This window comes from Talpa europaea (genome assembly GCF_964194135.1).
Source record: "Talpa europaea genome assembly, chromosome: 15".
NCBI lineage: Eukaryota > Metazoa > Chordata > Mammalia > Eulipotyphla > Talpidae > Talpa > Talpa europaea.
In genome coordinates, this window is record NC_140083.1 from 29559140 (window position 1) to 29703318 (window position 144179).

The window sequence follows — 144179 nt, forward strand, 5'->3', positions numbered from 1 at the left end:
GGGCGGCAGGAGAGGTCTGCGCGCCATGTGGGACCCTCCTCCGGGGGCCGGGGAGCAGCCGGGGATCGAACCGGCGCTGCAGAGGCCGCGGGCAGCTTCGCAACCCAGCGCTCAACCGCTGCGCCACCGGGGAGGCCCACAAAATGTATCTTTCAAACTAGAACACATTTGAGGGTAAAAGAGAAAATTATTTAAAATTATACCAGAGTAATAAGTGTAAAAGATATTATCCTGAGCAAACTTGTGTTACCCAATAATTTTAACTTGCACAAGAAACTGATACAAAATGTCCTTAAAATTCAGGACATAAATATATTAAAATATTTTACTTTTCTGAATTATATCTTGAGACTAATTTCAGTATTAGTAGGTAGTTGTGACTTGCTCATTCAGTTGGGCAGAACATTAGCATCTTGTGCATTGCCTCCTGCTTCTCTGTGGTTGGATCTATTGAAGAGGATTTTTTTTTTAAAGATTTATTTATGTACACAAGAGCTGGGGTACAGGCCAGAGGTGGGGGGGTGAGAGGATTCACCAGTGACAGAGTGGGGAACAGAACAAGCAGATTGACCAAAGTACACTGCTGAAGGGAGAAGCGGGCGAGTCAGGAGAGGTCTGCTGCACCATGTGGGTTGCTCCCTGGCTGGCCAGGGATCGAACTCTTGCTGCAGAGGCTGCGGACAGCTTCATAGGTTGTGTCTTAAACCCTTGTGCCACCAGGGAGGCCCCTGAAACAGGTTCTAAAAAAGTCCAAGACCTAATAATCCAGATTTAATCTTAGTCAATTGTGGTTGTGCAAGGAAACAGGAGCCCTGCCCCTCCATGTCAGTGTCCCTCCATGCTAAACAAGGGCATTGCCCCTCACTAGAATTCCCAAGGTGGAAGCTCTTAGCTCTTCAACATTTTGGAGTCTGGATTCATTCAATGTCAGCTACATGGAGAACACTTTAATTTCCCTACCCAGAGTGTTAGATAGCTTTTCATCTTACGTTCTCCAAACACAAAGTTCTGTTTCCTCTAAAGAGGATAACATGCTGAATCATAGTTTCACCCTATTGAAGAGACCTTGTATCTTTAAAGGAGGATGAAAGTTGACAAAACCGCTTATGGCTTTAGGGCAAATTTTTGGCACTTCTTTTTTTTTTTTAAGATTTATTTTATTCATGAATACAAGAGCTGGGGTATAGGCCACAGGTGTGGGGGTTAAGAAGATTCACCAGAGACAGAGTGGGGAGCAGAACAGGTAGAAAGAATGAAATGCACTGCTGAGGGGAGCAGCAGGCTAGACAGGAGAGGTCTGCTGTGCCATGTGAGTTAGTTCCCTGGCTGGGGCTTGAACTCATGCTACAGTGGCTGGCAATAGCTTGATAGCACTGTGACTTAACCTCTTGCATCACCAGGGAGGTCTGAGTTTTTTTTTTTTTTTAAAGGTAAATACTAATGGAATATTCTTATCATAGATTAATACAATTGAAGTGTCTCCTATTTGCCACATGAGTGTCATTGTGATTTAACAGAGCTGTGGAAAAAATGTATTAGCATTGGTGTTAGGGATGAAAATGGCTGGTTATTGACTAGAGGCATTTCCCAAGAAAAAACTTTACTGATCCTAGCAGGCTTCTTAGTAGGAAATAAAACAGGGAAGGAAAAAAAAAAAATAAGTCAACTGTCAAACAAAGCTTTAAGTCTGAGCAATGAGAATATTGATGCCATTGAGCAAAGGGGAGTTAAGTCAATGGTTTAGGATAAAAGCTGATTAATTCAGTTGGAGAAATAATTGGTTTTGAACTAACTATGATCCCCAAGGGTAAATATCTAATGGATAAATTCAAAATAGAACATGGTAAAGAGATTGTGTTACTCTACATGTTATAGGACAGGGAGAGGGGCAGCCCAAGCCCCGCAAACCTACCTATTCTAAATGGGTTCTGCCATCCGCAGCATCAACACAAAACATAGGAGACTTTAATGGGAAGGAACTTTAATAAAACTAGGAAACAATACAGGTAAGGCAAAGAGTCTAGTTTCTAAATGAAGCACCCAAAGTTACCCATCCTCTCGTGGGTAAAACTCCATCCAAATGGGATTGGCCCAGAACAAGGCCCCAAAGCCTGCTACAAGTCTAAAGCATCTTCCAGTGGGGACCCACCGAAAAGGGTCACAAACAACCGGACAAGCCCGGAAGGAAAAGAGCAAAATCAACATCAAGATAAAAGCTGCCATGGTCACCTCCCCACGGGTCTCACCCACATCTGTGTCACCCAGTCCACGACCAAAAGACAAGCGCAGTTTCTTTACATGTCTCTAGGCTCCATGCGCCTCCTCCAGGTCTCCTGGCTCCATCCTGCTTCCTTCCTCAGTCTCTTCTTCAGCTTCTCCTCTTCCTGCTCAGCTCCACCCTTCCTTGGGTGGGGCAGGGAACCTCCCCCTTTCCTGGGGACCACCCTGTTACATACAGAGTTGGTAGTATTTTACTTCTTAGAGGATTGTTACAAGCTCATGGATGAACTGACACTAGGGTAAAGAGTGAGATGAAAAAGGTAAGTCGTCAAAGATGTTAAAAAGGAGTATGGCCAAAAAGAAAGAGTTAACTTGGAAATGGAAATGAATGTCAGTGTAACACAGAAATCTGAAAGAAGAGAGAACATGGAAAACCTAAAGAGAAATCAATTGAGTGGAAATGAAAAGTATTAAATGTCATAGAGAGCTCAGAGGAAACAGTTGGAAAATAAACTCTTTAATTTTATACAAAGAAATGGTACACATATTTGAATACCAACTATATGCTAGGGGCTTTAACTTAAATGAAATATTTCAAGAAGAAAGAATTCAGCCATGTCCTTGGGTATGGAGACCAGAAACAGATTTGGGCAGGGAAAAAAAAATGGAGAAAAGCAAAATGGTGCCTCAGGGGAACCACAGTGTCAAGTTAGAAGTTGGGTATTTTGTTGTTTTGGTTTTTTTTCCTTCATTCTCTTGTATTAAAATGGAGCAAACCCCATTAGTTAGCAAGCAAGGAGGAAAAAATCCCAGAGGGAGAGAGACTCAAGGGCTTATGACAGTAGTTCAGTGGTTGTGCTGGGGTAAATGTCAAGAAGCTGACCATTAATCAGCAACTTTATATTCTTAAGCAAAAAGTTAATTGTGCTTAATTATGCATAGACTAGGTCTATATTTCCTTATCAGCTCTCCTTGTCTCCCTGCCCTTTGTTTTTATGGCTTTGCATTCCTAAAAAGAAAGCCTTTTTCATTCCATTACACCCCTGTGAACAGTTAACTAGTTTTATAAAGAAATGTAAATTTTGAGTAATCAGCCTGATTGTTGACCCTACAACTGTAAATTATTAAAAAAAATCCATCTGGGAATTTCAAATTTTCCTTAAAAATCAACCAAATGTTGTTTCCTTTATTTATTATAATAGTTTTTAAGGTTTTTACCTCATAGCAGTTAAACGCCTACTCTTCCCAAGCCATGGGAACGCCTCATGAGCCATTGATATATTCTAAAAATTACATAAATGAATCTGTAAAGTAGAATAACAACTACCAAAAAGTAATTTCCTTGTTTCTTTCATTACTAATCTCTTCCCAGTACCAAGTATTATAATGCAATATTCCCAACTGGCAGTTTATTTCCTGTATTCAAAGTAAAATACTGTCTTTGAATCAAAAGGCAAGTACTATAGTACTCATCATTCCTAGCACTAGCAGCCCAGTTCTCTAGGACTGAGAATCAGTATCAACTGTATTACCTTCTCCTTTTATAATCTCTTGACTCTTCTCTTGGCCTAAAAGTCCCTTGGGCAAGATAAAATTTCAGTGTGCTAGCATTATCTTCTCTTATAGTTAAACACTATCCTAGACATGCAGATACAATAGCAACTTCATCTCTGCCAAGAGCTAACGATTTTTGGGTGATGATTACTTTGAGTAAGTAAAGTTACTTTCTCAAAAACAATAAACAGAGACTGTCGAAGGAATTACCCATGGTTATTTGCTTATTGCACACAGAAAGGAGACAAGTGGGCTAAAAAGTGAACAAGAGCAGCAAATTTTATTTTCTTTGCTACATAAAAATATAAAGCAAGGCCTCCCTGGTGGCGCCAGGGGGGTGAATTTATTAAATTCAAACTGAACTAGTGTCAAAATATTTATTAAATTCAACTGACTTTCTGGCTTAAATATGGTGAAAATGCAAGTGAACTGATAATTGTAAAAGAAGAAACACAACTACAGCTATTTCACACATTTGTTAAATATCATAAGCTACTGTTAGGGGGAAATGATGTCCTGAGCTAATCCCATACAGGCTTTGTGGACTCCACCCCCACTCCAGACTAAAGCCATCAGGACATTGGGAAAGACAAATCCCGTCACCACCAAAGGGAGGGTGGCTGGGACCTGAGGGTGAAGTTGGGCAGCCAGATTGGATATAAAAATCAAACACGTGGGCCTTGGGGGACTCGCTATCGCTTGCTTTCTGGCTTCATGGTTCCTGGCTTGTGGCCAGCTCTCAGAGCGCCATTTGGGATTCCAGATCGGCGGATCAGGTAGGACTCATTTAAAATTTTGTCTCCCACTTTTCTCCCTGAGCTGTACATTTCCTCATTTCCCCTTCCCTTGTAAATAAACCTTTTATTAACCTTTCGCGTGTGCCTGCAGTAGAGCATTGATAAGTCCTTTTAAGCGCGCGGGTGAGGACCCACAATCAAGCACCCCGTTTTGTATCAGGGTTGCTTACAACACTACCAATGTATGAAAATATAACGTGAAATTTATAAAGTACAATACAATTTTTTTTCTTAGTACTACAAGATATTTTTTATGGCGGACAGGAATAGAAAAAAACTGAAAAGGAGGTGCTCCACAAGAACAGAATCTGACTCACACAAGGAGGTGGGGGTAGAAGAAAATAACAAGACCATTAATCCAGCTGTAGAGGTCGGACCTTTAGGCACTATTTGCCTTATCACAAGGCATGAGACCCAAGCAGGATCAGATGCTACAGGGAGTGAAGCACAGATCTGAGGGTAAAGATATGGAGATTGGGCCCATGCAGGAATCTCTGATCCCTTTCTAGTTTTGTCTAGTTAGCCAAAATCAGCAACAAACAGGCCACTCCAAGGAGGAGTGAGCCCCTCCCAAAGAGAAAAGGACTATATCAGTGCAGTTTCTGCACTGCCCACCTGTCACTCTGCAGGTGCCTCTTTTCACCAACTCTCTCTGCACGGCAGCAGCCTTCCTGCCTGCCTGTGACCTGTCAAGGCTGCCCGCCTGCAACCATGCAGACCTCTCTCAGCAAATCTGTTCCTTCTGGGGCCGCATTACCTGCCTGCTTATGTCTATGCAAGTGTCTTTCACAGTTTTATCCCTTCCCTAATAAACCTGCTCTTTAATTTAATTAATGTCTCTTTCTCGTGGAGAAACTTGCCTGGGAAACTTGCCACATGTCACTGAAAAGGGAGCTCTGGTGAAGCCTTTCCCAGAGTGAACCCAAGGACCCCACACTCCAAACCCACAGACTCCAAAAACGACAACAATTTTTATTAAGTAATTATTACTATTAGCCACATTATATAATGTGAACAGTTATATAATGTGAACAGTTATATAATGCCCTCTATGTAAACGTTAAAATGTTTGGAGTTGCTTATATTGGATCTATAAGGTTTATTTATAAAATAAATTCTAGAAATATTAGTAAGGTATAAGGATAAGCAGATGTCAGTTGTGGTATATTACTATTTAGAAACTGGTTAATCCAAAAATTTTCTAGGAATACAAATTTGAAAGCTAATTTTTTTCTTCTTGTCATTGCAAAATTATTCACCAAATGTTATGCAAAATTCTAAGAGAAAAAAACCTTTGTTCCAATCTGCCTATTGTGTCTCTCCTGAAGTATTAATGTCAAATAATTATAAGGTTCTTTTGTATTCTTCTTCAGTAACACAAATTATAGGCAAAGACTTCAAAATATTCTAAAGAAGTTGTTCTCAAATTTAATGTGCATACAAATCACCTGAGTTGCTTGTTGAAATGCTCATTCAGATTCAGTAGTCTGAAGTGGGGCCAGAGGGCCTGAGATTATGCATTCCTTTTTTTTATTTAAATAGAGGCATTTTATTTATTTATTTATTTATTTGTTTGTTTGTTTGTTTTGTTTATACAAACACTGGGTACAGTCAGAAGCACAGGAGGGTGAGAGAATTCACCAGAGCCAGAGCGGGGAGCAGAGCAGGCAGAAGGACCGAAGTACACTGCTGAGGGGAGCAGTGGGCGGCAGGAGAGGTCTGCGCGCCATGGGGAGCAGCCAGGGATTGAACCGGCGCCGCAGAGGCCGAGGAGGGCAGCTTCGCAACCCAGTGCTCAACCGCTGCACCACCAGGGAGGCCCCCGATTATGCATTCCTAATAAGTTCAAGTGATATCAATGCTGCTGTTCCAGAACCACACTAGCAAGAATCTAAAAAAAATTAACGCTCAGTATGTTGCATTAGTCAGTGTTCTCTAGAGAAACAAAACCAATAGGAGATATACATATGTATCCGTTCAAGTAACCTATATCCTATAAATATAGATGAAGAGAGAAGGACTTTTTTTAAGGAATTGACTCATGTGACTATGGAAATTGAGAAGTCACAAGATCTGCAGTTGGCAAAACTGGAAACCCAAGAAAGCCAGTTGTGTAGTTGTATAGTTGCCAGTTGTGTAGTCAGGTCTAAAAGGGGTGAGGCTTGCGATTTACAAAGATCCAGTGTTTCATATTATAACAAAAGACAGGAAAAGACTGATGTCTCAGCTCCACAGTCAGGTAGAAGTTTGTTTTCACTTGCAGGAAGGCAGACTTTTCATTCCATCTGGGTCTTCAACTAAATGGGTGAGGCCCTCCCACATTGGGGAGGGGAAATCTGCTTTGCTCAGTCTACTAATTCAAATGCTAATCTCATTTAAAAACAATGCCACAGTCATACCCAGAATAATATTTGACCAAATAGCTAGGCACCCCATGGCCCAAACAAGTTGGCCTATAAAATTAGTCATCATAGTGCTATTGTTATAGGGCAGCCCCGATATTCTCCCCTAAGGAGGGAAAGGATGTCCTAAAGCTAATTCCATACGGTTTTGTGGACTCCACCCCCACCCCAGGCCAAAGCCAAAGCCACTGGGAACTCCAAATCCCATCACCACCAAAGGGAAGGTGGCTGGGACCTGAGGGTGGGGTTAAGCAGCCAAGTGAGTATAAAGACAGACACGTGGGCTTTGGGGGGGGTCCCCCATTTTGGCTCTCCACAAGCTAGCAGCATCAGGCCAGCTCGGAGAGTGACTTTGGGTTTCCAGGTCGGCGGATCAGGTAGGACTTATTAAAGACTTTATTTCCCTATTTTCTCCCTGAGTTGTACATTTTCCTTTTCCCTTGTAAGTAAACCTTTTATTAACTTTTTGTGTGTGCCTGTAGTGGAGTATTAATAAGTCCCTTGTAAGCGCGCGGGTGAGGACCCACAGCCAGGCAACCCATTCAATATTGGGGCTGCCCTATAACATTACTACTCTAATACATATAAATAAAAAACCTACTGAGCCTTTCGGCAAAAAATACTAACACCTCTCCAAGTGTCAGTGTCTCCTCATTCTACCTCATCCCCTTCCCCTCAGCCCCTAAGTTTCAGATTATTCGTATTCGCCGAGGCCTTCTCATCCTTTCAGGAACCCTGACACGACATTTTGCCGGAGGCTGGTCCCCGGCAAGTAAAGTATTAATAATCAAATTAAAATAATTACAAAGAACTTATTTAAAATCCCTAATTTATTATGAATTTGACCCATGACAAGTTAAGGAGACAAATAATGCAGACCTGACTTTTAGAAGAAAAATTGCCCTTCTTACTAATGAAAACAGTAGTTATATTAAAAAAATGCAGTTTTTAAAGTTAAGATAGATCTATAGTGCATTCTTTATCAAAGTTGTATTATGAACTGGTATGAAAAATACATAATTAAGTTATCTAAGGCACAATGATTATTTATTTATTTATTAAACAATATTTGTTTTCCCCCACCCCCTCATATTGAGTCCCCATAGAATTTCCTTCCCCAAGGCACCCGTGCACCATCACCACAGTCCCCTGTGCTCCTCCCTCCCTCCCTCTGATCCCTCTCCCTGCAGGATGTCTCTGGTTTATAATTGTCTGTTTTTGCTTTGTTGTGTTTTGTACTGTTATTATTATTTTTTTTTACACTGATGTCTTATTTGGTACCCCTGTACCAAATATTCCTATTATAAGTGAAACCATCCAATATTTTTTTTTTCCTTCTGGCTTATTTCACTGAGCATAATTCCTTCTGGCTCCATCCATGTTGCTACGAATGGCATGAATTTTTTTTGGGGGGGGCATTTGGGTTGTTTCCAGTTTTACCTATTTTAATAGTGCTGCAATAAACATAGGTGTACAGGTGTTCTTTTGTATGAACATTTGTGTTGTTTGGGTAGATCCCTAGGAGTGGAATTGCCAGGTCCTATGGTAGCTCCATTTTTAGTAGACTGAGGAAACTCCAGATAGCTTTCCATAGTGGTTGGACCAGTTTGCACTCCCACCAGCAATGTAGGAGAGTTCCTTTTTCACCACATCCTCACCAACATTTGTTGTTGCTAGTTTTTTTGATATGTGCCATTCTCACTGGTGTAAGGTGGTATCTCGGTGTGGTTTTGATTTACATTTCCCTGCTTATAAGGGATGTTGAACATTTTTTCATATGCCTGTTGGCCATTTGCATTTCCTCTTTAGAGAAATGTCTTTAAAGTTCTTCTGCCCATTTCTTGACTGGATTGTTTATTTTGTTTTTGCTGAGTCCTGTGAGTTCTTTGTATATCTTTGTGATCAGTCCCTTATCAGTTGAATGGAGTTCAAAGATTTTTTTCCCAATCAGTGGGGTGTCTCTCTGTTTTGGTTAATGTCTCTTTGGTTGTACAGGAGCTTTTCAGTTTGATGTAATCCCAGTTGTTTATCTTCGCCTTTACTACCACTGCTTTGGGTGATGAGTCTTTAAAGATGTTATTGCAATGTATGTCTCGTAGTGTTTTCCCTATATTTTCTTCTATATATTTTATGGTTTCAGGTCTTATGTCCAGTTCTTTTATCCATTTTGAGTTGATTTTTGTGCATGGTGAGAGGTAGTGGTCTAGTTTCATTTTCTTGCATGTGGAGGTCCAGTTTTCCCAGTACCATTTATTGAACAAACTGTCCGTGTTCCATTGCATATTCTTTGCTCTTTGTCAAAGATCAGTTGTTCATATAAGTGTGGCTTTATTTCTGGGCTCTATTCGGTTCCATTGGTCTGTGTGTTTGTTCCAATACCAAACTGTTTTAATTATTATGGCTTTGTAGTATAGCTTGAAGTTTGGAAATGTGATACTGCCTTTCTCCTTTGTTTTCATCAGTAGGGCTTTGGCTATTCATGTTTTTTTGTGGTTCCATATGAATTTCATCAGTATTTGTTCTATTTTTTTGAAGAATGTCATTGAGATTTTTATTGGAATGGCATTGAATCTGTATATAGCTTTTGGGAGGATTGCCATTTTAATAATGTTAATTCTTCCAACCTATTAGCAAGGGATGTCTTTCCATTTCTTTGTAAGGCATAATAATTTTTATAGGAAGAGGGTTATCATAAAAATGTGTGAAAATTAAGCCATTTTCTCAATTGTAAAACTTCTTAGAATCTTTAATGTGTTAGTTATTAGCATTTCAATATGTTAATAGGTAATAGATATCCTTCTATGTATTCCAAGTGGGAAATATATCATATATCATTTAATCTAAAATGCCATCTAACATTAAGACATATCATTTTAGATACCACTAAATAGGAAATAATGATACCAATTAAACACTACACAATATTTTCTAAGTTGTGATTTTTATAGATAGTTACTTATAGGTATATAGGTAGCTATAATTATATTTCACCTAATTCACATATGAGAAGAAAAATATAAGTAAAAGTCATTGATTAAAATAGTAAAAAAAAATCTTCACATTCAGTCTTCTCATCACTTTGCAAATGAGTTTCACTGTTTGTTTGTTTTTTTTTTTTTTAATACAATATGTTCCTCTATGTTACCTAGAGTACATAAAATTTTTTTTTTCTAGAATATTCTCCCAAGTCCCTTTTACCTTTTGGAAGTTTTGATGTCGACATATTCTTGGTCAGAAAATGTCAAAAAAAGTTTTCAGGGCCTCCCTGGTGGCACTAAGGGTTAAGCACAGCACTATGAAGCTCTCTGCAGCCCCTGCAGCACAAGTACAATTCTGGCCAGCCAGCCAGGGAGTTTTTCACATGGCGCAGCAGACCTCTCCTGTCTTGCCCACTGCTCCCCTCCCCTCAGCAGGGTATTTCAGTCAGTCTGCCTGTTCTGTTCCCCACTCTGTCTCTGGTGGATCCTCTCACCCCCCCCCCACACCTCTGGCTTGTACCCCAGTTCTTGTATACATAAATAAATCTTTCAAAAAAAAAGTTTTCAGAGCTCAAAGAACAATCCCTCACTATTTAAAGAACTGTCTCAAAATAAATAGGTAAATATATAAAATAAAGAACTCTCTCAAAGTACTACTGTTTCATATTTTTAATATGAATCTTATTTCAATCTTATTTCAATCTTATTTTTAGAAAATTCTTCCATATGTATTCCTTCTCTACACATTACCCTTTGGCATAAATTGATTTAAATGATTTATTTTTCCTTTGTATAGAAGTGTCTGAATAAGAAATTATGCCTAGTTCTTTTCCCCTCTGTCCTCCCTCCTCACAGGTCTAGGGATCCTTTCATTTTACTTTAGATGTTCAGTAAAAATTCTCAGATGAAGGTGCAGGAATTAGAATCACAGCTTGAAAACAAGTTTAATTTTTATATTCTATCTTACAATGAAAGTATTCTTTCTAGGAATATCTATCAAATAACTTCTTGCTTTTTGAGTTCATATAAATATCCACTTTCCTAACATACTTCAGTAGTCATTATCATGCCCCTATTCTGACAAGTGTTGGTGCTTGCAGACACTTTATAGTAGAACAAGGAAGAGAAAAATCTGAGTTCCGATCATGACCTTGTCATTTACCCATTAAGCACATTGCTCTTCCAGTCCTCAGTTTCTGCTTAAGTCAAATGAAGATAACACTTGCCCAACTAGCTCATGGGAACATTGTAATAATCATTAGGGGAAAATACACATCAAAAAGCATTTTAAAGGCCACATAGTTCTATTTCTGCTTTTATTATACACATGACATTAAAATTCCACTCAACTTTCAATTTGGCTTCAGTTTTGTCATTCATCTGACATAAATTATAAGCTTCACAGAGAAACTCTATGAGTCCTTCCAAAGTATCTTTGCCACTGAAAAACATCATTAAACTGTAATAGTCAATGAAATTTCTGAGAACTATTCTATTTGAGATGATAACCATAAACGTGTAGAAGTGAGTCCCCCTGTGGCTCAGTGAATTCGTTCACTGTGGACTGCCTAGTATATTAATTAAAAATGAAAGTTTTGCTTTTGTTTGCACTAGAGAAATACAGAGATAATAATAACTAATGCCTCTTAGTTGCTATTAAAGGATTGTTAAAGTATGAAATTCTTTGACAGGCATTATCTCATTGAAACTTCATAAAACCCTGTCAGGTATTAATATCATCATTGTTTTACAGATGAAAAAAGTAAATCTTCAAGAGGTTTCCTGCCCAGAGTAAATTTTCATGCTCACAAATTCATGGCAGAGCTAAGGTTTTAATCTTAAAAGGCTAAGCTTTCCATATGTTGGAATTTTTCACCCTTGGCGTTCTTTTTTGTGGGGGCCTGTCCTGTGCATTGCAGAATTAGCTGCATCCCTGGCTCCACAGCTCACCCTGAATCACATGATCAATCATATTTTAGGTCAGATAACACTGTTGACTTAGAATTAGAGGTATTCATTTCCTGTGGCTACCATAACACCTCACCACAACTTGATGGCTTAACACAAGAGATTTATTTTCTCACAATTCTGGCATCCAAAAGTCTGAAATCCAGGTGTCCATCAGTCTCACTTCCTTTGAAGATTCCAGGGGAGAATCCTTCCTTGCCTCTACCAGCTTCAACTGGCTCCAGGTGTTCTTTGGCTGGTGGCTGTTTAGCTCCAGTCTTTGTCTCCATTTTCACACAGCCTTCTTCTCTGTGCCCTCTCTCATCTTTCATAAGAACACTTTGTAAGAATAGGGCTTAACAGCAGCCATTTTAAAGTACAGCAGCCATGTTAGTATAGCAGCTATTTTAAGAGCATAGCTGACAGTGAGGTTGCAATTCCTAGATTCTAAGAACCAGCGTCTGTAACCATTATGTTGTAGAGCAACCGCGATACAAAACGGGGTGCCTGACTGTGGGTCCTCACCCGCGCGCTTAAAAGGACTTATCAATGCTCTACTGCAGGCACACGCGAAAGGTTAATAAAAGGTTTATTTACAAGGGAAGGGGAAATGAGGAAATGTACAGCTCAGGGAGAAAAGTGGGAGACAAAGTTTTAAATGTGTCCTACCTGATCCGCCGATCAGGAATCCCAAATGGCGCTCTGAGAGCTGGCTGCAAGCCAGGAGCCGTGAAGCCAGGAGGTGAGCGACAGCAAGCCACCCCAAGGCCCATGTGTTTGGTTTTTATACCCAACCTGGCTGCTTAACTCCACCCTCAGGTCCCAGCCACCTTCCCTTTGGTGGTGACGGGATTTGTCTTTCCCAATGTCTTGATGGCTTTAGTCTGGACTGGGAGTGGAGTCCACAAAGCCTGTATGGGATTAGCTCAGGACATCATTTCCCCCTAACAATTAGATTACCCTAACAGTCGTATTCCTAGAATCCACATCTGAAGCTGTCAGATTACTCTGAGGGACCCATTTTCTATGCCTATTTAAACTGCCTAATTACGGTGCTTGGGGTCCAACTCTGTCTGGGCACCGCCGCTGTGTGGGTTCCACTCCGGGAGTTCGGACCCTACCTCGAGCTAGCAATAAAGGCCACCTTTGCTTTTGCATCGAACTTGGGTCTCGGTGGTTCTTGGACTCGGCACCGGTGTGCTTTAACAACTTCCATTGGATGCGGGACCCACAGGCAAATTCAGAATGATCTCATCTGTGAAAGCTTTGGCTTGGTAAAGAGAAGGAGAGGCAGGCCAAGTTTCTGACAGGCAGGAACATTATTGCGCTCCCAGGCGAGGTTTGCCGACCACCATGGGGGTCAGAAAAGTCATGCCCATTGTTGGGGAGAGATGTCCTTTTGTAGGGTGAGGAAAGGTTAGGCAGAATCTGGGTATGCGGAACCGAAGTTGTTTTTTATTTTTTGGCGGTTTTTGGTTGATCGCTACAGATCCTGTTTGTGTCGGGTGGAGGCCTCTGGTTCCAGTAGCTGAGGCAACCGTGGAATTCCCTCTGCGGTTTCCAGGCCCCTCCTTGAGCCTGCGGCCTAGGGCCTTAGCAGGCCCCTGCACCGACCTTACAAATGATCCTTAACTTAATCTTACCTACAAAGACTCTTTTTGCAAATAAGATCTCATTCACAGCTTTTAGTGAATCTATCTTTCGGGTGAGAAGGGATAACTTGACTTAATTCACAGATTACATTTTTTTCCTAATTCAAAAATACTTTGACTGGATGGTGTCACTTATATGTGGAATATAGAGAAACCAAAACAAAAGGTCAGACAAAGACAAACATTAAAGTTAACACTTAAGGGCCCCTCTGATGCACAAGGGGTTAAGCACAGCACTATGAAGCTTTCCACAGCCTCTGCAGCACCAGTTCGAGTTCGGTACCCAGTGGTCAGGGAGCTACCCACATGGCACAGCAGACCTCTCCTGACTCACCTGCTGCTCCCCTCAGTAGTGTATTTCAGTAGATCTGCCTGATCTGCTCCCTACTCTGTCTCTGGTGAATCCTCGCACGCCCTCCCCCCAACATCTCTGGCCTGTACCCTAGTTCTTGTACACATAAATAAATAAAATCTTTAAAAAAAAAAAAAGTTGACCCTTGAAAGCTGACCATGGATCTGAGGCATCCAGAGGGGGAAGGGTGAGAACTGGGTGGGGGAAGGTCAGAGGAGGGGAAGATGAGGGAAGGAGAGGACAATGGACATGACGGACTATGGGTGATTTGGTGGTGGGAGAGCTACAGTGACCACACCTGTCGGGAGAAATCCTATACTTTCAAAATACTAACATGGATGTAGACAATGGTACTTCATTAAAAATATTTAAATAAAAAACACTTTCTGGGGAATCTATCAGTTCATTTATTTCCCAATGCTTTAGAAACTAGACAGGGATAGGTCAGAAAATAAGCCACAGAGAAATTAGGGACAAATTTGCTAAGGTCAACGAGTTATAGATTTGCTAAAAAAATCTTCTAGTCCATGTCCAGGGTCTTCCCTATTAAGTCTATCCCAGGATGGCTGAGAGAACCAGTTGAACTGCATCCTGCTTGATGAAACATAAAGTTTACAGTTGAGTTCTGATGGCAAATTGAAAAGCAAAAAGTGAACATAACTGAATTTTAAGATCTTTGTTTTTTTTTTTTTTTTTTAATCAGCTGTAGATTTTTAAAATCAACAAGATTTTCTGGAAACTAGTAAAAGAAAACAAAGATGGAAACTCCGTTTAATAAAGCTTTTTCTCAATGTGTGTCTTTTAAAAATCCATCCTTGTGTGTGCCCTGCATGTTAATTAAAAAAAAAAAATCTGTGGTTATAGAGTCATGAACAGAAATACAGAGCATTAGCTTTTATAATGCACAATATTACTCACACTCATATACAGAGACTGATTCCGCAAAAAAACATGAGATCATGCTCACTAACACAGCTTGGTCACAAAGTAATGGTCTGTTGATTTCCCCAAAATATTGCATTTCTTTTTTTGATATCTCTGCATTTTTATTCTAAGTGATGTTGGCATTTTTAACCAGAGTATCCAGTAAGTCATGAATCACCAGCAGACACTGAATGACTCAGTTATAGAATTGAAACCAGGATTTGTATTAAAAGTTTTTTAAAAAACACTATCATAACTGTATTATCCTCCTTTTTGCTTTCTCTTGCTATAAGCATACTCCTTTTAATGGTTACACAAAGAGTTCAATCACTTAGACTTTTTTCTGATCTCCACTGACAATTCAAAACCGTTTTCACCAAAATTATATCCTTAATATGTCCTTTGTTTCATATCTTAATTTTATTTGAAAATTTTTGTGTATTAAAAAGTAAGATATTCTGGGCCCCCCTGGTGGCACAGGGGTTAAGACGCAACCTATGAAGCATTCCGCAGCCACTGCAGCACAAATTCAATTCCCGGCTGGCCAGGGAGCTACCCACATGGTATAGTAGACCTCTCCTGACTCGCCCGCTGCTCCCCTCAGCAGTGTACTTTAGTCTGCCTGTTCTGTTCCCCACTCTGTCTCTGGTGAATCCTCTCACCCCCCTCCATCTCTGGCCTGTACCCCAATTCTTGTATAAAAGTAAATCTTTAAAAAAAATAAAAAGTAAGATATTCACATGGTTTACAATTTTTTAAATAGCAAACAGGGGCATAGGATGCAAAGTGTAAGTTTCCCACCAAGCTCAGTTCTCTGTGCCGGTCTTTGGAAGAAATTAGCATTAACAGGGTTGAGGCCATCTTTTCAGAAATATTTTACATATACTAAGATTTCCTTTTAAAGAAATCCCTTTCCACAAGCACAAATCATTCTTACTTAATCAAAGAGTTCTCACATTTTTATTTTAGCTCATAATCTCTGATAGGATTAACACTGCCACATATCTTCCAAGCAGATTTCATCAAATCATTAGATGCACTAGAACCATCTTGCAACTTAGAAAAAGAAGTGCTTTTAAAAAAATGTATTGTTAATGAATTATGCTGAGTAAGCTCTACCCTTAGACAGTTGCCATAATCAACTCTTTCAAACTTTACTCTGAGAAAAAATAATATTTCTTCTTAAAATCAGATTTCAAATTACAAATCTGTTATTTGAAAAATAAAACATCCCCAGGTTTTTCTATTATAAATTCCCTGGAATGACTAAATCCTTATCTTTACTTATAAGGGGTTGAATTTGTTAATAAGCTTATCTATTAAGGAAAAAGTTCTAGAGGTACTTTTTTTTTTAAATAAAGATTTATTCATTCATGCATATGAGAACTGGTGTACAGGCCAGAAGTGTGGAGGGGTGAGAGGACCCACCAGAGACAGAGAGTGGAACAGAACAGGCAGAATGACAGAAATACACTGCTGAGGGGAGCAGCGGGCAAGTCAGGAGAGGTCTGCTGTGCCATGTGGGGATTGAACTCGTGCTGCAGTGGCTGTGAATAGCTTCATAGGTTGTGTCTTAACCCCTTGCTCCACCAGGGAGGCCCCTAGAGGTACTCTTAAACTAGATTCAGATTTTCACTCTATCATTATAAACCAGATTACAACTACAGAAGCTAACACAAAGCCTGAAAGAAATTAGGCAACATTTAAAACAGATGAACATTTTAATTAAATATCATGAACACATAAGAACTGTACTTCAGCTACAACTTCTTCATTCCTTCTATAATAGATTTATTATACAAAGGAACATGAGAGGACCTCGTGAATGTTTCAGAAGGTTGTGAAGAGCCATGAAGCTAAGGATTCTATAAACCCAGGTGTAAGCAGCAGAGATGGGTCAGAGAGTTAGGTTTAGTTAGAAAGTTCTGCAAGATCCTGATTCCCTCTCCCGATTCACATAAACACATTAACACACTTGATTTTAATCAGATCCTTCAAGAAGCAGACAGCAAGATAGAAGATATATTTAGAAATTTAGTAGGGACCCACAGGTTAGAAACAATCGGGAGAGACTGGAAAGACAGTAAGACCTTGATACTGGTCTGTTAAATAGAGAGGCACAAAAAGAAAGAGGGGTGGGGGTTGGATGAAGGCAACTTGCTCTGCTGTGTATTCTGAGGAAAAGCTTGGCATGTTCGGGGGAGGTGGGAGTGGTGAGGAATGGGAGATGGAGTTGCCTGTCAGAGTTGCTCTACATCTTCCGGGACAGGACTACCTGAGTCTCTCAAGTGTGCCCAGTAGTTGACTGAGAGCAGCCTGAGGGAGATGTGACCTCAGCACAAACTTGGTGATGAATTTCAGTTGCACATCTGGGGCCACCAGTCATTCATGCCCCCAGTAATAGGTGATCTGAGAATATCATTATGTTCTACACATGCCATCCCACATGAAACCTATCACCCAAACATAACTTAGGATCATCTTTAGGGCCATACATGTATAAAATTGAAAATTTTTGTTTTCAAAGTTTCAGCATGACCTCTCAATGCCAAGATTACCCTGAATAGAAATGTCTCAGGAAATCAAAATAGTGCAGTTGGTATTAAAAAAAAAAAAAATTAGGGCCTCCCTGGTGGCACAAGGGGTTAAGACTCAGCAATATGAAGCTATCCACAGCCACTGCAGCATGGAGTTCTATCCCCTGCCAGGGAGCTAACCAACATGGTGTAGCCATTGAGACCTCGCTTGTCTTGCCCACTGCTCCCCTCAGCAGTGTATTTCAGTAGATCTGCTTCTCTGCTCCCCACTCTGTCTCTGGTGAATCCTCTCACCCGCCACATCCCACACCTCTGGCGTATACCCCAGTTCTTGTATGCATAAAGAAAATAAACCTTTAAAAATAAAATAAAATAAATTTAGAGGTCCATTAGTTTCTGTGGCCCACAAGATTTGTTGAGTGTCCAAAGGTGTAAGCAACAGTTTAGAAGATAATATAATTATTGGTAAGAATATTGTGTTGCACAGAGCATAGCCCAGTCAAAAGAATTCTTGTTAAAATAAAATGCCTTGAGAATTGATGATTACTTGCTTAGAACAAAGGGACACTTCTGATGAATCACTGTAAAATACATGTAAAATAGAAAGGATTTAATTTGGAGAAAAAAAAATTACCAAATCTGGAAATAGCAATTTATTTTTGAATATATATAGTGTTTAAATAGAGCAAATTTTACACTTTTTTTTAAAGATGAGCTTCACCAATAGCACTCATGACATACTATGTGAAATAAACAAGAATCATTTTAAGAGAAATGTTTCAAATACTAGTTTTTCCTTTGTCAATAAAGCAATTAACATTGAACTATCCCTATGGAGAAGGTTAAGATCACTTCTTTAACTTGTCAAGTTGCTTTAACTTTTCCAATTGAATCAGTCTTTAATTGGTGGACATTTTTATTAAGCTTTACATGCAGTAAGATACCCAGGCCTTCAGTGTAAAATTTAAAGGATGTATAGAATTGACTTTCAGTAGCAAGAGAGCTTCTCTACTATGTATGAAACCCCAACCCAAAGCAGGTCATTTACAAAGGTTTGGCACCAGGTTCCCCATAAAGATGCACTGAGTGACTGACTGGCAAGGGGGCAAAGCCACAGTGTTCTAATTTCTATCATAAGAATAATTTTATCTGTTTTGAATTGCATGTAAATGAAATCATACACTTCTTTACACCTGGCTTTTTCAACTTTGCATAGTATTTTTGAGAGTTATGTTGCCCCAACTACATTCAGCAATTCTTTCTTTCTCTTGTTACTCAGAAGTATTCTATTGCATGGATATATTACAATTTATTATCCATTCACATGCTGATAGACACTTTGTTTGGCCATTCACAGGTTTATAGATATTTCGGTTGTTTCCAGTTTGCTAGTATGAATGAAATTGCTCTGACCATTCATGTAGAATTTCTTGTGTGGACATTTTTGATGGTCAGTCTGGGTCATCAGGTAGGTATATACTTTATAAGAAAAGAGTTCTATAGTGTTCATATCATTTTAAGGTCCCCACTGGTGGAATTTTGAGAACTATCAAATGATATTTTAAGTTCTCAAATCATATTACTCAACCAACTCCAGCTAAATAAAAGATCAACTCTAGCAGGTATAGAAAAAGAAAAAATTCATATGCCCCTTTCTTTTTTTTAAAAAAAGATTTATTTATTTGTGCATATAAGAACTGGGGTACAGGCCAGAGGTATGGGGGGACAGGGGACTCACCAGAGACAGAGTAGGGAACAGAACAGGCAGACCGACTGTAATACACTGCTGAGGGGAGCAGTGGGTGAGACAGGAGAGGTCCACTGCACCATGTGGGTTAGCTCCCCAGCTGGGGATCAAACTCTGCAGACGCTTGCACCATCAGAGAGGCCCCATATGCTCCTTTCTTTTAGCCAAAGCATATAGATATCCCTGTACTCCATTCTAGTTATGGAAAAAGAGTTCAGGAAATATTAATACTTGTTCAAAATCAAAGAATTGATAAGTGCAATCAGGACTCAAACTAATTTCCACTTTTTTTTTTTTAAACAACAGCAAAACCAATGATTGTTACCCAAATAAACTTCCAAAGCATGGCACTGGAGAAACCCCAGCTCTATTCAGAGGCCAGAGCAGAAACCCAAAATATAGTAGCAAACTCTTTTCTACTTACTGCAGAAAGAGAGGGTGGGATGCCACCAGCTCTTCCTTATCACTGTATTTATATCTAGTCTTTAGTTTCATCCTCTATCTTAGAAACATGGGAACTATGTTAAACAGAGGTTTCTTAGTTTCCTATCTGAGAAGTGTGAAAGGAGTTTCAAAAGAATTCTGTCTACCTCTTCCCCAATCTGACCCTAAGAGTTTATTATTATTATTATTATTATTATTATTATTATTATTATTATTATTGTACTGTTGCCAATAAGGAAACAGTCTCTCTGTTTACATAATTTGACTAAGATCACACAGATTGGTGTGTTTTTCTCCTTAATTTATGGCTTCTTGAGAACAGATATTGCTGTCATACTTTAACACACTCACTGCCAAGCATCATAAAGAATGAAGGTAGGTAGTGTATGAAAAACCAATAAATGGATGGATCACACACAAGTCTTCTGGCTTTGAAGAAGTCTTTTCAATAGACAGTATATACTAGAACTTCATTTTATTCATTTTTAAAACAGTGAGGCTGGACAAGAAGATCTCTAAATTTTGTTCAGTTTAGGAAGGCTAGGATTCCCATGTGTCTGCACTCAATACAAACTTTTATAGGATAGGAGTCAGCATTTTTATTGAACAGTAGCTTAAATTACTAGAAGGATATCTGAGCTCTTGAATGCCAAAGGGGAACCTGCTTTGATTAATGAGTTGAAAGTACTATGTGATGAAGTCTATCCAGGAGCGAAGAGCCTATTTGGAGGTGACATTGAACTCATTCCACTTTTCAAGGAACATGGCTTGGAAATCAGATTTCTATTCTTTGTGGGATAACAGAAGTTCTGGAAAAGTCATTTTCATGAAAAATATAAGCATTTTATCTGCATGTGTAACATCATTCTAGGAAAAACAGAATCAAAAAATATCAATTAGAGAAAATGGAGAGATTAAAAAATAACAAAAACTATATGTTACACATATAAGTCAAAATATCAATGAAGAAAAACAGCTATTTCAATGAAGAAAAATAGCCATGCATATAACCCCAGGCTGCCCCAGATAGTGTCAGGCTTTTCAGTTTGGTGCTTTCCTAGTCTCACTGTTGGGTATTTCTAAGCCCTGGAGCACTGCACCCTGACTTGCATAGATTAGGCATTAGGCTGAAGACATATAGTTTTGCCACATTGTTGTATCTGATGTCAGTCAAGTATCCTTTTCCAAGGCACAAGCTCTCAAAGAAACAAAATCCTCCACTTTCTCTTTCAAGTAGAAATCATGCCACTACTGTCCTTCCAATCCATGTTTGATTTTCAATCCAGTCGGTTAAATAATATCTGATGAAAGCCACAATCTTTTTATGCAAACTGTCAAGAATTCACTATTCACTCTCTTTATTCTATTGCACATGTAGCAACAAAATTTAATCTATGAGGACAGATGACCATGAGCAGGAAGCTTTCCTGATATGTCATTTTTTATAATTTAATGGAAATACTATATTCCACTGGGGAATATATAATTTCCCAGTGGAATATAATATTACCATCTTCAAAGTGTTTTTTTTTTTTTTAGACACAACATTCAATCTCTCATCAAGCTGAATGATCTTACCCAAGATAATAATGAAAAGACCTCAAAGGTCCTTCAAATAAGCAATTAATACTTTTAGAACAAATTGTTATTTCTGTTTTGGGGAAGATTTCACTGTGTATAAATTGTGCCTTCATCCTTCAATTCAGAATCCTGTGGTTTCTGAAAAGAGAATATGCTTGCTCCTATAGAGAGTTACATTGACCTTATTTTTATGTTCAGGGTTGTTCCTATTTGGGTACTTAAGAGTCTTTTACTGTATGTCATGATAGGTTATAGTATAATTAATTTTCTAACAAGTATTGGCTTGAACTGAGAAAATAAGCCAAAGACAAATTATATCATTCTAAATCTCTCTCTTTCCCCAATTCCCATCTTAATTATATCAATGGTTTTTCACCATTATTCGCAGAATGAAACAACCCTGGTACTGCATGACCTCATAGGCCTTAGGGTCCCCGACCCTTCTATCTCTAGCTCTCTGTGATCCACCACATGTCCCCTCGAATTTCTCCAACAGTCCTTGTGTCTTTCCACCTCAGGAAATTCAAACGTGCTGACAATCTACCTACAAATCTTACTCCTAGATCCCCTGGCCTGGGGATTGAACTGGTGCTGCAATGGCTGCAGATAGCTTCATAGGTTACATCTTAACCCCTTGAGCCACCGTTGAGGCCGGTGAGAAATTTAACTCTTAAAGCATTTTTCTTTCTTCCCCAATGTGCTGCCTCCCTAGACACAAAAAGTACTGAGGAAAAAGCAGTTCCAATGAATGTAAGTTTCCTGGACTAATTGCCCTTGCGTCTCAAAAAGCTTAACTTCCATTCATATATTTTCAGCTCTCTTGGGTGGTTAGCCCAAGCCTTTGCACTCTTTTCCAACCAGAGAAATCAGAACTATACTATAATTGTATAATTGTATTCCAATGATAAGAAAATTAAAGTTTTTATAAAGCCCTTAATATGGTTTGAAATCTCAACTTTTTTTTTTAATCATCTGAAATAATTTTAATGGATTTTCCCTAGTACACCATTAATACAAATCCGTTTTGTTTTATTGAGGTCAAATTCCATTCCCTTGTCTTGTTCTCCAGGAGAGATAAATTAGGTAAAAATTAGTTCTCTGTGGTTGAATTTGCTTTATATTGCTACACAAAGAAGAGAACTAAGTGGCAAGCTGATACCCAGCAAAGATCAAGCAGTACATACAGGCTAGAGTCCCTGTGATGTTTGGAAAATAAGTGGGAAAGTCTATGAAAAAAAAAGGAGTGAAATAACCATTGAAGGCAGAGGTTATTGACTTTTGGAAGCATTTCTAAAAAATTAGCATATGTTTTATGTAAAATACATTAGTGACTTAAGCCACACCAAAAGTCATTGTTGAGTACTTCATTTCCCTTTGTGATAAACAGAACTAACTACAAATACATATTTTTCGTTATAAGTGTTAAACTCCTAAGAGTTTAAGCCTACTTTACTATTTCAGTTACAATTAAATACTACACACACACATACGTATGGTACAAATACATGATACACAATTATGCTTTACATGGTACAAATATATAAATACATGATACGTATACATGACACAAATACATAAACATAACAACACACACAAACAAACACCGCACATATACATAGGGTAGATACTGGAAATTAGCTTTAACTTTCTTTTTTTTTAAAGATTTATTTATTTTATGCATACAAGAGCTGGGGTACAGACCAGAGGTGTGGGGGGTGAGAGGATTCACCAGAAACAGAGTAGGGAACACAACAGGCAGATTGACAGAACAGGTGGATTGCATCATAGTGCAGTGCTTAACCCCTTGCGCCACCAGGGGGGCCCCAGATATAACTTTCTTAATTTCCATTTTACCTTCCTTTGGAGAGGCAGGAAAGCTTATAATTAAATATTTAGACCCCATTTTAATCTAAGATTTTTGTTGCAAATTTAGTTATGCAAATAGGACATACTTTTGTAAAATTTGGTAGATGACGCAAAGTGAAAGAACTCTCCTGCTGGGAGGAGGGGGCTTCCTGGTGGCGCAAGGGGTTAATACCTATGACGCTATCCACAGCCACTGCAGCACGAGTTCCATCCCCAGCCAGGGAGCTACCCACATGGTGCAGCAGACCTCTCCTGACTCACCAGCTGCTCCCCTCAGCAGTGTATCTCAGTCAATCTGCCTGTTCTGTTCCCCACTCTGTCTCTGGTGAATCCTCTCGCCCCCCCACACCTCTGGCCTGTACCCCAGTCCTGTACACATAAATAAAAAAATCTTAAAAAAAAAAAACAACTATCCTACTTGGTTCTTTCTGCTGGCAAGCAGTGCCATAGAAATGGGAGTTACCTTCTGCAGCAGCGACCCAGGGTCAGTTCATCTGCTGTCGAGGTATTAAGAATGACAAGCTTGAGTCTCTGATCTTTGCATCACAGTTTGGGGCTCAATCTCTAGATTCCAGGTGATGAGAGGAAGTTGTCTGCGGCATCTTTAATCTAAACCAAGTCTATTCTAGATAATTTCGGGATCATAGTTAGGGTGTGTGTTCTCGAACTTACAGCACCACATATAGTCGAGGAGGTGGTTGCTCCCTTGAATAAATAGTAACTCTCTGAAAGTCACTCTTGGGGGCTAGTCTTTGAATCCACTTCTTTCCTCCTAAAAATTTAGGAGCATCAAATTTCACAAATTAAACCCCTTCCTATTTAAAAGCATTAGATTATTTCAATTCCTTGTGCTGAACCCTGACTGATGCAATTTATAATATTTTATGTAATTCGTCAGTGCCTTCAACTATTTTCTATGTATCCTATTTTTCAGTTAAACCTAATGCAACTTCCTATGGGTTTGCTCAAAATTTCCCTCAGGATAGTTTGGTCCCCTCCAAAGCTATTGGGTTACTATCCAAGGAAACCCAGGGATATCTTTGTGAGCAAAGTTCCTTGTTCCAAGTCATCCTAATTTTGGTTAGTATCTCATATTTTTGCTGTATTTCTGTTTATTTTCCATCTGTCTCAACCTTAATATCACTTTCACGCTCAAGATATTTAGTAATATGGATTTCCTGCAATTTTGATGGGGTTATATTTCCCCTCCTTTATCTTGGGTAGATATAAATTTTACAATAAATCCCTCTGCTTCAGGTTTATGGAAAAAGAATAACAACAACAACAAAGCAGCAAAACAAAGCCCTTCAATATGATCTCCATTCCCTTCATGCAAGGAATGAACCAACTGAAAAGCTGAATCAATGATAGAGAATTAGATTCAGAAAGCCTATTTTTAAAATGTCTGCATTTCTTGCTGCTTTTCTCTTCTCTCCTTTGACTATCATCCTACATTGTGATCTTTCCCTTCTACCCCTGGCAAGTCACACAGAGATCAAGCCTGCCAATTCTGTGAAATAAGATTCTGAGGACAGACTCTCAGAGAGAATTGCCCAGCAGAGAAAAGCCAGGAACATGGGGTAGCATTTCAGTGTGTCTCCACGACAGCAGAGTGAGAGCAGCGTGGCCAGGGAGCAGTGGTAAAGCTTCTGCACAGCAAAAGAGACAATAACAAAAACAAAGAGAAACCCCACCAACTGGGAGAACATTTTTGCACCCAACACTAATGATAAAGGACTGATCACAAAAATCTGCAAAGAGCTGATGAGACTCAACAACAACAAAGAAAATAATCCAGTCAAAAAATGGGCAGAAGAGCTAAAAAGAAACTTCTCTGAAGAGGAAATGCAAATGGCCAACAGGCATATGAAAAAATGTTCAACATCACTTGTCATCAGGGAAATGCAAATCAAAACTACCATGAGATACCATCTTACACCAGTGAGAATGGCACATATTAAAAAAACTAGCAACAACAAATGTTGGCGAGGGTGTGGAGAAAAAGGAACTCTTCTGCACTGTTGGTGGGAGTGCAAACTGGTCCAACCACTGTGGAGAGCTGTGTGGAGATTTCTGGACCTACTAAACATAGAGCTTCCATATGATCCAGCAATTCCACTCCTAGGTATTTACCCAAAGGACACAGAAACATCAATTCCAAAGAACACCTGAACCCCTATGTTTATAGCAGCACTGTTTACAATAGCTAAGCTTTGGAAACAACCCAAATGCCCAAAAATAGATGAATGGATCAAGAAGATGTGGTACATATACACCATGGAATATTACTCAGCATTCAAAAAAGATAAACACATGCAATTTGCAGCAACATGGATGGCGCTGGAAGGGATCATGCTCAGCGAAATAAGCCAGAAAGAAAAAGAAAAATACCGGATGGTCTGACTCATAGCAGGAATCTAGAAAACTTAAATAAGGGACCAGGAAAATGAATAACTATAAGAAAGTGAAAATCAAAATCAACAAAAAACGATGAACCAGAGACACTTTTGGGGGGGCGGAGGCGGGAGGGGAGGGATTGGGGTCAGAATGGGGGGGCTGCAATTGTATGGGGAATATAAAAATAAATTTATTATTAAAAAAAAGAAAAAAAAAAGAAGAAATAGGTTATGGCTGCCTGAAAACTTTGCGACAATTAAGCCATTTAATTAATTAATTTTTAAAAAAGATTTTATTTACTTATACAAGAACTGGGGCACAGGCCAGAGATGCGGGGGTGGGGGGGTGAGAGTATTCACCAGAGACAGAGCGGGGAGCAGAACAGGCAGACTGATGAAATACACTGCTGAGGGGAGCAGCGGGCACAACAGGAGAGGTCTGCTGTGCCATGTGGGACCCTCGCCCGCCGGCCGGGATCATACCGGCGCTGCAGAGGCTGTGGACAGCTTCACAGTGCTGCAGTCAACCGCCTGCGCACCAGGGAGGTCCCATTTAATTTATTTAAAGAAAAAACTTTTTCATTGTGGGCCTAAGTATCCTTTGGGTGGTGTGGGGAGGAATTGTCTACTACCCTTCCAGGCACCTTGTTGGAACCAGCCCTCACAATAGTTCACCCCATTCTACCCATGATCTTTGATTCACACAGGGCCAAGTTACCCTTCCTTTCCTGGATGTTTGAAAACTGAATGGAGCCCCAAAGGGACTAAAGACATTGGATTGAGGCCTCACAGTCAGGGCTTTTCAAGATCTCCTGTGTTGCTTTGCTCTCTTTTCATCCTCAGGTCTGTTTGCTTTTGTATTTGTTTCGAATTTGTGTGTGCCCTAGTATATTTTTAATAAGCCCCCTTTAATTTAAGGAAAAGTTGCTTTTTTCTATCACAAAATAGCATTAATAGTTCACTTAATTATATTTCCTACTCTGTATCCAACTTAAAGAAACAAAACATGCATCATTGCTGCAAATAGTATTGTGTTTGACCTGTTTTTCTCTTATTACAACATTTAAATATTCTATTTCCTTTTCACCTGCCTATGTTACAATGATTTGTATTGTTCCTGAGTGATGTTTTCCATAATAAGTGGAGGAAAAAACATAAATTAAGAATTTCCTTACCAAGGATTTTAAAATAACAGAATGTTTACTGAAGATTGGCTCACATTTGCTGGCATTCTGACAAGTTTAATTTAGAAACCGTCTACAGCATACAAAATCATATTGGTGACTTTTTGTTGAACTTTCTCAGCAGTTACCAATTAAATGCCATTTTTACTTGATGGATAGGTGAGCTCAGACTTCAGTGAGCTGATGTGGAAACATAGTTTCCTTCTCTTAATAGTTTGAGACAATCTAGATGTAAGTAATCAAAACAAATATTCATAGAACTTTTAAGTGGCATCTTCAGTTGACGGTACATAGAAAACACACTAGACAGCAGACACAGATGTAATTTCTCATACATAGGAGTAATCAATCTGCTTTCAATTATACCCTCATTGAACTACCAACAAAAAATGGTGTGAGGGAGATATATACATATTGTCATGTCAGTGCATAGCGGTTTTGGAGTTATGATCATTGATCATATTGTAAAAATGAGAGATTTGTCCTCATTCCGGATAAAAAAAATAAATAACCTCTTCTGTTTGTGACTTTCTGCTCTCAACACTAAATATGAGGTTTGGGCCAATGTCTATCTCCTTAGGAAAAAAACCCACTACAAGAATGCAATATAAGATCTTATGTATTCTTTACATAATAATGTTGTGTTCTTATTTTCAGTTAGCATTTCATGTTATCTGAGAATTTGGTCAGGCTGTAGATTTTAGTAGACAAGTTGTATTGATCAACGTATATATTGACATATGTAATTGATGATTCCATAATTAAACCAGTCCAAATGAGAATCATAATTCTTTGATCTAAGAAGAAAAAAGTCGGACCTCCCCTGGTGGCGCAGCGGTTGAGTGCTGAGCTGCAAAGCTGCCCGCAGCCTCTGCAGCGCCAGATCAATCCCCGGCTGCCAGCGAGGGTCCCACACGGCGCGCAGACCTCTCCTGCCGCCCGCTGCTCCCCTCAGCAATGTATTTCAGTAGATCTGCCTGTTCTGCTCCCCACTCTGTCTCTGGTGAATCCTCTCACCCACCCACCCCCATACCTCTGGCCTGTACCCCAGCTCCTGTATGCATAAATAAATAAATCTTCTAAAAAAGTGTGTTTCATAAATGTCAGATATAGTTGGCAAATGGGGCTGATCTTTTGGTCCACTTTATGTAATTAAGAATGATTGTATTTTTCTATATTACTTATAAATAAAGCTTCTAAGATCTTTAAAAATTGTGATTAAAAAAACATTTGGTTGAAGTCAGCATAGTCTTTAATAAATATCCTTTCTAGATTAGAAGGCATTCTATTTGTATGGGAATGTATTGTGTTGTTTTTTTTTTGTTTTGTTTTTCGAAAGATTTATTTATTTATTTACACAAGCACTGGGTACAGTCAGAAGCGCCGGAGGGTGAGAGAATTCACCAGAGCCAGAGCAGGGAACAGAACAGGCAGAGTGATGAAATACACTGCTGAGGGGAGCAGCGGGCGCGGCAGGAGAGGTCTGTCGTGCCATGTGGGACCCTCGCTGGCGGCCAGGGATCGAACCGGCGCTGCAGAGGCTGTGGGCAGCTTTGCAGCCCGGTGTTCAACAACTGCATCACCAGGGGAGGCCTGGGAATGTATTGTTTACAGATACTTTCACCTACATGTCCTCATTTAATCCTCACAATGATGCTATAAGACATTTAATTTTCTCTCCTTTTTACAGATGGAAGAACAGAGGCTCAGTAGAGGTAAGAAGCTAGCCCTAGGCCATCTAAATAGAAAAGTGACAGAATCAATATACAAATCCATTTCTTCTTACTCTATAGCTCTTTCACTAATGAAACAAAGTATCAGTCTAGCTGGTAACCAAATTATCACTGATTTTTAATTAGTGAAATGAGGTAATGAGTTTCACTTTATCATTCATAATTCAGAGATGCAATTCTCAGGTCCATGCAAAAATGATATGCAGCCATTATTAGGGTACTACATTACACTCATGGCTTAGGACTTAGAGGAAAAATTTTATCTGTTCTTATTTTTCATTAAGTATTTTAATTATGATTTGAATTACCTGGTTGCTTTTAAGACATTTAATGCCCTCAAAACATTTTAAAGTGAAAAATTCAATTCACTGACCTTCATTGCTAATGATTTCTTCCACCTCCTCCTCAACCACAAATTCCTCCTGTCGCCATGGAAGCTGTGACTCAGAACATGTCTCATTCAGGCATTTTGCTCTTTGGTTACAACTTTCCAGACTTTCATATTTCTCATTCAACTGTCCCTTCTATAACCCTTTAACTTTGTTGGATCCTGAAGTCTATCATTCTACAGTATCATCCTTGCTAGTATTCTGCAATCTCCTGCCCTCCTAAATTTTTCCTGCACAGCCTGAAGTAGTGCCAGTCTTATATACCCAATCATCTGCTTTTTTCTGTGTCTTCTGGTATTTATGTGAGCAAGACCAGAGAAAGTCATTTAGCAGTACAATCTGTACCATTCTAAGTTCATAGTTATTCTCAAATTGACACTCAATATTACCTAAAATTCCTTCTGTATTCTATGGCCTATTTACTCTTTCAGTTCCTGGACTACTTAAAACTTCTCCTCCCACAAACCATCTCCCCTAATTTCTTTTTTTTTTTTTAAGATTTATTTATTTATGCATACAAGAACTGGGGAACAGGCCAGAGGTGCAGGGGCGTGCAAAGATTCACCAGAGACAGAATGGGGAGCAGATCAGGCAGATGGACTGAAATACACTGCTGAGGGGAGCAGAGGGTGGAGACAGGAGAGGTCTGCTGCACCATGTGGGTCAGCTCCCTGACTGGCTGGGGATCTAACTCATGCTCAAGGGGCTGTGGATAGCTTCAAAGTGTTGTGCTTTAACCCCTTGTGCCACCAGGGAGGCCCCCATCTTCCCTAATTTCCCCTGTCCTTTGATATTAGAAAATGACCTCCCTTTTATTACCTGGAAATAAAAAAAAATAGCACCCTTCTACCTTTTCTATCAAATGGGTAAAGATAGACATATCTGTATCCATTCTTTTATTCTTTCCTTCAACAAATGCTTATTCCACTCCCCTATCCCTTGATTTGACACTGTTCTCTGGAGTTACTTACCACTGAACAAATAAATAATTTCAGGGAGGGAAAAGTGCTATGATGAAAAGAGAATAATGGATTAAACTCTGAGATAAGGATAGTAATAGAGGGTGGCAGCTTAAGATATGATGTCAGCTTCTTCAGGAGATGATATTTGAGTTATAACTCAAATGAATTGAGTCAACCAAGAGAAAATCAAGAGGAAAAAAAATGAACTTATTCCATGTTTACAGAACACAACAGGGCCTCCCTGGTGGCACAGCAGGTTGAGTGCAGTGCTGTGAAGCTGTCCACAACCTCTACAGTGCAGGTTCGATCCCAGCCGGCAGTGGAGATACCCACATGGTGCAGCAGACCTCTTCTGTCTCTCCTGCTGCTCCCCTCAGCAGTGTATTTCCGCCAGTCTGCCTGTTCTCTTCCCCACTCTGTCTCTGGTGAATCCTTTCACCCTCCACACCTCTGGCCTGTACCCTGCTTCTTGTATGCATACATAAATAAATCTTTAAAAAAATAAAATAAAATAAAGGACACAACAGGGGCCTCCCTGGTGGTGCAAGGGATTAAGACACAACCTATGAAGCTATCTGCAGTCACTGCAACACGAGTTCGATCCCTGGCCAGGGAACTACTCACAGGGCACAGCAGAACTCTCCAGACTCTCCTGCTGCTCCCCTCAGCAGTGTATTTCAGTGGATCTGCCTGTTCTGCTCCCCAATCTCTCTGGTGAATCCTCTCATCCCCCCCACCTCTGTCTTACTCCCCAGTTCTTCTATGCATAAATAAATAAATAAATAAATGTTTAGGGGAAAAAATGAACTTGTATTAAGCCACTTACTTTTCCAGGTTCCCCTACCCAAGGAAACCATCGCTTATCCATCCTATTATGGAAGTCAGAATCTAGGCATCATTCCCAAGACCTTCCTCTCATTTACCATGCTCTCGCCATCTAAAACTGATTTTTTTGCACTTTACCTTTTAATCTCCTTCCATGAATGTTTGTGACTCTCTATATATTTCATTACCATTCCTGTCCAAATTGCAATTCTCTTTCCTGGGTCACTGGTTATAGTGATCTTTTTGACTTCTCCCAATTCATTCTTCAAGCATAATGAATGATTGTCTCAAAAGGCTTATCACACCCCTCTGACTAAATTTCAATGTTTTTTCCATTGATTTATAGTATAAACCTGCATGCTCTGCTGTCTGCCTATGCGTCTCCATCACATTTCAGTTTGCTGCTTGCTCTCTGCCATACAAATATCCTGGTTCTCTGTTTCTTGAAGCACTACGCTCCTCGGGATAATAGTCTCTACATATACTTCCTTTCTAACAAGAGTTCTTTTGAATTCTTCTAGAATTCCTAGTCATCCCTCATATCTCGTTATCACTTTCCCCAGTCAAGTTCAATTTCTTCTGTTAAAAGCTTTTAAAACACCATTTACCTTTACTTCAGGCAATATTCACAGTTTGTAAATATACATTTATTTATGTGAATGTGTCATTAAAAATCTGTCTTCCTCTAGTTTTAAACTACATGAGGTCAGGGAGAGAGTCTGTATTTTCTCACTATGACATCTCCAGGGCCGATCTACAGTATGGAAAGAAGACCCTCAATAAATATGTTTTGAATGAATAAACATCAATAAATGAGATTGACTATTTACTTTTAAAACAAAGAGTTTATCCCTGTTTTCCTAGAGGACTTTGTTCTGAGCCTTGGGGGTCCTTCAGCATCAGAATTTCATTAGCTGGTATCAGCATCTTGGTTATTGTTATGCAAAAGCTACTAAGTGCATATCCCTGAAGGCTGTGTTTTGCTAAGACTCTCCTAGGAGATGTGAATATGTGTGCACAGACTGTGGATATTTAATATTAACTGACCTCCTACTGTGTTGCTCAGAATGCAACTTGTGATTTGCTACCATTCTAATTTTCTTACTAATATTGTATCATGACTTCCAAATCCTCGGTGAGTTTAGAGCAGCTGTTAGGGAATATAAGAAGTAAAATTTGATTGTGCATGGAAAATTGGCCTGCATATGAGACAAATAGCTTTGGTTTCTCTACACCATTTACTGTACTGCAATTATCTAAAATCTCAACCTCATTGGATGGCAAGAAGTTGCACGTTTTAATTAATGCTTTGCCACTGCTCCTATTGATTATTGCAAAAGTCTGTCTCTCCAAATGTAGTCTTCTGAAGGTTCTGGGGACTTCAAAAGATCTCCACTGTTGCTGCAAGAGAGAGATTATTAAAGCTTATGTAATAAATGACCCCTCTGCTCTTTTATTTTCCGAGAGCTTAACATTGCCAGGACCCATGCTGGTTTTAGATCCCTTTCCTGTCCCTTGTTTGCACAATCTGTGCTTTTCTACAATTTAGCTTTGTGTTTCTAGTGATCAATTTAAATTTCCCTTGCAATTACATTGTTTAGGTGATACATGGTGTAAGCTTTTCACATGTGCTATATTCAGAATGTCATTTTAAGGTTTGCTAAGTCACATCCTCAATTACAAAAAAAAAACCTCAATGGGGTTAAGGCTTTATGTTTTGAAAAGGCAAAATTCAACCCTGTTTTAAGACCTCTTTCTGCTTTCATAATTTTTTTTGTAGTTCTTGCTGACATATTTAGAAGGAATATATAAGAATAAATGCATTATTTAAATTTCCAGGTTGTCTATAGCAACCCTTTTCTATTCTAATTGGGACCAATAGGTTGTGAAATGCCTAAAGCAAATCCATTAACACTTAACTGCTTCTCTTCAGGATCTGTACTGCATTGACTCATAGAAGAAACAGGCACTACATACTTGAAGGGGCTAATGATTTGGTAATATATTCATTATGTCAGATATCAGGAGGAGAGCAGGACTGAGTAGTATAAGGAAGAAAAGAGGAAGCAACATGGCTAATGTCTTTCTCCCTCCTCTCCCTGTGGTAGTGTCACCAGTAGATCAAATTCCAGCTCGTATTGGTGGTGACAGATGAAGGACCCTCCATGATCAAGGGCACCTTCGCAATGATTTCTATCTAGGCTTCAGTCATGAAGAGTATTGTTGATCTGTTTTGTGTGTGAGGATGGATGTGTGTCAGCATAAGCTTTTATTTATCAGTTCCATAGTCATCTTTGTCTGACTAGGTGATCAGGGGTCTCTAGGGAGGGAAAAGAAATGATTACGTTTATCTTAGCTCTCCCAATATCAGGTGAGGTACTCTCATGCCATGGTATATGACATGGTAGGTGGTGTTTAATGAATGAATAAAGCAACTTCCTAGAGGAATATCAGTGCTGCTTTTTGTTTGAAATTAGGACACCTGATACAAAAACAAAGACAGATTGCATTAGAGTAGGATATAGAACTGCCCAACCACTCAAAAACAGAAATGGGGCCTCCCTGGTGGTGCAAGGGGTTAAGATGCAACCTATGAAGCTATCCACAGCCTCTGCAGCATGAGTTTGATCCCTGGCCAGGGAGCTACCCACATGGCGCAGCAGACCTCTCCTGTCCTGTCTCGCCCACTGCTCCCTTCAGCAGTGTACGTCGGTTAGTCTGCCTGTTCTGTTCCCTACTCTGTCTCTGGTAAATCCTCTCACCCCCCCACCACCACACCTCTGGCCTGTACCCCAGCTCTTGTATGCATTAATAAATAAATCTTGCAAAAAAAAAAAAAAAAAGAAATGAAGAGTATATCTCTCTCCCACTTTCACACACACACACCCTTCCTTTTCCTGTGAATTATTAGAATATAGGTACGCTAGTCAATCTTATCACCTTAAAGTTAGAAAACACAAATCAATAAGAATTATGAGCTAAAATTACAAAGTAAGGTGGTTGAATTTTTAACAAACATCATGGAAGCTTTACACTATGTAAACAGGACTTATCCTGTTTAAGAAAGAAAACTATCCATTTAATTCAATCTTTTGCAAACTCATATTTTGGAATGACCTTCAGCACTTGTGATGTGTTCTTTTGAATATTATCCAGAGTGGCAAAGCTTCATTTCTTTGGGGTACATCTAATTTGTGAAAATAAACAAAAGTCATTTAAATAAACAAAAGTCAGCTAAATTCACTGATTAGTAGTAGATGACCAAGCTGGGTGGAATTATCTGGATTTCAAAGTAAGGAGAAGTTTTACAGCAGTGCACTTAATTTTCCTATGTTGGCTCTTCTGTTTATACCCCTGCCCAACTACCAGCATGTCCAGACCCCTATTGGTGTCCATTATTATCTAGTAATACCAGATTACTTATTTGAGTTTAGCAGCATTTCTCATCTATAGCTCTACCTACTCAACCTCTACCTTACTTCCAACTCCTAGATCTTGAATTTAGAATTTGATTCCAATTCTGAGTCTTTGAACTGAATATTAGTCATGATTTCCCCCAAATTTGAATTACTTTTCCAAATAGACTCTGATTTAAAACTTTCCTCTTGCCTTTGAACACACTGTATCTCCTGACAAAGGACTCCCTACTCCACCTTGCTCCCAAATTCTGACAAAGTTCTTATGGCCCATGTCCGGAAAATTCCAGTGTTAAGAGCACAATTTCAACAGTTGTATTTCAAAGTTATTTTAATGAGTCGGGTTACTATTGGAATAAGTGTATGATAGGCATTCAGTTATCTAAAATAACTACTTTTAGGCACTATTCCCTTGAACGTGTGCATTCTCACACATGCTTTATTGTTTTCTAGATTTTTATTATGGAAGGTTGTGAAATATTTTTGTCCATTTTCCATCAACTTTCCCCTATTCATGTTTCATCCATCTCCTTCAAATATTTTCTGGAAGATTTTAAAACAGATTTCATATACTTTACCATTTAAAATATTTCAATATTTACCTCTAAAAGATAAAGATTTTTTTAAAAAAATTTCTATTATTATACCCAACAAAGTTAATAAAGTCATAATGCAGTATACATTTAATCCATGTTCAACTTTCCTAGTTATCTCAAAAATGTGCTTTTAGAACTGATTGTCTGAATCAGGATGCAAGAGTCTACACAACACATGTAATATTGTTATAGGACAGGGTGAGGGGGTATACCAGGAACCCCAAACCTCTCTGCTCTAAATAGGCTCTGCCATTTACCTCATCAAGACAAAAAATACCCTAGAGCATAAGACCTCTAATGGAAAGGGACTTTAATAGAATTAGCATGCAATAAAGAGATGAGAAGGAAATGAAAAAGAATATAATTTCCAAATCAGGCACCTAAAACTACCCATCCCCTCATGGATGAATGTCCAGTCAAACAGGGTAGGCCAAAAGCAAGGATGCTGAAGCCTGAAAACCTGTCACTAGTCTAAAGCACCTTCTGGTGGGGACCTATATGAAATGCGTAGAAGGGGCCCAGCATGTCTGGGACAGAAGGAGCAAAATCAAAATCAAAATCAAAGCTGCCATTGTTAACCTCCTCATGGGTCTCTCATCTGCATCTGTTTCAAACAGTCCAGGACCAAGAAGCAAGTGCAGCTTCTTCACATGTCTCTCGGCTACATGTGCCTCCTCCAGGTCTCCTTCTGGCTCTCCATCCTGCTTCCTTCCTTCCTCACTCTCTCCAGCTTCTCCTCCTGGCTCAGCTCCACCCATCCTTGGGTGGGGCAGAGAACCCGAAACCTCCCCTTTTACTGGGGACCATCCTGTTACAATATCTCTGAGAGTTCATTTTGTAGGCATTTTTACTTTAAATAATATACATGTAATTATATAACACTGTTATAAATGTATCTTCCATAGCTAAATTATAAAAGTTTGTTTTACATTGTTTGTATATAAGTAAGAATTTTGTAATTGCACTGAGCATCAAATTCTACTAAAAACCATGGAATTATCTTCAACAAAAATTAAAGGATTCAAGTTTACTAACCATCTATATAAACGGTGTAAGCATATGAGGCAGTGGGCCTGATTTTGAAGACCTCAAAATCTCTTTTCTTGACTTTGGTTTGATTTCATAAAAATGATAATTCATCGTTTTTATAATAAATTTAGTGCTTATAGATATTGTTTATATCATTCTGTCTCAGATTTTCCAATTATTACAGGGCAACCCCACTGTGAAATGGGTTGCCTGACTGTTGGTCCTCCCCCGTCTACTTGAAAGGGACTTAAAATGAGACTCAACTGCAGGTACACACAAAAAGAGTAATAAACGGTTTATTCACAAAAAAAAGGGGAAATGAAAAGACGAATAGGGAGAAAGAGTGAGATAAATTGGTGAATGTGTCCTACCAGTTCTGCTGAACTGGAACCCCAATAGCACACTGCAAGCCAGTGAAAAACCAAGGACCCCCAAAGCCCACATGTCTGGTTATGTACCAAACCTGGCTGCTTAACTCCACCCTCAGGTCCCTGCAATCCTCCCTGCAGTGGTGATGACATTATGGGATTTGTAGTCCTTGGTGTGTTGGATCTCTTTGGTCTGGGATGGGAGGGGGGTCCATACAACCTGTTTGTGGGGTTTGTTCAGGACATCGTTTCCCCCCAACACAATGAGTTTTCAAAAAGAGAGCTTATTTCAATGGGAGATTGTTTTTATCACATTTTTCTACTCCTTGATTGCTGCATATGTCTGTTAACTCTTAATATATAACATAGGCAGAACATAAAGATTCAAAAATAAATGGTAAACATTTTCCAAAGTAGTGTCTAAATGATATAATATCCTATAATTTATAAAATAAAAGCACAATCAAATCCTAATTTTTTGCAATTAGCTTTATAAAAGATACACTGTCTTTATGTTATGTAAATATCTTTGTGTTATATAAATATATCTGATTTACATTGCCTACCCTTGGATCTTTACATTAAATCCTTTTTTTCATTTATTGTGATTTCTTTTCAGTAGCATAAATATGAAAATAGATTCAGAAAAAAATGTACTATAAAATTCACAGTTAGAAAAAAAATTATAAACCATTAAAAGATAATCCTGGTTTAAAAATCCTGGTTTAAAATTTAAAAATAATCCTTTGTCATGAGTTGCAAATTCATCATTGAATCATTTTAAAGGTAGTATATAAAATATACAAATGCAGCCCAGAATAGGTTAATATAGCCTGCTTCAGATGGTATTAATTCTATGTTCAAATTATTCTCTGGTGGGGGGAGGCGGGGAATGAAGAATTTAATTGAGCATTTGGAATAGCAAAAGAGAAAATTAATGTATTTAGGAGTAGACTGACGCAAATAGCATTCCACTGCATTAGTATTTATTTGTACAGCAAACAGTCTCCAATTGAGATCCTGTGCCTTGGCTTCTTAAGATAAACATCTTCCTTTGCATTCAACAAGATTTGGACCTGGCTTCAGAAAGCATTCCAATTTGGCAACTGCTAATTAAAGACTCAGTTCTATAGCTCACATTCCCATTCATATACACCTCAGTTTTATGAAAATCCCCAATCCTTATTTTTATTTACTGAGGAAATATAGCATTGTTATTCCCACTCAAATAACTACAAAAATGTGTGTTTGTGTGTGTGTGTGTGTGTGCATTCGTGCATACATGCAAGCCCATGAGCTTAGAGAATAAAAAAATTATGATTGACAGTACAATAGCTTATAGGAGTAAATAACATTTATAAGACTAGTCAGCAGACAGTCCTCAGGTTTCTTCTTTTCATATTACAAAACCAGTAAATCATTCCACTAAAAAAATCTAGCAATTACTTTCCTAGACAAAAATCCATCATTTGGTGGTAACAAAAACAATTCAATAGAGAAATGCATATTACTAAATATTTAATATCTGGAACTAAGATTCTTGCTCAAGATCTGAATGACAGAACTATAAGGATAATAATTTTAAGAATTTCTTCAACTGCAGTCAAAACTTTAAGTCTAAAAACGTCTACAAGGAATTAAATTTACGTACCTTCTCAATAAGTACTCCTGAAAATTCTATTTAAAAAATACATGGCAGTCAATCTGTGCTTTATTGCAAGTGGGAGATTGATTTTTGCAGGAATCTCAGGGTAATTCCCTTTGTAAATCACCGACCCCCATTCTCTATAGTGTGGATAATGATATGTGAGATTGCTTTGTGGGTTTGTCTTTGTAACATAGATTTTCCTAAAAGAAATAGGAAACCTCTGCTAGCTGAGAGCCTGCACATTGTCCACAGATAGATAATGAATTCTGCAGATTATTTGGTAGAGCTGAGCAACTGTAGCTTCTCCACCTGAGACCTCAGCAGGTTACCAGGCTATGGCAGAAACAAAAAGTATCAATGGACTCAGTCTGACCAACAAGAGACATGAATGGCCTTTTTTGAGGCATGCACCCCAATGCTTTCCAAAAGTAAAAGCACTTATTTTATAAATCATATTGTATTTAAAAATCTAGCCTAATTTTCCTCCTTCTCACAGCCTTTTCAAGTAATATTGACAAAGAAGAGTAAGCCACACTGTGTCCAATGGAACATTGTTCTCACTCGTCTACTAATTTTGCTGTCTTTAAACATTTGAAGTGTAAGGTTGAAATGCAACAGGATTTTAATATTCTAAAAGTGACAGAGATTAAAAGGTATTTATGGAAGATTATGCACACTGCTTATAGAACAATAAAGTTAAAAGAAATTAAAGATTTGTAACACTAGTGTTAGGTTTTTTGTTTTGTTTTCATTTTAGAAAATTAGTCATAGTCACTTTGCAAAGACTATAAAATATTAATCCTCACAATCCTGCAAAATGAAATAATCTCTTTAGCAACCAGACAGGAGTGACACTGAAAACTGATTTTATTTTCCACTATTGTTTGGACAAAACATAACCTTTCCCCTATTTGTCAAAGATTTGGTTTGCTTGTTTAATTTCTAACAATACTAGAAGGTGCTTAGAAATATCACTATTTGCAAGAAAATAATTTCCCACAATAGCCTAAAACCTTCACCACCCATATGCCCCTTTCTTGGGTGGATAAGAAATCAAAATAATCATTATCCTTTAACAGTTTATCTGCTTCTACTCTTAATATCCTTGGAATGAGTAGCTATTTACAAAGTTAACATGGACTATTTACTATTTCCATCAGAGATTAATATATTTTTCTTTTTAAAATATTTTTAAAGATTTATTTATTTATGGATACAAGAGATGGGATACAGGCCAGAGTTGCAGGGGGTGAGAGGATTCACCAGAGACAGAGTGGGGAACAGAACAGGCAGACTGACTGAAACACACTGCTGAGGGGAGCAGCGGGCGAGACAGGAGAGGTCTGCTGTGCCATGTGGGTTGCTCCCTGGCCAGCTGGGCATCGAACTTGTGCTGCAGAGGCTGTGGATTGCTTCATAGTATGGTGCTTAACCCCTTGTGCCACCAGGGAGGCCCCCTAAAATATTTTTCTTAAAGTTACCCTGGAAATAACAATATTAGGTGTTCAGCTATCAATTCACTCACCCAATTAATTTTGTCATATTAAAATTTCATTCAGTTGGATGCTAACAACATACAACCATGCTTAAAGGAAAATCTTCATTGAAGAATCATAAACCTATGTTTCGGGAGGACAAAGTATACAAAATGGTTTTGTATTATCCAATGAAACAGAATTCACAAAGAAAGGCTAGAATGTCTGAAGGAAACTCCCTTCAGTCAAAGGCTATTTCTCTCTCAAAGGCCAGTTCTTTCCTTCTGCTGACAGATGGCTAGGCTTTCAGGCCTTCCTGGTGGGCTGGCACCAGTCATGGCCAACTATGAAAAAGAGACAATATTATTTTGCCTATAAAAACTCACACCAGAATACTTGCTATTTTTATATATAACCTATTAATAAACTTCCCATATTAAAATTCATACAGAAATATATAGGAACTGAATCTTCCTAAACATATAGTATAGAAGCTGTATTCACAGTGGTGTTATTCTAGGAGTACAGAGAGCCACTGGAGTGTGTTAAGTGCTCAGATATACAGTGCATAATGACACTTCAACATGACAACATACATAATAACTGAGGCAAAGCAGGGCACTGCCCAAAAACTACATTATCACCCAGTTCAAATGTTATCTTCAAAATTTCTGGACAAGCTTCTTCATTCTCTGGGTCTACATGAAAGCATTAGACTTCCATTAGAATTCAGATGTGGTCATGAGTAAATGACATTGACTTTGCTTTCAAATTCTGTTCAAAGAAACACAAATTGAATGCCTATTTGGAAGAAAGGAGTACAGTATTATATATGATGTCATACAAAAGATAATTTCCCACAAATGCTCTGTGTAATAATAGTGTATGAAGGTGCTCATGCCATTTGACATATTAAAAGTGAGAATCATGCTGAATCCAATGAAGATAAAGTCCCTTTAACAAGTTATTCTCATTGAAGCCTTCTTCAACAAAGAGAGCTTGCTATGTTAGTTTTTAACTTAAAGTCACTGAATTTCCACTTAAAACAGTCTGTTAGATTACATGAAAAAATAGAACAGGACAAAAGATAAAGAAACACCAAAAACACATCCTGATAATCACTCTCCTTTCAGAATTGAGAAATTATCCACTTCAAGATCAATGGAATCAGAATAAAAGAGAAAATGAGTAACCTACCCATTACACCAGGGAGAAGCAGGATTGTCGCCTTATAAGTAGTAGACTATAAATATTCCATCTTCTATCTTTCCCAGGTTCAGAAACAAAGTTTATACCACTCAGAAAATTAAGCCATTATCTTTATAACATTTGAGTGGACAGAGGCAAGGAAAGTGTCCGTGTCCTTGTTCCCACATCTACATATCCTATCCCATGTCAACTGGAAACTGTAAACATCACAACACTTAGCAGAATGGTATGGACAAAAGTCAATATGGAGACAGTCCAAAAGATAACTCAAAATCAAGAAACCAAGAAGATACTAAAGAGAATGAGAACTGACACCAGTTTATTTATTTATTTTTTTTTTTAAAGATTTTTTTTTTTTAAATAGAGGCATGTTTTATTTATTTATTTGTTTGTTTGTTTGTTTATACATGCACTGGGTACAGTCAGAAGCGCGGGAGGGTGAGAGAATTCACCAGAGGCAGAGCGGGGAGCAGAGCAGGCAGAAGGACCGAAGTACACTGCTGAGGGGAGCAGTGGGCGGCAGGAGAGGTCTGCGCGCCATGTGGGACCCTCCTCTGGTGGCCGGGGAGCAGCCGGGGATCGAACCTGCGTCGCAGAGGCCGCAGGCAGCTTCGCAACCCAGCGCTCAACCGCTGCGCCACCGGGGAGGCCCTGACACCAGTTTAACTGAGTGTTGCAGACACATACCACAAATGCTTACAAAACTGATCTAAATATCAGTGATAACTTTTAGAAGAAAATACATATTATTACAAATATTATACATAGAATTGGGGTTTTGAACTCTAGATTTATTTTACTAACAAAGAGGAGTGAGAGCAATTGGTTGGCCCCCACAACTTGGAAATACCCTTTATAGGAAGCATGTATTATATCAGGAATTACTATGTACAGGTAACTTGAACATCTATATTGAACAATAAAGATTCAAATAATTCCCTAGCCTATAGCTGATAAATAACAAATTCCTTTTTTACTTTAGTGAGAAATTTTGTGGTGTCTTTCACTTTTAAATCTTTTGTGACATAAATTATTTTAATTTTAACTTTAGTTACTTGAAGGCATTTGTTACAGTTTAATTCTATTAGTTGTTGACTTAAAGATATGCCAAGTAAAGATTTCCAATACATACTAACAAAAGACATTCCAAACAGAAAGACATAGAAAGTTAACAAATAAAATTATGGGGATAATAAGAAAATCAAAGAACAAGAATAAAAATAACAAAGCAAAACAGAAAAGTATGATAAAAAAACAAAGCTAAAGTAGAAATTAATGGCAATACAGCAAACAATGTAATAAAAATAAAACAAGCACAAGAGCTGATTCTTAGATAAAAATAACGAAAAACTGTCAAATATAAATTTAGAAAGGGAAAACAAATGTACAATAAGATATAGAATAAAATTAAAGGCCCCACAGACCAGGTCACTGGAGCACAGAAACAACCCGACCTGATGCTCAAACTATGGCTGATCTTGGATCCTCTCCCGATCATAAAACCAAGAGGCTAAGATTCAGTAGCCACTATAGGGACAGGAAGCATGGAAGGTCGGGGACCTAGCCAGGAGGGATTTGTGATTGGGACTATTTCATAAACCTGGCCAGACTATTCTCCAGGAAGCATAGTCCAGAAGATTTCCTACTATCTGCAAAAGACAAGAAAACATTTATATCCACTCTTGAGCTCTGAACAGGGTGATAGCAATAAAAAGAACCTATTTTTAGCACATTACTGCACAGGCACAAAAACAAAGATTTTGCAGGTCCTCAACTCATTGAAAATTTAAATCTGAAAAGGAAAGTGAGAACAAAATCGACTATTGTCCTGAATATTTCTGCTGCTCCACTGTAGACCTTGAGATTTTCCTTAAATTTCTGCATGAAACCCTCAGGGAACAGAAGGTAGAATCTTGGCCACACTAGAGTTAGGGAACCCAATAAGGAATCCCAGGTAAACTGACTACCCCCTCAGTATAATAACGAATTAGAAATAAGCCCATCACACAGAAGAGGAAAGCTAGAAAACATCCCTAATTCAGCCTTCCCTAATTTAATTTTGGGGAGGAAGAAAATGTTCTCTCCTAAAAATTAGTATCCATAAGCCAGCACGCAAGCAGATTTTCTTTGCCAATTTATATTATTTATATGATGACAGAAAATTCTTAAATATAAAAATTAAAGTGGTTCTGGGTTAAAAATGTCCCTGAGTGACTGGCAAAAGCAAAAGAGAATCCTCTTTGAGAAATTTACTTTTAACTGGAGTCTCACAAATTTCCTACTAATAAAGTTTCAGAAATAATGCAGCTTACACTGATGTCATTAAGTACATATTTTTTAAAAAAGGTTACCATAAGAGTGAAAACAAGTAGAAATAAAAAAATAAGCCCACAAAATATATTAGATATTGATGATGTCAGTATAAAAATTACAATTAATACATTTAAAGAATTGAAGGGAAGCTTAATATATGAGCAAAAAATGACCAAAAAAAAACTTGATAGTACATATAGAAGTAAAATACACAATAGATGAAGCTAAAATACTCAACTATGTTTAAAGAATAGATTAATCGAATATAACCCAAAGAGACAAAGATAAACCATGAAACCATACAAGAGTATTAAAAGACATCAAATTTAGAAAAAGATGGTCTAATGTACATGTGATCAGAGTTCCAAAGGTTTAATAATGGGAAGAAAGAGAAAGAGGATATCCTTAAAGATATAATGAATGAATTTTCCAGAATTCTTAAAAGACACCAAAACTCAAATGAAAGGAAACTTAAAATAATAAGCATTAAGGCATAAAAAAAGAAATATCTTTGTTCAATGTAACAAATAATATTAAAACATATTGTGACTCAGAGAATTTGAATATTTCTAAAAGAGGAATAGCAATAAAAGTAGCTTTTATACTTTTCTGACTGGCATTCTGACTTTCATTCCAAAACTCAAATGAAAGTCTTGTATACCTTAAACTAGTGGGGGGGGGGATCCACACTGAGACAGACCACAGGAGAACATAATCTTAAAAGAGAAGATCTTAAAATCATCCAGAGGATAATGAGTGATTACTAACAAAGAAATGACAAATAGGTTGAATGTTTACTTTTTAAAGTTAACAGGGGAGGCAGACAAGATTAGAAAGATACCTTCAATGTGTTGAAAAAAAATAAATGGAATTGAGCATACTATAGCCAAAAACTCTTAAAATGTAATTTTAGGAATTTCTATAAAATAATGTTTAGACAAAGCATAGAGTTTATCAACTAATCACTTTCATTAAGGAAATTCTAAATTTTACATCTATCAGAGAGATGAAAAGCCATATTGTTTGAGCAGCACTATCAACATAAACATATACGTGATTTAATATTCACTAGCACGCACATTTAAAATAAGTGGATGAAATTAACTTTAATAACAGGTTATTTAGGGCCTGCTGGGTGGCTCAGCGGGCTGAGCACAGCTCTGTGAAGCTGTCCACAGCCTCTGCAGCGCGGGTTCAATTCCTGGCGGCCAGGGAGATTCCCACAGGGCGTGGCAGACCTCTCCAGCCTCTCCCACTGCTCCCCTCAGCAGTGTATTTCAGTCCGTCTGCCTTTTCTGCTCTCTGATTTGTCTCTGGTGAATCCTCTCACGCTCCCGTGCATCTGGCCTGTACCCCAGCTCTTGTATAAAAATAAATCTTTAAAAAAAAAACAGGTTGCTTAACCAAATGTATTGAAAGTACTTTCATTTTTAATATGTATTAATATAAAAATTGCTGATTATGTACTTTAAATTCAAATTTGCATAAAGCAAATCTATTCACAAAGATGTCATTCAACAAACAAGTAGTTTTATCCTTTTGTTATAAAAGAAAATCAGCCCACCCTTTCAGCCTGAGCAGCTCATTTGCCCTTTAAGAATATATTCCTCTAGGAGGCCTCCTGGGGGGCCTCGCTGGTGGTGCAAGAGGTTAAGACAGTACTATGAAGCTATCTGCAGCCCCTGCAGTATGAGTTCGATCCCCAGCCAGGATGCTGACCCACATGGAGACCTTTCTTGACTCGCCCGCTGCTCCCCTCAGCAGTGTACTTCAGTCCATCCGCCTGTTCTGTTCCCCACTCTGTCTCTGGTGTATCCTCTCACCCCCCACACCTCTGGCCTGTACCCCAGTTCTTGTATGCATAAATAAATCAATCTTTAAAAAAATAGAATGTATTCCTCTACTATTAAATAGATTAAAAAAAACTGCCCTGCCTATCTTATAACACTATTAGTATCAAATGGGATACTAACTATTAAAACACTTTCTATTAGAGAGAGGGATCAAAATGAGGGCGGGAAGAGTACAAGGAACTGTGATGATGGCGCACAGGTGAATTGGTGGTAGAAATTCTATGAGGACTACACCTGAGAAAAGAAAGCAAACACTATAAAAAAAAAATGACATGAAATATATATAAATAAATAAATTATAAAAAATACTTTCTATGTAAAACAGTCTATGAAAAAAATAATAAAGACTAGCGAGTGTTTCATAAATATAAAACATTATTAAACCATTTGATTCTTCTGAATTTTAGGTTATTTATATTTCCCATGTATTGAAAGTATAGTATCAGTTCAGTTTCCTTATTATAGAAGAGGTACTTTGTCATTTTAGATGATAATAGCATTTCAGTGCTTATTACCGATAAAATTGTTTCTATTGCACTTTTTGTTACTACATTTCCTTTATTATTCTCCTTTCACTACCTTCTGGAATGCCAGTCAGAAAAGTATAAAAGCTACTTTTATTGCTATTCCTCTTTTAGAAATATTCAAATTCTCTGAGTCACAGTATGTTTTAATATTATTTGTTACATTGAACAAAGATATTTCTTTTTTTATGCCTTAATGCTTATTATTTTAGTGAAAGGAATATTTGTGTTTTTCTTATTAAACTGTGACTCAGTTCAAAAAATTTTAAATATACACATAAAATATATAACAATATTTGTTATCTCAATACCCAGAAATGACTAGTAACTTTCAAAATTTTAATAAAAGAGCTATTTCATGGGATATTTATTTTACAAAGTTTTTTCACAATTAAAATCATCCTTCCAGGGCCTCCCTGGTGGCGCAGGGGTTCATGTCTCAGCACTACCAAGCTATCGCCAGCTACTGCAGCATATAAGTTTGTTCCCTGGCCAGGGAGCTAACCCGCATGATGCTGGGGACCTCTCCTGTCTTGCTCACTGCTCCCCTCAGCAGTGTATTTCAGTGGATCTACCTGTTCTACTCCCCACTCTGTCTCTGGTGAATCCCCTCACCCTCCCCGCCACCTCTGTCCTACACCCCAGTTCTTGTATGCAGAAGTAAATAAATCTTTTAAAATAAAAGATGTTAAAAAACCATGCTTCATATTTTTATAGGGTAAATTCCCAATTACAAAGGATAACTGGAGTCTAAAATTGGGGTTTTTTTGTATTACAACAAAGGATTCTTTAAGTCATAACTTAATGTAGCATTGACTGCCATCACTGTCCATACTTTATTTAACCTAGAACATATCTCCTTTTAGAATATAAACTTGGTTTCATATGAAAGGGTCACCCACATGAGACTGCTCCTAGTGTTTACCAGTTCTAGACATGTGATATAAAAATTTATGAAGGAGGCCAGGTGTGAAAAAAGAAGTACTAAGGACTTCAATCGACTTATCTTTGCATCTGACCAAATATAATACCTTTTCAAATTTTAGGAGGGACAAAAAATAAACCAAACAAAGCAAAATTCTTTGCAGCTTTTGGCTCAAAAACACCCAATTTTAGACTTCAATTATCCTTTGTAATTTACCCTATAAAATAATTTACCCCATAAAAATTCTAGAGAATAGAGACCAATGATTATTTTACCTACATTGCCTAAGAAGCAAGTTATTATTACCTTAGTTTCACATAGTTATAAAATGTGATAAAATCTGAACGACAGTAACTTCATTTTGTGTTTCCTTTAGAATAAGATGTACAAGTACAGTGTCAGTAAAATTTACTGTAGGGCAGTTTCAGATGGAACAATTCTACGTCCTGCAAGCTTATATTTTTAATTTGTATTTATTTATTTTTTGAAGATTTATTTATTTATGCACACAAGAACTGGGGTACAGGCCAGAGGTGTGGGCAGGGTTTGGCGGGGGGGGTGAGAGGATTCACCAGAGACAGAGCAGGGAACAGAACAGGTGGACTGACTGAAATACAGAGTTGAGGGGAGCAGCAAGTGAGACAAGAGAGGTCTGCTGTGCCATGTGGGTAGCTCCCTGGCCGGCCATGGAGCAAACTCATGCTGCAGAGGCTGTGGATAGCTTCACAGTGCTGTGCTTAACTCCTTGCACCACCACGGAGGTCCAGCTTATATTTTTTAATCATAGGTGAATGTTATGTGGCCATCAGGCCTCTCAAATATAACATTCATTATCTGAAGTCAAGTTATACATATCCACTTGGGCATATTGGAAAAATTCTACTAATGCAACAAAATTCAGTTATACTTTGATCCAGAAACCATCAATGACTATTTTAGGGATCCCTCAGGGACATCCAGGTGTACGTTGATGCCTATCTCATTCCATGTGCATGTTGACTCATTTTCCTAAGCAATGTTGTCAAATTAATGATTTATCAATTCTACTTTAGATTGACTATGTCTCTAGGGAAGTCATCAATTGGTAACAACTCATGGCCAACTGCATGAAAGACTCTTGCGTAGACCAAAATGAAAGTTTCCTTAGGCAAATTGATCTTCAATTTTTTTCACTTTCTGAAGCATCATCAACATTATTATTAAAAATTACTAGGTCAGGGACTCTCTGGTGGCACAAGGGGTTAAGACGCAACCTATGAAGCTGTCCACAGACACTGAAACAAGAGTTCGATTCCCGGCTAGGGAGCTACCCACATGGTCAGCAGACCTCTCCTGACTGGCCCTATCCTCCCCTCAGCAGTGTATTTCAGTCAATCCACCTGTTCTGTTCCCCACTCTGTCTCTGGTGAATCCTCTCACCACCCCACAATTCTGTCCTGTATCCCAGTTCTTGTATGCATAAATAAATAAATCTTTAAAAAATTTAAAAAATAAAAAAATTAGACTACAGAGGGAAGATCTTGTTTTTACCACAGGTTCTCTGTTAATCCTCTCTGACTTTTAGTTTCCTCACTGTTTAGATAGGGGAAAATAATAATACATGTCTCACAGTTTGAGTATTAAATGAAGTAATTGCATGCATACAGCAGAGTTGCAGTGATTCAAGCAGAATTAGTGGCAATAAGTAGCCTGGCAGGAATTCTGGAACTACTGATTCTTAGTTCTATTTTTTAAAAGTATTCTCAGGAAAGTGGCAATTTATTACAAACTTAGAATGTGGTAACATTAAATGTGTATATCTAACAATAGATTGATTAATAAATATTTACATTAAGAATACCAGGCTCTTAATTATAAATTGTTCATCAGTTGGATTGATGACACTTGACATAGTTGTTCAAGAAATGGTACCACAAATAAATTATTTTAATCAAATTTCCAGCAAGATCTTCTCTCTGACAGGACAAAACATAGAAAGAGAATCCATGGAAAAATCCACCATTTAATTATTTTAAAGTTAGTAATATTTTGAAGTTCTTTAAATATTACCCTGAGATCTGGTGTGGAAGTTGGTATTGTTCTGCTATTCATCAAGCAGACTTGGGGAACTCATTTAGTCTTTTTGTAGTCATTTTCCCCATGTGTCAGTTGAGAGAGTTGAGTAAGGTGGTCCTTTCTAGCTTCAAAATGAACAGAATTCTATGATACTGTTGCTGAATGTCATTAAATAGGGGTAGATAACGCTGGTACATATTCATACTAATCAATTTCAACTGAACCCTCATTGCTGCTTAACAATCCTTGTATGTATTCCTTAGTACATTCTTTATAGCAATTGTCCTGAAGTTTCACCAATGTCTTCAAGTCCTCATTCCACCTTTCCACCCATGTTGAACAAATGTGAACCCAAATTAATGAATACTTCAAGTAGAGACTGACCAGCTACTAGAAACTGGTTTATAAGGAGCGAGCAGATAAAGAGGAGACTTCCCCAGAGAGTTTGGCACTTTCTATTAGATGCTGAAGAGCTATCTCATGTACCGTGATGATGAAAATCACCATTTGGAATGCCATGCTTTTTCTACATTTTGATTCATATGTCATTTTTTCCACATGCATCTGTTTGAAGATCAAGAGTTGGAAATATATATAAATGCCGCCCAAAATGTTGATGATGTATCCATTTTGCTAATTAAATTCTAACCCCTTATTTTTTTCTTCTAAGAAATTGCTAAATGATTTAAGTGCTAAAATTAAATGGTTGGTCTTAAGAGTAGGGCCATTTCACAGTAACAGTGTAATAGAAAGAATATGTTAAAATTAGAATAAGCTTAAGGAAGAATTACACACTCTGACCAAGGTGGGAAATTAGCTGAAATATCTGCCAAGGGAAAGTGGAAAGTTCTAATATACCAGATGTCTCTGTGGGTTCCAAATTTGGAATTCTTTGTCGCCTTTTAAATCTTCCTACAGAAGTATCAAGGCTTACAATGCATGTGGTTTGGCATATGGGCTGTTATTTTACATTTCTAGACGCTAAGTCTCCTTTTCAATCAGTATCCAAGCTATTTTGCTAAGTTCTATGATATCTTGGGTTTTTGGCTCGCAAGAACATGAGGTAAAGAAATAATGACTTGCTATTTCTTCCTTTATTCCATTACAAAGCTCTGCAGACAAGATTGAGGCCACAAGGAAGCATAACTGCTATCTTTACTTGCTGGAAGCCCTTTGGAATGTGTTTTTTTTTTTCTTTTCTTGTGGAGGAATAAAGGATAAAGATAGTTCATCTACATAAAAAAGATCTTAATTTTTAAAATACTAAATTAAGTATACATAGGGAACAAAAAATTTGGACTTTTCCTCTATAATCATGTTTCTTTCTTCAATACCAGCCACTCCTTGTGAACCAACTAGGACACCTGTACTTGATTTCAAGACAATAGGACAATGGAATATTAAAGCAAATTTTTCATTTAGTAATGATAGTTAAATTGAAGATAAATAATTGGGTGATGGGAGAAATAAATAATTACGATCCAAATGACAAAGATCTCTATATTAAAAAGAGGAGGGGAAGGCCTCATTTCAAAACAGAAACATTAATTTTTTAGTTGCATCTCATTTTTCTTCATCTTAGATTATAGGAATTTTTGCTAGATGGATGTATTATGTTCATGGCAAATCACTGAAATGTAAACATTAGATAGCGCTCTTAAATGTGAATAACTTACCAATTTGTCAATTATTTATAAATCAGTTGTTAAAATGCAAATAATGTTTATATGGAGAGTTTCATAACTTTCAACTGAACAGTAATCTATGAATAAGGTGAAATATATTTAAAAATATATGAATAAGGTGAAATATCTTTAAAAATACCCCTTTATTTTTTTTGTGAAAAAAGCATGATGCAAAATTGAGTTTATAAACAACTCAGTTGCAAAAAATTACCTTTTATCAACATGCCAAAATACTGTTTTACAAATAGTAACAAACTTCTTTGGAAAATTAACTTTATAATGAAAAATAAATGATGGCAAGATCCATACATATGTATGTTAAACATTCTTTGGAATGGTGGAGCAACCAGCAGCCAGCACTGTGCTTAGAAGTAGAAACAAGAGAACACGGATGCTCTACATCACAAATCATATCCTTATCTATAAGCAGAGGTTTATAAGACCTGACATCAGAAAGTAACCAAAAGTTACCAGATAATTAGGCTATTTTCCCCTCTCTTTTATTGTATACTCAGATAGAAGCAGTCATGATACAGGGGGTGGGGGAAAGAGAGAAAGTCATATTTTGAAACTGGACCCTCTAGGTTTGAAAAACTTCAGCTGAGACAGCTAGGAACAAAGTTCTGAATAATATGTGGAAAGTTATGAAATAAATTAGACCTGCCTTTCACTCTGAATCAATTAATGAGCAGGTTTTCCCATTGGTGGACTAGAACCCAAGGAGAACATTCAGTAGACTCCCACTGTTGAATCCTACAGGGACTGAGGAAGATTTCATGGAAGTCACAGCTAGGAAATTGGCAAAACTTAAGCAACAGTCCTTCACCTTCCCTCTTACCAAACGAATCATATTGTTGAACTGGAGAAAGTGTTGGTGTGCCCAACCCCAGGAGATGACTAATACAGTCTTACAAGCTTATTCTCCTTGGCTAATTAATCATTTGCCCAATATTCTGTGCATGTGTTGGGGATGAAGATGGGGGAACATGTAATCCAGTTCTTGCCAATGATCTACGAAATATAGCAGGAAGCTGTAGGAGACATTTGTTTTCCTGACACACCAAACAGTTTTTTTCCTCTGACCCATTCTTCAAATCAAACATGATGTCTGGAGGCTGTTATGCGTCCTCAGCCATTTTATAGCTTAAAGATCAAAATGCCAATAAGTTGAGGGTGGCAGAGGAGAATTAGAGAAAATTCCTATTTTCTTGGTATGAACGTTGAGCTTGTATATCAAATCTAGGCCCGCCTACTCCCAGACTTCTCACTCTGTAGGAAAATGAAAAGCTTTCACTTTATCTCTGTTAGTTGAGAATTGTGTTACTTGATGCTCAATGATCCTAACTGATAGAAAGACTTTGGTTGTAAAAGTAGAAGGACTCCATGATTTTATGGCTAATCACTGCCTACTTTGCAGTGACCACCACTGATAGGAGAGAGGAAAACAAGAGTTGTCTGCTGGCAAAGGAGAGGAAATCCAAATTCAGGGCTACATCTCTGATGCTATTACCACCACTGACAATGAAGTTTTCCACAAGTGTGAGATGACATATGTTCTTCATTAATTGAAGCAATACTAGAGAAATAAAAACCACTGGTATAATAGTCAACAAACTCTTCAATCAGTTCTGTGTCTTGCCTATGACATTTTGTTTCATTTGGCATTTATATCAATAAGTTTATTAAAAGCAAACATTTTGTTTCTAAGAGACACCAGGGAATTCAGTAAAGCCTAGAAACTTCCTAAATGATGATTTATAGATATTGAAAACTACATATGTTTTATGGCTTCACTTAAATATGTCTGTGTTTACACACTTTCACACTGAGACACACAAAAGATTATTTTTATAGACAGGAATTAAATTTTAAATTCCCCCAGTTCCTAAATTTTCCAAAGGCAGTGAGAATCAACAACGCGACACATTTACTAAAGAAATAATATTAATTAACAAAAAGGAAATTTAAAATATGATATTCATGTTATACTTCCCAGGACTTTTTCTGTAACTTTGCACTCTTAGTATAACTGTTGGTGCTTCTTAAGTATTTCAGGATGCAAAGGAAAAAATGATGCCAATATAAATATAAATGCAGCAAATATGTAGCTGTAATTTGAAGCTTTATTGTGTCATCAGGCTACCTCTGATTATGACAGTATCATGAGATATAATTTTTTTAGGTCTTCCTTTCCTTGCAAAGACTCTACCAATGTCCATCTCCATTCTTTATACTTTTGCCTTTATTATGAGTACAAAACTAGACTGGAGCATCTTTTTTTAGAGTAAAAAAAGTTTTCACACTTGCATAACTCATGCAGTTTAAATGGCCTAAAATCAGTCCCCAGAAAAGCATTTTTGAAAAGACACCAAGGCTGAAAATCAGTACCTGCAAAATACTTTGAAGAGAAGAGTAAGGGAAATCTACTGTGAAACTGTACTGAAAAGATAAAAATATCTAGAATGAGAAGACATTCACTGGGGAAACTTTATTATTTTCAAATTTTTACATGTCTGAGTTTTTTTATCCCTAAAGTTTTCCTGGGATTACAGATGTTTGAAGTTTCCTGAATTGACTATGCAATTCTTGGTAGAAAAATTAGATTTCCAGGATAGCTTTTGCACTGTATGAAACAAAAGGATAATTATTTAGATTGCAGAAGAAATGAACTAGAATTAAGTACGTCCATGTCATCCAGAAAGGGTAAAGCAAAGATTAAAACAGGAACAAAATGAACAATTAAAGGAAAAGGAAAATCTATTGGAATGGAGGAACAGGAAGAATAGAGGGACCTAGGGATTTGAGGACTGAATAAGAAGCTCTAGGATAGGGGAAATTCTCTCTAAAGATGAGTCTGAAGTTCTGAGAAGTTAGATCTTAGCCCTGTATCTTTCTCCCACGTATAATCTCTATTTCTCGATTTGTCTCTGTCTCACACACACACACACACACACACACACAGAGAACATGGAAAGACAATCTCTACAGGTGCTAGCCTAGAACAAGGAAGGCCTTTAGTGTCTGTGTGGGCAGTTAAGGGATGCCTTTGCATAAGTGAACATTCCCAAGAAAGCACGATTGCTAATAAGCTCATGGGTTCCCCTGGGATAAGGTCTTGGCATGTTATTATCTGAACGTTGCCAGTTACATCCTTTGCTTTCCCACTCAATGCCCTCAAGACCTGTGGGAATTTGATGTTCCTTTTTTCTTTCTCTTTCCCATCTGGAAAATATTGCAATGTCTGGTTCATTTCCTACCACCCTTCTTTCATGAAGCTGACCTCTCGGTTCTGGACCCTTTCTTTTTATACAGGTCTATAAGATATACCTCACCTCTGCCACTGGTTGTTTAGGACACAGAAATTTCCTTTGTTATCTTCTTTACTACAAAGACTTCTTTGCCTGAAACTGGATAAGATCTTATAACATCTTTGAAACTCTGAGCCCTTACTACCCAGGGTGTAGTGCCACTCAGGTGTACTCAGATATGAAAACAAACCAAGGTGATCTTCAATCATTTGAACCAATCTAACAAAATGCTTTGTCCATGAAGCTATGGGTCACTAACTTTGAGCTAGTGTGAGACCCCTTGGCCAAAACAAATTTTGCCTAACTTAAGAAATGCATGGAAAAATATTAGGGATTAGGATGAATACACACATACAATATGAACAGGACATAGAACAAGGCTCTGTTCTGGACAGGAAGGAGAGTTTTGAGGCCCAAGAAAGAAATCAGGGATGAGGCCTCTCACACTAGGGACATTCATGTCCTCATAAGCGAGTGCCAAAGATTATTTCTGTTTTTGACTCAAGTAGTTAAGATTCCAAGGGCCAGTAAAAATATTCCAGGCAGCTGACCAGAAGTTACATGCCTTATCCTGGCAAACAATGGTGAGGAGAGTCTCTAGCCCTGTTGAGCTCCATAGTAAGATACAAATATGGATTTTCCTGCCCTGCAAAAAAAAAAAAAAAAAAAAACCCTATACATATCAGAGAGAGAGAACTAATTCCCCAAAGCAAAATTATAGTGATGTTAAAAGCTATGAAGGGGACCTCCACAGTGGCGCAGTGGGTTGAGCGCCACGCTGTGAAGCTGTCCGCAGCCTCTGCAGCGCCAATTCGATCCCTGCTGGCCTCAGAGCAGCCCTCAGAGGAGACCTCTTCTGTCGTGCCTGCTGCTCCCCTCAGCAGTGTATTTCATCAGTCTGCCTGTTCTGCTCTCTGCTCTGCCTCTGGTGGATCCTCTCACCCTCCCATGCCTCTAGTCTGTACCCCAGCTCTTGTATAAAAATAAATAAATCTTTTTTAAAAAGCCATGAAGGAATGCTAAGCAGCCCCAAATTGTTTAGGCATATTACATGAAGATCCTGTTTCCTGACATTGTACAGCATCTGGTACATGTACATAATAAATATTTGTTGAATGAGTGGAATACTCTAGCCTCCCAGATGTCCTGATAAAAGGATGATCCAAGAATAGATTATTCAAGTAATTATTAATCTTCAGGATAAATACTGTGTGGAGCCTCAGCCTACAGTTAAATAAAAATGTAGCGAATGTGGTATAAAGGTTTGAGGTAAAATGTGGATTAACAGGAAACTGGAAAAGATGGAGATCAAGGCCAGAAATAGGCATCCATTTTTCTCTCTCTTCAACTCTTTGTCAGATATGACTTTTATGGCCTGCTATTAATGCAAGAAAGAGTCTTAGTTTACTTATTGTAGACTATTGCAATACCACAGGTATTTATAAAGATCACAGCACACTTAGTACTGAAGAACTGAAAGAATTATTCACACACCCAAACATCCATCATGGGGAAACAATTCATTTTACCAGAATAGTGAATTTTCTTTAGTGCCCCTCAAAAATTAATTTCATTTTCTTTCTGTTCTTTGGAACAAAGAGTGTGACTATACTTAACAGTAAGCTCTATGGATCAAGAATTGAAAGAAGATTATATATCCCTCATTATTTCTATTATATCCTGTCACTTTCTGGAAAATCATTCAATTATGTTTTGGAATATGATGTTTTATGTAAGAATTATTTTAGATAAAGAAAACTCTCCTAGTTTTGTGACTAGCTTTAGCCACTACATAGAAGATATCTCTTCATTTTCTCTTGGAAACTGATTATGATTAGTAGTTTTATTCCTATTGCCTTTTCCTACCACTATTTCTCCAAATGTTGAAATAAATGCTTGAAGATATTTTGTCAATTAGAATCAATACTAGGTATCTTTCTTTCTAAGCAGTGCTGTAGCAACCATTAATAATGGGTGAAGAAAGCAAAAGTGGAAACTACTAAATTGTAATTATTTTAACTGTAATTAAATTGATTCTAACACAATTTGGAAATTTTGTACCTTAAATATGATGAAAATAGATGCTATAATCAGCTGATAAAATGAAGAATATAAATTGGTAATCTAATTTAAAATTATTAACAATTTCAGAGAATATAATGTCACCTTACTGATACTTATATCTTCTTTCTCCTTTTTAAGCAAACTCACCTGTTACTCAACTCTTTTTTTAAACATTTATTTATTTATGCATATAAGAACTGGGGTACAGGCCAGAGGTGTGGGGGGTGAGAGGATTCACCAGAGACAGAGTGGGGAGCAGAACAGGTATATCTACTGAAATATACTGCTGAGGGGAGCAGCAGGTGAGTCAGGAGAGGTCTGCTGCACCATGTGGGTAGCTAGCTGGCTGTCTTCAAAATATATGAAAAAATTTCAATGGAAAAGTCTAGATTACATGTTTTCAAAATTGGGCAGTCTGCCATGGCATATATAAACCTACCCAGTGGCCAGTTGGCTGGAAAATACCTGCTCTGTAGAAATAATTTAGTCATTGTCCCTGGGAAACCTCTGGTATTCAGAACCCTGTAAAGTTGAAGGAAATAATGCTTACAACCTCTTTGCTCTGCAGGCTTATTCTGTGGATATTTTTAAAGGTTCAACTTTCAAGAGGACATCATAAAAATGAAATCTGATTAGTTACCCTAATCCACTAAGGTACATTAAAATGTTCTGAGTACTTCCACACATTTCTTTGTCTAAAAATCACCATCAGGTTGAAAATAATCCTCTTACAGTCTCCATGAATACCATGGTAAGAACCACAACCTTAACAGGGGGGTTCCCCTCAGGAACAGAACCAAAATAGGCATAATTGATGGTGTCAATGAAGACAGACTCATGCCGAGTGACGTGTAGTTTCCTCCAGATTCTAAAGGAAGATTAACCTGAAATAACTAAATGTCTGAGAAATATAGGCAACTATATCTTAATATATAAATGCTGAAAAGTTGGTATAGAGTTAATGATAGGCATTCAAGAGTTAAAAGTTGATGTTTAAAAGTTGATTAAATGAACTGAGCAAGGATTTAAATTGGATTCCTACTCCTACTCTATCCTATCATGCTTTCTTTAGTTGGGCATGTTATATTAAAAAATTTAACAGGTTTTTATTTTTGCAAGAGGGAGATAAATCTATAATCTTATGTTATTATTTACTTTTTGACCCAGTTATGTTACAACTCTACATATATGGGGTACAGATAAATAACATGTATATGTTGCTGAGCTGGTTACCACTGGACCACTGTCTGGAATCTACTTCATGATCAGTCTAGTGTTCTTTTCACAATATCATTCTGCTTTCCAAATATAGATGTAGGGAGAAGAAAAGAGTGAAAATATAACACGGAAAAATTCTCTCCAACAAATGCTAACTATAAGCAAAACTAGAAAGAACATTTGTCCCTCTGATGATATATAATAGGTAAAGGAAAATGAAGGCAGAAGACAGCAGTGTATTTCACAGGTATGTGAGAAAGTTCCTTAAAACTTGAGAAGAGTTGAGATGCCAAATCTGAAAGACGTATGTGCCAACTCCAGTATACACTCAGTTTCTCTGTTGAACAAAACAAGAAGTTTTACATAGTGAGATGATAATCTTCTTTGAACTTGTTAAACTCTTCCTTACATGATCCTGCTTATACTCAGTATTTCTTATTTCTTTCCAAATCTATTTTTTTAGCTTAAGCTACTTTTCCATATTTTCCTCATAAAACCTCCATACTAATCAAGTAGGAAATAGGTTACTATCCTACTCTCATTTCATTAGTGAAAAAAACTGAAGCCCATGGCCCATGGGGGTGACTCAAATGAGTCAGAGTCACATAGGTAGCATATGGCCCAGCTGGGATCGTGGAGATGTGCCAACTCGTTCTATAGCTGACCACCTCCACTCTCTTCTTAAGACCATAGGATAACGTGCTACAAAGAACTTCAAAAGCCATTGTAGTAGCCATATGCATGTCTTACATTACACTTCTTGTTTTTTAAAAGATTTATTTATTTATGCATACAAGAACTGGGGTATAGGCCAGAGGTGTGGGCGGGGGTGGGGGGAGGGCAGTGAGTGGATTCACCAAAGACAGAGTGAGGAGCAGAACAGGAGGATTGACTGAAATACACTGCTGAGGGGAGCAGTGAGCAAGACAGGAGAGGTCTGCTATGCCATGTGGGTAGCTCCCTGGTTGGAGATAGAACTCATGTTGCAGAGGCTGTGGATAGCTTCACGGTGCTATGTTTAACCCCTTGTGCCACTAGGGCGGCCCCCATTATATTTCTTTATGTACTAAAATTTTCAAAAGAAAGAAACCAACAGTATTATAAATATCACATTTATTTTATCCATTCCAAGTGTATTTTTATTCCTCAATTTTATCTTTTCAGGTAAGTGAATGGTTAAAAAAAAGACATATTTGGAGACTATACCATTTGTAGATTAATTTATGTGCTCATATGAAGAAAAGAAAAGATTGCTTTTACAATTACAATCACAAGGAAATAGGAATAAATATATGTAATTTTAACATTGATTCTATGGTATATCCCAATAAAACATTATTTTTAATTTCGTGTTTTATTTTGTTTATCAATATTCATTTTTCATGTACCTATCTATAATTAAGACTAGAGACAGGAATTCCCTTAAGAGCAATGAAATAGAAATCATGTACATGACTAAATCACTACCTTTAGCTTACAACCAGGAGAAACGTACAGCTTTAACAATGAATGAGCACCAAGAAGGCCATTATCATCTTTTTTCCAAAGTTCAAGGAATCCAGACACCCTAATAAGTGGTAAGGGAAGAAAAAATGGTTTATATCAATTGGAGATGGCAGGTTAAAATTCTCTCTTCAACCTATTTCATAGTTTGAGAATAGTAGCAACTTTGAGTGACAACCTCCCTACTCACCTTGAATTGCCAAAGCAAACATACTGAAAAGAAGGGAGCATTTTTGGATTATTTCTTTTGTCAGCAGAAAAGGCATTTCTTGGACATAAAATCTAGAGATGACAAAGACTAGCATTCAGAGAAAAACTGGGGGGAAAATTGCTTACATGCAAAAGAAAGAAAACATTCTATAAAACAATTTAGAAATGAAGAGTCACACTGAAATCTTAAACGTTCATAACTGACTGCAAGGTTATAAGCTAATTCTAATATATTGGATACATGCTTTCCTGAGGGTAAGAAAGGGGGTAAGAAAGGGGATATAAAGGACAACCTTGGGACAATAAAACCAACAGTGTAAAAGCTGGGTTTCCAAGGTAACAGCACAATACATGCTCCAAAAAGCTGGATTAAAGCAATAAGAAAGGGGTAATTTCAAATGAGGTAGTGCCAAGGAAAAAGATACTACTCAACATGGTCATAATTGTACATAGTCCTCTCCCCTTTAAAATAAAATACTCCAAGAAGAAAACAGACAAAATCTAGCAAAAAAAAAAAAAGACCAAATCTACATTGTGGAATAATTTATTGGGCTAAAAGGCAAGAAGTAAAAAGTGTATAATTCTCCCTGTCTTCAAAGATAATGAAATGAAGGCTCTCCAGGGCTCATTAACTTCCCAAGATTATGTAACTGACAAATGGTAGAAATCCTTTGATGTGGCCCTAACCAGTGTCTGTACTCTTTCCACTGTGATGTTTCCTCCTAGAATTAGGGCTTAAACATATCAGGACTCAAATGGGCACTTGTGTAAATGGAAATAACCTTATTTGTTTTAATAGCTGCAGTTTGGCCCCAACCATTCTGCATAAGGTTGATTTGCATGATGCCATGGTTGAATATCTAGACCCCACAGCTCAAGAGAAGGGTCTGGGATCTAGAAACAGTCCTCAGGTAATAAACCTACAAAAGTGCTACAAGCCATGAATTTTGAGTATACTAGAGATTGCATTAATGGGCACTATTTTATTCCTGGGAAATGTGGATAGTAAGAGGTTTGACAAGGGAGAAACCTAGAAGGTACTTAAGTTTCCAAGAAGAAAACCAACAAAGAAAGACCCAAATGCTATAAGGAAAACTTGGAGAAACTGGTGTTATAGAAGTCCAATGAGGAAACAATTTCATGGAATGAGGAAGGAATCAATTCTGAAAAATATTATAGAAAGGTCAAATATACAGTATTTATAAGTTTTGGAGTATCTATAGAATAAAGTCCAAGCTCAGAAAGAGTTCTAAAGTTCAAAAAGAAAAAATAGACTAGATTTTAAGAGTCTGTCTGGGGGCCTCCCTGGTGGCACGGTGGTTGAGCACAGTGCTGTGAGGCTGTCTGCAGCCTCTGCAGTGCTGGTTTGATCCCTGCCAGGTCAGAGCAACCCACAACGGGAGCAGACCTCTCCTATCTCGCCTGCTGCTTCCCTCAGCAGTGTATTTCGTTAGTCTGCCTGTTCTGTTCCCCTCTCTGTCTCTGGTGAATCCTCTCACCCTCCCGCACATCTGGCCTATACCCCAGCTCTTGTATAATTAAAATAAAATAAATTTAAAAAAAAAGAACTCTGATTTAAAAAAAAAAAAAGCATCTGTCTGAGGTAGAAGAGAGTCCATGGAGAGGATTTTTCATACTAATGCTTATGAGGAAACTACCACATCTGAGCCTTTGAGTAGGGAATGAGTAACATAGGTCTCTTCAGCTCTTTGTACATCATATGCAAGACTCCCAACCCTCCTCAAACTTACTTTCCTCAATTATTATAATTTACAACTCCTTAGAGTGTGTCTTGCCTAAACTTCCCAATGCCATCCTTTCATCTCCAATGCAGTTCATCATTTTCCTCCTTTGTCCCTCATTTATAGGGTGAACTCTGATCCAATAATGGTAATGATAATGATGATGATGATGATGATGATAATAATAATAATAAAATCAACTCCCATTTATTGAGCACTTGTTATGCCAATTACTTGATGTGCATTATTTTTATTGTTTAGACAACAGGCTCAGAGAAGAAAGTTGCCCAAGGAATTTTAGTCCAGCTTTGTCTGGCAGCCCAATCCAGGCACTACAATACTGTGTCATACTTAGAAGCCTCTATGAACATGCCACAGTCAATTCAATTTCTAGTGGAAGAACTGGCACAGCGGTGGCAAATGCTATGTGCTTGGCCTCCTTGTTTTAATGTCAGGAGACACTACTATCTTCTTGTATGTCTAGATGTAGGCTAGAAAGCATCTTCCATAAAGGCTACTATGTTTACTCTGTTCAAAAAATAATTCCAAATGGCACATTTACTTCCCATCACTGGCATAAATGCAAGCTCAGTTCTTCATCAAAGACTACCCAATCGGGCCTCCCCGGTGGCGCAGCGGTTGAGCGCTGGGTTGCGAAGCTGCCCGCAGCCTCTGCGGCGCCGGTTCAATCCCCGGCTGCTCCCCGGCCACCGGAGGAGGGTCCCACATGGCGCGCAGACCTCTCCTGCCGCCCGCTGCTCCCCTCAGCAGTGTACTTCGGTCCTTCTGCCTGCTCTGCTCCCCGCTCTGGCTCTGGTGAATTCTCTCGCCCTCCCGTGCTTCTGACTGTACCCAGTGCATGTATAAACAAAAAAACAAACAAACAAACAAATAAATAAATAAAAAACATGCCTCTATTAAAAAAAAAATAAAAAGACTACCCAATCATTGTATGGGGACTATAACCAAGATGAAAATGCATACATTGTGCAAAAATGAAAAATGATGTAAAATATATAAAATTTAAAAAATTAAAAAAAAAGACTACCTGATCACTTTATGAAATAAAGCCCTTCTGAGCCAGCCCCAAAGGACTCAGGAACTCATCTAGGTATGTCTTGAATCCAAACTAGACACAGTTTAGACCCAAACTAATCCCCCACATCTAAATCTGCTGGAAATCTATTTTGTAAGTTTGAAATGCTGAGTTTCAAAGAAACCTCATCTTTCAGAAAGACAAGCTTACAAAACACAGCTGTAGGAGGAATAGGACGTCCAGAGGCAAATAGAATAAATGTCCTAAACTTGGGATGGTTGACTGGGAAAAATTTAAAAGGATTTTTCCTTTAAAAAAAAAATCTTTAGATTCTCAAGGAGCATTAAATGGTCACTGGCAATTTGCCTTGGGGAAGGGAGGATTGATTCTAGATCATCAATTTAGGTGATTTAGAAGTTACAATGAAAGATAAGCAAAACTTAATCAAAACAAAACTTCAGTGAATCAGTTCATAACTTAAATAGTGTCGGTTTCTTTGTTTTCTCAAAATAAAAGAATTAGGTGTGAAGTTGGGAGGATGATATCTCCATTTTTTTGTTCTTCTCAGGAATGTATTCATTAATTGGTCTTTTATAGTCCCAAATAAATTTCATGATTATGTGTTCTATTTCTATAAATAATGTCCTTAGGACTTTGATATGGAGTGCATTGAATCTGTATATTGCTTTAGGTAATACAGTCATTTTAATATGTTTGCTAGTATTTTGTTGAGCATTTTTGCATTTATGCAAAAATAATAATCTGAGTTACCAGTCTATAGTTTCCTTTTCTGTGATGCCCTTGTCTGGTTTAGAATCAGTGATGTTAGCTTCATAAAATTTTGAAGTTTTTCATCAATTCCAAAGAGCACCTGCACCCCTGTTTATAGCAGCACTATTTTCAATAGCTAAGCTTTGGAAACAACCCAAATGCCCAAAAATAGATGACTGGATCAAGAAGATGTGGTACATATACACCATGGAATATTACTCAGCATTCAAAAAAGATAAACACATGCAATTTGCAGCAACATGGATGGAGCTGGAAGGGATCATGCTCAGCGAAATAAGCCAGAAAGAAAAAGAAAAATACCAGATGGTCTCACTCATAGCAGGAATCTAGAAAACCTAAATAAGGGATGAGGAAAAAGAATAACTATAAGAAAGAAAATATCAAAATCAACAAACAACTATGAACCAGAGACACTCTATGGGGAGTAGGAGGTGGGGAAAGGAGGGCTTGGGGTCAAAATAAGGGGGTTGTAATTGTATGGGGAATATAAAAATAAAATTTAAATTTAAAAAAAAATCTTAAAAATAAATAAATAAATAAAATTTTGAAGTTTTCCCTCCTTTTCAATTTTATGAAAGGGCTTGAGAAGGATAGGTATTAATTTTTCTTTGAACGCTTGGTACAATCCACACATGAAGACATCTGGTTCTGGGCTTTTGCATTTTGGGAGGTTTTTTATTATTGTTTCAATTTCATTTCCTCAATGGGTTTGTTCAGGTTATCTATTTCTTCCTGATTCAGTCTTTTAATGCTTGAAATTTCTAAGAATTTGTCCATTTTTCCTAGGTTGTCCAGTTTGTTGTTATCTAGTTATTCCTAATACTCTTACCTTTCTCACATTCTCTTATGAACCTTTATATTTCCTTAGTATCTGTATTAAATTCTCCTCTTTTAATTATGATTTTACATATTTGTGTTTTCTCTCTCTCCACTAGGGAGTCTGGCTAAAGGTTTGTTAATCAAAGAGCTAATTCTTGGCTTCATTGATCTTTTAAATTGTCTTTTTGAAAACTATTGTGTTAATTTTTGCTCTAATTTTTGTTATTTTCTTCCATCTACTGACTTTTTTCTTTTTTTCTTCTTTTTCCAGTTCCTTTATGTGATGATTTCCCTCATATGTGGTATGTAGCAAAAACAAACAAACAGATGAATTAAATTAAAAAAAAAACTTTTAGACTATAAAACCAATTAGTGGATACCAAATGGGAAAGGGGAGTGGATAAATCAGGACAGAGGAGAATAATTGTGTGGCGAAGGGTGGATTTGGACTTTTTTTTCTTTTTTAAGATTTATTTATTTATTTGTACAAGCACTGGGTACAGTCAGAAGTGCAGGAGGGTGAGAGAATTCACCATAGCCAGAGCGGGGAACAGAACAGGCAGACTGACAAAGTACACTGTTGAGGGGAGCAGCGGGTGGCAGGAGAGGTCTGCACACCATGTGGGACCCTCTCCAGTGGCCAGGGATAGAACAAGCGCTACAGAGGCTGCAGGCAGCTTCGCAACCCAGCGCTCAACCGCTGCGCCACCGGGGAGGCCCGGATTTGTGCTTTTAGTGGTGAATGCAATATAGTATACACACATGCTGATTTTCAGTGATGCACATCTGAAACTTATATAATGATAGATCATAATTTTTTAAATTAGGTAACTGATGTAGTTTTTCACTTCAGTTGCACAAGTTTGACACCAAATTTGAAATTTAACTATAGCAACAATAATTAACAATGTGGGTCTTTACAAACCATATATTTACTTACTTTACCCTTTAGAAAATGTATGTTTTCTAAATTTTTACTTGTATTTACATTTAACCATTTTACTATATGTAAACTTTTTGGGGAAATTTTTCAAAATAAACAAATGATGGTGGATGACTGATAGATATAGACACATACATAAAACTCCCCTACCCCCACACACACGTAAATGATGAGTGATAGATCATAGACAGATGGGTATAGAGTAGGAAGAAACCTTACTACTTTGATGGTTCATTAAATGTGGGAGATTAAAGGAGTAAAGGAACTAAAAATGACTCCCAGCTCTTTAGTTCTAGTAACTACAGAGAAAATGGTGTCAGTGGAGACTGAAAATATATCCTGAGAAGTTGAAAAGGATGATGAGTTTGGTTTAAATATGTTGAGTTTGAAAGGTTTGAAAATACCCAGAAGGCAGTTCAATATGGGTCTAAAGTTTGGAGAAATGTTCTGAACTGAAGATCTAATATCTTTCCCTCTCAGGACTACAAAGGATTCGAATAAAACATGAGAATGAAGGCAATCACCCATGTAGAATGTTTTTTTTTCTTCCAGAATTTAGCCAAAATAAGAGTTGTAGCAACTCAAGTACAGAATTCTCGTAAACACCAGCACTGAAAGGAATAATAATATAGGAAATAGGTAAAAAGTTCCAAGTAGAACAGAAGAGCCAGTGTTTGGAATAGAAAGGGATCAAGATGCGAAATGAAGAGAGATCCAGTAATACTAAAAAGTTTGGGCATTTAGAAGATTCCTCAAGACCTTGTGAGGAGTGGTCTCAGGTGCATGGTGGGAACAGAAGATACTCTTCTAAAAAGTATAGATAAGAAGGAAGATGCAAAAGGCAAAGTACTCCACCCGCCTCCCCCCCCAAAATCAGAGGATTAGAAGGGAAAAAGGAAAGTTAAAAGCAGAGGGGGACTTGTGTTTCACTTCCTGGATGGAAGTCTTTACGGAAACATTTTGACAGGGATTAGGAGGAGCCAAGGAAGGTAGTTGGCAAGTCAATAGCACAGTGCAGCCCCATGCAGGGTGAGCAGCTGAGGGTTCCCTGTCTTGCTCCCTAACACAGAAGTGCTGAGAGAACCAGTGAACCAGAGAGGGCCTGAGGTAGGAATGAGGTCACAGAACACAAGGCCCACAGGAAAGGAATTGTTACCAGTTCCCCATGGCTCCATGAGCTGCAGGGCAAGGCAGCTTGCTAGGGCTGAGGCACGTCATCCCCAGCCCACTGCCTGTGGACATCCCCCCTCCACCAGCCCCAGTGAGGCCAGCTCAGGCTGTGGCCCCTAGAGTCAACAGGCCTACTCGTCTTTTCTAAGTGCAGGCCAGGATGGGCTTTTCTTTCTTTTTGTATCTGTCTCTGGGATTGTAAAATGGACCAATCAGGTGTGAGCTAAATGGACCAGTCAGGTTCAAGCTCACTTCATAAGTTTATTATTCAGATTGAAAAATGGAAAATGAGCTGACTGATTGGGGCTAAATGGTCTAATCAGATGCTTAGGATTGAAAATGGTCCAATCAGGCTTGTAAGGTGGGGGACACTGAAGGGGACAGCTTGAAGGAGTGTGTCAGTGTGCAGCCAGCCTTTGAAAAGGAAGCATTCATCGGACCATCTTCAAAGAAAGGTTCTCCTCCCAGCCTCTGAATAGAGAGAAGCGAGAAGTCCACTTCTGTGGGATTCTCCAGACCTTCGTAGATATCATAGACTTTGTAGACTTCTAGACCATCATACCTCCGTAGACCTTTGCAGAGACTCAGTCTCTGCATCTAACTCCTGCCTTGTCTTTGACATCACCTGCAAGGAGCATCATTATCAAAATGCTGGCCTCAGCCACTGCTTCATTGTCCAGCATTCAGACTGCTGGTGTGGGCTGATGCACTGTCATCTCATCTAGCAGCCTTTGTTTGGGACTTCTGGACACTATCTGAGGTGAGCTAGCTTGCCACTTGTGGCCTCAAAAACACTTTCCTTTTCTCCAATCTCTTGTTTGTTAAACAAACCCTGCTGTTGGACCCTGAGCCTGATTGGTCTTGCAATTGTATGCATAAGTGAGAATCCATTGACAGTGACCTGCTCCCCACACTGGTCACCATCTGGCACTATTTGAACTCTATTTTGTACCATCTCAGTAAAGTTTTAGAATCTTCTGGGTGTCATTGAGTTACATAAATATCAGGATAACATCCCTAAAGACCCAGGTGTCATCAACTGCATCCTAGCCAACACCAATTCCAGGGATAAAATCAACAGAGCCACACTTATATCTAAAAGCAGCAATAACCCAGAAGAGCTCAGAGAGACGGTCTGTTCACTTTCCCCTATGCTCCACTTCTTGAGAAAGAGGATAGGGAATTCCTCTTAAGAGAGGCGAGAAACTGCCCTGCTAAGGAATATCCTTGACTTGATGGATCATTAATTCAAATGATAAATCTGAAACAACACAAAAATATTTTTTAATGTTTGAAAAGACTCCATACTTCAAAAGGATAAGCAAGATGTGAGGTATTATTTTCTGTTTTTTTTTTTTTTCCTGCTATGAAGGCAATGCAGGTTAGAGTACAAAATGAGATCAATTAAAGACAAAAGACACTCTAATTTTTGCACATATTAAATTTAGAGAATAAATTTTTGCACTTCCATGCTTGTAAACACAAAGTCCTAGCTAGTATAGCCAGGAAAATGGCAGGATTTGTATTGGAAAGGATGATGGTGACAGAGTCAACCACATTTTTAATTGACACCAAGGATTAACCAATGGGAAATTAGATGATGGGTATTAGGTGGGACAGAGGATATTAATTCCACATGGCAGAGTCCTCAGAGTGGCAGAATCTTTTTTTCATAAAGGGGGAAGAACAATGGGATTATAGATGCCATTTTGTACAGAAGGCAGGAAACTGACAACATCCTTAAACTCAGTGTTTCCCAAGCACTTGAGGACACACAGCATAAATAACATATTCATGGAAAAGTCAAATTTGAGTCTGGTAAAAATAACACAAACACTCTGTAAAGAAAGTGTGGTGTAGGAGAGCTGATTTATCAAGGAATGAAGTTTGGATGGGGGGCAATGGCGTTTAGTATTCTTTCATACTGAAAGGCATAGATCACAATGCCAGGCAAAAGATATTAGAAATAAATACATCTGGGATAAAGAATAATCTAAGTTTGATATTTCAAAGATAATTCTGGTGAAAGTGATTCAGTAAAAATATCTGTTGAGGTCCTAGATTTTGTTGGAGACCTTGTGAAGTAAGCAATATTTGACCTAATTTGAAATCACTAAAGTCAAAATCCCTCTCATAAGGAGAAGCCTGATCTGTGCCAGTTGAGCCAGTTCTGGCAAAGGTTCTGATCAGGCACTGATGCAAATTTCTGAGTGGAATTTTTGAACCAAGGAGTAGTCTCTGCAATCCTGAACATTGAGCCCAAACTACTTCAACTTTCACCATCTGGTGGTAACAATCTCCATCAGTGACCAAAGTAAGTCATTTTCTAAATCTCCATCTCTTCAACAATCCAAAGTCTTTCTTATTCTCTTCCCCCATCAGATATGATTTTATAAAACTTTACCTACTATTGAAAGTAGATGAGTGGGAAGCAAGTATTTAAGAGGTGGAAAAGCATCAAAGCTTTAAGTGGTAAATTTTGGAGAAATGTTGCAATTCAGCCAGAATTTCTAGAGCAAGAGCCAGACTTTGTGGCGAGAAAAGAACAAAACAAAGAGTCAAGTGGCAGAAATGGGGAGTGGTTTGCATTATTTTAACCTCAAGAGTGAGAGCAGCCAAGAACAGAGAGTTTTATTGAGTAGAAGCAAAAGACATCCCTAAACCCAACTGTGCACTTGGGGTTGTCCCACCTGGTCATAATGACATTACACTAAGACAATGAGAATTTAGAATTAATTATAATTAGAGACAGGTTACTCATGACCTTGTTAACTAAAACTTGAGAGGAAGATTAATGAGTGGTGATCAACTTGGCTACCCACTGGCATTATCTGGAAGCGCTTAAAATGCTGATTTTATAGGTTCCCAGGAGATCTAATGAGAGTCCAAAATTTAAAATTTCTAATCTTGTTATTTTTGTGAGGAAAGTTTGTATCCCAGATGAAGAATGTTGTCCCTAGGGGAAGAGTATGACTTATCTATAAAGGATTTAAGTTAGTGCACTTCAGTCTCTACTGGCTCCGTGGAAACTTTGTTTTTCCTACTGGTCCTGGCCAAGTAACAAATCATGCAGTTGTCAGCTGCATCACCACCAGGAAGGGAACTGGAGAACTCTGGAATGGGTATTAGGCTACTTTCCTGGCATCTGGGCTTGGGGAATTCAGGGGGAGGGCATGGCTGCAATCTCTGCCCATTCCATTTATCCAAAGGATCAGGCCCAATATAAATAGGGGATATGATAGGGAGTCCCCATGTAGTGAGTAAATGTTCATCCATTCATGTGTTCTGGTTTGAAAACCTAGTTTCAGGGCCTCCCTGGTGGCACAGCAGGTTGAGCGCAGCGCTGTGAAACTGTCTTCAGCCTCCGCAGCGTCGGTTCGATTCCCAGACAGCCAGGGAGAATCCCACATGGCGCGGCAGACCTCTCCTGTCTCACCCGCTGCTCCCCTCAGCAGTGTATTTCGTCAGTCTGCCTGTTCTGTTCCCCACTCTGTCTCTGTTGAATCCTCTCACCCTCCTGCAACTCTGGCCTGTACCCCAGCTCTTGTATAAAATAAAAAAAAAAAAATGAAAACCTAGTTTCATGATAAAATAACCAGTATCCCACTGTAAAAGTGATGTGTAGAACTGAGACTAAATAAAAGCACTGAAGTTTCAGGGTCAGACAATGCAGTAGAAGTGATATGGTACAATAGGAAAATGAAGCTAAGAGCAAAGATACAAAGTCCTGTCCCAGATGAATATGTGTAAAATGTTCTTAAAAAATTAAATTAAATAATCTCTTATCCTATTAATTTAAGGATGTTCAGAACACAGATAACCCAGGAAGGAGCATCTGGGGTGAGGGGAGAGAATCAGCTGCATGACAGCCAAAGACCTACTGGCCTGGTTTAATGCCAAGGTCAGGCTCCTCCCAAATATTGGTGTTAGGCCATGTTTCTAATGCTCTGTCATTTCATGACTTGGTTTCTTATATGTTTGTTTATAACTTGCTATTTATTCTTACCCTGGCAATGTGACTTGTTACATTATGTTAGATGTATCCTTCCCTGCATGGAAGAAGAAAATTAACTATAACAGCTTCCTCTGACACCACATCTAAATCATACAGGACTAAATTTTCTGATATTCTAGGTGAGACAAATGACTACGCAAATATTTCACACAAGAGGATTTAGGAAATTTACACATGACTTCTAAACTGTGACAGTCTAAGCTATTTCCTTGTCCAAGAAGACAATTTAATCCTCATAAGAACTGATGTATGGGAAAGTTACTAAGCCAGTATATGGTGGGTGGTGGGCACACAATCATGTTAATTCAATCTGAATCTGAGGCTTCCTCGTAGGAGAAAGCAGCGGACATGATTCTGTCCATCAGAATTGAAAGTGAGAACATTTGGGAGAAGATAACTGCACTTTCAAATTAGAAACACCAAAATAGGTGGACAGTAGACTTTGTACCATATGGTTTGACTTTCAAGAACTACTTAAAAGGAATATACCAGAATATATTCATGTGACTAGTTCTTGAGCAGGTTTCAATTTACTAGGCTCATCCTAGACAGCCTCACCTGACTATTTTACCCTTTCTGAATATTTTACCCTTTCACTCTTGTGAGACTCTCAGCTCCAGACCCACTTGCCGTACTCCTAAACTGCATTTTACATTTTCCACCTGACATGTATTGATGCCTTTCTAGTCCTGGTATTTGATCATGGACCTCACTTGGCCCAGGATTGGCAAGTCCCTTTATCTAGTAACACTACTACCACTCAACTTCACAGTATTGGACCAAACAAATTGAATCAGACACTGCCTTTAGATTTTATTTATTTATTTATTTATTTATTTTAGATTTATTTTTATTTATTTATACAAGCACTGGGTACAGTCAGAAGCTTGGGAGGGTGAGAGAATTCACCAGAGCCAGAGCGGGGAGCAGAGCAGGCAGAAGGACCGAAGTACACTGCTGAGGGGAGCAGTGGGTGGCAGGAGAGGTCTGCACGCTATGTGGGACCCTTGCCTGGTGGCTGGGGAGCAGCTGGGGATTGAACCGGCGCTGCAGAGGCTGCAGGCAGCTTTGCAACCCAGTGCTCAACCACTGTGCCACGGGGGAGGCCCATATTTATTTATTTTTTTATTTAGACAGTAACCTTTATTCTTCCCCAGTCCCTCGGGTAATATGTATCGACACGTTTGTGGGTATTTAAGAATGTATGAACTAGAAAAGTTAATACAGTAACTGAAGTTTTAAATTTTAAGAAGCTTGCCTAGTATGAAGTCTTTAACACTTTTCCACCCCTTGAAAAACAATTTTATAAAATTGAAACTCTAACAAATGTATTAAATATTTTTAAGTATTGGCCAGGGGCTGAAGACACTGCTATCAAGCTATCCCCAGCCACCGAGCATGAGTTCGATCCCAGCCAGCCAAGGAGCAGCCTACATGTTCCAGCAGACCTCTCCTGCCCCTCCCGCTGCTCCCCTCAGCAGCATATTCCAGTGGATCTGCCTGTTCTGCTCCCCACTCTCTCTGGTGAATTTTCTCACCCACCTCCCCGCACCTCTGGCCTGCACCCCAGTTCTTGTATGCATAAATAAATAAATCTTTAAATAAAAGAATTCAGGGAGAGATTGGTGTTGCTAGCTGTGTACGTCTCTTGCCTCTAGATTTTAGTCAGCAATTTTTATTAAATTCTGAAAAGAAATAACCATGCTCCTTGCCAACTTCAAAAAAATAGTAGATCAACAGGGATGGTGGCTTTTTAAAAATATAACTGTATTGATGCATTTAAATATTATTTTTCCACTTTTATTTCCTGTACTTTATATGTTAGAAAGCTCTGGGTTTGGTCCTTAGCCATTTCTCTTCTTTAACTACATTCACTCTTTAAGTGATTTTATTATATCTCGTGGATTTAAACATACTAATTCACTGTTGATTTCCAAAGTTAAATCCACAGCCCAATCCCCTTCTCTGTGCCCCTGTCTCATATATCCTGTGCCTTACACTTCATTTGTAGCTTTGTAAATTTTTCAGAGATGACGTCTATATTTGAATTCTCATTTTTCCCTCCAAAGTCTATTCTTGCTTTCAGTCTTACCTATGACACTATCTTCCAAAGAGGAAAGGTAGGAGGGTGGGGGTGAGGAAAGAGAGAAAGGAAGGAAGTAGAAGAAAGAGAAGAAAGCAGGAAGGAACGCAATGATGGAGTAAGGTAAGGTTGGAGAGACGATCACTTACTAGAAGCACGACACAGTATATAAGCAGAAACAAAAGTTTAAATTTTGGTGGACAAAACACTTGCAAAAACTGCCTTTAGAATTGTTTATGTTTTATTTATTGATCTAAATTTTATTTTTTTTAAAGATTTCTTTCTTTATGCATACAAGAACTAGGGTACAGGCCAGAGGTGTGTGGGGCGGTGATAGGATTCACCAGAGACAGAGTGGAGAGCAGAAAAGGCAGATTGACCAAAATACACTGCTGAGGGGAGCAGCGGGAGAGACAGGAGAAGTCGGCTGTATGGGTTTATCCCTGGCCAGCCGGGGATCAAACCGGCACTGTAGCATCTGCGGACAGCTTCACAGTGCTGAGCTCAACCAGCTGCACCACCGGGGAGGGCCCTATTAATCTAAATTTTAAACTAAATTTTAAGAATGAGAGATAGGTCCTCCCTGGTGGCGCAAGGGGTTAAACACTGCACCATGAAGCAATCAGCAGCCTCTGCAGCTCGAGTTCAATCCCCAGCCAGGGAGAAACCCACATGGCACAGCAGACCTCTCCTGTCTCGCCCATTGCTCCCCTCGGCAGTGTACTTCAAGTCAATCTGCCTGTTCTGTTCCCCACTTTGCCTGTGGTGGATCCACTCACCTCCTGCATCTCTGGCCTGTACCCCAGCTCTTGTATGCGTAAATAAATAAATCTTAAAAAAAAACAAAACGAATGAGAGATAAGTGTCCTAGAAGGTCAACAATTTAAAAAATGAATGACATAGTTAGCAAATGCCATTTAAAATAGCTCTATAACTTAACATGCGTTCAAGTTCATCAATATTCTGCTCAAGTCAAAAAAATTCTACAGAAACATACAGTTCAGACCAATGTATTTGTTAAGTAAAGTAGGTTTAGGGCAGAGTCTATTTGTGAGCCTTTGTGCATATAAATGCATGTTGGGAGATGTTTGCTTAATTTAAGATAGGTTTTAGGGCCTCCCTGGTGGCACAAAGGGTTAAACACAGTGCCGTGAAGCTATCCACAGCTTCTGCAGCACATGTTCGATCCCCGGCCAGCCAGGGACCTACCCACATGGTGCAGCAGACCTCTCCTGATTCGCCCGCTGCTCCCCTCAGCGGTATATTTCAGTCAATCTGCCTGTTCTGTACCCCACTCTGTCTCTGGTGAATCCTCTCACCCCCCATACCTCTGGCCTATACCCCAGTTCTTGTCTGCATAAATAAATAAATCTTTAAAAAAAAGATAGGTTTTAAATTCAAATATGATGAGCTAGAACTCTAAACCAGGATTAAAAGATGTGCTAAGAAAGAAGAAAGACAAAGAACCTCTAACAGCTTTTCCTTCTCTCTCTTCACGTGTGCATGATCAGTACTGAGTGCATATTGCTACCATAAATTTAACCTGAGATGATCACCAACATCTGACTATGATTAATATTTCTACTCATTTCTTGAGAAAACAATGGAACAAGTTAATTCCCTCATTTGCCCTCTTGCAACATCAGTCAAGTCCACAAACATTTATTGGGTACCCGCTGGTACAAGATCTTGTGCTATTTCCTGCAAAACACTTTTCTAACTTTGCCCTTTCCTGGAAGTTGGCACTGTGTACTGTTTTTATTGTCATGAACTTCTAACTATGAGCACTACAAAGCATGGGTTTTATAAGAAGATACATTGTTAAGAAGAGATTAGTGATTTGAGAGCACTATTAAAACTTGTTAAGTGTATGCTTTGCTTACCTCTTCTAATTCAAGTGTTATTTTTCTTTCTTTCTTTTTCTTTTTTTCTTTCTTTCTTTTTTTTTTTTTTTTTTTTTGCTCTGTCATGCAGTTGGAGTGCAAGCTGACTCCAGCAATTTCACCAGATACCACAGACTAATGGCTGTGGGCCGGCTGCCAGTTGCCCTGTAGACATGTGCTTCCCATTGGCTTATCTTTACTCATTATTCTGTTCTTAATATCATTGTGCAAAGAATCTGAAGATTACAAATAACAAGGTTTCCAATATGTTGCTGTGCTTAAACATGTGATAAATTAACTAGGGGATAGTGCAATGAAAGCATTTGCATTTAATTTCCATTCAAGACAGAGTTAAAACAGCGCTAGAGAGAGAAAGCTGTCTGGCTTACTTTCAAGAGTTTGGGTGAGCACAAAACTGAAGCTGCAACATAGCACCATAGGATTGATTAAATCAGCACAACCAAATAGTAACACCCTATACAGAAACAAACTGCCTTTCCCTCCTTTCAAAGTGCAGAAGCACAAATGCAAGATTTCCATAAGTCTAGCAAAATATCACAATGAAAAAGCATTGTGTGTTGCATATTTGAAAGTTGCTAAGAGATCTTAAAAGTTTTCATCACAAGAAAGAAAATTTTTGTAACACTGTATGGTGATGGATGTTAGGCGGATGTATGTTACGCGGATGTTGGACATACAGTGGTGATCATTTCACAATAACTACAAATACTGACTCATTATACTGTATATCTGAAACTAATAAAATATTATATGTCAATTATACCTCAACAACAAAAAATTATTTTGTGTGCCAGTATTCCACAGATACATATTTTAAGGAAAGTTTTTATTTAAAAAAAATGCTAGCAAGAATTACACAAAGAAAAGAGGAGAAATTTTCGTCTTATCCAGTTTTTTCCCTCAGTAAATCATCTTGGTCAATTCACGTATTCTGCAAGGTTTTATTTGGTACTTGTAAAAATATTGCAATAAAAATCCCAGTTTTCTATTCATCTGATGGTAAAGTAAAAAGTTTTCTGAAGTTATTTTATACAGCACATTTAACTTTCATAAGAGCTTTAAAAAATATATCATAAGAACAAATCGGTTTCTCAGTGGTGTGTTAGTAATTCTATTGGAAAATCAGCATTTACTCACTACAGGGTAGTTTGTATGGGATTAGTTAGATGGCTATCACTGTTTTGATAGAACTAGGCACAAATCCAAGAAAGAGATTTAAATCTTAAATATGAAACAGTCCTTTGTTTTGCTTTTCTCATTCTTTGCAAAGCTCATTTTGTGGCTTTAAAAATATTTACTCAAGGGATACTATCCTCAGGAACTACAACCAAGAAGTTGCCAACTTGATATTATTTGAAGAGTTGCCAAAAATACCCTTGCATAAAACATCTCCCCATCCTCCCTGATGCCTGAAATTTCTTGTGACTCACTCAGTTGTACAAAGGTTGACACCTTCCTGTAGTAACATTTTGAGGGAGGGGCGGTTGGAAGGACACTTGACTGCCCAAACAATCCAGGATTGCTGCACCATACCACCACTCAGCCTCCATTCCTCCATAATATTCTCAAGACATCTGGATATTTTCGAATGGTACTGAAACCTAACTATTTATTTATTTTTAAAAGATTTAGTTATTTCTTCATAGAAGACCTGGGGTGTAGGCCAGAGGTGCAGGGGGTGAGAGGATTCACCAGAAACAGAGTGGGGAGCAAAACAGGTAGATATACTGAAATACACTGCTGAGGGGAGCAGCGGGCGAGTCACGAGAGGACTGCTGCACCATGTGGGTTGCTCCCTGGCCGGGGATCGAACTCGTGCTGCAATGGCTGTGGATAGCTTCAAAGGTTGCGTCTCAACCCCTTGCGCCACCAGGTAGGCCCAGGAATTTCAGTTTTAGAATGAAGCTGAAAAGCTTCAGCATCCTTAAATCTTCTTTCTCTTTTATATTAACCTATAATAGACTATTTTTTAGGTTGCTTAATAAATATTTTCCTGTTTTAAGACCACTATTTATGTTATAGAAAATAGAAGCAATGCAGGAGTTAATTGGCTCTGTCTTCTTTTGTCATCTGTTAACATTTTTAACATAAACAACTTAACCCATATTGAGGTGAACTGAGGTCTTTGCTAGATCTTAATAAGTTTTATAGGATTAATTGATTCATTCAACTATGCACATATATACATTTGATTCTTTTTTTTTTAAAAGATTTATTGATTTATTTATACAAGCACTGGATACAGTCAGAAGCACGGGAAGGTGAGAGAATTCACCAGAGCCAGAGAGGAGAGCAGAGCAGGCAGAGTGACGAAATACACTGCTGAGGGGAGCAGCGGGCGGCAGGAGAGATCTGTGTGCCATGTGGGGCCCTCGCCTGCCTGGTGGCTGGGGATCGAACTGGCGCTGCAGAGGCTGCAGGCAGCTTCGCAACCCAGCACTCAACCGCTGCGCCACTGGGGAGGCCCCTACATTTGATTCTTAAATACTAATCAATACCAAAAAATTTATTAAAACTATTATTAAAATTTAGTGGCCCCAATTTTATATCATTCTGAAGACTTAGATCCTCCTGTTCGGAGAGAAATACTTTGATATCCATAATGTTGTTTTCAGGTTTGAAATTAACTTTATTCTAGTAATGCTCATTAAGTTCTGGGTACATACAAGTAATTGACAATTTTCTAAAACTATCTTGATTACTATAAAGTCCAAGATTTTATTATCAAAAAGCCTCATGAAATTGCTTTCTGTAAAGGAACATTGCTCTAACAAATACCCAAACATGTGAAAGTGACTTTGGAACTGGGCAATGACATGGCTGGAAGAGTTTTGAGGTGCATGCTGGAAGTATGGACATTAAGGGCAATTCTGGTGAAGTCTCAGATAGAAATGATAAGCATGTATTTGAAATTTGGAGGCGGTCAAGGGGCAGGGTCACCCCAAAGAGTCACAGGGGTGACAAGGTCAAGACAGTGGGCCTGGAAGGAGGGATTTTGTGCCTAAGAGATTGTTCTTAAGCCTTAAGATTCAATTTGCTGGGCCTCCCTGGTGGTGCAAGGGAATTAGTCGCAGCGCTATGGAGCTATCTGCAGCCACTGCAGCACACGTTCGATCCCCAGCCAGGGGGGTGACCCACATGGCACAGCAGACCTTTCCTGTCTTGCCCACTGCTCCCCTCAGCAGTGTATTTCAGTCAATTCACCTGCTCTGTTCCCCACTCTGTCAAGTGAATCCTCTCATGCCCCTGTACCTCTGGCCTGTATCCCAGTTCTTATATCATAACCAAATAAATATTTTTAAAAAAGAAAGAGTCAATTTGCTTGCTAAATTTTGGAGTTGCCTTGGGTATGTCCCTGTATTTCTGCCTTTTGGATTGGGAATATCTATCCTAATCCCATTTTACCAATTTATTTTAGAAGCACATAACTTGTATAGCTTCACATCTAGGGAGGAAATTCACTGTGATGAGTCATACCTTAGTGTCATATATAACAGATCTAGATTTCGTGAGACTTTGGGCTTTAAACTTTAGAGCTGATGTTAAAAAAAAATGGGACTTGGGGGTCCTGTTGATACGAAATCAATGTATTTTGCTTTTGAAAAAGACTTGAATTTTGGGGAACCAGAGGTAGAATGCTATGGACTGAATCATTTCCCACTCCCAAATTCATGTTAAAACCCTTACAGAGAGTGTGATGGTATTTGGAAATGGGCCTTTCTACTAGGTTTAGAGGAGGTCTTGAGGGTAGGACCCTCATGTTTGGGATTAATGAGTTACAAGAACAAACATCTGAATCTTGTTCTTCCTTTCCACCATGTGCACAAGAAAAAACCCCGTGAGGACATATCAAGAAGGTTATCAGAGGGCCTCCCCGGTGGCGCAGCAGTTGAGCGCTGGGTTGCGAAGCTGCCACAGCCTCTGCAGTGCCGGTTCAATCCCCGGCTGCTCCCCGGCCACCAGAGGAGGGTCCCACAGGGCGCGCAGACCTCTCCTGCCGCCCACTGCTCCCCGCTCTGGCTCTGGTGAATTCTCTTACCCTCCCGCACTTCTGACTGTACCCAGTGCTTGTATGAATAAATAAATAAAAATAAATCTTTAAAAAAAAAAAAAGAAGGTTATCAGAAACCCAAGAGGTAGCTCTTACTACACAGACACTGATCCTGTTGGCACCTTGATCTTGGACCTCCAGTCTACAGAAATGTGAAAAATAAACTGGTTATTTAAGCTATCAATCCTATGGTGTTTTGTTATGGCAGCCAGAGCAGACTAATCAAGCACTGAAGTATTATTTCTTGCAGTTCCTATTCTCATCTCAAGGAAAAGTGGGAAGAAAACTTAAAATTATAGGGTTAAATACTAAAGTCAATGGGTGATTAAAAGTGATTCAATTATTCTTGGAATAATTCATATAGCATGTTTTCCTAATGACATATTTACCTATAAATTACTCAGCCATTTCTTTTTGTTAGCACAGAAAAGATTTAAAAACTACACTCATGGTGATCTTTCCCTTCACCAAAGGGGACTTTTCATTTTGGCTGCATGCTCACTGTTCTCTGGGGTATGAAAATCTGATAGGGGTCAGAATGGATAGGAAAACTTAACTTCAATATTTCCCTGCTGAGCTTGACAGAGCTTTGCACACCTTAGCAAGATGAAAATCTTAGCTATAGCATCAGAAAGAGGACACCTCACTTTATCCCTCCCTAAATTCCTGTCTGTCAGGGACATAGCTCTAGAGAAGGAACTGATAAATAAACTCAAGGTAGATTTCCATTCATGCTTAAATGGATTATCTCTGAAGGTAAGTTTTGGTTGCTTCCTTCATCATATATCTTTTTTAAAAGATTTATTTATTCATGCACACAAGAGCTGGGGTACAGGCCAGAGATGTGGGGGTAAGGGTGAGAGTATCCACCAGAGACAGAATGGGGAACAGAAAAGGCAGACCGACCGAAATACACTGCTGAGGGCAGCAGTGGGAGAGACAGGAGAGGTCTGCCTCACCATGTGGGCTTCCCCCTGGCCGGCTGGGGAATCAAACTCGTGCTGCAGAGGCTGTGCATCGCCCCATAGTGTGGTGCTTAACCCCCTGTGCCACCAGGAAGGCCCCTTCATCATATTTTCATAAATAAGACAACACCCACCCCCACCCTCACCCTGATGTCTCCTCTTAGTGACTGTCCATCCACTGACCCTGATGATGTAAAGCCCCGCTTGTCCAGGCCACTTTGGAAATGTAGAAGCATTCTACACTGAGTTATCGTTTTCTCCTATTAAAATAGTTCCTGGTTATTCCACTTTAAAAAATAATATTAATACACCTTCATTAGATTCACTTTCTCTTTAATTCTGATACGTCGTTAGAAATCTTGAAAAATTTCATTTATTGACAACTTCCCCCAAAACGGGCTAGTGTGGAATACTCTTAATTATTACGTATGGGATAAATGTGTGGCCATGTGCCTGAAGTTTCAGAGGAAGGCTTAACTTGAACTCCCACGCCTTGACCTAGGAGGCCAGGAGGAAGCGCAGCAAGAGCACACCAGGCCTTTCCACAGATGGCTGCTCATGGCTGCGCCGTAGCGTTAGCTGTTTAACTGTGAATTCACCTCGCCGAGGCCCAGGCTTCTCATCTACAAAGCTCATTACACTATAAACCTCATTAATTGATATAAGGAGTTAAATAATTTATGAAGAGCTCCTACCACATAATATGTATTCAATCACTAGCAGTTGTATAATAAGAACAATAATATAGACTTTATTATGATTCCTCCACAAACATTCACTATTTGGTGGCAATTCTCTGTCTCCTCCTCCTTATCAATTCGAACCTAATGGTCCCCTGGAAGAATCCCCCAGGACTGACAACGAACTCATAATGAGAGGGAAAAGCCTCTTGGAGAAAATCCTAAGTATCCAAAGAAGTAGCCCACCCCAAAGTGGAACAGTCTTGGGATGCTGAGAAATGGAAACAACTGAAAGGAAACTCTTTTTTTTTTTTTTAAAGATTTATTTACTTATACAAGCACTGGGTACATACATTTCTGTGCAGGCCCTGGTGCCACGCTGCTCTTTCTTTCATCCTCACTCTGAAAATCACTGGTTTTGACATTGACAGAAACTTCATAAATCATTGGAACATTATTTCATCATTCATTCTGCCACACATAAGCAGTATCATCTTCATGCCCATCAATTTCACTCTGATTATTAAGTTTAGGACGATGGAATATATTGATCGACTCGTCCAGCTGTGTGCATGTCTGTGTTTCCACAGAGTTTATTCCAGGGAGCCCTGTAATCAGAGTGCCCCAGAAATGTAGAACTTTCTTCATCAAGATCCAGAAAGGAAGTAGAGGGAGATTTTCTGGGAAAATCACTGAGTGTTTTCTGCAATACAGTCCAGGCTGGATTTTCTACAGTCAGAAGCACGGGAGGGTGAGAGAATTCACCAGAGCCAGAGCGCAGAGTAGAACAGGCAGACTGATGAAGTACACTGCTGAGGGGAGCAGCGGGCGGCAGGAGAGGTCTGCGCGCCATGTGGGACCCTCGCCTGGCGGCCAGGGATCGAACCAGCACTGCAGAGTCTGCGGGCAGCTTCGCAGCCCAGCGCTCAACCGCTGTGCCACGGGGGAGGCCCCCTGAAAAGAAACTCTTGACCACAGTGAATAACGCTCTTGAAATTTCTCAGAGATGCTTATCAATGGGTAATAAAAACCTATGGGGATGCCTATCTGAAATCATTCTTGGCAGGATAAGGGTTGTAAGAAAACTATCAGAATGGGACCCGCCATACTTGGGAACCTGGGAAAAGAATAATAATGAAGGGGGAGTCTTGGGGAAAGACATCAGGGCCTTGGTTGAGGCCCTAATCAGGAAGGGGCAGCAATGGCTCCAATGAGTAGTCACATCTGCCAGGAGGCAAGCCTGTAGTAGCGAGAGCCCATCAGTCATGTCAGGACTATACTGGAAGAGGAAATGGTATGCTAGGACAAGAGCTGGGAAAGGCCAGGCCCCCCTGGGAATAGGACTAAATTGTTGCTCTGGTTGCCAGACTATAGGCACAGGGGAAAAATTTCCCCACCCCGCTAGGTTCTTTTCAGACTCGTTGAGCAAACAAATTAACATCACAGATTTGTAGAAGAAAAAGAATAAATTTAATTACATATGTATGGAGAATTTACGTGACCACAATGTCTACAGTAAGTGGGACAAACTGAGGGTTATTATTGAGATAATACATGGGATAGGGACATCAAGAAGAGAGAAGGGGGTTTCACAGACAAGGAGAGGGTTATTCTTATGTCCAAACCAGATGTTTTAGATGTTTGCCCTGCCATAAGATAGGTATTTATAATTAAAGAATTGTTTCTGATTCATCACCCAAAGCAAAGAAAGTCAAGGAAAAGATAAACACTTGGGATTACATCAAACTGAAAAGCTTCTGTACAGCAAAAGAGACATTAACCAAAATAGAGACACCCCACTGTTGAGAAAAATTTTTTGCACTCCATACAACTGATAAGTGACTGATCACAAAGATATACAAAGAGCTGACACGACTCAAAAAAAAAAACAAAGTAAACAATCCAGTCAAGAAATGGGCAGAAGAACTTAAAAGACATTTCTCCAAAGGGGAAATGGTCAACATCCCTTATAATCAGGGAAATGCAAATCAAAACCACATTGAGATACCACCTTACATCACTAAGAATGGCACATATCAAAAAACTAACAACAACAAATGTTGGTGAGGATGTGATGAAACGGGAACTCTCCTACATTGCTGGTGGGAGTGCAAACTGGTCCAACCACTATGGAAAGCTGTCTGGAGTTTCCTCAGTCTAGTAAAAGTGGAGCTACCATAGGACCCGGCAATTCCACACCTAGAGATCTATCCAAACGACACAAAAACATTCCTTCAAAAGAACACCTATACACCTATGTTTATTGCAACACTATTTACAATAGGTAAAACCTGGAAACAACACAGATGCCCAAAAATAGATGACTGGATCAGGAAGATGTGGCATATAAACACAATGGAATATTACTCATCCATCAAAAAAGATAAACACATGCCATTCACAGCAACATGGATGGAGCTAGAAGGAATTATTATGCTCAGTGAAATAAACCAGAAGGAAAAAGAAAAATATCAGATGGTTTCACTTATAGCAGGAATATAGGGGACCCAAATAAGACATCAGTGTAAAAAAATAATAACAGTACAAAACACAACAAAGCAAAAACAGACAATTATAAATCAGAGACATACTGCAGGGGAGGAGGAGGGAGAGGGATCAGGGAGAGGGAGGGAGGACCACAGGGGACTGAGGTGATGGTGCACGGGTGCATTGGTGAAGGAAATTCTATGGGGACTACACCTGAGGGAGTGGGGGGAAGCAAATATTGTTTAAAAATGAACAATGATGTAAAAAATAAAAAAGTTAAAAAAAAGAATTGTTTCTGGAGATGGTCTTAATTCATTAAGGTAGTGGCAACAGTTTCTTGTAAAGTCAGTAGGTCTTCAATTGACCTTAGCTCCACATGTCAAGGTGACAGGGATTGTAAAAAGCCTGCCCTGCAGATCTTGGAGAAAGTATCTAAACATTTTGGAGAGCCCTAACCTTCAAGGCTACTTAGGAAAAATTTCATCTATAATTAACCTCTCTGAGGCTCCTGGAGTCAAAGGCAAAAGGAGAACCATGGTGACTTTCCAAACATTCAGATAATGTATTAAAAATGCCCAAGAGGATATCACTAGTGCTCACCTTTCCTGACATCCTCTTCTCCTGAGCACATGGAAAATGATCTTTCTCAAAACCTCCTTATAGTTTAGGATGGACATGACACTAGTTTTTGCCAGTGAATTGTGAGCAGACAATATGTGTCACATTTGGATGGAGGCAGTGGCTGTGCCACTTCCACAGAGCACAGACATGTATTGATTCAGAGGAGCCAACAGATCCAGGCAGCTTGAATCATAAAGGAAACACTACTCTGAAGAGTGCTTTGACCCATAGAGGACTCTGTATGAGTGAGAAATAATCTTTATGTGTTATACCACTGAGATTTTGGAGTTTTCTATTACCTCAGCGTGAGCCTAACCCGCTCTAAATAAAGTATCAAGTAGGGAGCCTGTCATTGGAGCTACTCTATTGCTCATCCCCTGAACCAGGAAAATAAGGTGTATGTATGTGCTTTTCAAAAAGCAATATAGACTATTTTTGGGGAGCAAAACCTGAGCGGAATTTATGTCATGCATTTTTAAGAAAAGAATGATATTCTATTGAAAAATATCTTCAAGAGCAGATTATAGAAAGGGTAGAGATATTTTCTTATATCTCTACCTTTCGTAAAAATCTAGGCATGTTATTGCATTGCAATATCCTCCGGAGGATCTAAGGAAATATGGTCCTGCTAGTTCCTGGTGATCTCAGAGGATGTAAGGACAGCAATGAGACAGGCCACATATGTATGGCCTGTGACCCAAATCTGTGTCACAAGTATTTTGCCTTGCCTGCTGTGTTTTAATAATTTCTGAACTCCTTGCCAAAAATGAAAATCAAGAGCGACTACATAAAAGTCTTGATTTCTGGTTTCTCTCTTTCTAAAAAATGAATTTTGGCAATACTAATGGATTCACATTCTCAAATGGCAAAAAGTCAGCTGGAGCTGAGTAGCTCTTGTCCTGTGAGCTGCAACTTGTTCACCAAGTCCCCAAAGGCCTTCCCCTACCACCATACACCACTCATTTTCATTACTTGACTGGTCCTCTTTGACATTTGTGTTTATGACTCTATGCTTAAAGGATCAAGGGCACTGGACCACCATAAAACCTCAAGGGCATTTGAGGAAGCTGGACTCCAAACCACACTGCTTACTATAAACCAATCAGCTTCATTTCTACATATTTTATATATTGGGATTTTGAGAAGGAATTAGAAGATTCACTGAAGGTATGACAATTTGAGGAGGGTCTGATCAGGTGGGACAGAGCGTGGGGGCCTGGAAATCACTCTGAACCTGAAAAGGTAACAATGAGGAAGTGGTCACAGAGAGAGGTGTGTTGTATGAAATGAACACCTCTGACTTCCGAAAAAGGAATCAGTCAGAAGGCAGAGAAGGAATCTGGGAAAAGAATACCTCAACCTCACTACCTTTCTACCTCTGATCTCTTATAGTTCCTTCCCAACAGCAGAACCCAAGCAAAAGCCAGTAGACAAGGGGATTCATTAATTTGTTCATAGAGGTACCTCCTGGAGCACAGAGTAGGGAGGAAAGAGTAAGAAGAGGATCAGGGGTTAAACAGAAGTTACATTTCAGAAGAAAAAGTTTCATTGCCATTGCTATTAAATAGTAAATAGTAAGCAGATAGGTGATAGATAGGTAGGTAGGTAGATAGATAAAGAGATCAAGATGACTAGCTATCTCATTTTGCCAGGGTTGTCATAACAGAGTACCACACGCAAGGAGCAAACAAAATTTATTGTCTCACAGTTCTAAAGGTTAGAAGTCAAGATCAAGGGGTCAACATGGTGGGTTCCTTCCGAAGACTATGAGAATCTCTTCCATGCATGTCTCCTAAATTCTGCTGTAAATCTTTGGCAGTCCATGGCTTGTACCACCCTGATTTCTGTTTTTATCTTCAGATGCCTTTCTCTCTATTTACGGTATGGTCTGGATCCAAATTTCCTGGTTTTACAAGGACACCAATCATTCTGGATTAGGGACTTCCCTAAGAGAATCAGATTAACTTGTTCAAATGCAAACATCCTATTTGCAAATAAGTTCACATTTACAGGTACTGGAAGCTAGAACTTCAACATTTTGGGGGGGCAACACAATTCAACCCATTGCATTAACTTAATTCTTAGACCTGTGGTTCTCAGGTACATTATCAATTGTGGAATGTGATGTTGACTACAGGCCCTGAAGAGTTTTCAGAAAATGTACTATTTCATTAATTTGAGTCTTCTTTAATTTCCTCCTTAACAATAGAATATATCCCAAATAACAGCACTGCAATTTATTGTTTTTGTTTTTGTCAAGTCACCATAGCATTCAATTGTGTGCTTGAAAGTATTACTGCTATTTTAAAACACAAATGTAATCACTGTTTTGGCTTGTTTGTGCATTAAAGTTTAACAATAACTCCCACCAAGTAACTGCAATGTTTATTTCCTTTTAAGGCATAAACTATATTTCTAATATTATAATGCCTCCTAACATGTAAATACTCTTTTGAAAAAAATGGAATTTTTAATCTATGATGGTAGTAAGCTCTATCTGAAGGTTATAAATCACTGCCTAAGATTAATTTTGTCTCTAGCTGATTTCTGTTATAATATTAAATATTAAGAAGTGAGGCTTCAGATGGATTCTAAATAACCTCATGCTTAAGAACATCTTTAAAATCACATATACAAGGAAGTTGATATCTAAAGATGTGGTAAAATTGGGCCTCCCTGGTGGCGCAGCGGTTGAGCGCTGGGTTGCGAAGATGCCCGCGGTCTCTGGGGTGCTGGTTCGATCTCCGGCTGCTCCCCGGCCACCAGAGGAGGGTCCCACATGGCGCGCAGACCTCTCCTGCCTCCCGCTGCTCCCCTCAGCAGTGTACTTCAGTCCTTCTGCCTGCTCTGCTCCCTGCTCTGGCTCTGGTGAATTCTCTCACCCTCCCACACTTCTGACTGTACCCAGTGCATATATAAACAAACAAACAAATAAATAAATAAAAACATGCCTCTATTAAAAATATAAATAAATAAAGATGTGGTAAAATTACCAGCCATAAGTACCAGGGGTAATTTTATGAACTATATCCAGATTTCTTTTGCGGTATTGCAGCCATATTTCTACCTTCCTCAGAAAATATCCTGCCAATACTTCTCCCTAAGCCACATACAAATTGGGCAAGGATTTACCTGAAAAAAAAAAAAGCTGGAAAATTCCTATCACTGTGTCTGGAGTGATGAATGAAAGATCTCACTTGGAATATTTTAGTCATTTTAGCAGAATATACTATTTTGAGAAATAACTATGAGTACCTATCCTCATAGCTCATTGCCATGTTTCAAAGCAAAGTCAGAGCCCAATTATTCCCTAAAAAGTATATTCTTTGTCAGTCTCCATCCTTGGTCCACTTTGAGAGGTCTTCACGGGTAGCACTTAGCCTGCCATTCATTGTCATTTCCCCTGATTCATGGAAAACCCGCTAGGGCCAGACTCTCCTCTCCTTGCCAGAGCAGCTGTCAAGAACATTACTGCTAGCATTGTTCTCTTGGTCAGTCACTAGGAATGGCCTTTCAAAACATTAAAAGCTGCTCTCGATTCTTTCCCCATTCTGGCTTTTCTTTTGTAAAGGAGCTAGGAATATTTTAGAACTATGCAAATGCTGAACACCATGGGGATTTTGTTGTAATTGTTTTTTAATTGCTTATAAGAGATTTTACAAGATTTATGCATAAATAGCTTTGGTGCTTTCTAAAGATTTGGTTCCAACATTATGGCTGTTCATTCATCCTCTTATGAACCAGGATGCTGAATCAATTTTAGAAGAATTCTACAGTAATGTCCAATAAGGTAAAATGTTAGATATACATGATCCACTGAAGTGGGCATAAAAGTATAGGCGAGTCCTGGACAGAGAAAAAGGCGATTGCTGAGCAGTTTACTGAGGGAGAAATTAATTTACCAAAGCAAAGATCAAAATAAGAACTTGGGCTCAGAAATAAGGCAGACACTCAGAAGTGGCACTGGTGTAAGAATCATCAAGTTGAGTCATCATCTGATAAAAAAACAGGCCCTTGATTCTCTCCTATCTTTATTCATAATTGACCTCAGAGCCCAGGTATATCTAAGCCTACAAGAGAGGAAAAAGAAGGATGGCAGTATAAATTGCAAAGCAGGCCCTAACTGGCCTAAGGTTTCATTTATTGATTATGGGTACCCAAATCTCATAGAAACACCCACATAAGGATATAGTTTGAGCTACACTTAGCACCACAGTCAAAGGAATACATTTTAGGCCCAGAAAAACATATGAAATATTTGTTCATGCATTTGACAAATGTACTGAGTACTTGTGCTTGGCACTTTGCTGTGGACAAAGTGATGAGCAAGTCAGAAAGCACCTGTACTAGTGAGAAAATGGGAGGAGATAGGGTTGGAGAGGAAAAGCAAAAGAAAGATCATGAAGGTTGTAATAGATCAGAACAAATGCATGGTAGAAGGCAAAATTAACACAGAGAACTTGAATGATTTCACTTGACCTTGTATGTTATTGCAGTGACCCCAGTGAGAAGTGTTGATGCCTCCAACTAGGTTGGATGCAATGGAATATTGAAAAGTTATGTATATATATTTGGAAAGAATCGGCAGGATTTGTTGAAAGACAGATGGATAGATGAAGGAAAGTAAAAGGTGAGTTGAAGTTTTTGAGCTAAGAAGTTGAATGGATAGTGACACCATAGCTCAACATGGAGAAGAGTAGTGAAGAAGTAGGTTTGATGAAAAATAATGATGAGTTCTATGTTGAGATATTGATATATCAAATATCCAAGTGGAGTTTATATAGGAAGCTTGGAGCAGAAGAGGTCAGGGCTCAGGAGAACTTAAAGGTATGTCCAAATTTTCTTCCTGCCTATTTTTGACCTTGAAATGTCAATTAAATTTCTATTTAATTTATTCATTATTGAAACATATTCCAAAAATAGGTAAAATGGAACTTACTATACATTTATCAATGCTTTAAAATACTTTAAGACATCTGAAAATTTGACTTTTTTATAAAGATCACCACACCTTTGCCTTTATAAAAATAAACAAGTAAATTGAAAATGCAATGAAGATGAAAGCATAAATCACTCACCTTTTGAGTTTCAGCTTAAAAAAAGGGAAATCTTAAAAAATAATGATAATAGCCTAATGCTAATACATTTTCTTATGAAAATTGAGCATAATTTTTACTTGAATTGAAAGCATATTTTCACTTTGAGACAAAAATAGTTGCTGCCAAAATGAGACAATTATGGTATATAGCAGAAAATAAACATTTGAAAACAATTTGGCATCTGCCTATGTCCCAAATTTATACGAGCTCTGAATATTTCATATGCTCTTAAGACAAATGCATAGTTCATGTTGAATTATTCTCTCTTTACAAAGGTGCCTCTACATTTAAGCTCAGATATGATAAAATATATGTGTCCCATGTGCAATAATGAATATTCATGTTATTCATGCCAAGGACACTAGAAAAGAAATTACATCATTCCTTTTTTTGATTCTTTTCCTTCCTCATGAGACATTCTGTTAATTGACCACATAGAGATAAGTGTAGCCTGGATGAGGCATGATACTCGATTTGCAGAGATTGATTTAACTGCTCTGAGAGGCAGATGTCCTCTTATTCCCTCCCGCCTGTTCATTGACCCAGTGTAGAAAAGTAGGTCCCTATCCAGTGCCCCAGACAATTGAGACCACCTTTCATAGCCGAGATGTAGAAAATGGGACTATTTCTATTGATCAGTAGTAAATGGAAAATAGTACTCCTGGAAACTGAAAAGCCCTCTTGTGCTGGTAAGAAAGTTCCTCTGCAGTGTTTGAGTAAGTGTAAGATGACATGAAAAATGTTAACAGTAAGAAACACCTGTCCCGATGACATGTCAGCCATCATGGATAGCTTGAATAATAACTTACCACCCACCTGATTCAAGGGAATTCTTTATTTACCTTCATTCATCACAAGATGAAGCCATTTCACCTATATGTTATGGTCATGTAATTACTAGTCTCATTCTTCCTATGACTGAGAAGATACTTCTTTCTTCCATACAGAAAACAGAGAATCGTGTGAATAATATGTCCATATTACTTTTCACTTGCTATAGAATATATTGTGTTTATTTGCATAATAGTTTGGAAGATAATTCCGGTGGGATGTATTGCTATATCTAAGAACAACATTCAGAGATATTGCTTCTTCAATAGTTTCTAAATGATTTCAGGACTTAAAGTGCTTTATATTTTTATTGAAGTACCATTGTTTTATGTCCTTGCTAGTGTATTGACAGTATAGGATTTCCCCTCTCAGTCTCTATAGTCTTCATAGCACTTGCACCACTGAAGCAGCTATAATCCTCCACCATAGTCCATTGTGCTCTCCCTGCTCCCCTTCTCAGCCACCCACCTCTGAAAAGCCGCAGATCTATGGTCAACTTCCAAGGCTGGTTTTAAAATTTATCTTTGACTAATCTTTTGTTTGTTTTTTCTACAAACACAAACTACTACTAAAACACTAGTAATTTTTTTTTTTAATTTTGAACCCTAACTGTCCTGGTATGGTATGCAATCAGATATGAATAAGTTAGAGATTCTCCCCATTGTAGTAAGCGGAGGTCCCCTGGAAATTTTTGAGATTCACAATTACATTGCACCTTGGAGTGTCTGAAGGTCCCAAACAGCAAGCATAGATTTTCTATTTACAGAGTTTTTATTAAGTTGCACTATTGTGATCCCAGAGACTAAATGATCAGGCAGTGTAATTGGGATGGTATGGACATCTATTCGTACCCCCACATTCTTCCTTGACCACCTGGTTCACATCTTTCCCTCTCACACTATAGAGTGATCTTGAATAACGTCATTCATTCTTAGGGAATTGCCTACTATCTATCTTTTGGTTTCCAATTAATTACCTCTATATCTTTGCCTTGTAGACCAGCCTATGTATCAGACATCTCAATTTGCATCTTCACAGGCAGAACATATCTTCACCAAAGTAGAACTCATTGTTCCTTCTCCAAATCTGTGTCTGTTTTCTCTGAGATAGCACATGTCAGTTCTGATAGAAACCTAAGAGTCATCCTAGGCTTCTCCAAATCCTTGGACTACCCACATCTATTCTCCAACTGAATCCTGTTGATTTTTTAAACATCTCTCATATCTGTATTCATAAGATCTACAATCATAGGATTTGTACTTATGGATACAGGTAGGTATAAAGAAGAACATGGCAGATCTGCTGGGGGTGAAGGAGGTTAGGAATGTCCCTGCGGAGGTGATTTTTGAGCTGGGTTTAAAGGGGGTAGGTATAGCAGTCACTCCAGGTAGTGGTGGTATCATAACCAAAGGCTGGACAAGACAAAATTGCAAGCCTCTCAGTGTGGCTGGAACATAAACTTGGGTTTATTACCATGTGATGGGGAGAACTTGGCAAAAATGGACAGTGAGGCAGTAGGCAAAACACAGAGGATTTGGGTTTGTTCTGTAGGCTATTGGGAAGCACTGAAGGACTGCACGAATTAAACAGGAATGACAAACTATACTAGCCTTTTTGAAGACTTTTTCGTGACACAGGAAAAGTAGATGAGAAAGGAAACAAGGCAAGAAGAAGCTGTTGTTGTAGACCAGGTGGCAGAGAATCCAATGTCAACTACTTCTAGAGATGACAACAGATGGAGCATTGTTGAGGAAACAAGACTCCAGCCCCCCACCTTGGCCCTCACTAGAGCAGCTCTACCCACCTGTGGAATACATAACAGGTTTTCACATAGACTTTGCTTTGAAGAAAAGGTCCTGCAATTTGAAAACTGCTGATCTGCAGGATAAAGCTTGGCCACAGAACTCACAGTGGTCTGATGTCTGAACAGTTATGCCCCTCTTTGCTCTCCACTTTGTGCCTGACCCTCTACCTCCAGCTATATAACTCCTTGTTGTTTCCCCACAGCGTGTGATCTTTATTGACACTGTGTCTTGTTGCCTTTCACTTCCTTCATTCTCCTCCTGAACTGGGTAACCATCACCTCTTCTAAGCCTTCTAATACCCTTCAATCCTAAACTTCCATCCCTGCCCATACCACATCCTCTGAGATCAGAATCTTCTCTAATCTACTCACCTCACAACCATCTGAATGTTAACTACACTTCTTGCTTAATCCAATTATGCAGTGCTTAATACACACAGGCTTTATTTTCAATGTGCTTTTCATTTTGTATAGTTTTTAATTCTTCCCAAATAAATTCCAACCCTGAAGACAAAGTCAATGCCTTTCTGTGTTTTGCTTGTTTTAGAGGAGGGAAGACATATCTTTTATCATGCCTGGCTGTACACAGTACTTAGCAATTACTCAGCTAAAAATAAATCATATTGATTTAATTATCTTCTCTCCCTCCCTTCTTTCCTTCCCCCTCCCCACCCCTTTGCTCTGTCTCTCTTTTCACACATATATGTAAGGAGTAAAAGCCATGTGAGAAGGCAGCCATCTGCAAGCCAAGAAGAAAGACCTCACCAGAACCCAACCATGCAACCACCCTGATCTCAAGCATTTAAGCCTCCAGAACTGTGAGAAAACAAATGTCTGTTATTTAAGACAGCTCATGGTATTTTGTTATGGAAGTAAGAATTGACTAATACATACACCAAATCCAGGCTATTGGCAGTTTTAGGGTAAGGAGTTTCAGATTGTATAAACTTTGTCAAGAGGAATCCATTTTAGAGCCTCCCCGGGGGTGCAGCAGGTTGAAAGAAGAGCTGTGAAGCTGTCTGCAGCCTCTGCAGCATGGGTTCGATTCCCAGCCGGCCAGGGAGATACCCACATGGTGGGGCAGACCTCTCCTCTCTTGCCCGCTGCTCCCCTCAGCAGTGTTTTCAGTCATCTGCCTGTTCTGCTCCCCACTCTGTCTCTGGTGAATCCTCTCACCCTCCCACGCTTCTGGCCTATACCCCAGTTCTTGCATAAATAAATAAATCTTTAAAAAAAAAAAAGGAATCCATTTGGAAAATAAGCCTGGACACTAAATACTATCATGCTTTCTCAACCTGACAATTCACAACCTATATACCCAAGACAAATAGAAACAGATGAAATTGTCTTAGATGAGAAAAAGAATAATTATGTATATATATATATATGTGTGTGTGTCAGTGTGTATGTATATATATATATATATATATATATATACACTTTCAAATAGTAGTTAATGAAAATGATTTTAAAATGAAAGCTCTTGATAAGACAGTTATTCAGATATACCCTTTCTTTGAAGGTCACACTGTGTTTTCATTCTTCCTGAATGACACCAATCAATGCCCAGGGGATAACAGGGCACTTTGTTACTTTCAAGATATTGGGGATGAATTTTTAATTCTTATGTAATAATATCATAGATATCCAAGACCGCCCAGAAACATAAATGATGTTGGAGAGTTAGAACTCCATTGCAGCACTAATTAAAACCACTCTCTTGGGTGTAGGCACAGAAAAAAAGAGAATGAAAGACAAAGTGTTTTTTTGTGTGGACCAACTAAATTCTTTGTATACTTATAAAAATTTTTGTGCAAAGGTGTGATGGGGGTTATTTAACTACAGAAAACAGAAATGCCTGCTACAGTGCTCCTGCTAATGCTAATATAGCATTCTTCACTTGAATATTCTCCGTGACAGCAAACACCTTATCTTTAAGTCAGAAAATTCCATGGTTGAACAAGTAAATCTTAGACTCTTAGATTTAACTTAAACATATTTTGAAAGAACTTTCTTTTGCAAATTCCCACTGAAATAAAATAAAATGATGATTCTGTGACTGCTGCATCTCTACAAATATTCTTCAAAGATTTATAGATTTACAGATCTATTAATCATCTCCAGATTAAACAACTCTATTCCTTGTTTGCCCTCCTGGTCTAACTTTTTTGTATACTCATTCATAATGTCATTTTTTTTTCAGTTTTATTATAGTGCAGAAAAAATTAAGCCTATGTATCATCACTTTAATAAATGAGACTATGAAAGTGATTAATAGCTTCTAAAACAGTTGTCAAAAAAAGATCAAGTTTGTTGTTGTTTAAGAAACTCGAAAAGAAAGAAAAGAGAAATAAGCATGGGAGAAGGAATATTCTCATTTTCTCACGATGTTAATTACAAATATTCCCTACAGAACAACTCAATATCAGGGTGGAGGCAAAGTAAGAACCATAATCCCCCTGAAAAAAGGAACACAGGAGTTTATTGTCTCACCAGATTCTTAAAGGTGTCTAAAACCTGAAAAATATCATAAAGTGGGAAAAAATCTTCAATAAACTTGAGAATCTAAAATCAAAAACATAAGTGCATTAACAGTCACCAAGTTGGCTTAAAGATAGAAATAAGGAGGTTTCAATGGACTTTCAACCTCTGCAGACAATGGAAGGTGTTTGTTTAGTTAGCTTTCCAAAAAATGATTTCCTGCCAAGCAGTGGGCAGCAGCACTTGCTCACAATGGTCTGCACTTTCCACACAAGCCACTGAGAAAATCCTGATTTCCGTGGACTGTTTCTGAGGAGTGCCATTATATTAGTGTTGAGAAAAGAGGTGGGAGGAAGGAGGGAAATACTGCATTCAATTCCCGTACAATCTATTATTAACATGCCTGAGATGGTTTTGAGCTATTAATGTAATGAGGCTAGATTCAAAAACAAAAAAGGAGCAGTAGGGCAGCAGAGGCCCACCGTGGAGGGAGTGATGTGATGGCTGATCCCCAAGGATTCTAACAGGGGTTCAATATCACAGGGGATGCTTCCTGTCCTCATCATTATACATTTCGTTGGAGGAAATCTTGATAAAAAGCAACTGTATGATATGAATGTGTTAACTCTTTCCCTGATATTTTTCACAGTCTATACTGGTATTTCATAACTCTTTGCTGTTGTCCACCCATTGAAATTTATGCTTCAGAGGTTTATCAAGAGAACTTTCTGAAATCCTCTACCCTGATGGTTCTCGAGTTTTGTCTGTTTTGTTTTTTTTTTTTCGTTAAAGAGATATATAGATTTTATCACCATGATTGGGATTCAGGACAGGTATTGATTGCTAGAACTACTGAGGCACTTTTCAAAGTGAAGGTGTACTAAATGTTATGACACTATAGTAGCTGTATGATAATATCCTGCTATTAAATTCTAGAACAATGTAATCAATAGCTATTACAGTGCAAAACTGGTAACCCTAGGTATATTACTTTTAAGTTATTTTTTGTACTATTTACCAAAAGACCAGTTTGCTGACCTACCTACTGGGGAATAAGAGGTATTAATCAAGAAAAGTAGAATAGTGGTAGCAAGTATAATACTGAGCTCTTTACAAATAGTATCTCCCTTAAACTTTGTTTTTCCCATTTACAGATAATGAAACTGAGGTCCAGAAAAGTTAATTACTTGATAAGGCAATACTGCTTGCAAGTGGTGAAGTTAAACTCAAATTCTATCTTAATGTTCTTAACCACCATGCTATAGTCAAATTACGCACACATATAAACTTATATCAGGCAGATAGATCTTCTTAGAAAAACGTACCTGGTACTATGTCACAGAATTTACTGCTCACTCTCTGAAGTCTCCCAATAATAATAAGGATGGGGGTAGGATTGGGGTGGGAAGGGGCTAAGTGAATACAGAAACTTGTCATCCAGTGGCTCTCATCTTATATGATTAGCATCTGTTTGCATGGTCACCTCAGCCTTAGAACTACCAATCAGCCTAGGAGAAGCAACTGCAAGTATTTACTCTATTTCCTCTAAATAAAGCGTAGTGATCTATAAATACCAGGAGTTCCTACTAGAATTGTTACTGCCACTATCATCACATCAGAATACCTCCCAGTACTCTATAAAATAGACACTGACATTTCTTTTCTTTTTTTTTTAGATTTATTTATTTATTTGTTTGTTTGTACAAGCACTGGGTACAGTCAGAAGCGTGGGAGGGTGAGAGAATTCACCAGAGCCAGAGCAGGGAGCAGAACAGGCAGACCGACGAGCTACCCTGCTGAGGGGAGCAGCAGGCGGCAGGAGAGGTCTGCGCGCCATGTGGGACCCTCCTCCGGTGGCCGGGGATCAAACTGGCGCTGCAGAGGCTGTGGGCAGCTTCGCAGCCCAGTGCTCAATTGCTGTGCCACCGGGGAGGCCTGACATTGACATTTCTTAACCTAGAGGTTATTTATTACATTCCTTAGTGTCCCACGTCTTTTATTCTCTTGATCATGTTAGATGTAATGATTCATTAAAATATCAAAAAAGAAGTATAACTTCAATTTGTCTTAAAGTGCAAGAACAATTAGAAATGAGAATACTTGTCATCACTTTAGTATGAGAGAGATAATGAAAATAAATGCAGGCTGCCTAAATTCGTACAGATTTTGAGAAGGATTTTTGGGATGTGATCTTTTATCTAGTCTCAATTCTCAGCTAGTTCAGCACCTCAGCTTTCTCTTCTTGGCCCACCTGTCTTCTGTTTTGAGCCATCTTCTGCTTACAGATCCTTATGCCATGACATACACTAGAACAAAAATTATGCTTACTGATAAATGGACAATCTCATTAATATTAAATCATCAGGAAGTAATCCTGAAATGTCTGTCTAGTCAAAACAATGTTTACAGTTGTTTTGTTTTCATAAATAAATCATAAGTTTAAACATATATTTTTATTTATTGTGAATAATTATGACCTAAACATATTATCTCCCCTATCTCATACAAAACTATGAAATACGGATAGGAAAACCATAATAAACACCCCCATTTCAAAAAGAGAAGAATGAGAGGGACTTGGGCAAAATCTGAAAACCCTTTGTAAATGTGCTGCCATGTTCCCCTAAGAGAATATGTTCTTGATTTGCCCATATCTGATTACCAAAACTCTCTGGCTAGTCCACTTATTGGACTATTATTCTCTGCAACCCCTTTTTTTTTTTTTTTGTGGGACCCTCGCCGGTGGCTGGGGATCGAACTGCTGCTGCAGAGGCTGCGGGCAGCCTAGCAACCCAGCACTCAACAGCTGCGCCACCAGGGGAGGCCCTATTCTCTGCAACCCTTAATAAAGCGCTCTCTGGGTAAGGGAGTTCCTTCTATTTACATTCTCTGTCTTGGTTTTATGAAAAGGACATTGGAAAATATCTGGCTCTTAAATACTGAGTAGCTTCCACAACGTGCTCCCTACCTACAGAATGTGAATAAGAGGTCATTTTTATATCTTGCGTTGTTTCTGCTCCTGTTAGTCTAGTTTGCGGTTATTTTGCCAGTACAATTTCCTGAAAGACTTTAGGGGCTTTCTAGGTATTTGATTCTAATCAAAGTCACACCCACAGTTCCTCATGAGACACATCTTTCTTTTTAGATTCAGTTATAGGTATTTTGGTCACATAAACTTCCATGTGCAAAGTTCCTACACTTTCTCAATGACGGTTCCTCCACACTTAATGCAATACAATAATAATCATTTATTTCTCATTCACAAGTTTGCAGGTCATTTCAGGCAGATACACATTATGTAGAAGTTGGGGTGGGCCTGCTCTGTGTGTCATTTATTCTGCTCCTGGGACCAGTAGGATATCTGGAGGTCATGGTTACTCATGGCAATGGAAGGAAGGCAAGAGTGACCTCCAAGTTCATCCTGAAGTGAATGAAAGAAGAGGAAAGGCAAGCAGATACTTTACCTCTTTGACTCAAAGCTACAGTACCTATTCCACTTTACCAGTGGCTCAGCCTGTCATAGCTGCAAGAGAGCTGAGAAATGCCATCCCTGGCTGGGATGTTACTTCCAACAAGCAACTCTACACTGTGGAAAACAGATCTTTGGGACTCAACAGACTTGTCTGCCACAACAGAACACTGTATCCCTATATAGTGTTATACAGAAAAAAACAGAGTAAAGTGTATATGGTAGGATGTCTCACTTCTGTGATCTATAGAGCTCTCTGTGGAAGAAGATGTGTATGTAGCTATAGTGGTAGATGAATAGAGTAAAAAATCTGGAATTATATATTTACAGTGGTTACCATTGTACCATAAGGTTATAGTTTTATTTCTTCCACTTATATACAAATATGAAAAATGCATACTTTTCAAAATAGAAATATTTTTATTATGAGCAAATAATAAGGTACTATTAGCTCAAACAAATTTGTCTTTTAAAACACAGTGATTTTCACTGAGGATCTGTAGTAAGAAATTAACATTCTATAGCTTTTGCCTTTAGAATGCTTCATTTTGAAAAAAAATACATATCCATTTTAAATTTCTGTCATCTCTTTGGGAAAGACAATCATACTTTGATTTTTTGATCTGACACTGATGGTGGTCATTCTGTTGCAAATGTTCACAAAACCCTACCTTACTCTAGATATATTATTAGTTGAAGGCATTATTACCTTTCAGTTCACTGAAAGGTGGACTGTAATGCTATTTTTCTGTAATGCTAAAAGAATTACTTTACAGGGCCTTGGTGTCAAGTTCTACATTGTCATATAGGTTTTCAAGAGAGAAGAGCTTAAGGAGTGTGGAAATTAAGGTCGTAATCTCTCACTTATAGGTTCCTGTTACGAACAGATTAGTAATGACAAGTAGATAGCCACCTTCCATTTGGTCGTCTCGACGCACATAAGGATGTTGAATGTGTACTCCTCAAACCATTCACTTAAGTTGCTTCTCATGAGGGCAATTTGTATTCTATAGTGTACTTTATGATTTCACAGCAATAGTGAATCTGACTCTTTCAATTACCAGAAGCTTAAATATATCATGATTTTTTATTCCAAGTTTTTTCTAAATCTAATTTTCTAGGCCAGCATATTTTCTGTCACAAAACGCTTGACAATTCCTTTCTATAAGGGGAATCTTTTCAGGGTATTAGAAAATAGAGGTATGCAAAACAAATTAGCAGTAGTATATTTCCTGAAGGAGATTAACATCTAACTAGAGAAATGAAGCATATGCAGGAAATTACTTAGAAATTTTACAATTCTATTATGATCAATATGGTCATACTACAACTGATACAAAAGCAAGAAATATCCGTTAAGCAACTCCCAGTCTCCTTCTGTATTATTCAAAAATCCTGTAGTTTTACAGAGCTTAAGAAGGGATATTTTTGCCTACTGGAGAGATCATTTGTATCTACAAAATGAGTAGTGGCTAATAATGTGGTCTCTAGAGAAAGACTGATTTTTGAATTCTGGTTCTTATCATTTTCTAGATTGGGTAATTTATACCTCTTGGCTTCAGTTACCTCATCTATAAAATATATGGTAAGGGCCTCTCTGGTGACATGAGGGGTTAAGCATCTTCAGCACTATGACCAATCCACAACTACTGTAGCGCGAGTTTGATACCCGGCCAGCAGGTGACCCACATGGTGCAACAGACCTCTCCTGTCTCGCCCACTGCTCCCCTCAGCAGTGTATTTCAGTAGATCTTCCTGTTCTGCTCCCCACTCTGTCTCTGATAAATCCTCTCACCTGCTCCCTGCCCTGAACCTCTGGCCTACACCCCAGTTCTTATATATATATACCAATAAATAAATCTTTTAAAAAATAAAATCTATGGTAAGAAGTATGTAACTTAATTCATATAATGATCTTAGAAGAGCATTATACATAGTAAGAGATCAATAAACATCAGCTATTAATAGGTTGCTACTAGCTGCCACATAGGCTTCTTGTTGAAAACTTCTCCAAAGCCTGTTAAGTGAAGCTTCTCACTCCATGATGGCACACCACTAGCGATTACCATGAAGGTTACCTCAGTTCTCCAGTGTGGGGCCATTCTACTAAGAGTGACAATGGATGCCCCATATTGGGCTATAATTTTTTTTTTGACTGGATCAAGAAGATATGGTATATATATACACAATGGGCTATAATCTTATCAGCAATTCAGAGACCACTCCTAGCCTTCTCAGAGAACAATAGTCAGCTTCATTAGAAATGGTTACCCCTTCAAATACCCTAATTGCTGCTTCTTTCTCTTCCTACAAGAAATTAGAAAAGTGCAAGGAATTTAGACTTTTTGAAATCGCAATTCATGACACATGAGGATGTGATTGTAACCTTTCCATGTAATATTGGGTTATTCACAAAACCTGACAGATTGTTTCCTCAGTCCTGCTAGGCAGACTGCCAGCTGCGATTCTTCCTAAAGAAGTATCCCTTAAAGACCCTTCCAAGCATTCCATACCTTAATTTATGGGATGAGGGTTAGAAAGATATGCTGTCTTTAGTGATTCCAATACTGTGTGCCCTTCTCTCATGAGGCAAAAACTCAAGTGTAATCTCTGGTGAGCTCTTTCACTACCATAAGAACAAATATTTGTTAAGTAATTATTATTTATTAGGCAACATGTTAAGTACTTCATATGTGTCCCCTCACCTGTTACTACTACAACCTTGTGAGGTTAGCCTTGCTTATTATCCCGTTTAGGAAAGAAGAAACCGAGATAAGTAACTTAAAATCTTAAATACCAGTTCTGTTGAACTGGTATTCAAAGGCCATAATCTATCCACTCATATAATCTGAGTCAAGCAGTGACTCTGGTCTATTGAGATTAATCAAAGATGGCTTCCTTTTCAATTAACACACCATTTAGGTAGTGAAATAACATGGATTTTGGGGAAATTTTAGTGCTGATGTAAGTATTATATACATAGAAAATGATCTCTGTTTGGGAAATTCAGACTGAATTATAAAATTAATTCAATAATATTCATAGAAGTTAAATTATTTGCTGTTTTCTTCCCAGTTTTGATTATTTCAAAAAACTGAAATTAATTAGTTTTGAAGTACAGATAGTAGTCATTGTCTCTTCCAAATACATTTCTGCCCAGTGCCTCCAGAATCCTGGTCTGAAACACATCACCTGCCTTCTTTGCCTGGTTACCAGTGTTGGCCTATAGACGAAAAATTTATACAAAAGGAACCAGTCCATAGGTTAAACTGAATAAATCATATATTCACAGTTAAAATTTGAAGAAATTTGGTGACTAAGCCAGTTGGTTTATTCACCTTAATGATAGAGACAGAGACTAAAGATCTACGTAATCACAGCATCCTTTAGCCTTTGTCTAGGTTTAGAATATTTCTCAGAACAGACACCATCTGATAGCCATTATCCAATCAAATGGAGTTGACTTGTAGGTTGAAATGTATTTGATATCCCAGCATTACATTACCATGTTCAAATTTTTTTTGAGAATTGAGCCTCTGTAATTAATCACATTCTGTTCTGTTCATCCACCCTTGATAATTTTCTTTGGTTTTATCTCTGCTTTTTCCAAATCTGCCCTTTATTCTAGACTCACTCAGACTCTTTAAATCATGAAACCTTTCCTCACCTATGTGGGTCTACAATGAATATTTATTTTTGTGAGACCCTATTCCATATACCGCATTCAAATACTTAATCTGTTCTACTTTTTGTTCATGAATTATGACTTTGACTCCCCAGATTGATAAGTGTCCTGTTTTAGGATTACTGCATAGTTCTTCCACTATGAAGCTGAAAGCAAAACAGGAACTCAATAGCTACCATAGGTGATTTGTTTTCTTGAAATGGGAATGCCTAATAAAAAGGCCCCTGCTGATTGTGTGTAAATAAAGAATTGCATCTGTTTAATGTACACTAAACATTAAAAATACTCTGCAGCAACTAGTTCATATAGTTATATATTGTGTATTTTTCTTCTTTTCCAAGAAATTCCCCATGTCTTCCAAATTTCTTCAAAAACCTCATATTGTATATCAAACATTGCAGATCACATATGTATACCAGAAACAAAAAGATTGGAATAAAGTGTTGGCAAATTTACTGTGACATTTATTTTCATCTTTATTTTTTGTATTTTATGAATTTTGAACTATTATCACACACTAATTTTTATACTTGGAAAAGAAAAATTAATTCAAAAAATACTCTCACTCACTCCTCACTGAGACTGAGCTCCTTAGAAGTTAAGTAATAGTGTCCTATAATGGAGCTTTTAAAAACTACTTAGGATTCTGTGGTGAGAAGAAATAGAAAGATGAGATGGTGGTCATTTCACTAAAAGTCAAAGAGCACCTAGCACTTTAAACACACACACACACACACACACACATGCACGCATGCTTCTTCAAAACTACAATGAGATACCATCCTACACCAGTGAGAATGACACATATTAAAAAAACTAGCAACAACAAATGTTGGCGAGGTTGTGGAGAAAAAGGAACTCTCCTGCACTTCTGGTGGGAGTGCAAACTGGTCCAAGCACTATGGAGAGCTGTGTGGAGATTTCTTGACCTACTAAACATTGAGCTTCCAAATGATCCAGCAATTCCACTCCTAGGCATTTACCCAAAGGACATAGAAACATCAATTCCAAAGGGCACCTGCACCTCTATGTTTATAGCAGCACTGTTTACAATAGCTAAGCTTTGGAAACAACCCAAATGCCCAAAAATAGATGACTGGATCAAGAAGATGTGGTCCATATACACCATGGAATATTACTCAGCATTCAAAAAAGATAAACACATGCAGTTTGCAGCAACATGGATGGAGCTAGAAGGGATCATGCTCAGGGAAATAAGCCAGAAAGAAAAAGAAAAATACCGGATGGTCTCATTCATAGCAGGAATTTAGAAAACCTAAATAAGAGACCAGGAAAAAGACTAATCAATACAAAGTAAAATCAAAGTCAACAAGCAACTATAAACCAGAGACACACTGGGGTGTGGGGGAAGGGAGGGGCAGGGACAGGAAGGACTAGAGTCAAAATAAGGGGGGGAGTGCAATTGCATGGGGAATATAACCAAAATGAAAAGACATACATTGTGCAAAGATGAAAAAAGATGTAAGAATTATATAAAATACAATAGTAAAATAAATAAATAAATATAATATTGGTCCTCCCCGGTGGCACAGCGGTTGAGCGCTGGGTTTCGAAGGTGCCCGCAGCTTCGGTTCAATCCCCAGACGCCGGGGCGAGGGTCCCACTTGGTGCGCAGACCTCTCCTGCCGCCCACTGCTCCCCTCAGCAGTGTATTTCATCACTCTGCCTGTTCTACTCTCCGCTCTGGCTCTGGTGAATTCTCTCACCATCCCGCACCTATGACTGTACCCTGTGCTCGTATAAATAAATAAATAAATCTTTAAAAATAAATAAATAAATATAATATTAAGATATCTCTGTGGGACAATGACGAGTATTTGTATTTTTAAAACCCTCCTTTCATAAATTATGTGCATTGCCTTTTTATTTCATAATTTCTGCTATTTTCTTTCATTTTACACATTTTCTCATCATTTTTCTCTCCCTCCTCTGTGATAGCAAAGGAGTCAGAATAGTATGTTAAGTTTACTTGGCCAATATATGAGATCACAATATTTTGCATTTTCAGAAATTGCAAAAGCAGATTTATTATGTCTTTTAATGACATCATGCAGAACTTGGAAAAAGAGAAAGATAAATAGATAGATACAGAGATCTCTGACATCAGTTGGCAAGTTTCATCTAATGAATCTAAACAAAATGAATAAAATTAATTTCATCTTGAAAATATACCAAAGTAATATTCATAGAGCTTCATCTATTGCTCCACAAAGTTCAGAGTGGATTATTCAAACAGCAGTGCACAAATTTTAATTTTCAAAAAGCTATCTGTGGTACTTTAAAATATTTTCATAATTTACGTCATTCATATTTTGTGTTAATTGTACTAATGAGGAAGTTTTGTCAAATAGTGATCTGTCTTTTAAACAATAACTGAAACCAAACAAACACAATTCTGCTGGACTTAATTTCATTTCACTACATTGACTTCACCCCCTTATATGCATATATATATAATGTCTGTGCAAGTCTAAGATACTGAAGAAGTGAAGTGAAGGGACATTGATCTCGTTTGCCCAGTCTCTTTGTGCGGTTGCCTGCTCCACAGCTGGGTTTATGTCAGTTTATAATCTCTCTGTGAACAGCAGAACTTGCAACTTTTTGAATGATCACAGTAATCCCTTAGAGCTGTTGTTTACAATGATTTTTTTATTCAAATGCTGTCACTGCAGGGAGTTTTCTTCTCTAGTACACTGAACTTTTGACAGTCCATATGGTCTTAACGAATTTCCCAGGTGCTGAACACCATCGAACCTGTATTCTTGGCAGCCTGCAGAGGTACTTAAGCCTGCTTTTGTCATTCTTCCTAATGCTGCTTAAGACGTTTTTTAGTAGGGAAAGTTTGAAGTGGTTAGTGGAAATAACCAAATTTTAAATGCTTGTATTATCAGTGCAAAAGTATTGTCAAGGAGAACTCATGTTGGAGGAAGGAAACAAAAAAGCTGTTCACTTAATATCTATAAAGAACTTATTATCTAAGAGAATTATTATTACGTGTTTAGGATGGTTTTTTTATACATGATTCTAGATTGTAGGGATATATTTGTTGTCTTCAATCCACCATAAAAAGTAGTGTACAACACTTTTTTTTAACCTAGCTTATAAATCCCAATAAGTTTGGAATGAGCACCAAGGCAGCCCACTGTCAAGTTTGCTTATAGGATTCCAAATAAACTTCAGAAAATCAGCATATATTTATTGGCTATCTGATTTAAAGTAATGACTACTCAGACAGTGATGTGGATGGATAGTTAATAAGACTACCTAGGTAGGAAGAAAGTAATTTAAATTTTTTAAACTATATTTAAAAGCTTTATGTACCCTTCACTTTCCCCCCAATTTATTAAGCATCTATTTCACACATGCTGTCCATAGGCTCCTGGGAGGTGGGTGTTACAGGTACTCCCACTTTACAGAGTAATGATTAGGTGCCAGTTTGCTCTAACTCTAAAACCATGTGCTTAAGCACTTAAGCTATTTTCATCCATTTGAATAATCATCCATTATAGAACTTATTTTGGCATTTTAAAGAAATGGCTGCTAATAAAATGAGCCCCTTTCCATGCTTTGGGTTCATAATTGTAAGTCAATTTTTGCAGGAGAGTTTCACCTCCAACTGCTAATGCCTAGAATGGCAGGTAAATATGCTCCCAGAGCCCTGACAGCTTGGTGCAGACTCCTGTGCTATGTATAAGAAATCTGGTGTCCCAACCTGGGATTTTGAGTCTGTCATGAGGACACAAAGAAGGAAAGACTGTTTAAATTCATTTCCAGGTTTGGTGGTATCCAGTGTCTAGTTCCCACAACAAAATCAAGAATCTAAATGTCTAAGGATCATGTCACTGATGGCATTATTATAAGCAAATCGTGCCATGGTATAACTTGCATAAGTCTGTGGCTGCATTTTCTTGAGCCTAGGTCTGTGCCTGGTTCTTCAAACTTTTCATCAATTTCTATAAAGTCTATCCAGCAAATATCTTTCCCACTTTATTTAACCTTAATTGGTCTGTGTATCTTATATACTTACAGATTGCCAGAACCAAAAAATAATCATCCACTTACCTCTGTACCACATTATTTCTCTACTCCCTCATTTTTAACAGTTGTGATTATAGCATTAGCGGTCATCTCCCCAAATCCATTTTTTTTCCTTCAATTGTAACTAGGCATGTTGCCTTTCAACAAAAATTATATTTCTTAACTTTCCTTGCAGTTACACTAGTTGGTGTAACTAAGTTCTTGTTTATGAGACATGAATGGAAATAGTACAACTTCTGTGTCATATTAGTATAAGGAAGATTCTCTCCATTTCATCATCTTCTCTTCTTTGTTATCTAGAATTCAGACATGAGCATGGAAGTTGAAGCAGCTATTTTAGACCATGACATTGGAAACTATAAGTTGAGAATGGTAGAATGACAAATTAGAAGGAATGTAGGTTTTGGATGAAGTATAGTCTTCAGCTCTGGTCTACTTACCATTGGACCAATATTCACAAAATAAATAAACGTTTATCGTTTTAAAGCCATTGGTATTTCTGACTTTGTGCAGAGCCAAACCTGCTCTCTAACTAATGTGGTCATTGGCATTTTGGACTACACAGCTTCATGGCAGTCATTTTCTTTTTTTTCTTTTTTTTTAAATTAATAATAAATTTTATTTTTATATTCCCCATACAATTTCAACCCCCCCATTCTGACCCCAGTCCCTCCCCTCCTGTCCCCCACCCCCCAAAAAGTGTCTCTGGTTCATAGTTTTTTGTTGATTTTGATTTTCACTTTCTTAGAGTTATTCATTTTCCTGGTCCCTTATTTAAGTTTTCTAGATTCCTGCTATGAGTGAGACCATCCGGTATTTTTCTTTTTCTTTCTGGCTTATTTCCCTGAGCATGATCCCTTCCAGCGCCATCCATGTTGCTGCAAATTGCATGTGTTTATCTTTTTTAAATGCTGAGTAGTATTCCATGGTGTATATGGACCACATCTTCTTGATCCAGTCATCTATTTTTGGGCATCTGGGCTGTTTCCAAAGCTTAGCTATTGCAAATAGTGCTGCTATAAACATAGGGGTGCAGGTGTTCTATGGAATTGATGTTTCTGTGTCCTTTGGGTAAATACCTAGGAGTGGAATTGCTGGATCATATGGAAGCTCTATGTTTAGTAGGTCCAGAAATATCCACACAGCTCTCCATAGTGGTTGGACCAGTTTGCACTCCCACCAACAGTGCAGAAGAGTTCCTTTTTCTCCACACCCTCGCCAGCATTTGTTGTTGCTAGTTTTTTTAATATGTGCCATTCTCACTGGTGTAAGATGGTATCTCATGGTAGTTTTGATTTCATGCCAGTCATTTTCAACCTTGTGTTTGGTTGAAAAAATATCGCTTCATATGACACCCATTTGAGATTTTTGAAATTCAATCACTTTGTTAGTCAAAGATAATAACTACTTGGTAGGAACAGAATTGAGAAAAAAACAACAGGGGGATTGCTTGGCCACTTCCACCATAACAGCAGAAATAAAAGTGCCAGTATTACATGAAGAGACATAGAAAATTCACATGAGCGTAGAAAGGTCAAACCTTAGTTTCATAGGCTGACTGAAAAGTGGTGAGAGGCCTTTTGCTAGTCCTGAGATAATATTGTCATGCTGGTTTTCACCCTGAGGTTCATGTCACACTACCTAACTTGAACAAATAAAAGAAAACAACTGTGTTCTGGTGTATGATGCTCACATATGTTATTGACAAAATTGTAGTTGAGGTTATTTTTTTATTAATCATACTGAACAAATGTTCCAGAAGTAAGTCTCTCTTTTTCCAATTAAACATGATCTCTATGCCATAAATTAACCTTAAGAAAGCCTGACGCTGCAGTTATGATCGTCCTTTATTTTCTCAGCTCACAGTTGACCACTTCCATGTGCATAAAATAAAAAGGTAGGGAAGCAAATGGCTTTGCTAAACATTTTGGTATGTAGAGAACCCATTACAGCACTGATGCTATGGGACTGCAATCACACTCACATCTGAATGAAACCTGCTGGCTGTAATAAATTACTATGCATGTTAGAGCCTTGATCTGACCCAAATGGTTTCATAATGGGGTATTCCACTATGCCTAAATCTCTGCTTTCTTTGGGGTAAAAGGAAAAATCTGGAATCTTTTTTTTTTCCTCATTCATGACTCCTAGTTTATAGCTAGAAGGGGAAAAAATGGATATCCTCCTTCTGCATTTTTTTTAAGAATGTGAAATTGTACAACTGCCAGGAAGTAATATAAGTGTTTAGACATTTAAACACTATAATTACTAAAATTATTTTGTTAATTTTCCTTATTTATCAGAAATACTAGAATAAGTTTAAATTTAGTTGAAATTGTAAATATATATATATGACATACATAGAGTTATCTATCTCTATTAGAAATTGGAGAGATTTGATAACTTCTTCCCTTTGTTTTGATACTTATCAGGGCAAGTATATCTTGGTAGCATGAAGATGTCCAGCTAAGAACTCTGCTGCCAAAGATGATTACTTTATAGACCTTGCAATATCATTCAAAGGAAGCCCCAGAGATGAGCAAAAAGATTAATCATAAAGCTTTGAACAGAAGTAAGCAAACCACAGCAAAATGGATAATGTTTCACAAAGAACATGTATTCTTTAGATGCTGGGGTTTCTTCTGTCACGTACATTCCATAATGGCTATAAATTCCTTTATCACTAAATACCCACTGAGCTCTAAACCAAGAAGATGGATGAAACCCTGTCTACACAATATCAATACAGCCAACTTATAATCCATTTGTTTCAACAAGTATTTACAGAATGCAGGTGTTAGGGTAGAAGATAAGGATATTTCCTTAGAGAATAAGATACAATCCCTAAAGTCTACATGCTTACACTCTTATGGTGATAGAGAACCTAAAAAAGACATTTCAATGTGTAAAGAGTGCAGTCATCAGCACACAGGTAGTGAAAATGCCTGGGTTCAAATGCGAACTCTTCCATGTTGTTCAAATTCTCAGTGCCTCAATTTCTTCATCTAAAATGTGAGTAATATCTATCAATATCTGTATCTGCCTTCAAGGGTGATTGTGAAGACCAAATGAGAAACCATATTTAAATCACTTAGAACAAACCCTGGTTAGAGTAAATGCTCAATAACTACAAGCTATGGTGACTTTCAAATATTGCGCAGATTTCTTTGGAAACACAAAAGTGAGAAACTTAGCTACAAATGAATGCTATAGGAACGCTTCCTGGGGAGAAGATGCCAGGCAAGGAAGAGAAATGTTTCTGGCAGGAGAAATAATAATAAAAGGCACTGGGATGTGACACCTCATGGTGAGTTCCCCTTGCCTTTCCCGAAATGTAAATTCAGAGGAAGTTCCTCAAAAGTTCAATGTAACCATTTGGTTGTATACATTAAAAGCTGGATGAAAACCTCAGGATTTATTTAGGTACCAGGAACAGGACTAGGGCACATCAGGTCATACAGGCCCCAGAAGCAATGAGAAACCAATGAAATGTTTTATGCAGGTAAATTGCGTGATCTAATTTGCCTTATAAAAAGATCACATTACTTCTGGAAAGGCTATGAGCTGAAGTGGAGTAAGAGCAGAAGTAGAGGCATTACTCAGAAGAATATTACAGTGTATTAGGCAAAAGACCTTTAGGTTAAGCTATAGATTATAGAATTAGATGAAAAGTGTGGATCCAAATAACACTTCAGATGTAAAATTCTCAAGATGATATTGGATTTATCTTTGTAAAGTAAAGTGGAAAGATACAAAATGAATTCATTTTTATATTTGAGAAATGGCTGGTATGGTTCAATTATTTAACCAAAAACATAAAAAACAAAAATATATCAAACCACAGGAACAAGAGATTCCAAGGGGGAGATCATGAGCCCAGACATTATTTGAACAAAATAATTTTGAAATGCTGATCACACATCCAAAGGAAGATACCAAGTGAGTACTTGGACATTTTTGTGAGGTTCTAAGGAAAGAAGTCTTGGATAGAGTCTTATATGTACACATAATATGGCAGATCCTTAGAGTGGAAAATAAATTGCCCAGGGAGACAAGAAAAGAGGGTCCTAGGATATAACCATAAAGGAGCTTCAGCATTTAAAGATTAGGAGAAAACAAGAAATCAACAAAGGAAAATGAGCAGTAGCCAAAGTGACAAGAAAATCATGGAATTTTAGTTTCATAGAATCCAAGGAAAACCATGCTACCTGTGCCAAACATATCAGAACTAACGAAAGTTCAAGCATGGTCTTTTGAAGACTTTAGGTCCTTGGTGGCCTAGCCAAGAGCCAATCAACAAAATGATATGAGTAGAAGTAGGTGGTTCGGAAATGAAAGGTCCCTGGGAGAAGAGGAAGTCTGACTATGAAAAGCAAGAACCTACTGGTGCAAGAGCTGGAAGGTCTTAGTAGATCCTGGGAGGACTTGGGTGGGTTTCTTATGAAGATAGAAGAGACTAAAGCATATTTAATTGGCTGGCATATATGAATGGATTGCAACTAAGCACAGGCTTTTCAACTTTTAAGATAGTTCAACCATTCCTACTTTTGAGAAACCTTTCCTGATACTTGGAACAAAGTTAGGCTGTGTGTCCATGCAAAAATGTCTGCAAAACTCTATTACTATTGCTGAAATTACTATTTTATTTGTTGCTTCACTCATTAATATAAAATGTATTTAATTACTCATTAATATAAAATGTATTTAATTTAAGTAGATGGGGAATCCCATCTACTTCCATGACTGATACCCTCAATTCACTAGTTAAATGATAAGGTTTAACTCATGAACAAAGCCGATTCCACTTAATAAACATAAATGTCCAATTCTCTCTATTTAAAAAAAAAAAAAAAGCCTGGCCAGAGAGAAAGATGATAGCCTTTCTAAAAGACCAAGATAAAGAGATTTCTATTTTATCCTTGAATATATTAAAATGTGTGAGGACAGCCTAAAGAATTTCTTCTCTTGGGACTCCCCTGGTAGTGCAGCTGTTGAGTGCTGAGCTGCGAAGCCCAGGGTCTCACATGGCGCGACAAAACTCTCCTGCCATGCCCGCTGCTCCCCTCTGCAGTGTATTTAGTCAGTCTACCTGTTCTGTTCCCCGCTCTGGCTCTGGTGAATTCTCTCACCCTCCCGCACTTCTGACTGTACTAAGTGCTTGTATAAATAAATTAATAAATAAATCTTTAAAAAAAAAAGAATTTCTTCTCTTTCCTGAAAGTACTATATTTTATGCATTTTTGTATCCTCCACTGACTCCAGCAAGATACTGAACATAAACTAGAGAGATCAATATGTATTTATTCATAGATCTTTCTTTCAATTGCATGAATTTTTTTTCATACAAAACAAAAATTATTGCCAATGAATTTTGTGGTTAAACAGTTCTCTTTAGCATTAGTTGAACAGCTTGTATCACCCATCAAAATGACAAAAGAATGTTCACACAAAACACCTGGTAAATGAATCATAGTGGGTAAGACCATCCATTTGCCACATAAAACAGATGTATTGGTCTCTTTGCAACACACAATTTACTTTAACTGTTGGTTAATTAAATTGCCAACTTAAGTTCTAATTGTTTAAATTTGTTGGTGTTAGAAACTGATAATAAAGTTAATTTGTTCCCAGGAACACCTCTGATAGGCAAAAAAGTTAGGTAGTAGCATAGAAACATGACTTTTTCTAGGAAGAAAAATTTACAAGGTAACCAATCTATTATTGTCTCTGATGAATCAGAACAGGACATCTCCTTTCTATGCAAAGTACAGTCATTTTATTTTGTTTATGCTGCTCCTCCTGCCTCAGGCACAGATATACAAAGAGCTAAAAAGTCAGAAAAACAGCTAGAACTCCAGCATTGCAACCTTCAGTCTTTCCTCTCTAGCAAAACTTAGCAAAAATTGCCATTTCCTTTTCCAGTATATCAGACAAGTGGCACTAAATGAACATTTGTCTGGCAGAAGTCACCGATTCTTCTATATTGGTGTTTTCAGAAATAAAATAATAGTTTGTGAAAGAAAAAATTTAAGAGGGCACATTTAAAGCTATGAATCCAGGACAATTATTCCTTTAAAGCATGTATCCTGTCATTAGGAGAAGGACACTTTTAGGTTTGGAGCAGAGAAGAGCCCTGCTCTCAGTCATTCTGGCACATCTTAGAACCAGAGGGAAGTTGAGAATCGCACCCTTATGTCAAGCTATGAAATAAAGCTGCTGTGTAGTAATGTCTGTATTATTTCTGGTAAAATTGGTTATGTGAGCACATTAATCTAGTTTTCCTTCCAAAGTTCCACGGAGCTGATCAATTGATATTCAAATTAGAAATACTGCCTTCATATGATTTTGTATGAACGAAATTTCATACTAACAGAGAGCTCTATTGCTTCATACCAGAAATGAAAAAGAATGGAAAGAGTGTGTGGGAATCAAAAACAAGTAAGAAGATACTTCAACAACCCTTATTAACTACAGACAAGATCCAGAGACGAGAGTATAAATCATGGCCATGGGTAGGCTGCTTCTTCTTTGCCTTTGCATACTAAAAGCACAGGACCCACATCTAACATTGGAAGATTTCATGGTTTGCTTCTAGCAAAGGCATAGCTAAAGCAGACATGGAAGTAGGCACATAGTGTATGAGAGACAGTCTATAAGGTAGAGCAGAGATATAGCTTCATGCCTTGGTGCCCTGCACCATCAGCTCCCTCTCTGATCCTTGCATACTGGTGATACACTGTGATATTTTTAATTTAGTTCTTTGCTTTTTCCCTACTTCCTTCTGCCTAGACTCAAAAGACCTCTGTGAAACATTTGGGGAGAACAGGAAGCCTACCAATTTCTAACAGAACCCACTCAACTCCTACAAAAGTTGGCAAGCACAGGCACCCTTCTGGAAGTAAAAGAAAACTGAAAAATTATGAGACCTAAAAATTTGTGGAGTATAAATGAAGGGAAGAATTTTGAAAAGTACACACTTATATAGAGTTTCAACAGGTATTTTTTGAGTACTTGCCAGATGTCAGTCACTGTGATAGTTTAAAAAGAGAAAACAAGAGTACTGATACCTTTCTCTTTCTGAGGAAGAAGTGACTGCCTCATATATTCATTATTTATCAAATAAATCTTTAGGCCTCCCCGGTGGCGCAGCAGGTTGAGCACAGCGCTGTGAAGCTGTCCTCAGCCTCTGAGCACAGGTCCGATTCCTGGCCAGCCAGGGAGATTCCCACATGGTGCGGCAGACCTCTCCTGTCATGCCTGCTGCTCCCCTCAGCTGTGCTTTTGGTCCTTCTGCATCTTCTGCCTCTGCTGTCTCTGGTGAATCTCTCATCCTCCCATGCCTCTGGCCTGTACCCCAGCTATTGTATAAATTAAAAAATAAATCTTTAAAAAAAAAAAGAAAATATCTAATCCATGAATTAGCAAGGTTCCAGGGACCACTGAGTTGATAGTGAAGTAGATAATAAGGTAAGATTAAGAATTATTGGGAATGAAAACATAGTCACTAAATTAGAAAACAATGGACACAGATAAAAATGGAAAATCAAAACAATAAGCTACAAGATATGTTTGAAAAATTAATCCAGAACTCCAATAAAAATTCTAAAAAGTGCAAACTCTGAGAGAAAACAGGAGCAAAAGGAAGAAAGAGAGATATCCTTCAACCTACGATTAGCAGGAATTTCAAAAAGAAAGAAATCAATAACCAAAGCTATGACACAGGGAAAAATTGCTGACGTAAGGAGATCTCTATTCTTTGCGAAATTGATAAATTGTTTCTCATGTTCATATGAAAATTATAAGGACCTAAAAAAGCCCCCCAAACTTAAAAAACAGCAAAGTTAGAAGATTAACACAATCTGATTATAAGACTTCCTATAAAGCCATCTTATTCAGTACATGTGTGGTATTGATCTAATGATAGACAAATGCATCGGGATAGCAGGCAGACTCCAAAAGGGACTTAGCCTTCATGTTCAAAAGATTTCTGACAGGGCCTCCCCTGGTGGCGCAGAGGTTGAGCGCTGGGCTGCAAAGCTGCCTGCAGCCTCTGCAACACCAGTTCGATCCCTGGCCACTGGTGAGGGTCCAACATGGCTCACAGATCTCTGTTGCCATGCCCACTTCTCCCCTCAGCAGTGTATTTCATCAGTCTGCCTGTTCTGCTCCCTGCTCTGGCTCTGGTGAATTCTCTCACCCTCCTGTGCTTCTGACTGTACCCAGTGCTTGTATAAGTAAATAAATAAATAAATATATATATATATCAAAAAAGATTTCTGACAAAGGCAAAAAAAATCACTTCTGAGGAGAAAAGGAAAATCTTTTCAACAAATAGAGAAGAAATAACTGCATATTTATATGGGAAAGAAAGTCTCTATCCTTATGTGGAGTACCATAAAAAAAATTCAGAGTAGAATGCAGGCCCCAATTTATAAACTATCATCATAAAACTTCTACAAGAAAACACAGAACATTTTTCACAAGTATATTGAGTCAAGCAAAATTTTTATAAATCATTCATTAGCTATTAAAGAAAAGAATTGAAAAATTTTTATCAAAATGTAAAACTGATGCTCATCAAAAGACCCTATCATGTAAATAACTAGGCAAAACACAAATTGGGAAAAATGCAATACTAATATATAGCAAGATATATATATTCAGAATATATAAGACATTCCTAAAAGTCAAAATATAATCATAAATGAGACTAAAAAATGAACAAAAGACTTGGACACTTCACAAATAAGATACATAATAAATGGCATGACATGTTTTGCCTCTATTTTCGATGTATTTTATGATTTCAAATCTTAGATCAACGTTTTTACCCATTTTGAGTTCATTTTTGTGTAAGGTGTGAGATGGTGATCTAATTTAATTTTTTGGCATGTTGCTGTCTAGTTTTCCCAAAACCATTTGTTGAGGAGACTTTCCTTTCTTCATTGTTTAACCTTGCCTCCTTTGTCACAAATTAACTGTCCATAGAAGTGTAGGTCACTTATATTCCATTGGCCTGTGTGTCTGTATTTTATCCAGTACCATATAGTTTTGATTACCACAGCTGAGTATTAAAGTTTGAAGACTAGGGGTGTGATATAACTGCTCACTTTTTTTTTTTTTGGTCAGGATTGCTTTGGTTATTTGGGGTCTTAAGCCTCCATATAATTCTCTCCAATCATATTCTCCTGGCCTTTCACCCTTTCAGGCATCTATTCTGCTCCTCATATTAATTTTCTAGTCACCATCTTTCACAATGTCCTATCATCATCTTTCAGCCCTGGAGAATATGCTATTCCCTAGCAATATCCTTAACACATAACCAAAAGGGAGCAAGGCCTACATGAGAGTTGCTCCTTTACCTGTTAGACAGTCTTGGGCCCAGACTTAGAACATTGGTACACATGAAACCAAAAAGAGAGAGGAGTGAAAACCATGATGATACTCTTACAAATGGACACTGGATAGTAAATCTTCTGCTTCCCCCAATGAGGCCCTCCTGGCCATTTGGATAATGCAGAATCTTATAGTGAACACAACGTACACTTAGTCTTGTCTCCCTACCTCATATTCAATCCTTCTTCCACATGACAGGCTTTAAAATATGTGATAGTAGCTATCATGGACCCTCTGTCTTCTTTCCTCTAGGCTAAGTCTCCCTTGATCCTTCAATTAGAAAGTAAGTATGCCTGAATGGAGCCATTTGAACAAAATTCCCAGCAGCCTCATTGAAGCAGGGAACCCCATCTGTAGCCATCAGTATAAACATTAAATATGGAAATCCCTTCAGTAGCATCTACAACACAGCCATCAATACAGTGGGTTCTGTTGAACAGTCATCAGCATTGAAATGATGAGAATTACACAAATTAAAAAACTGCACTGAGATGAAAAAGAAAGATTGCTTTGTTTTGCAAATAAACTGTTTGGCATTGTTCATAATGGTTTTCTAGGTATTAGTCTTATTCTCCAGGAAATTGTAGCTCTTTGAGGGTAGAACCAGTATTTCCTTACTTCCAACAACCATCCTGCTGAGACATGGGCACACAGTTTGTACTTATACATCCTAAATGAGATGTTGTGGATTGAATGCATGCTTCACTCCACCACCTTTAAAGCCAAGTATAGAGGTGTGTACCAAATCCTGCACTGGGGTATACAGTTTGTGCTAAAGTACAAGCAAAAACCAACATGATGAATGGTGGAAAGTCAAGATGAAAGAAATTCACTTTTATGCAAAATTAACGTATGTTTTTGTAGGCTTGGTCATTATTAGATGTAGGTGGGGAAGAGACATGCTTAAGGAACGTCACTTGAGTTTCTAGGCTTGAATAACAGGAAATTATACAGAAATGGGGGAAAATGAAAGAGAGATTGTCATTGTGATTAATTTCTCTAATGTATTCCTTCTGAACTATTAATCTAAGCCAGTAGCTCTAAATAGAGCATGATTTCCCCCCAGTAGGGGTTCTTGGGAAATTTGAGGTGGGGAAGTTTGGGGTTTTCCTATCGACTGGGAAGCACTGCTGATATTTTTTATTCCATATCCCAGATGGTAAACATCCATAGATGCATTATGACAGTCTCACAAAACAGATTTGAATTGTTTTATCTGGGCACCAATGCACCCCTACTAAGAAATCCTGGTGTAGGTCTATCATCATTCCATTCCATTTGAAACAAAAATTGATTTACTTACATTTTAAGATATTAGGGAATAATAATAGGTATCTCTAACTGGATATTATGGAGTTTAATTGGATCTCCTATTTTCTTTTTCAGTGATGGAGTACTTCCTATTTTCAAATACATCAAGATAGTACTGGAAGAATTCATTTTTCATTTTTTGTGCCATCCTGCTGTTCTATTCACCCCGTTGCACTAACCAACCCCACAAGAGGCTAGACATCAGGATATCTATTTTCCATTCTCACCTAAGATTTACTAAAATAAGATGAAGCCATGCTCAATAGCTGTATTAAGCAACAATTGTAAATTTTCTTTACAGGGGTATATAGGGCTGCCCTCGTCTCAACTCTAGAAACTGTGTATAAAATATTCTTCTGCAAAGCACTATATTTAAAGGTGTTGTATTAACACCTAGAATATGACATTAATATAAAGAAAAAAGATTTGGTGTTTCTAACTGCAGAGAAAATAGGAAGCCAACTCTCCTGAGAGCAATGAAATGGACAAATACCCTCTGTGTCATTCACCGTAGGCAAGAAATGTAGTAAAGGAGAAATGTAAATCAGTTGCTCAGATGGTCGTGGAAAAATTGTGACTGTTATGGTTAGCCAATAATACAGATAAAAAATGAGATCACCACTACATTTGTCTTCAAAACCTTTTTCTCTCTTGAACATATAATATTCTGATGCCTTTATTGCACAGATATAATGCAATTCTTTTTATCCTTACTTAACAATGTGCTTAAAGAGGGGTTGTAATTAGAGACAGACAGGCAGCAGTAAGCAGTAAGAGGGAGAATGATCTTTTATTCATTCAAAATGTTAAAGATGTCTACCTTTTAAGATTATGTTGACTTGAGAATTTTTTTCAGCTCTGAAGGAATATGTTTAAATTAGTAGAGTACACTAGTTTTCAGATGTAATTATACCAAGGAACGATTACACAAAATAAAACTCAACTTTTGTATACATAGATACCATTTACTAATATATATTGAAAAGATATTTTAGGTTCTGCATTGTCTAAGCAGTGCGGCTAGAATGTGATTTGATTCATGAGTGCAACGTTATCCTGATAAGACTTCATTATTCTGCATTCCCCTTACATGCTCCCTTGAAGAGACAATAGAATGTCCAATAAAGCTTGAATCAATAGAATAAGACAAATTTGCACTGGCAAAATGCCTGCTTGTCATTGTTGCAGAAGTAAACTTAAAGCTTCAAGATGCTTACTTAATCTACATTTTGATAAATTCCACTCAACATCAGATTTTCTACTATTTTTGGCCAGTTCCAATGTTGTCTTTAAGGTTCAAAAATAGAATTGGAATCACATTATTCCAAATTGCTTATTTAATCCTTTCCACGTTTATTTGAAGAATATAAGTATTTACTTAGTATAAATAAAGTATAAATTATTCTATGTTATGGATGTAATCTAAAATATACGAGCAACCCATTATAACTTTATTCTAGAATGAATTACTATATGGCATGCATAAATATATGTGCTCAAATTAAAAATTTGCCCTACAATTTCTTTGTAGAAAATTCTAAATATGGAATTGGGTTATTTAAAAATGTCAAATATAGGTAAGGGAAAAGTTAAAAATTCTTAAGCAGCAGGTTCAAAATTAAGGTTATATAATTATAAAAATATAGAGAACAGCCCATATGAATCAAGTACTTCAAACCTTTCAACCTCATTTAAAAATGAAATATGATGAAATATTTAAACTTATTCAGAAAAATTTCTGAATTCTCTTAAGCAAGTTCTTAATACTTTTATCTCTTTACATATTCACACTCATTCACCATTTATTAAACCCTTACTACACACTAGGATCTGATAAAAGTTTCAAAAATAATAATTGAATGACTTTTTCATAATCATTATATATGTATATAATGTTATATATTAAATGTCATATATAGCACACACTTTACTATTCTACTTTCTGCCTATTCATAAAAAACATAAAATATATATTGATATAATTAGTCAGCTGGCAAAGTAAGCATGATAATAGTGTCTGGCTTAGCACTTTCCATACCTACGAGAGAAAGCTTTGGAGTTGCAGTCTCCCTGGGGGAGATGCTGTCACACACGCCTTTCGGGAAGGATTAAGAAACTCAGAGCAGCTGGGACTCATTTTCAAATATAAAACTGGCATGAAAGGCTTACATGAATGACTAAAATTCTAAGTTCATATAAGCTGGAAGAGCCTAAGAAAGGGATGCATTAGCCTTGGTGTTAAACCAAAGAAAATTGATTAGATCATAAAATGGGCAGATTTACCTTCTGACTCTTGTAAGCCCTCGAGAATGAAAAACAAAATCTTTGTCCCTAGTTATCAGTCCTTTTGCATAACATAGTTGGGAGATGATAAGAATTAAAGGTTATGTAAGAAATGCCACAGGTTAAACTAAAATAATCAAGACTGTGATTTGTGTTAAAATCTTCCACAATATTAGACAACACCCCATATGGAATGCCAGAGAGTGGGTGTACATGGTGACTTTACCCACTCGTTACTATGAGCCAATGAAGGATTTCTGCTCCCATCTTACCAATCAATTATGTCATTCTTCTTCACAAAGAAACCAGTGTACAGGGAAAATTTCCTTTCAATACTGCCTGTCAGAGTTTTGGGCTCAGTTCCCCCCAAAAAATCAAAAGGTGACTAACTGTCCCTCAGAAACTAATTTTGTGAAAATTTATTAAATGCTTTCATATTGCTTATACATTCTTGGGGGGAACTATCATTTTTCCAGAATACTTTCCAAAATTAATAACTTGCCCAGATCAGACCACTCAGCCAGTTTCTCCCTTCCCTAGTGAAAGACACTAACAATTATGATGATGACATCAACCATCTGTTCTATTGACTTGATGGAAAGTCATCATAAGACAAATAAATTTTATCAAATATATCATCTCATGTGTGTGTATGAACACTTGTCTAGTGAGAACCTCTGTTGCTAAGTGGCAGTTCAGAGCATCCTAAGGGATACTGGCCCACGTATCAATGCTGAAGGAGGCTTTCTTACCAGGTTATTTCATGCCTACATTCACCCATCATATCCTAGGCAGAATTTAAAGCACCGGAGCAAAGGGCAAAGTCTTACAGACTTTCATTTTGGAAGGTAGTTATAGTCAACAAGCAAAAGAAACACATCAGCAAGAGAAGTTTGTGCAGCAATAAAATAATGGAAAACACTAAGGCTACTGGATGTGTTAGTGGAGATCACCAACTAGAGACAGGTGATGGGAATGGCTTTGGATTAAAGGATGAAAAAAATCTTTCTAAGGAAAAACCATTTAGAGAGAGGAATATACTTCTAATATAAGCCTGAACAATAGCACATTAAAACTGTTAAGATACACAAAGGCCTAGAAATGAGAAATTACAGTTTCAGTTTTTATAGAAGCCAGTCTATTTTTTTTCCAAGAAAATCACTCTATAAGATGTTACCATCAGTTAAACAGCTTACTCCTTTGTAAATAACACATGGTAAACCAGTGGGGAATGGCATCCGACTAATGATGAATCCTGTGGTGTTGATCCATGATGAGGGATGAATGAATGAACACACACCCAGTGCCTACTAAATGCCAGGCACTAGTAAAAGGTTCTTTTATGTTCTGCTTATGCTGAACAAATACATGCATTGTTAATTCAGCAAATTTATATCATGTACCTCTATGTGCCAGTCATTTTACGTCAGATTAGATTCAGTATAAACCTGATACAGTATTATCTACAGAGTTTTAGTCCAGGCTTAGGGAAGTTAACAATTAAACAGGCAACTGTCATGCAGCCTGATCAGTACCATCAATAAATGAGTAAGATGGAGGCACTACATGTGCATGTGGAGTTGCTCTTAGGCCACTTAAGATATATAGGAAATCCAGAAGATACATAGGAACTAACCAGAAGATATATAGGAAATACTTGAGAGTGGTCTGGAGAAGGAGAATCTCAAGGATGGTACAGAAAGTGAGGAAAACTGAAGAGTTAATGTAACCAGAGATAATGTAACCAGTCTGCACTTCAGGGCAAAAATGGCATTTTTCTTATAGCTGCTTAAACAGCAGAAACTGTTAGAAAACATGGTGGATTTATCCACTTGCACCAAAAGCTGCTACCAGTGGGCAACCCCTCCCTCAGGTGCCAGCCAGGTTAAATGGTCCAATCCAGAGGTAGGTGGGGTGAGTGACCTTAAAATGGATAATAAGGAATTACAGGAGCGATCCCTGGATCCCAAGAGCCAATCCCCATCCTAGATTTGTTGCACTCTGTGCCTGACCTTGGCAAGAAGAAGGAAGAAGACTTAGTAATTGAGCTCCAAAGAGAGAGAAGCTGAAGAGTTTTGCAGGGACCGGGAGGCTGGGCCTGCCTCCGTTCTTGTCACTGCTGTTGCTTGGAAGGAGAGTTGAGGGCCCATGCCTGGTATGTCAGAGAGCTGTTTGTCCAAACGCAGCACTGTCATTTGGTGCTGCTGCATTTGCTGTTTTCTGTTTCAGCATCCAGTGCTGTTCATGCGGACTGTTGCTGCAGGCTGCTGCAGCATTGTCTCAGCTGCCCGCCTGTGAGTGCCGATGCCTGCTGTGTGCTCCATGCCCTTGTTGGCAAGTTGGTGCCATCTTGAAGGTGTGGCCTTTTGTTTGGGATTTCTGAACACTGTGGACTCTATCTAGGGTGAGAGAACCAGCCATTTATGGTCTTAGTAACTTTTTGTTTCCCCTGTTTGTTAAATAAGCCCCATTATTGTTGTTCTTTGAACCTGAGTGGTCTTGCATTGTGCATGGGTGAAGAACTCACAGACAGTGACCTGTATTCTACTGGGCTTGTCCTTGGATGGTTACAGTACCTATCTAGCTCTGCTTCACTAAAACTACACAATCAGCAACAATAGATCACACAGAGTTTTGTATGAGTTTAAGGAATTTGGATTTTAGGTGGGGGCAACAGAGAAACACTAAATAGCATTAAGCAGAAAAATGACATGACAGATTTCTTAATTTAAAGAAAAAAACTCTCTAACTTCAACATGGAGAATCTAAAGTGGGGAAGAAGAGAGGAAAGTTGAACACAAAGTGAACATAATCCATTCAAGTAGTTTGCTATGAAAACTTGAAAGCCTCCACTGAGCTGGATTTTGACCCAAATCTCACAGTGCATTGCTTTAAATGAGCTTAACCCTTACTTAAAAACTTTACTCATATTTTTAATCTGAGGTGGTGGATTTAATCACATTAGGCTGCATTGCATTACTACTTCATATATTTTGAAATGTGATTTTTTTCACTGAGTCAGCATGGCCATATTGCTTAGCTCAGGAAAACATGTCAATCCTTATGCCCCTCAAAACTGCCATTAACATGCATGGCATCAGATTTTTCTAGGTGATGTGAAATTGAATCATGACTCTTTGCCATGTATTCTAATCAACTAGCTACTCGGCTCACTGTTTTCAAATGGTAATCAACTCGGCTTCAAATGAACAGTCACATATTCAACTTGCTCCATGAATTCCATGAATGCATTTACCATTACAAGTTATAATTATATTACCTTCAGAAGTCATTTACAGCAACTGAGCAAACTAAGAAAAATTCTATGAGTCTTGTGTCACAATGCAATTAAACAATATGAACCACAAGTCTCTGCTTTATATTCTAGAATTTAGTTATGAAGTTAGATTTTCTCAAAGATGCTATTTTGGGAACACATACAGACATTGTTCAGGTTATAACTTTATATGTTTAAATTATGGGCCACTAAACAAAATTAACAGATAACACATTATATTTTGTTATGTGACATATTAAATACATCTTTAACAGAGAGAAATCTGCTCTTTCAAATGAGAAGCAGGTAGAAATGTCTATAGGGAAATATGCTTGGGAAGAGGCAATTGATACTTCTGCAACAATTTTATGTGTTTTGACCTATTTCTTTCTTTTTTTTTTTTAAGATTTTTATTTATTTATTTATTTATTTATTTATACAAGCACTGGGTACAGTCAGAAGCACAGGAGGGTGAGAGAATTCACCAGAGCCAGAGTGGAGAGCAGAGCAGGCAGAAGGACCGAAGTACATTGCTGAGGGGAGCAGCGGGCGGCAGGAGAGGTCTGCGTGCCATGTGGGACCCTCCTCCGGTGGCCGGGGAGCAGCCGGGGATTGAACTGGTGCCGCAGAGGCTGCGGGCAGCTTTGCAACCCAGCGCTCAACCACTGCGCCACCGGGGAGGCCCCTGTTTTCACCTATTTCATCTATCATCCTAAATACTTGTTAGAAGAACCCATCTTCCTCTGATCAGAAATCCTCCAGTTGCAGAGAGTTAGGTACTCACAAAAGTAAATATAGTGTTAAATATTTCAATTATCCACTGCAGCACAACATTCCACCCTCAAAACTTTAGGAGCTTAAATCAACCACTAATTATAAACTTGAAGAATTCTGTGAGTTGACCTGACATTTCTGCCTCTGTGGTGATGACCAGGGCCCTGGGTCATCACCCAGGAAGGTGGAAGGTATACGGCAGCCTCACTCACACAGCAGAGTTGGTGTTCACTGCTGGCCAGGAGCTCAGTTTGCAGTGCTGGCCAGAGGATTGGTTCTTCCTAAGGACTCCTCTCTGCATGACTGCTAGGATTGCTCATAGCAATAACAACTGGGTTTCATGAACAAGAAAAGTAAGAAGGGCATTCCAAAGTATAAACCTAGCATTTGAACACTTATTGTGGTAGGTAAAATAATATACTCCCAAAGAAATCCATTCTCTAATCCCTAAAACCTACAAATAGGCTATTTTACATGGCAGAAGAGATTTTGCAGATGTGATTAAGTTAAAATGAGATTGGAAGATTAGCTTGGATTATCTAGCTAGATCCAATGTAATCATGGGAGTTTTTATAAGAGGGAGGCAGGAATAAGAGAGATTGAAAGGTGTTATGCTGATGGCTTTGAAAATGGAGAAAGGGGTAATGAGCCAAGGGATGAAGGTAACTTTTAGAAGCTGGACAAGGCAAGGAAATAGATTCTCCCCCTAGAGCCTCCAGAATAATGTGCTCATGCTGACACCTTGATTTTAGCCTGGTGAGACTTCTCACCTACAGAACTATAAACTATTAAGTTTGTTTTGCTTTAAACCAGTAAATTTGTGTAATTTGTTGAAATAGTAATAGGAAACTAATACGTTTGTTTTGCTTTAAACCGGTAAATTTGTGTAATTTGTTGAAATAATAATAGGAAACTAATACATTTGTTAAGCTTCTTTCTTTATACCATTTGATTATATCACAAGACTAAAGATCAGGACCACTGAACTGAATTTATGGAATTCTGGCTCATTGTAACAATCCACTACCAAAATAACAATCTACCACAAGAATTATTTCAAGTTCTTCCTGTGATTTAGTTTTCTATTGCTGCTATAACAAATTACCACAAACTTAGTGACTTAAAATAACACAAATGTATTATCTCACAGTTATTATAGGACACAAATCTGACTTGAGTTTTATCAGGCCTACAATTCAGCTGCATTGCTTACAAGAAGAGTTCAATTCCAGGCCTCCCTGGTGGCACAAGAGGTTCAGCACAGCACTATGAAACTGTCTGCAGCCTCTGCAGCACAAGTTCCATCCCGGGCCAGCCAGGGAGCTACCCATATGGCGCAGCAGATTTCTGCCTCACCCACTGCTCCACTCAGCAGTGTATTTTAGTCAATCTGCCTGTTCTGCTCCCCACTCTGTCTCTGGTGCATCCTCTCACCTCCCACACCTCTGGCCTGTACCCCAGTTCTTGTATACATAAATAAATCTTAAAAAAAAAAAGAGTTCAATCCCAAACTCATTCATGTTGTTGGCTAACTTCTGTTTCATGGGGTTTTAACACTGAGGTCCCTATTTTTCCTCTTAGGGCCATACTTAGCTCTAAAGTCTTCTCTCCAGTCCTCGCATGTGACCCCTTGGATCTCATAACCGCCAACAGCACATTGAATCCTTCTCATACATGAAATTCTCATTTTTTCCTTCCACTACATTGTCCTCTAGCTGGAGAGAGTTCTCTGTTTTTAAGGGCTCATGTGCTTAGATTAGACTCACCCATGATAAGTTCTCTATCTTAACATCTGTAAACTTTATCTCTGCGAAGTTCTATTTGCCATTTAACATAACATATTAACAGTTTCTGGTTTAAGACACAGAAGTCTTTGGGAGTCATTATTCTTCTTATGACAGTTCTCTAAAACCAGAATCTCCATCCCAGGAGAGGCCAGAAGTGCAGCACCAATCTATTCTGTACCCTATCTAGAAATAAACCTCAAAGGCACAATTAGCATAGACACTCATCATCATTCAGCTGTTCACTTGCTCCAGCAGCATCTCCAGGAGACAATTTATTTGAGATGTTACCCCTCTGAAATTAGTCATGGTTGGGCATTTCATAACCAACTCTGATCCATCATTAAAGGGCAAGGCTTCTCAAAAATAGCAACAATACTCTTCTTTTTTTTTTTTCTTTTCAATATACACATACAATTGCTCTTAATAATGAAGCAGAACAACTCAAAAATTGATTCAAAATGATCTCATGAGGGACCACCCTGGTGGCACAAGGGGTTAAGCACCGCATTTGAAGCAATCTGAAGCCTCTGCAGCACGGCTCGATTCCCGGCCTGCCAGGGAGCAACCCACATGGCGAAGCAGACCTCTCCATCTCATCCGCAGCTCCCCTCAGCAGTGTGTTTCAGTCAGTCTGCCTGTTCTGCTCCCCACTCTGTCTCTGGTGAATCCTCTCACTCCCCACATCTCTGGCCTGTGCCCCAGGTCTTGTATGCATAAATAAATAAATCTTTAAAAAAAAAAAATCTCATGGCACCTATGATAGACTGTGTACCTACAGTGTTGATTGCATTTTCATATCCCTGTTTACTTATAAAGATTTTGGACATTTTATTTCTGCTCTGAATTGACAAGTGGCTCCTTCATTGCCAAATGTAATGTAATTAAAGCATGCAGGGTAAATTGTGATGATCCTGTGTGATAAACTTGAAAAATATCTCATAGATACATAGAGATAAAGGTGTATTTGGTGGGTTGAAACAACAATAATTTTTAAATAATCCAGATATCTTATTGATTCATTTCAAAGTAATAATTATTAAAATTATATTGGAGATTCAAGGACAATCTTGAGAAAACAAAGCCATGAGAATTAAGCTAAGGAATATTTAAAAAATTCCAACGTTAGTTAGGAGAATTTTATTTCAACATGCATGTTAGCTGTTATTCAACTAGTAAAGAAATATATTCATGAATGAGCTGGTAGAAGAAGGAAAGAGCATGGTATTTCACAGAAACTTTCTTATCAGCGATGCAAATTTAAGTTCTATTTCCCCAGAGAAAATTTCAGAGCACACTTCTGCCACCAACAATGACAGAGACAGTTTAGGGAATATTAGAGCAGAGTGGAAAGAACTAAGTTTGGAAGATTTTGGTCTAACTTGACAGTGAGGTGGAAGGGAGCCTCCTTCTGGTCAGTTAAATAGAAGAGAATTTTGTTTTTCACTGAAAGTTCTTTGCCTATTTACAGCTGAAATGGCAATTAATTCCTTTTATTGAAAAGATCCTTCAGCATTAATAAAGGAAGAGCAAAGAAAATAATTACTACTGTACTGAAATGTGCCCAGACACATACTTCCAAGGAGGTTCTGCACTGTTTTAATAACTTGGTAATCATTTTACACAACTATAAAATGCCAAAAACTAGGAATCATTTTACATAATTATCAAATGCTAAAAACACAGCTTACACATTAAATAAATTCTCAAATTATGGGTAGAATTAGGGCAAATTCTATAAGCTAAACAACTTGAAAATGATTTTTAAATGACCTTTACTTTCATCAAATATTCATTAATATAGTGTAGATTAGATGCAGTCTTCATATGTACATATATTTTTAAATATGCAATGCTTCACAAATGTGTGAGTCATCCTAGTGCAAGGGCCACGTAATCTTCAACGCATCATTCCAATTTTATATGTGCTGCCAAAGCTAGCTCTAGATTAATATTCATTATAATAAATGTACTATTGGAGCATAAATCCTTATTTGTATATTTTAATTTACAAATACATCAATTTGATTAATGGAGTCATTTTTCTCTCCAATCACGTTATATCACATTCATAACTGAATCCCTGAAGTAAATTTTCAGCTCAATCAAAAACATCCTGCCAAAAGAGTGTTTGGCACACAGTAGGTGGTCAATAAATATTGAAAATAACAAACATGCATTCTAGCAAGGCATATTACAGTATAGATTTTCAACCACCTACAAACTCTTTAATTGAAATGTTAATAGAAGTCCAGTTAGTCACTCATCCAACTCACCTGAGAGTTGCTTCTCCTTCATTAATTGAAATGCATTCTGGAAAGAGACATTAATTAATATCAATCAAACTTACTACAAAATTAAAGTAGTGCTATAGTTAATGTACTTTGAGACCATATAATAATAATTTAAAGTCACTGCATGCCTTGATCCCTCAGTTTATGATGATATTTAATTGCATGTCATAATGTAGAAATAATCACTTATCCAGAAGAATCAAAGTAGATGGGGCTCCAGTGCATCCTTTTAACTAAACTGGGAAGGCTTCCTGAATTCTCATTCACAGATATCTAACAGGGGGTGTTCCCCTGTACTATGTCAGGCACTGGGTACACAGAGGTGAAAAGACAAATGATTCGTCCTCAAGAAGTTTTATGCTTAATATCCTTAAGTATAGCAAGGTATTATCTGTGCTGAGACAGAATAAAAACACAAATGATGCGGTTGTGGGTGCAGAATTAGGTATAGAGGAGAAAAACTGAGGAAAGTATTCCCATTATACCTAAGCACATCAGTTCCCTGCTGCAAATGACATCGTTCATGCAAACTGAATGCAGGAGAAGGCCCTGGGACTACCTGAGAATGAGTCATGATGCTAGCATTGTCTGTAAAAAGTCATTCCTTAGCCATGAAGCATAGACTTTCAAACACCAGAAAGCAAATAACAGACTATAACTTCCTACTGGGTGCCATATATGGGCACATCTAATCACACATGCTATACTGCTTTATGCTCTAGATATTGTTTTCACTTTGGTATTTATTCACCAGTGTCAGTAATACACAAGGTCTTGGGAATCTGACTCACCTGAATAAAAGCTCCCTAACCCTTACTTCCCCACCCAACTCTCCAAAGAGATCTGTATGTCCTGTGTAAATACATTCCTGGAGGTATGTTCCCAAATCCCAAATTATCTGAACTCAAGGAGTCACTAAGTTTTCTCTAACCACTGCCTCCCTCTCAGGCAACCCCCCCATTGGTTATGAGCATCATTTTTTTAAAAGATTCATTTATATATACAAGAACCGGGGTACAGTCCAGATGCGCAGGAGGGTGAGAAGATTCACCAGAGACAGAGCCGGGAACAGAACAGGCAGACTGATGAAATACACTGCTGAGGGGAGCAGCGGTCGAGACAGGAGAAGCCTGCCGCGCCATGTGGGTTGCTCCGTGGCCAGCACGGATTGAACCAGCATTGCAGAGGCTGTGTACAGCTTCACAGTGTGGTGTTCAACCACCTGTGCCACCAGGAAGGCCCGGTTATGACCATTATTATAGAAGGGCATGTCATCCCCAGCAAGGTTACACCCCTACTTCTATGTTGGTATGCTCTCTAGAACCTGTCATAGAACCTCAAAAGTAGCTCACATGAGATGACTGATAATAACTATAAACATAGAAATTCTTCACAGTTTACCAGAATGGTTAAGATCCCAAGAGTTTGCCATGTATTAGACATGGCAAGTGGACAGGATAGCTTATTAAATATGTTCTATGCCTTTTATTCCCATTCTCACTTCCCCACAGTATTTCAAGTAATAGACACGTGTATTCTTTATTTTTGCTTCCCAGAAAGAACAGAGTCTCCTATTGGTACCAAATAAGACATTTTATCAGCTTCACATAAGCCACCATATGGAGCAGGTTCTACCTGAGGCTTGCCTGGGTGAAGTCCAAGTCCTAGTGGGCCCTTATGTCCAATTTACCCAGGGCTCTGACTTACAAGGTAATGCCCCAAAGTGCTCTTACGGATGCCAGGCCATATTTGTAGAACTAGACACATGAGTTCTAACCTGTAGCCAGTAAGCAGAGGGGAACCTTTGATCTCACAAGGAGGCCACTGTTCTGTTACTTGCATTCCCTTCTGGGCCCATAAAGCTCCTATTTGCTACAAGAGCATTTACTTGTAAAATTAAGGACAAAGGGCTTGTTTGCTCTAAGAAAAGCAAAGAATGAGCTCAGTAATTTATGGGAAGTTTTATTTGACTACTGGGTCAGTGGTTTGATTTCGCATATGTTCTCATAAATGTATCTGGCAGTGTTTTATGCAAGGATCATCTTGTAAACTAAATGTGTTGGCAAAGGAAAATTAGTTTGTGGCACCCAAGACATTAGGGATATTGGCAGTTTTGGAAAACACCTGCAATGCTCTCCTCCCTAGCCCTGTAGCTAACCACCAGAAAAGGAATACTCTTGCTCAAACACTCTCCTCTCAAGTGGTTAGTTCTGTCAACTGATTACCTTCTGGGTAAATTTCAATATGAAGGAGAAATAACAACAGCACTTACTCTGGTGCTATTTTGTTTAAGGAAAATATTATCTGACTTAGTAATCAGTCTCTCATGTCTCATCTACTCCCAAACAATAGCAAATTAAGGAAAAGCAAATGACAGAGAATCCCCCGAGTGTGTGTGTGTGTGCGTGCGCGCACGTGACGTGTGTGTACACATATAGGTTCATATGCTTTGTATTGAATGGTCAAGAAATTAAAGTCTCACTCATAGCAGGAATCTAGAAAACTTAAATAAGGGACCAGGAAAATGAATAACTATAAGAAAGTGAAAATCAAAATCAACAAAAAACTATGAACCAGAGACACTTTTTGGGGGGTTGGGGGCGGGAGGGGAGGGATTGGGGTCAGAATGGGACGTTTGCAATTGTATGGGGGAATATAAAAATAAAATTTATTATTTAAATTAAAAAAAAAGAAATTAAAGTGTGCTTATGGGAAATTTGGAGACTTGTATGTTTCCCTTGCCTCTACTAGGAGTGGGAAATACCATAGTGTAAACAATTTCCATGTAAAGTTGCTGTCATTATGATGCAAGTTGGTGGTATGATTAAACTGACTCAAGACAGCCTCTTTATTTTGTGAGTAGTTTGGACACTGGGGTTCCCTAGTGCAGTTATCAAATGGTTAAGGTAGGACTTAGTTCTGTGATTAGGACCTAGCAAATAATAACATTGTACTGCATGACTACCTCTAACCCCTTTCCTATATTGCTGAAATGTTGCAAGACATATATTCTTAACCCAATTTTACAGATCATAAAATTGAACCATAGAGAAATTAAAAAGTGGGAAAAATAATATGTGAACCGAAATTAGTCTGACTCCAAGGTCAAGCTTGTTCCACTATGCACCCAACCGCTGACTTTACATACCTCTAGAATTACAGACAACCCTCTCTTACAGCATGAAAGCAGTTAAGACAATGCACATGACAAGAGAGGAGGTGTACTGTGGGCCCAGTGGAGGTTTGTGGGCATCAATTTATAATTAGACCTATAAGCATTGTTGCATTTTTTTCCTTTGCCACATTCAGTTACAGTGATGCAGAGGAGGAATAGAGAGAAAGTTGAATTTACTAAGGGTTGGAATTTTGTCAGGCAAAAACAGTAGAAGTGCTAAGGTGAAAGAGATGAGCTGTACACATAGAAATTATTTAACAATAGACTGAGAAATCTTAACCAGGTAATGATGGGTGTTTGGCGTGTGAGAGCGTAAGGTGGTGTTTGTTAAATGTACAGAACTAGCAGAGCAGAAACAGCAGAGTTAAATGACCTTGAGCTATGAAAAGAAGTAATCAAAGAATAACACACCTGAAATTTAGTTATTAGAGAAGACAGAAATAGCAGTGTGAAAATTTTAGTAAACTAATGGCTAAATCCTTAGTGCCTGGAGGAAGAGACGAAGAAAGAAGTAGACAAAAGTAATATAACCTATTTTTTCCCCCAACTATGTTTATTGAGGTAAAGATTTATATCATTGTGTTTGTTTTAGGAGTTATAGGTTCAAACCTCACCAACCCACCACCACAGCCCCACAGTGACCCTCCACAGTCTTCCACTAGTACCCTCCTTCCCTGCTCTCATCACCCTTCCCTTCTGGTTGCCTCTTTTGTAGTCAGATGTCAAGGGTTTAATGTGCCATCCTTGGTTTTGTCTGATTGACTCTTTGTTTTATTTCTCTATATTCCACATATAAGTGAGATCATTCAGTATTGTTTGTTCTCCTTCTGGCTTATTTCACTTAGTTTTATTCTCTTTCATTCTACCCGGGTTGTTGCAAATGGCAAGATTTCATCTTTTCTTGTAGCTGAGTAGTAGTCCATTGTGTCTATGTACTTTTTTCTGATATACTCCTCTGTCCTTTGTATTAGGTTGTTTCCATAACTTGACTGATACAGCCTATTTCTTTTTTTTTTTTTTAATATTTTTTTTTATAAAGGCATGTTTTATTTATTTGTTTGTTTGTTTTGTTTATACATGCACTGGGTACAGTCAGAAGTGCAGGAGGGTGAGAGAATTCACCAGAGCCAGAGCGGGGAGCAGAGCAGGCAGAAGGACCGAAGTACACTGCTGAGGGGAGCAGCGGGCGGCAGGAGAGGTCTGCACGCCATGTGGGACCCTCCTCCAGTGGCCGGGGAGCAGCCGGGGATCGAACCGGCGCCACAGAGGCTGCGGGCAGCTTCGCAACCCAGCGCTCATCCGCTGCGCCACTGCGGAGGCCCGATACAGCCTATTTCTATGTGCTTCAGAGGAGGAGGGATTGGTAAGGGAGTGGCAGTAGTGGGATAAAAGTAGATAGAAGTTAAAGATGGGTTCCTGCCCTAAATAACTTTAGCCTCACATGGACAACTAAGAGACCAATGTTCACATAGTAGAGGCTAAATATAAATAGGGTAAGGGGAGTACATTATTAAGGTAATACTAGCTTGCAGTAAGAAATAAATAAAGCCCAAATGGCTTAACTTGTAGAAGTTTATTTCTTTCTCAATAAATTCAATAGAAGTTTATCTCTTAGAAGAGGAAGGACTTTTTATCAAGTGGATATTCAAAGACTGAAGTTTACGGAAACTTGCCATCTTCAATACTTATTTCTAAGATTGCCATGGGTATTAACATCAGACAGTAGAGAGAAGGAGAAGAATGTAAGTTGAATGCTAAGCTAGGCAGCCCAAACCTTTATCCAGAAAGAAATAGAGAACCATTGCAGGTCTGAACAGGGAGTGATGGGACTAGAGCAGCAAAATGAATCAAGCAGCCCATCACTGAACGGACTGTGAAGTAGAGAGACTGGAAGCAACATGTCCAGGTAAGAAGTACAATTACCCAGATAAGGTATTAAGGGACAGAGAGAAAGTTAGGTACAGGTAAATTTAGGTAAAGATATCATTCAAGGATTGCAAAAGGTGGAGTTTAAGAAACTACCCTAGAAGATATATTAATAAAATCAATGAAACATATTAGCTAATGACACACAAAATAAATACTGTATGTCCACTATGAAAACTGAGAATTGAAATCCTTACTTTAATTCATGTTTTATCTACCAGGAATGTTCATTTCAAATGCAAATGCCTTAAGAAAACATACAAATTCCTCCAAAATATGATCTTCACATGGATCTCCAAACTTTGCTTCCTCCCACATCAATTGCACACCCCATACAATAGTCAAATAGCATTGTTATTCGTAATCAGTGAAAATATATTTGTAAATTATAAAGTATCATGTAAACATGAGGATTTCTTTATTATTTTGATAACTTTTATTTTCTTCACTCGAAGCCTTGCCTCACCCAGTGTTCTCCCTCTAGAAGTGCCTTTTTATCTACAATGTAAAATTTCACCTTGAGACTCAGCTGAAACACTGCTTTCTTCATGCAGATTTCCTGTCTCTTCAACAACAGGAAATGAGCTCTCTCTTGTCTATACTTTCAAAGCACTGATATATTATCCTCATGCCACTATTATTTAATGCAAAATTCAATAAATGCTATTTGTGAACATGCCATCACTATGTCATTTCTCATCAATTTCTAAAAGTTGGAGTGGAGCTTGATAGTTTACAAAGTCATATTTCATTTATATATAGAATAAGCTGATCCTTTTAACCACTTTCTGATACAAAATACAGGAGTATTATTGTTACTGTCATTCTTTTTTTTTTAAAGATTTATTTATCTATCCATATAAGAACTGGGGTATAGGCCAGAGGTGTGGGAGGGTGAATGGATTCACCTGAGACAGAGTGGGGAGCAGAACAGGCAGAGAGGGGAGCAGCGGGCGAGACACGAGAGGTCTGCTGCACCATGTGGGTAGCTCCCTGGCCCGCCGGGGATCAAACTTGTGCTACAGAGGCTGCAGATAGCCTCACAGTGCTGTGCTTAACCTCTTGAGCCACCAGGGAGGCCTTGTTACTGTCATTCTTGAAATAACAAACTATCCAAGGTAACAAGACTGGAAAGTAGCAACAGCAAGGCCTGTGCCTACATCCAGAAAATTTTCCACTACATCCTCTCCCACCCGCTAATCTTCTCTTATGCTCCCTACCTGACCTCATGATCCCAAACCTCCCAGACAGTTCCCATGCTGTGCTTGCACTGGTCTAATGAGCAGGAACTCACAATGTGCTATCCTCAAGGAAGAATCTCTGTCATTTTCACTTTTCAGTTTCCAGGTCACCACTACCTGACCACCTGTGGCAGACATTACCACAATTACAACACTCTTTATGGCTCCAGCCCATCCATGACAGTGCCTGCAGTAGCCAGGAGCTACTGATCAGAGTAGCAGGTAAAATGAAGCCTATTTGCTACCCTGGATAAAAGAAACATGGAGAAATCATACTGCCCATCACAACAAAGACTATGTCAGACTGCACGTATCTAACAACTAGTAACTTAGTACAAGTCCAATACTCTGCTCATTGAACATTTTATCCCAATCCCACCTGATCAAGGAAGGAGGAGAGGGAAGGAGTCTTCAGAATCATGCATGATTTTATAATAATTTGTAACCTTATAAGCAACTTGCTTTTCACCACTCACTTGTAATGGATAGTTTGTCATTTTTTATTTTTCATTTTCTAGCTTCTAGGCCAAAATGGACATTCTAGCAAAGGGGAAAAATGATTTAGTGGTACAAGGCAATAATTCATGCAGTAGAACATTTCTGCCAAATCCTGTCCCTTGTTAATTTTTTTTTTTTGCCAGAACCAATTGGTTATTTTTGGAATTGTTAAACATTGTACTGAATTGGGCAAATTATGCTACAAGTAATATCACAAATACTATTCAGAAAAAGAAAATAATACTTGATTGAATATCTCAGTGCTGTCTTTCTAGGATAGTGTTTTCTAATGAATTATATGATGTAGATATTTAGAAACTATTTTCTCTTCAGAAGAATGTTCCCCTATTGACTTAGATGAATTTAGAATGATGCCCCACACAAATAGTACAAATTCTTGGTTTTCAAATAAAAGGTTTTTATTTAAATAACTAATATACTTGGGGAATAATACCCAGTGATCTAATTTCATACTTCAAGCATTTTTCTTTCTGATTTTTAAAAATCTTTACAGAAAATCCAAAGCTTCATTGCACCTTTATTTTAATCTTTATTGCCTTTTCTGCTTTAAAGAATAATGCATACTACCATAAAACTTCAAATATTCCATAAAACATTACATAGGAAGCAAAGAATTCTTCAGTTTCTCAGAACTGCTACTTTCCTAAAATCTCTAACCACAGCTTCAAATTTTCTCAATTAACCCTCCTCTGACCTCTTGAGATCAGCTCAGCTCCTTCTCCTAGGCTTTCTAGTCCCTGTGTAGCCAAGCATTCCCCATAATTTAAAAAATGTCCTTTGGCCCTTCAGTTTCTTGGAGCCCTACATCTTTTTTCTTCTTTTTCTTGTCATCTAAACTTCTCAAAAGTCAGGTATATTTGCTTTCAGATCACTATGATCTGTTTTCCCCCCTATTCAACTGAAGTCATGAGGTTCTAATATCCAAATATAATGACCACATTTGTTATCTCAGAAATTCTCTCTCCAACTTTAACGTTGCTAAACTTTCCCTGCTTAAATTCATATCCTGTTTCTCCATCCTAGTTCTCATACCTTCCCTGATAATACTTTATTTTTTTCATTATTCTCTCTCCTGCTGCTAGTCCTGCTTAGGTTGGTGCCTTGTGACCAATTTCCCTTCACACTCTATATGAGTTTTCTTATCTGAGTTATATAATTGACCTCAAGATTTTTTTATAACTACCTATTACAGATGGATAACTCCCAGATCATATTCATCTCCAGCCCTTAGCTATATATTCATACTCCTTCTTCAGTCAAGTCTCCGATGAGATCCCTGTCTTGACCAATAATCATGATTTTTGACGTTATGTAACTTCTTGTGAGAGACCCTGAAACAAAGACTCCAAGCAAGCCATGCTTTATACCCCTAGTCACAAAAACTGTGAGCTAATAAATGTATATGGTGTTAAGCCACTCATTTGTAGCAATCTATTACATAGCAATAGATCATTAATATAGTTTCCAATGTCTCACATTTCCTCAATTATCTCTGAAGATAAGTGGGTTAGTCACAGACCAGTCCCAAGTTATCACGTTTTTAATAAGCTTCTAATTTGATAGGCTTTTGAAAGCAAGGAAAGAGCCATATATTACAGAGATCAATTTTTAATGCTATTAAATTTTGCCATTTTTGAATATCTGAAGCAAGTTGGTGACCAGTTAGTAAACTTCTAAATATTTCTTTTATTTCAATTGGCAGAGATTTATTCATTTTCAGATCCTGTGGCATATTGTATTTTCCAAAGATGACTACAACAACATGCTCCAGCCTACATGCTCTTATGCAACATGGCCATGCCACACGTCCATCAAGGGCAGAGTATAATATCCCTCTCTCTTGTATCTGGGCCAGAATTTGTAACATGCTTGTAATGTATAAAAAGTGTAGAAGCAACGTTTCTTGATTTTTGAAGCTATGAAACTTTTGTCTGGTTCAGTTGGCACTCTTGCTCTTAGAACCCAATTCCCTTTCAGCTTGCTTTCTCTCAAAACCCTGCTATCATATGAGAAACCAAAGCCAGATGGAGCAGCCACATGTAAGGACACCAGATGACAGATTCAGCTGAGCCCACTCTTTAAGTTACGTCCCAGACTCACGAATGACAAAGTCTCCCGATGGTCTCCCAGCCATTTGCATCTCTCCCAGCCATTTGAGTTTTCTCACCTGGATTCCCAAATATTTTGGAGCAAAGGCCAAATGTGATGGTCAGCTCTGTATGTCAAAATTGACCCAATATCTAGCAATTCAATCAAACACTAATTTTAGTATAACTATAAAGATAATTTTATAGATATGATTAACATCCACAATCAGCTGACTTTCTTTAAATAAGATTATACTATATAATCTGAGTTAGTCTTATCTGATTACTGAAGAACCAAACTTATTCCTGAGGAAGAAGCTATTCTACCTGTGGACTGCACCATCAGCTCATGACCATGAGTTTCCAGCCCTCTCTGCCTGACAACGTGCCTAGAAGGTTTCAGAGTAGCCTAGCCAGTCACCAGAGTCAGGTAATTCAAACCTTACGATAAGTTTTGATGTATATCTCTATCTCTATACTTCCCCCTATCCCTACCTCTATTTATATATCTACACATTTTTTTCTCTGGTGGAACCCTGATAAAATAGCTGCTAGTCTTGCCCTTGTAGGCATTCCTTAACCATAGAATCCATAACATAATAAAATGATTATTTTTATACCAATAAGGTTGAATTGCTTGTAATGCAGAAATAGAGAACCCAAAGACTTCCTGTTACTTAACCATATTCTAAAGAATTCTCTAAATCACAGGAAGATATTGGTTGTGAGTATGCACTTACATATATTTCATCATTTAGGCAAAATAAAATGGACAATGGAGTAATGCTCCTGAATCCAAACACATTTTCATTCATTATATCACTGAGTTCTCAATCTAAAAGGTACCCTTTTTTTCTACCTTCAGTCTAAGAGTTCAGACTGAGACCAGCACTATTTAGTCTGGGTTATATTAAAAATATACAAAACAAGTTTCCTAACCTATTCTTAGGGAAGGCAACTGAATTTATAACCTCTGTTTATCTATGATTATAGCAATTTACCAATCACATAGATAGTAGTTATGATATCACATTATTAGTAATGAATCTCTCTAGCTATAGCCCTCTTTTTTTACAGAACCTATATTTTCTAAAATCTCCGTTCCCAATTCCCAAATGTTACTGAGAATGCCCATCTAAGGGCATAAATATGGCCTTTCTGCTTCCACCTGATGTCCACCGTTTTACCCCACACATCTTCAGTACCCCTTTGGGATGTCTAGTGGTGAACCTCCCACTAAGAAGCCTTGAGAGTGTATTACCTCCGCAAACTGCCAATGTCTGCTGTCCGTGGTGCTGATTCATGTTCCTTGGGCACTCAGTCCTAATGAAATAAAGCACTGCTTCATGCCCCTGATGTAATCATTGTCCCCCAACATTAGAGCCCGAGACTCAAACATTGGAATTTTCCAGGTATTACCATGAAAAGTTTTGAATGTTTCCATGGTTATGGAGGTAGGGTTTGGCTGAAGCTTCAAGTGTTAGTAATACGCCAGAGCCCTAAGTGTACCAGATCATATTTCCTTAGTCATCCCTCCATTTTTGTACCATGCTCTTTTTATTTTTTTAAAGATTTATTTATTTATTTATACAAGCACTGGGTATAGTCAGAAGCATGGGAGGGTGAGAGAATTCACCAGAGCCAGAGCAGGGAACAGAACAGGCAGACTGACGAAATACACTGCTGAGGGGAGCAGCGGGCACAGCAGGAGAAGTCTGTAGCACCATGTGGGGCCCTCACTGATGGCTGGGGATTGAACCGGTGCTGCAGAGGCTGTGGGCAGCTTTGCAGCCCAGTGCTCAACCGCTGCACCACCAGGGGAGGCCCAGGCCCACCATGCTCTTTTTACATACAACTTTTGAAGCTATCCACAGCCACTGCAGCATGAGTTCAATCCCCGGGCAGGGAGCTACCCACATGGTGCAGCAGACCTCTCCTGACTCACCCGCTGCTCCCCTCAGCAGTGTATTTCAGTCGATCTGCCTGTTCTGCTCCCCACTCTGTCTCTGGTGAATCCTCTCACCCCCTACACCTCTGGCCTGTACCCCATTTGTATGCATAAATAAATAAATAAATCTTTAAAAAATGCAAAAAAAAATAAATGAACACCAACGCAATGCTTCTTACTGTCTTGCCATATTAATAAGTTTTAGTGAAAATGGATTTTTTTTCCATTTTTATCATCAACCCTCAGTCTTCTAGCAATGAATTTGTGAACACTGACCTGAAAATCAAATCTCAATATCAGGCAGCATGTCATACTTAAAATTGGTCCTCACTTCTAATTATCAAGTTTGCTTGTTAATTATTTTTTCTCTTGGATTAAATTCTTTCTCAAAATGTTTTTCAGGCCTTCCTCTAAACAAACCCTGAGTGAACTTCACTTGATGCGTCTAATTCTAAAGTGAGTAGTACATAGGTTTCAGCTGGGAGTGTCTATTCTACCACATTTCTTTAATGACTTAGTTTAGCTAATGGAAATTTCTTTTAGCTTCTTCAATTTCTCGTTCCATTCCAACAAGTAAAAAATCCAGAATGTCAATATTAATTAAAATATCTTATTTTGGTGTGTTGGCTTATTGGGATTTATTGATTCTAATCTTGTCAAGAGTACACAGTTAACACCTGGGGGAGGGAGGAAAGAAAACATTGTTTAAAAATGAACAATGATGTAAAAATATATATATTAATAAAAAAGTACATAGTTAAAGGATTGGTTGGGCTTTGGAACAAAACACTCTGAGCTTATCTTGGTGCCACAAATTACTAGTTGTGAAACCTTGGAAAGTTGCTTAATCATTTTCTATGCTTCAGTGTTTTTATCTATAAGATATAAATATTGATAGTTCATACTCCATAAGGTTTTAGTGGAGATCAGTTCATATACATAAGCAGCATTGGCATAAAATGGTGATATATGGATTTTATAATATTATTTAACAATTGTTTAACTGCTGTAAGTTTACCAATCATCACCACTTCTCATTTAGTGACATTAGATAAGTGAGAATTGATGTGGTCTGAGCAGGTGCCAAGGATTTTATTTATTTAACACTTGTGTGCATTTTGAATTGGGGAAAGGGAGTGTATAGAAGGAATTGTGCAAATGTTTGTACTCATTTGTAATAAGGCATTAAATTGTAGCACATGTCACAATTGGAAGAGTGTGTTGCTTGAGAGATAGTTTACAAGCAAATGTGTTTAATTGGCATATAGACATCTTTCCTGTGTAAATACAGCCGTGCATTTTAACTGGCAGCTGGCATGATATATAGTGTTAATACATTAAATATATATGTGGCTAGTGTACAAGTTATTGTATCTCTGGCTTTATCATTGATCTATATCCCACTAATCTAAATGTTAAAAAGTACTTCATTTTGGCCAATAATATCTCCAACAAAATCAGAATCTGTATTTACTGCTAATTTGTATATTTTCCTTATTCATTAGCTAAAAATACTAAGTACCTCAAACTACTAATCAACAAAATAAAAAATAAAGTGAAGTGAAAACAGATTCTCACACACACAAACACACACAAATCTGTACATGGATATTCATTGTCAAAAACTGGAAACAGGGCCTCCCCGGTGGTGCAGCGGTTGAGCGCTGGCCCAGTTCGATCCCCGGCTGCTCCCCGGCCACCGGAGGAGGGTCCCACATGGCGTGCAGACCTCTCCTGCCACCCGCTGCTCCCCGCAGCAGTGTGCTTTGGTCCTTCTGCCTGCTCTGCTCCCCGCTCTGGCTCTGGTGAATTCTCTCACCCTCCGGTGCTTCTGACTGTACCCAGTGCTTGTATAAACAAAACAAACAAACAAATAAATAAATCATAAATAAATAAATAAAAATACATGCCTCCTTAAAAAAAAAAAACAACAAAAACTGAAAACAGCCAAAATGTCCCTCAACTAGTGAAAAAAAAACCAAGATATCCAAATCATTAAATTCTACTCAGTAATAAGAAGGAATGAACTATTAATACATGCAACAACTTAGATGACATTCAAGGAAATTGTACTGAGTGAGAAACAATCACAAAATATTATATATTATGTGCTTCCATTTCTACAACATTCTTGAAATGTCAAAATTATGGAGATGGAGAACCAATTAATGGTTACTAGAAGCAGAAGAAAGGAGGCTAAGTGGATGTGGCTGTGAAAGGGAAGCCCAAGGAATCTTGTGCTAGAACTGCTCTGCATCTTGGCTGTGGTGGTTTCATACAAATCTACACATATGATAAAATTTCACAGAAATAAATACACACTCATACAAATGATAACATGTAAGGCTGGAAAGATAGGAATAATATTGATGGATTTTATCAATGTCTTTCTCCCATTTATGATACTGCTTAGGTAAGATAGTACCATTAGTATAAAACAGGTTAAAGAAACATGTACATTACTTCTTAAAACTGAATGTGACTCTACAATTCCTTCAGTATGAAAGTTTATAAAAAGAAGGCTCAGCAAATAACTTTATGAGATATTATATAAATATCAACCAATAAAAGGGAAATCAATATTAAAAATTATGAGTTCATTATCTATAAAGTCACAATAGCTGCTACTTATAAAACAGCAATTCCATGAATCTGATCCAATAAATAGTCACCCAGAGGTTATTGAGCTCCAGAAATTTCAGCAAAGAAAATATAGAATCTTCAAGGATATTTTTGTGGTAGGTATTGAGGTCCCTATTGTACAAATGAAGGGACAAATACAGTGATATTAACACACTTGCCCAAAGTCCAACATTCATTCTGTAGCACAGTATCAGAGCAGCTTTGGTCATACAAAAATGCCCTTCACTGTAAAAAAACAAAAGCTATTTAGAATGAATTTAGGAATTTAAATGGTAGATTTTGTGCTTAGTTTTCTATCATAAAGAGGTAACTAATTTTTAACAGCAACCATCCTTAAAATTTATTTTCCTCATCTCTGATGCCAAAAATGTCTGAACACTCCCTCATCAACATCTCCAAAACTTATTCCAGTACTTTTCCCATTCTCATACAATAAAAATATCAACCCTGATTCCATCATTAGACCCTCTTTGTTCATCCCAGTCACTGGGATGCTGAGCTATTGTAGAGAGGACAATCACAGAAAGAATCACAGAAAGAGGTTCACCAGTACTGATTCCCTTGTTGGGAATCATTCCTCTTCCTGCACTATATATTAGTTGGTCTCAGTCCTTGATTGGTGAAGTATAAGTCTATTCCCTTTTCTCACAATATTACTCTTATCCTTGAAATTATTTATCAAGTCACACACACACACACACACATACACACCATCCTTCCTCCAAGCTACTGAGTACACTCCAATCGGTCCACGTGTCTTTTAAGACATGAAGACCAGAGATAACTATAATATGACTGTGAGGACCGTAGGTAGTGTCTATCTAAAACACAACAAGCTTAGTCCTCTCATCCTTCTAAACATAGTGCTTTTTAGTAATGCATTTAAGTTTACATGAGTGTCCAGCTACTATTTATAAAACGAAATTTGACATGGTACTTCTAAGCCACAGTTCTCTGTTTCTATTCTTACACAATGGGTGTTGTTTGTTTCTCTCTTTGTTTTACTTCACTCTTTTATTTTTATCAAAGTGTAGGTCATCTCATATATTCAACAAAGATATTAAATGCCTATTTTTACCTGGCATTTTTATTGTGCAAAGGTTATAAAAAGTCTCTGACTTCAAAGAGCTCAGAGTTGAGGGAGATGGGGAGTGAGGGTAAGCAAAATAATTTTATTTTCTCACTGTGATGAGAGTAATAAAAGAAGTAGGCATAAAAGTGTTGCTGCCATTTGGTAAAGAATCCGCAGTCAATATAGGAGGGTAGAGGATAAGAAGTGATTTACAAATGACAGAAACTTTTAAGTTGAGTTTAAAAGAACAAGAAAATAGCCAAGGAAACTGCCATGGGGAAGTGAGCCAGGGAGTATTCCTGGAAGAGTAGCCAGCATGGGCCACTCATGAGGCTGTGTGATCTCGGTGTGGCTCAAGTAGTCCCTGCTAGAGTCCATCCAATTAAGTTTTGAACTCGTTCTTTAAGTATCTCTGGTCTAGGGCCTCCCCCGTGACACAGAGGGTTGAGTGGCTGCACTGTGAAGCTGTCTGCAGCCTCTGCAGCCACAGGCTCGATTCCCAGCTGGCCAGGGAGCAACCCACATGGCTTGGCAGACCTCTCCTGCCTCGCCCCCCCTGCTCCCCTCAGCAGTGTCTTCAGTCCTCGGTCTGTCTTCCTATTCTGCTCCCTGCTCTGTCTCTGGTGAATTCTCTCACCCTCCTGTGCCTCTGACCTGTACCCCAGTTCTTGCATAAATAAATAAAATCTTTTAAAAATATATCTTTGGTATAAATTCCATTGCTTCATATATTAGGTTCCTTGACAAACTTTATCCACATACTTGATAAGAAGGTCTTTTTTTTTTTCTAAGTCTCTGGCAAAAAGTCTGGTTGTTCTATTACACAATTATGTTTGTACTCTCTCCAACAGCCTATGAAGAGGGGCCTTGACAAATGTCTGCCAAAAAATCAGACACACTGTGACCATTGAGTTATTTTGATGAGTCAGACCAATAATTGTAAAGAAAGAAGAGGGAGACAAAGAAGGAGGAAAGGAGGGAAAGAAGGAGGAAGGGAGTAAATTCATTTACTGATCTGATGAAATATAGAGACATTCAGTTGCTAAATGGGCCAGAAGAATTAAAAATTGGCTACTTAAAGTTCTTTAACTCATCCACGAGTATGGGTAAGTTGACCATTCAACACGAAGAATTAAAGATATTTAGGAAAACAAAATTTCAGTATTGTGAGCAACAAAAGAAGTGATATTAACTACCTACCTCCCCATTCCAGACCCAGGTGGCCTTACAGTTGAGACACCCTCCCCACCAAACACACACACATTCCAGTGCTATGATGTGCTTGCACTAGATCCCTGCCAAGGATCCTATCCAGGGAAAGCAGATGGGGCTGGGGTAGGTGTTTGCACACCTTTCAACTAAGACAGTGCCAAATAGAGAAACCTTACCTCCTAATTGACACAGTGTCAATTTTCTATAGTGTGGCCTCTGAATTTACACACCACTGCTACCCTAGTTCAAATTCCTGTTCACCATAACATGGTCTAATCTTCACTGATTGCTCTCTCTTAGGGTTCTGCAGAAAGACTGGTCATTCACTCCTAAGACTCAACTAGAGAAAATATCATGGAATTAATAAGTAAATGGTGGGAAACTGGAGACCAATAGGCTAAAAAAAATCATCAGAATGCCTTAATAACATTTTAAAAGTTTAAATTTCTGTCTTCTCTTAGAAAGCAGTATGCAGCAATAAAGGTCAGTGGTCCAATAAAGGTCCAGCTGAGTGGAAAACATACAGTGTATTGCATACAATGAAATACAATGCTCCTTCCAAAGAACCAGGCACTCTAGTTCATAATTTCAACCGGGCCTGTTTTACTAATGTAAGTTACTGCCCAGCTCCCGAGTCAACTTTTACCTTAAAGAGGCATGCTCTCTTATTTTTTAAAAATGATACCTTCAATAATGTGTCATAGAGAATCTTTCCTGGGGCATCAATTTTGCTGTTCAAGTTTTCAGAATGTACTTTCTTATCCTTTGTGAAAATTCAAAGTATATCCTAGACTTCAGGAAGAGCAAAAATAAAGGGAAAAAAGATCACATAATAGAAAAACATTTCTAGTATAGAGTTTGGGACAAAGGAGTTAGGAACTTAAAGAAAAAAACAGGCTACTTTTACTTAGTGATCACTTGCTATGGCAAAGGGGCAGGCTAACAGTTTATATGCATTTGTTTCAGTGCTTCCCAAATGTGTTTTGTGTGTCAGGCTTCCCAGAATTCTCCCCTTGGAGATTCTGATTCAGTGAGTCTGGGCTGATCTGGAAACATTGTATTGTAAATAAGTAGTCTGTGGAGATCTTATTATCTGGAATTTTGTTAACTGTTGCTTTATCTCATTTAACCTTACCCTAACTCTATAAGCAGATACTATTTCAAAAATAAAACCACAATTTAGGTTAACTAATTTGTACACTGACACACTCCTAGCAAATCGGTATGAATCCAGAGTTCACAAACTATAGTTATGAACCAAATGTATTCCACTGCCAATTTTTCTTATTTTTTTAATTGTGGCAATATATATATATAACATAAAGTTTACCATTTTAACCATTTTAAGTGTACATTTCAGTGTCATTAACTACTTTCATATTGTACCACCATCACCACCATCCATCTCTAGTATGTTATATTTCTTCTGAATCATATACAGTGTTGCAAGCTAGTGTTTCCTTAATAAAAAAATTATTTATGGTGATTATCATTTTGTAGGCCCTCATAATAACATGTTGAATAAATGAAAAGACAAATGGAATCAAGGATAATGTCAAAGGACAATGAAAACTGTATTTGTTCAAGATAAAGATAATAATTTTCAACTCCAGAAATATAACCATAATTCCCTCTATTTTTATCTAGCATTTCAGCCATTTTATCATCCTCTTTCCTAAAGGAATATAAAGTATTGCTTTTTTGGTAAGATATGAAACGGAACTATAAAAACGAAGGACTTTCAGAATTCAAAACCCTAATTCCAAAGCTGCTGTATTCCATAACTAATGTGAACCATATATCATCACTAATATGGATTCAACTATTTGAATGTGATCATTAAGTGTTAATCAGTAATTATTCACAGCTATATTTAAACTGTAAAAGAACCAGAGAATAGTCACTGCTTCAGTGTTATCATTCACTGACGCATGACATCAATACGATACCTTATTTTACAGTTAAATTCAAAATAATGAATGTTCTAATGAGAAGTTAATCTAAGCAACTTTTTTATCATAGCATCACAATGACACTATGTTTATCAAGTTTATCTGATGATTCTGTGTACCATTTTTCATTTTATCTACTAGCCTTCAACTTATCCCTTTGTGTTTAAAATTTGAAAAACTCTGAAAAGGGATAAATTTTACAAGCTCTACTAAGAATATCAAAGATTGCATTCTAAATTGGTTGAATTACAATTTTTCTATTTTATAATCAATCACATATTAGTCACAGACTGTATGACCTGAAAACGTAAAAGTCACAATCTTACAGGAATTTATAAAAATGTCTAACAAGCATCTGAATTTGACAGACTTCCTGATTTCCAATTTTATAAAAATTTTTTAGTACTTATTACTATATTCAATGAAGAACGACACAAACCCACACAAACACACATTATAGTCTCTGGACAAGTATCTATCACTGTTGTAAGCATGTTTTTATAATAATACATCCTTGCTCTCTCATTGTGGAGTTATATGTGTGCTCTTGTTCTCTATTCTTAAATATTTTGTCCATCTTCTTCATTGGATCATAGTCCTCTTGTGATGGAAACCATGTCTACAGCTATTTCTTTTGAAACTTTCCACAAAGGCTCACAAAGCCTTTGCTCATTGTAGCTACTTAATAAACATTGGCGCATTGCCTGGAGAAAGCAATTGACAACTCAGTCATAAAGAATTCACAGTGGTGCATAAATTTATCAATTTATTTTTTAAGTTCCTGTGAGAGTCAATGTACTAAAATATTTTCTAATCTTAGGTGACATAATCTCTAGCAAACAGATAAGAAAAAGAACAGTATCATTTATATTCCTGGCTGGCTAATTTCATGATAGCAAGCTTTTCAGTGTATAAAAGTTAAACTCATTTAAACAAAAGCAGACAAGGATGTGTGTATTGGTATTCATTTCTTTAATTTTCTCTTACTGCCTAGATTTGGAATATGTGACATCAGCTTAGAAGACATATGGATAGTCATATTTCACAAGAAAATAAAAACACTTTCTAGGGTAACACAAAAATGCAAAAGTGTATGCTGCATTTGTTGGTGAGGAAATGGAGTTGGAACCTGGATGTTCCTGTGTTCAAATCTAGGCTCTGTCACTCATTATGTGACTTTGTGTGGATTACTTATATTCTCAGAGCCTCAGTTACTTCAATTGCACAATACAAATAAAAAAAATCCCCAAAAAGTAAAATTATGAGGGTTAAATGAGTTAGAGCCTTTAAAATGTCAAGTACTGAACTTAATTAATATTTTCATTAAATTTCCTATTAGCTTCCGTTTTTACAGTATCAGCTGCAGGAAGGGGAGCCCATGAGAGAAAGAAGAAATGTAAATTTTGGGGGTAATCAGGTAGCTGCTATAATAGCAATATTTGCCACCCCAATTCCTCTCCTACTCAACTTCTTTATCATAATCAATTTTATCACCAAGAGTAATAGCCTTAAAAAATCAAAACCTATAAAATGCCCTGTATAACATTTATTTATGTTGCTTTTCTCATAGTACTTTTATTCTAAAACAGAAGATAAGGTTATGGCAACATCTGGGGACTACCCAACAATAAATCATCAATAATCACTAATAGACTTGTCAATTTCTTGTCTGGTCAATGACTCCCCACCTGCCCCTCACAAGGACAGGCATTATAGGCCTGTACATCTCCTGATTCTTTTACTTAGTGTGTGCAAATACACTTAATGAGTGATGATCCTGCATGAGGTCTTCACTGTTCTCTCTTGGGTCCCATAAAAACAAATCTCTTTTCTCTGTGTGGCCCCATAGTCCTCTGTAATTCTCTAGACTAACTAACCAACCACATTATTCCTGGATGTGTGGTTATGAGTACTTATCTGTTCCTTCCTAGGAGTTGGTGAACCCCTGGAAGGAAAACTGGGTTTTCACAAAGAGAAGCTCCTGCCTACCTGTTTCTCTCTTAGCATTGTTTAGTGAGTATTATCAGGGTATTAGCATGCTTTAAATTACATTAGAAACATCAAAGAATGCTTGCTCATTGAGGAGACACCCCTATTATTCACAAAAGTTAATACGTCTTTAATTTAATATATAAATCTAAACCAGCAGAAGTCTGCCAAAACACCCTAGTTAGGAATTAGAAATGGGCTGGTAGTCAAAGGATGGTATACCTTGGTATAAAACAATAGAGTACAATACACTAGTTTATCTAGAGTAAAGAGACAAACTTGACAGAGCTTTTGATAAAAAGCATTGGTGTCAAATAGTCAATTTTTCCTAAAAGAAGCCACCAACAGGTATACTTTATAATAGCTCCAAAGGGCAAGAATCAGCAATAAGAAGCAGTGGGTGAGGTTTGGTGTGATTGAAGGTAAAGGCAAAGACTGAACTAAAGATTTCAGAGGTGTTACTGTTTGGGTTCACCATGAGATCAGGCCGGTAGCTGTAATATTCATGAAGGTCAAGAAGTTTTGAAACTAAAGTGCTGGATTTATCATCCACTTAGATAGTAAAGTCACACAAAATCATGGCTGACTTGGAAGACTGTGATCTAGATGCCGAAGTGTTCAACAAATGAGGAGAGCTGACCTGAATAGGAGGAGGTTAGGTGATAGTCTGG